The 114,964-nt window shown below is 38.4% G+C and overlaps 4 protein-coding genes across 8 annotated transcripts; 3 read left to right on the top strand and 1 right to left on the bottom strand.

Moving 5' to 3' along the window:
• Positions 1–15,523: 15,523 nt before the first annotated feature.
• Positions 15,524–25,148, top strand: znf367 (zinc finger protein 367). Its single transcript, XM_002934974.5, has 5 exons — positions 15,524–16,207; positions 20,271–20,421; positions 21,212–21,331; positions 21,833–21,968; positions 23,630–25,148. Exons 1-5 carry the CDS (start codon positions 15,806–15,808, stop codon positions 23,862–23,864), a joined length of 1,044 nt encoding a protein of 347 aa, XP_002935020.3. The 5' UTR covers positions 15,524–15,805; the 3' UTR covers positions 23,865–25,148.
• Positions 25,149–28,677: 3,529 nt separating this feature from the next.
• On the bottom strand, positions 28,678–40,428 carry abraxas1 (abraxas 1, BRCA1 A complex subunit). 5 transcript variants are annotated; one of them, XM_012964105.3, is made up of 10 exons: positions 40,006–40,428; positions 37,019–37,262; positions 35,789–35,879; positions 34,883–34,919; positions 33,916–33,982; positions 33,002–33,201; positions 32,263–32,382; positions 32,088–32,172; positions 31,507–31,618; positions 28,678–29,749 (listed from the first exon to the last, which is right to left on the bottom strand). In XM_012964105.3, exons 2-10 carry the CDS (start codon positions 37,103–37,105, stop codon positions 29,322–29,324), a joined length of 1,227 nt encoding a protein of 408 aa, XP_012819559.1. In that variant the 5' UTR covers positions 37,106–37,262; positions 40,006–40,428; the 3' UTR covers positions 28,678–29,321. The 5 variants fall into 5 exon arrangements, with proteins under 5 accessions (XP_012819559.1, XP_012819566.1, XP_012819571.1 ...); XM_012964112.3 differs by lacking the exon at positions 40,006–40,428 and adding an exon at positions 39,872–39,969; XM_012964117.3 differs by lacking the exon at positions 40,006–40,428 and adding an exon at positions 37,322–37,482 and having other exon boundaries at positions 37,019–37,121.
• Positions 39,386–58,201, top strand: slc35d2 (solute carrier family 35 (UDP-GlcNAc/UDP-glucose transporter), member D2). The gene is made up of 12 exons (XM_002934982.5): positions 39,386–39,880; positions 41,701–41,734; positions 43,022–43,108; positions 44,671–44,738; positions 45,298–45,369; positions 46,984–47,052; positions 47,613–47,715; positions 48,936–49,028; positions 53,640–53,707; positions 54,384–54,462; positions 55,115–55,197; positions 57,214–58,201. The coding sequence occupies exons 1-12, from the start codon at positions 39,762–39,764 to the stop codon at positions 57,404–57,406; spliced, it is 1,068 nt and encodes a 355-aa protein (XP_002935028.2). The 5' UTR covers positions 39,386–39,761; the 3' UTR covers positions 57,407–58,201.
• Positions 58,202–69,541: 11,340 nt separating this feature from the next.
• hsd17b3 (hydroxysteroid (17-beta) dehydrogenase 3) lies at positions 69,542–90,982 on the top strand. The gene is made up of 11 exons (XM_012971547.3): positions 69,542–69,762; positions 78,730–78,776; positions 81,056–81,131; positions 82,038–82,145; positions 83,409–83,476; positions 84,579–84,614; positions 85,764–85,798; positions 87,344–87,425; positions 88,421–88,486; positions 89,710–89,859; positions 89,993–90,982. The coding sequence occupies exons 1-11, from the start codon at positions 69,621–69,623 to the stop codon at positions 90,089–90,091; spliced, it is 909 nt and encodes a 302-aa protein (XP_012827001.1). The 5' UTR covers positions 69,542–69,620; the 3' UTR covers positions 90,092–90,982.
• The last annotated feature ends 23,982 nt before the right edge of the window (positions 90,983–114,964 follow it).

The raw sequence follows: 114,964 nt of genomic DNA, 5'->3' as shown, positions 1-114,964 counted from the left end.
GGGTACCTACCTGCTTAGCCCTGCATACAATTGGATGATGAATACATTTTATTTTTAATAATGAAAATTTTCAATCCTGCCCGATCACTTTTCTGATCGATGGATGAAAAATCAATAGATGTGTAGGGACCCATAGGGTTAAATGGCCCCTATGGCTTTAAATCCCTACAGTTTCAATTCCCTTAGTTGCTGGGCAAAAGGGAATGTATCTAAGTGAGTTCATAAACATATGTGTACTATTGGTTAGAAGGTATGGTGACCACATCCTGCCTCACTTTGTTATAGTGCTGGGAGAGAAGTGGCACCTTCCTGTTTGCTTCCACCTGAGGAACAGGGTGGATGTGGGCTGTGAGCCCAGGGTATGGGCCCAGGCCCAGTTGAAGTCGGGGAACAGGGCCCCATGAATGAGGCATTAGTGGCAGGTGTAGCTCCCTTTATAGTACACTCTAGGGGGCACATTTACAAAGGCACAAACGCTAGGAGCGTATTTTTGCCGAATTTTTCGTGTGTCCGCACGACTTTTCATACACTGCACAACTTTTTCGTACGCTTGCAGGAAAAAATCGGAAAGTTTTTGCCGCTGTTTACAATTGTACGGTATGAAAATTTTGTGACATTCGGATCGCCAATACGATATTATCGTGACTAATACGATTTTTTCGTAAGCATTTTCGTGATATTTGCGATCTTCAGAAATTTTTGTTTCCAATCCGAATTTTTCCCTTTCGGGATTCAAACTTGTGATTTGATAAATCTGCCCCTAGGAGTGTAAGGCAGTTAGGGTTGAGCTAGAATGAGCAGCACTGAGCTCCTACATAAGACTTACAGTTTTGGAGATATCTCTCCCAAGCCACATTGCCTGTAGTGTAGGGATCCAAGTGAATAGGGAATCAGGATAGAGAGATCCACTACTGGGTGTGTCGCAGAGGTGAAGTGAGATTCCTGCCAAGTCTGCCGCAGGGGAGTGTCAGTCTGTATATACACTCTGTATGTGTTGCCTGTACCACTGGCCTCTGAAGCTGTATTGTGAGTAATCCTGTGGATGTTCAATAAACACTTATTATTTTGTTATTTGCAAGAACCTCTTGCGCCTTCTGTTTTCATTTTTCTGCATAGCAGCAAGAGAGGTGTAGCTGCACAACACCCTCACCTTCCTCTTCCACTTAGCGAAGGCCCATTCTGGGTAAGAGAGTACAGTGTAACTCATGTTCTACTGGTACTAGTCCGGGAAGGCAGCTATTTACAGAGGTTACAGATGTATTATCGGTCAGTGCCCTCTAACCTTATGATGGATTTGTTGGATTGCACTTAAAATTGGTCATTAGGGAGAGAAAAATCTTAACATGTATGGCCGCATTAGACAGCACCGGATTTCTTATCCGGGCGCCCTGAGTAAGCCCCCCCCCCCACAAACGCGCGCATGCGCATTTGAGAGGACGTTTAAACTCGCATATGGAGCAGTGGGGAGAGGTCCCCATTGCTCCGTATGGGAGCAAACTTGCAGGGCGGCTTGCCACCCCCAAATTTGTGCTGCCCTAGGCCAGGGCCGTTGAAGCCTCGCCACAAATCTGGGCCTGGCCTTAGATTTAAAAAAATGCTATTACCGTATATACCCGAGTATAAGCGAGTTTTTCAGCACCAAAAATGTGCTGTAAAAGTGACCCTCGGCTTATACTCTGGTATATATGGTAGCACTCCCCCCCCATGGACGGGTGGGCAGGTCCCGCCGGTGCGTGCGTGTTGCTGCACTCAGTTATGTGGGTGGCTGGTTGCTTAATTATTGTAGTTACGGTAGCACCCCCTGCCACCCGTGGATGGGCGGGTCCCGCCGGCGTGCATGCGCGAGGTCTCAACAAGTATACAAGGTACCACCACCAACCCCCCCAAAGCGCTTAGGTGAGGAGCGACATGCACGGCTTGCTTTGTGCACAGCTTTCTTGTTGGACGGATGGGTGGTTCCCGCCGGCGTGTGTGTTGCTAGGGTAGCGCTGTCTCAAGTATATACGGTACCACTACCCCCGGCACGGCTTGCTTTGTGCACGGCTTTCTTGTTGGTATTAACTCTCCTTAATCTCTCCTTGTTGGTATTATCTCTCCTGCTTTCCCTCTAATGTATCTGTGTGGTGAGACAAACTGTTGCATGTTCTCTTTTGTTTACAAGAACCTTGTGACCTAAAAACCACTTTAATGTAGAAAAGCTGTAGATCTTACTGTAAGCCACTTTGAGCTGTAAAACGTATTTAAAGGGGACCTATACTTTCCATAAGTGTTGCAGTACCAAATATCGCTGGATTTAATTCTCCAGCATATTATCAAAAGTAAAAGCATTATGGAAGCTGAGGTTTAGCAACTCAGTAAAGATTGCTGCTTTGAGCACTGAGCAAAATGAATTTCCTCTTATGTATGAAAGTAATTAAAATTAAGGATGCACAGAATCCAGGATTCATCCAAATCCACACCTCTGGCCTTAAAATCATGTGACTTTTTTTTCACATAAACACAGACTTTGAAAATTTAGAATATGCAAACCCTGATGCACTATCACAAGTAGAAGCTTTGCTGTCAGTTGTGCTGGGAGACATGCTGCATTGCGATGGGAGCACACACAGCAGGTTGGCAAGTACTTGATACTTAGGGGCTGATTTACTAAGACACGAATTCGAATCCGAATTGGAAAAATTCCGATTGGAAAACGAACATTTTGCGTCTTTTTCGTATTTTTTGCGATTTTTTTCGGCACCTTTACGACTTTTCGGAAATTGTCGCGACTTTTTCGTTACCAATACGATTTTCGCGAAAAAACGCGACTTTTTCGTAGCCATTACGATTCGCTCGTATCTTGTCGCGACTTTTTCGTATTGAGCGCTCGTAAGCGGCGGGCGAAACTTTCAGACTTAGCATGATTTTGGAAGCCTCCCATAGGACTCAATGGCACCCTGCAGCTCCAACCTGGCCCAAGAAAAGCCACCATACTGAAGCTTGAATGAATCCGAACGCTACGAAAAAATTGCAACATTTTGCGCAACTTTCGGAATGGCTACAAAAAAGGCGCGACTTTTCGCGCAAGTTTTATCGCTATGAAAAAATCGCCAGATTTTGCGCAACATTTGAATGACAATGAAAAAGTCGCGATAATTTTCCAAAAAAATCGCCAAATACCGATCATTACGAAAAAAACGCAATCGGACGCATTTGGCCGGTTCGTGAGTAAGTAAATGGGCCCCTTAGTATGGCAGCTTCCTTAGCCTTCCCAAACTTGCCTGACAGTTAAAAAAAAAAACCACCCTAGGCTTATACTCGAGTCAATAAGTTTTTCCAGTTTTCTTAGGTAAAATTAGGTACCTCGGCTAATATTCGGATCGGCTTATACTCGAGTATATACGGTAATTACTGTTACTGAGCATTTTTTTTTTTTTTCAAATGTTCTTACAGAAATTTAATAAGTTGTGCTGCGCATTTATCAAAGTAATGTGGCTCCAAATGATCAGACTTGCTACACTTATGGGTCTATTTATTAAAGTACGACAGGTACAAATTACAAAAAAATTGTATTTGATCGTACTGTGCATATTTTCTGTGACTTTTTCGTATTTTGCGCCACTTTTTCGTACAAAATTTGTGTGACAAAATCGTATTGTCGCGCCGAGTACAATAGTTTAGGATTCATTCAAGCTTCGGTATTGTGACTTTCCGTGGGCCAGGTTGGAGCTGCAGAGTGCCATTGAGCCCTATGGGAGACTTTCCTTGGGCCAGGTTGGAGCTGCAGAGTGCCATTGAGTCCTATGGGAGGCTTCCAAAATCATGCACAGAAGGATCAAAGTAAGAAAGGTTTTCCTGCTATTTACGATCGTTCGGATACGAAAATTCCGTGATTTTCAGATCGCCAATACGATTTTATTGTGACTAATATGATTTTTTCGTAAGCATTTTTGTGATATTTGCGATCATCAGAAATTATCGTAATTAATCCAAATTTTTCCCAATTCTGGATTCGAACTCATACTTTGATAAACAGACCCCATACTCTAATTATATTCTGTATTGCTGGGCAACTGGCAAGAAATCTCTTGGTTTGCCAGTTCTTACCCAAAGGGTTCAACATGTGCCTGGATGTTTGTAAAGACATTGCCATAGCTACTATCTCAGGCCCAGCAGCTCCAAATAATCAAAGTAAATGTACTTGGTCCTAACCAGGGCCCTTCTGCTTCAGCTTAAAGCATTTGGGATATGTTGCCGAACACAGATCAATACTAGTATTCAAAATAGGCCCTGGCATTTGAAATACACAGAAACCCAAACAGCCCCCCACCAGTCCAATAAATAGTGACGGTCTATGGCTTTTAGTTAGCTAAGCCCAAACTGATGTAGCTACCTTTGTTAACAAGCTAGCTACATCAGTTCTCATCTCCTTCAGTGTGGCAGCAGCGGGTGGAAAGCACTTATTGCATTATTGGATACGTTAGCAAGAGGTGAAAAGCAAATTGCTGCTCTTGAGGAATGATGTACAATGCAAGCCATAGGCCATCTTGTAAATGGAAAGCAGATACAGCTAGAGAAGGGTGTTTCTGGACATTACTGGCCTTTTTAATACAGTAAGCAATATGGTATGTATACATTAAACAAGATCCCCACTAGAATGTAGGAAGATGATAGCAGTGCAGTGATGAAACTGGCCCTGTATATGTGTGATTTGATGGCAAGTCAGTGTCAGAACTACAAAACAAAGACAGCACTGGGTTTTTATAGTCTTTGTGACATAGTAGCATACGACATAAGAAACGTATGAACTGGGAATGATAAGGAATACATTCTGTGTGTGCAGATTTATCCACAGACCCCCCTGACTTGGACAGATTCTGTTCTCAAGCTAACCTTGGTCACTACTACCGTGGCCTTGAAGACAGAGCCACCTGTTTGGCAGTAAACAGTTCCTTGTTTTCTGTGTTGTTAACAGGTATCTCTATGCGTGTACACTGGTAAACTAGTAATGCCTATCCTTATACGTTTCTTATGTTGTATGCTACTATGTCATAAAGTCTATAAAAACCCAATGCTGTCTTTGTTCAATAATATCTATGCATGTATTGCCTACCTGACGATATCCATGGGTGGACTACAATGTATTTCTTGGACATAGCTTTCGTACAATTGTTGTCTGGCAATTATTAATGGGCAAAACATAATCAAATTTGTTATTTTTAGGACTCTAATCCTAGAGTTACAATCTGAATGTTAGTTTTAGATCGTTGCATTAAAACTTTCGATCGATATCTGAACATTCATTGTAAATCAAAATCTGAATGTGCATGGCCATCTTAAAATGCAGAAAGAAGATTTACTTGCAGCCTAATCTGCCAAAACAGCAGATTAAATATCACTACTCCAAACAACCCAGTGTTTAAAGCAACAAAGAAGAGGGCCTTTAAAAAATACAGCAAACATAGGGGTAGCCAAGAAAAGAAAATCACTGTCATTGTAAATCTATTTTTTTTTTATTCCTTTGTACATTCATGTCACCAAAATTAATATTTAAAACACAAGAAATAACAGCCTTCCTAAAGCTCCAAGAATCTGCCTGACCAAATTTAAAGGAGAACTAAACCTTACATTAATATGGCTAGAAATGCCCCATTTTATACACTGAACTTACTGCATCAGTCTAAAGGTTCAGCATCTCCACAGCAGCAATAAACAAGGCCTTCAAACTTGTCACAGGAGATCCTCTTCTTGGATTTTGTTAGAAGTTTCAGTGAAACATGGTCAGTGTGCTCTGGGCAGCTGTTGAAAAGCTATGCTTAGGGGTTGTCGCAAATTATCAAGCAGAAAATTAGGCTATCCTGTCATATTAACTGATGCTACAGGTCTGATTATTAAATTATTATGTTAATCACACTGAGCTGCCATTTACAGTTTTGTGACTTTTATATTCTGTTAATGCGTTATATTTTGAGCACTGAGTAACTGAAATCAGCACAGAGCATGTGCAGTGGATCAACAGAAAAGTAGATAGGGAGCTACTGGGGCATCTTTGGAGGGGCAAACAGCATCGGACTGGGCCGCTGGGGCACCAGGAAAAACCCAAACCCTGCAAGGTGATCCACTGGTCTCCCTCCCCCAATGTGCTGTAAGTAAATTTAATTTAGGTGTTCTCGGGGAAGGGGGTTGGATGGCTCCTGCAGGGGGGGGTGAAGGGGTGGGGCCACAATTGGGGGTGCAGGGGCCCCTGAGGCAGAAGCCCTGGTGGGCCCTGCACCCTCCAGTCCGACCCTGGGTGCAGATCTTCCCTGCTAAAGGGCTGGGGTTTCCTTTGGCTGGTACAGAAGCCCAAAACATGATGTGCAGCGTTTTTACCATACTTTAGTTAAGCTTGTGTTCTCCTTTAAATGTGCCCTCACCTGAAAAGAAAGACTCTTCCACAGAAGAGCATATGATGTATTAATAATAAAACTATGAGGCTAAGGTGGTTTTAACAACTGCATATCCTTATTTGCTTCCAGAAGGCAAAAATCACTCTTTTGCATACCCAGTTTTAAATGTTTTCCAAGACTGATGACATTTTTTCTGCAGCCTCATACAGGCAAGCTGCTTTTTTTAATTTCCCAGATTGGCCATTTTGACGCAGTCCTCTGATAAACATAAAATCAGGGTTCTACATTATATTCTTAAAGAATTACCAGGATTCAAATAGTTTATTTCAGGTTCTTTTTGATCCAACTTTTTAAAATATGAATCTACATAAAAAGTTACATACAGATCATGTTAATCATTTGTTGCTGATAGGGCTGCTTTTGTACTCGAAATTCCTAAACCTGACTGTTTTGCCAAACTGACTGTCCCTTCTCAGCCTGCTGCACAAATATGGCAGCCCCCTCATAGAGGAACATGGGGGATCAGATAGGTAATGTAAAAGCACTGGGCAAATTCTTAAATAGCATGCAAAGACAATGTTGTGATGGAAAAAAGGTTTCATTTATGGTGTCAGTATCTCTTTGCGTGAGCACCCAAATAAAAATATATTGTGTGCCAACTGAATACTCTTGTATGAACCCATTAGATCCCACTAATTTCAAGTGACTTTTTGTGTAAAGCACCAGACAATTGAATCACACAATTTTCTGCTCATAGATGATGCAACATTTTATTTTTGTGGAAGTTGATAATTCGGATTCATCATCACTCCCTGGGGCAGTATGTGATTTTTTTTGTTTTCGTAAAGCTAAAATAGAAGAAGAAGCAGAACAATCTCTTAGGATATTTTAGGAGGCAAGCTGTTGAGCTGTTTTGTAGGTCTCAAGAATCTGAAGAAGACCCTTCTGATGCCTCAAAAAAGAGCTTTCCTCCCAAATGTTATGACCTGCTAGAAAGACTGGAGATTGATGGAGTGCTGAGCATGACCACTCCTACGTAAAGGTGGCCATACACGCACCGATATTATCGTACGAAACCTCGTTTCGTACGATAATCGGTGCGTGTATGGCATGTCAGCGAGCCGACCGATATCGCAGGAAGCTGCTGAAATCGGTCGGCTCGCCGATCGGCCAAGTTAGAAAATTTTGATCGGGCGCCATAGAAGGCGCCTGACCAAAATTCTCCCTTCAGAGCTGAATCGGCAGAAGGAGGTAGAAATCCTATTGTTTCTACCTCCTTACCTGCCGATTCAGCCCTGAATGGTGTGTGGCGGATCTGACGATGTTTCGTGCGACCGACGGCCGTACGAAACATCGTGAGATCGCCACATGTATGGCCAGCTTAAGTGAAACAATCCAAATCTGGGAGCAGAGTGGTTGAGTCTATCTGGGTCACAAAGAAGAAATTCTAAAAGCTTACGCTTAACTGGTAAATCAGAACTTACAGGGTCTAGGAAGACAGACATAAAGGTCAGGACAGGTGGCAAAATGGAGTGTGGTCAGTATCAGACAGAGTGGTGAGGACAGGTGGCAGACTGGAGCGAGAAACAGACAGTAATCAGGGCAGCTGGCAGATGTGCATAATTAAGAGCAATACTGCTAAATCCAAGTTCAAACAACAGAGAGAATGTGTCTGATACCAATTTTTGAAAAGCTGAACCTCAAAATTCCTTCATAGCAGGTTGTAAAGGAGGTTTTTTGACTATGAAAAAGCTTTACTGACCTAATCTTAATCTTTTTAAGCAGGTTTCAAAGAGATCACTGTAGCATCCCCTTTTTAAAAAAATGCATTTCCTTTTACAAATCTACCTTCTGAACTTGACTAATCTCCAGCAATCGGCAAAAAAAACCTTTGTTTCAAATAAGCCCAAGGGAAGGTGCATAGAGAAGATTTAGAAGTTGCAATCATCTCTCAAGACTTAAAGCCCTATGCAGATCTACATACAAAGCCAAAGATCTTGAAGTCATGTGTGTAATGTCACCGTAAGCATCCGTCATGAAATTTGAGCTAATTAAACTCAATTATTTCCTGGTTATCCATGTCTGACAACAAAGCTTCTTCCTAAATATCCAAGATTCTATGGCCTTGTGTACTGAGAAAAATACCATTTCAGGCTTGCATAAAGTCCCAGCATTAGGAAATAATTTCATAATGTAGATCCCATTGTTTCAGTTAAAAAAAGGTGTTCCTATTCATACAACAGTAGCTTTTTAGAGGGCTGAGCAAAGTATCCACCAAAAAACTATGCATAATTCCTTAAAGTTTCCCTTAGCAGATTATTGACTTTGAATAAGTATTCAAAGTATTGTCTTTTGAATAAGTATGTAAAGCTGATCCATTTAAAATCTTTCAGCTCTTTTCCCTCACAATGGGCCATCATCATGAAAAGAAATATGAGCCAAATCAAACCCAGATAAAAATGAATGACTTCATACTCTCTGGAAGATAATCACCTCCTATCTTCTGAAAAAGGTGCAAATAGAGAGACCATCCACCCGCTAACCTCTTCAAATAAGCCTCTAACTAAAAGACTAAAAAATCTCCAAGCAGGCTTACACCTTGTGACTGCATACTCTTTATAAGAACTGTATGCTTTAAAAAGATAAAAATAACATGAACATTTGAATACAAAAAAGCCACAGCCAAGCAAGTGATAATTTAATGAACTCTTTGCAAGTCATGTGCCTCAGCATTCTAGGTAGCTGACTCCCCAGCTCTGTTTCAGGCATGCTAGTAGCCATGTGCACCCAGTCTTATTGTCTTTGCAAAAATGTGCCTTGTCATTTAGGCACACACATTACATCATTTCCAACCCACAGTGCTGAGGCTTTAGAACCAAACTGCCTTCAAAAGAAAACTAAACCCCCAAACAGTTTAGGTCTCTATAAAAATATATTTCATAAAAAAAAGTTCATATTTAAGGGTTGTTCACCTTTGATTTAACCTTTAGTATGATGTAGAGAGTGATAATCTGAGGTAATTTGCAATTGGTCTTCATTTTTCATTTTGTATTTTTTTAGTTATTTCATTTTCAGTTCACAAGCTCTCCAGTTTGGTGTTTCAGCAGTTTTTTGGTTGCTATGGTCCAAGTTACCTTAGCAACCCGCAAGTGGTTTGGATGAGAGACTGGTATATGAATAGGAGAGGGCCTCAAAAGAAAAAAGTTACAAAAAATAACAATAAAATTGGCTGCCGGGGTCAGTGACCCCCATTTGAAAACTGCAAAGAGTTTGAAGAAGAATACAAATAATTAAAATACTATTATAAATAAATAATGATTGAAAATTATTGAAAAGTTGCTTAGAATTGGCCATTCTATAACATACTTAAAGTTAACTTGGTGAACCATCCGTTTAAAACCCTTCTTCATCTAAATAAACCATTTTCATAAAAATGTACTTTTGTGCCATTGGGTTATCATAAATAGAAAATTACCATTGTCCCTTTACCATTGTCCCTTTTTTGTAGCTCTAAAAGTCGCTGAAATGTTTTACTATGAGTCAAAACACTAAGAGCCAGATTCATTAAAGTACGAATTAAGAGTACGATTTGCGAAAATTCGCATTAAATATGAAAAGAGTCGCGTCGTGCTTTGACGAAAAAAACATCATGTAAAAAAAAGAAAAAAGATCAATGGCACATATCCTTTTCCTGGAGGATCCTTCTTTTGCTTTCAAACTTTAGAGGTTTCGGATTTTTGACACTGTTTTTTTGTGGGACAATTCAAAAAAGTTACAGTTTTAAATTGACAAGTTCAAAAATTAAAAATGTTCACAACTTTTTCCGCACATGCTTTTTCATTTCAGATTTTTTAGTAAATTCCAGACATTTGTGAAAATGAGTTCACTTAAATTTTAAAATTAAACTAGAAAGAGAAGTTTGAGAACAAACTTCATTTTGGTTTAAAAAACGTGAAGTAACTGAATGAAATCTTATCGGCTGTTGGCTTGGACCATTTTTTCTAACCTTGCACCACAGTCATATAGTAAAAACCACTGTGCAAAGTTTGGTGACCCTGGTTTTAATAGTGTCTGAATGGCAGCAAATTAAATTTCAGTGACATCTGATTGGCGGTTGGTGGCTCCGCCTACTTTTTCTAACCTGGAACTTTAGTTACCCAGTGACTAACTCTGCAAAGTTTAGGGACCCCAGGATTAATAGTTAAGGAACACAGCAGTTTAAATTTAAACCAATAAAAGTCAATAGGTAAATTGTGATTGGTGGTTGGTGGGTGTGCCAACTTTTTCTAACCTTGAGTCGAAGTCACCCAGTGACAAACAGTAGGCACCCTGGCATAAATAGTGTGAGAATGACAGCATTTTAAATTTAAACCAATAAAATTCAATGGATGAAATCTGATTGGCTGTTAGTGGCCCAACCCACTTTTCCTATTTTTGAACTGCAGTCCCTCAGTGACCAACTTTGCAAAGTTTGGGGACTGAGGCATAAAAATTGTGGAACTGACAGCATTTTACACTTCACCATTGAAAGTAAATAGGTGAAATGTGATTGGTTGTTGGTGGCTCCACCCACTTTTTCTAACTTTGAACAGCAAATACCCAGTGACTAACTGGGTGGAAAACAACCTTGGAATTAATACTTAAATAATGGCATCAGTTTAATATAATGAAATTTAATGGGTGGAAATGGATTGGCTGTTTTTTTTTTGTTTTTTTTTTTCTAACAATGAATACGTGGTCAGCCAGTGACTGACTGCGCAAAGTTTGGGAACCCTGACATAAACAGTGTGAAAAAAGCAGCATTTTAAATTTAAACAAAAAAAATTCAATAGGTGAAGTCTGATTGGCTGTTGGTGGCTCCATCCACTTTTTAAAACCTAAAAATGCAGTCCCCTAGTGACTCTTCTGTTAATACTGTGAGAATGGCAGCAGGTTGAATCTCCCCATTGAAAATCAATAGGTAAAATCTAATTGGCTGTTGGTGACTCCACCCACTTTTTCCAACTCTGAACCGCAGTTACCTGGTGACTGGCTCTGCAAAGTTTGGGGACCTTAGTATTAATATTTAAAGAATGGCAGCAGTTTAAATTTAAACATATGAAGTCTATAGGTGAAATCTGATTGGCTGTTGTTCGCCCCGCCCACTTTTCTAAACTTGGAATGTAGTCACCCAGTGACTGACTGTGTAAAGTTTGGGAACCCTGGAATCAAACCAATAAAATTCAATAGGTGAAATCTGATTGGCTATTGTTGGCCCCGCCCACTTTTCTAAACATGGAATGTAGTCACCCAGTGACTGAATGTGCAAAGTTTGGGAACCCTGGAATCAAACCAATAAAATTCAATAGGTGAAATCTGATTGGTTGTTGGTGGCTCCTCCCACTTTTCAAAACTAAAACTGCAGTCCCCTAGTGACCACCTGTGAAAAGTTTGGGACCCTGGTGCTATTACTGTGAGAATGGTTAAATTTCCCTATTGAAAGTCAATAGGTAATATCTGACCTTGAACCGCAGTTACCAGGTGCATAACTCGCAAAGTTTGGGGACCCACAGTTATTACTGTGAGAATAGCAGCAGGTTGAATTTCCGCCAAGTCAATAGGTAAAATCTGATTGGCTGTTCACAGCTCCGTCCACTTTTGGGCATCCAGCAATCATCATACAGTATTTTCATTCAGACTGACCCCATGACTATGTGATTCAAGTTTGGAGAGTGTAGCCTCAAAGCAGTAAGATTGGCAGCAGTTTTAATTTCCCCTTGGCTGTTGTTGGCCCCTCCTACTTTGGGTCATCCAACAAATGTTGCTGTTCATTCGGGGTGACCCCTAAAAACTGTTTATTTTGGCAACATGACAACTGGATCAGGTATTTTCGATCAGGTATATCAGCAGGAGCTGGAATGACAGAAATTATTGGTCATATAGGGTATCTTCACTTTGGGGCCCCTAAATGTCACATACTTAGTAAACCCTGGGCATCAAACCGTTGCAGTGGTCTATTAGCTTTCATATTTAGGATGTTTTATCTGGTTACCTTATGACATGTTGGAGATAAGACGCTATAGTCCGCAAGCTTTGAAGTGATTTTTCACATTTTTTTTTATAAAAACTGATAAATTTAGGAAATCCATAATAACTATGTAGTGTGTGGAGTAGACAGACAGTTTTACATATTCTGCATTTGCTAGAATCTGTTCTTTCCAAAAATGTATAGGTTTCTAGGGTAAACCTATTGTTAGTGGAATTTTTGGCCTTGAAATCTAAAGTATGCAGCTTTCTGCAGCAGTGCTTTGGATATTTGGTAGTGTACTGCTGGGAATTTGTGACCTATTCAAGTGAATTATTTGTCATGTTTTAGGCATCTAGAAGCCTAGATCTTATTACAGAAGTAGCACATAAATTCTAGCTTATTTTGAAAGCTTAGGTTGTCCTGAAAAAATAAACAAATATATATATATACTAATAGTACCCCCAAGGAAAGGACCATAAAGTAAAAGAGTGCAAAATGTTCAGAATAACATTTTGGCAATAAAAATACCACAAATGACCAAATTGGCTGGAAGTAAAAGGTTTAAGGGCAGCCTCTCAGGATCGTACAATTTACGGTGCACTCAAACAATCCAAGAGCACACATACATGTTAAGTCACGTTGACCAATTACAGTTCCATCTATTATTTCCACACTTCTTCCTGGTAAAGTTAGAGCGGCATTATTTCTGGTCAGTAGTGACGAGTGACTCTTTCACGGGGAAAATGTTGCACGTCAAACAAAATTGTTGCGCGACAAATATTTTGACGCAGCGAATTTTGTCGTCCATTTCACAAAAAAATCCGCTAATGTCAAAACACGAAAATTCGCCCATCACTACTGGTCAGGTAATCTCTCAGACTGAGCATCAAAAAATGCAATTCAATTTGAAAAGGGAAAACATATCTGTTATCTGCTATTTAACCTGTGTGAATAAGCTATTGCTTGACTTGCTGCTCTAATGGCTACACAGCATCTAATTTATAATATTATTGTTATTCATATAGTACCATTATTTCTGAGCTTTACAGAGTTTGGTCTTGTAACAAACACAAGACCAAAACAGTTAACATATACAAACATGTTTCCAAAATCAAATCACAGTTACAATTGGATATTGTTAGGATACAATAGGGGGCGGGCCCTGCTTGCGAGCGCTTACGTTCAAAGTGGCGGCAGAAGTGAGATATATGGTGAGGGTAACCAATGAGGCTGTAGAGGTCCTGTTGGGTTAGTATAGTCATACCTCCCAACATTTGAAAAATGAAAAGAGGGACAAAAAGACTTGGTGCGCGCAGCGCTGCAATCTTTTAACCACGCCCACTTTATGGTCACGCCCCAATTACCACACCCCAATTACCACACCCCATTTTTAAAATTCATTTTTAAAATAGTTAAAATAGTGCCCCCGATGGCCCAATAGACAGCACCCCCATAGACAGTAACCCCCATACACAGTGCCCCCATAGAAAGTACCCTCCATACACAATGCTCCCATAGAAAGTGCCCCCAATTGCACCTATACACAGTACCCCCCATACACAGTGCCCCCATACACAGTGCCCCCCATACACAGTGCCCCATACACAGTGCCGCCATACACAGTACCCCCCATACAAAGTGCCCCCATACACAGTGGCCATCCTTACACAGTAGCCCTCCTTACACAGTGCCCCCATACAGTGTCCCCCATACACAGTAGCCCCCCATGCACAGAGCCCCCCATACACAGAGCCCCCCATGCACGGTAGCCCTCCTTACACAGTAGCCCTCCTTACACAGTGCCCCCATACAGTGTCACCCATACAGTGTTCCCCATACAAAGTAGCCCCCCATGCACAGAGCCCCCCATACACAGTTCCCCCATACACAGTTCCCCCCATACACAGTAGCCCCCCAATTGCCCCCATATAGAGTACCTCCAATAGAAAATTCCCCCCATACATAGTGCCCCCCATAGACTTCTTGTGGCTCCTGCTCCTTATTCGGCTCATCGTACAGCGGCGACAGGCCCTTTTATAAGGTTGCGCCCCGTGCATACGTGTGACGTCACAGGAACGCACGGGCGCAACCTTATAAAAAGGCCTGTCGCCGCCGTACGAGGAACCGAGTAAGAAGCAGGAGCCGCAAGAAGAGACGGGGCCGGAGCGCTCGGCCGCAGCCAGCGCATCCCACTGTAATGGATAGTTTAATGAATGTTCTGCATTTCGTTAATGCAGGACATTCATTGAATAATCCGGGACAGCGGGATGAGCTGTAAAAATCGGGACTGTCCCGCGAAAAGCGGGACAGTTGGGGGGTATGGTATAGTGATGGTGAGTACAGAGTGAATTCCACTAGTTAGTGGGCTCATAGGGTAGTCAGGTTGCTGTGGGCCAGGTTACAGGCTTGAATGAAAGGTGGGTTTTAAGCGATTGTTTGAAAGTATAGAGAATAATATCTGGTGGGACCCAGCCAAGGATTGGTGCAGTAAGGGAAAATTCATGGATGCAGATTTCTAAAGCAAACACACAACTTTTACCAGTGTAGCATAGAAGTATATAATATTTTAATTACTGCGACACACTTTCATTTTTTTGGCGTCTCTGTTGCTAATAACTACACATTTAAGCAAGGCCATGAAGAAAATACGAGGAATATAGACTTTCTATGCTCATTTGATTCACATAGGATCGTATCAGGCTGATAACTAACTACAACTGCACTATGCTTCTGACTAAATACCCAGCTAAAAGAGCTTTCCAGCGTTCACGTGTTTATTTAACCGCTTCTAAAGAAAAAAAACATAGTATCAAAAGCTCCATTTAGTAAAGTAGAAACAGCACAGCCGAATTGGCGCGAACAATCCTATGATGCCATAAACCTACTACGACCAATCGTGGCGGCCGTAAAATATTCGTCACTGGATCTGTCAATCTCACTGTACTACGTCATCTATGATTATCCAGTTATTTCATAGGCTTGCGGCATATTCAGGTATGGATGGGCGGAGCTATACTTTTCATTCAAGACTTTACTGTCAAATAAAGGTTAACGTCACAAGCTCCACCAATTAGCGAATGACTTACCCCTACGCCATATGTAAAAAGGAGGGTTCATGACAAAGAAGGCGGTTTGCATATAGCCAATCAATTGGGCAAACCACAGAGCATGCCTATTCTTCCTGTCGTTTCATTGGCTAAGCTGTCAGTCAGTCTGCAAGGCTGCTACTCGCGCCTGGCGCTGGGAAGGTGATTGGTGTCTTCCAGGCGCGAAATCTAACGCGGGAAAAAAAGAAGTGAAGGACTGTTCGGCCGCCAACGCCTCTTCTCTTCATCTATAGTCTGTGGCCTTGAAGGGTCCGGCTGGGGAAGTACAAGTTGGAAGTGCTGGGATCCCCGCTGCCCTGGGCACGCCGGATGGGCTGTAAACAATGATGTCCGAGGTTTGCTCATCTCCGTTGCACCAGTCTCTTCAGGACACGTCGCCTCCCCGCCGGGTACTAGTGTCCGTTATCAAGGCGGTATCCCCGTCCTCAGCCCATACCCCACTCAAGCACCGACGACCTCCGTACCCCCCAGGTGCTGCTCAGCCGAGCCCCGTCCCGACCAGCCCCGGCTTTAGTGACTTCATGGTGTATCCGTGGCGCTGGGGGGAGAATGCTCACAACGTCACACTGAGCCCAGGACCTATCTCCAGGCATCAGACACCGTCAGTCGAATCTGTTCACACGACTAGGGATGGCGGCGCAAGGGCTCGAATTGCCGATGTGATCGGGAGCAGTGTTGCAGGAGTGGGGGCCGGGAGGCGAGAAGATGCAGCTGCAGGACTAAGGGTAAAGCTGTAGTATGGATCGGCGGTGACAATGATTGGCCAGCGGTGAATAGCATGGGACTAACTATATTACCTAACCTAGGTACTCCAGGGGAGAATAGCTGGCTAGCAGTGAATGGCATGGGGCTAACTATATTACCTAACCTAGGTACTCCAGGGGAGAATAGCTGGCTAGCAGTGAATGGCACGGGACTAACTATATTACCTAACCTAGGTACTCCAGGGGAGAATAGCTGGCTAGCAGTGAATGGCACGGGACTAACTATATTACCTAACCTAGGTACTCCAGGGGAGAATAGCTGGCTAGCAGTGAATGGCACGGGACTAACTATATTACCTAACCTAGGTACTCCAGGGGAGAATAGCTGGCTAGCAGTGAATGGCATGGGACTAACTATATTACCTAACCTAGGTACTCCAGGGGAGAATAGCTGGCTAGCAGTGAATGGCATGGGACTAACTATATTACCTAACCTAGGTACTCCAGGGGAGAATAGCTGGCTAGCAGTGAATGGCATGGGGCTAACTATATTACCTAACCTAGGTACTCCAGGGGAGAATAGCTGGCTAGCAGTGAATGGCATGGGACTAACTATATTACCAAACCTAACATAGGTGTTGGGGAGGAGAGCTGCCAGCAATAAATGGGATGGGGCTAACTATATTACATATCTAACATAGGTACACCAAGATGCAACTGCAGAACTAAGGGTAAGGCTGCAGTATTGCTAAGAGGTGAGACTGACTGGCCAGCATTGGATGGCATAGGACTAACTATATTGCCAAACCTAATTTTGCTACTCCAAGGGAGAGGGCTGTCAGCAATGGGACTAACAAACTCACTACAATTACTTAAAATAGGAAGTAGGTATGCAGCAATGAATTGTTTTGTTTTTTTTTGTTTTTTAGTTGGTAATTTGTGGTAATTGTATGCACTTATTTATTGTAGAGCTCTGTAGAATAATTTGTAGGTAGGTCATGGGGGAAGGGTTACCAGCAATTAATGGGATAAACCCATTTACTGTACGTAATGACAAATATTTAATCCTGGGGATTCACCAATGAATAGAAGGCAACTATCAGCAACTTATTGAATGGGGCTATCAAGATTAGTATACCTGATTAAAGGAACAGTAACTCCAAAAAATGAAAGAGCTTTAAAGTAATAAAAATATAATGCACTGTTGCCCTGCACTGGTAAAACTGGTGTGTTTGCTACAGTAACACTACTATAATTTATATAATACGCTGCTGTGTAGCCACGGGTGCAGCCATTCAAGCTGGAAAAAAGGAGAAAAGGCACAGGTTACATTGCAGATAACAGATAAGTTCTGTAGAATACAATAGTGTTTTATCTCTTATCTGCTATGTGCCTGTGCCTTTTCTCCTTTGAATGGCTGCCTCCATGGCTACATAGCAGCTTATTTATATAAATTATAGTAGACTTTCTGAAGTAAACAAACAACTTTTACCAGTGCAGGGCGGCAGCACATTACATTTTAGTTACGTTTATACACTTTCATTTTTTGCTGTTACTGTTCCTTTAACATAGGCAGTCCAGGGGAGAAGACCTACCAGCAATGAACGACATGTGAGTGCAATATTACTGTATCTAATAACATATTATAGGTAGTCTAGAGGATAATGCCAACAAAGGTTGTCACAGGGCGAATGGTTTTACCATACCTAACATTGGAGGTCTAGGTGAGGATCTTGGTCAGCAATAAATGTGATGGAAATAACAAGTTTAATATACAGGTATTATTATTATTCTAGAGGATGGTTGCCAGCAATGAGTTGGAATAAAAAGTTTACTAAATACAATAACCTATAATAAATCGGGGAGAATGGCTGCTAGCAAAGGATGGAATTGAACTAACAAACTTACTTAAAGGGGAACTCCACCCAAAACAGAATTTGATCATTTGAAAAGTAAACATAATTTCAAACAATTGTGTAATATACATCAATTAAATATGCAGCCTGTTCATGATTTTGAATGTAATAATATGGTTTGAAACAGTTATTCAAGCCTACTCCCTGTACTGCTGATCTGGCTGACTACTTTGAGACTCAAAAAAAAAAAAAAAATTAACAGTAGTTGACTGTCCTCAGCCTGCCTTCAGAATGCATTTTCCAAATCCCACAATTCCCTGCACACAAGATGTCAATATGGAAAGGAACATAACAGTGCAATGTATTGTGGGTTACAGTGGCTTGCAAAAGTATTCAGCCCCCTTGAACTTTTCCACATTTTGTCACATTACAGCCACAAACATGAATCAATTTTCTTGGAATTCCGCGTGAAAGACCAATACAAAGTGGTGTACACATGAGAAGTGGAACGAAAATCATACATGATTCCAAACATCTTTTACAAATAAATAACTAACTGCAAAGTGTGGTGTGCGTAATTATTCAGCCCCCTTTGGTCTGAGTGCAGTCAGTTGCCCATAGACATTGCCTGATGAGTGCTAATGACTAAATAGAGTGCACCTGTGTGTAATCTAATGTCAGTACAAATACAGCTGCTCTGTGACGGCCTCAGAGGTTGTCTAAGAGAATATTGGGAGCAACAACACCATGAAGTCCAAAGAACACACCAGACAGGTCAGGGATAAAGTTATTGAGAAATTTAAAGCAGGCTTAGGCTACAAAGATTTCCAAAGCCTTGAACATCCCACGGAGCACTGTTCAAGTGATCATTCAGAAATGGAAGGAGTATGGCACAACTGTAAACCTACCAAGACAAGGCCGTCCACATAAACTCACAGGCCGAACAAGGAGAGCGCTGATCAGAAATGCAGCCAAGAGGCCCATGGTGACTCTGGGGGAGCTGCAGAGATCTACAACTCAGGTGGGGGAATCTGTCCATAGGACAACTATTAGTCGTGCACTGCACAAAGTTGGCCTTTATGGAAGAGTGGCAAGAAGAAAGCCATTGTTAACAGAAAACCATAAGAAGTCCCGTTTGCAGTTTGCCACAAGCCATGTGGGGGACACAGCAAACATGTGGAAGAAGGTGCTCTGGTCAGATGAGACAAAAATGAAACTTTTTGGCCAAAATGCAAAACGCTATGTGTGGCGGAAAACTAACACTGCACATCACTCTGAACACACCATCCCCACTGTCAAATATTGTGGTGGCAGCATCATGCTCTGGGGGTGCTTCTCTTCAGCAGGGACAGGGAAGCTGCTCAGAGTTGATGGGAAGATGGATGGAGCCAAACCCTAAACATAAAGCCAGGGCAACAATGGAATGGTTTAAAACAAGACATATCCATGTGTTAGAATGGCCCAGTCAAAGTCCAGATCTAAAGCCAATGGAGAATCTGTGGCAAGTTCACAAACGCTGTCCATCTAATCTGACTGAGCTGGAGCTGTTTTGCAAAGAAGAATGTGCAAGGATTTCAGTCTCTAGATGTGCAAAGCTGGTAGAGAAATACCCTAAAAGACTGGCAGCTGTAATTGCAGCAAAAGGTGGTTCTACAAAGTATTAACTCAGGGGGCTGAATAATTACGCACACCACACTTTGCAGTTATTTATTTGTAAAAAATGTTTGGAATCATGTATGATTTGCGTTCCACTTCTCACGTGTACACCACTTTGTATTGGTCTTTCACGTGGAATTCCAATAAAATTGATTCATGTTTGTGGCTGTAATGTGACAAAATGTGGAAAAGTTCAAGGGGGCTGAATACTTTTGCAAGCCACTGTATGTAGTTCTGTAAGTTGCGGAGAAGTTGTTTATAACATCAATGCTTTAGTCCCTTCTCCCCTGCCAGATTTTCAAATGATGCAGAAAGAGAACTGTTTTGCAGCTGGATTTCAGCATATAAAAATGGGTATTTATTCATACTTTTGAAGGAACAGATTACTGGGATAGGTGTGTTTCTGTGTTGTGTGGGGCTCTGGTTTGGAATACAGAGTTCCTCTTTAAAAATCCAAGAACATTCCACCTGCCACCTTAAGAAAGTAAGCATAGTACATGATTAAACTCATTTAGCTAATTTTATGCAAATAATCCTAATTTGAAATATTAAACTGTATTTTTTATGTACAGGATGGAATTCGTCGAGGACGTCCAAGAGCAGAAACTGTTCGAGACTTAATAAATGAGGGTGAGCACTCTTCCAGCAGAATCCGCTGCAATATCTGCAATAGGGTTTTTCCTAGAGAGAAGTCACTGCAAGCGCACAAAAGGACTCATACAGGTAAGGTTGTTTTTGAATGCTTTTTTTTTTTTTTTTTTTTTTCTTTTAACCAAAGATAAATCATTCTAGAAGGCAAGTGTTTAAGATGGTTAGAAGGACCAGTTGCCTAGTAAATGTGATTACCTTGACTGGTGTACATATTTACATATTCTGTACATTACTGTATATTATTCTGTGTGTATAATTGTAGGCAGAAAGAAGTAAAATACTTTAACATTATAAACATATAGCAAACATAATACATAAAATATATATGAGAAAGTATACAGATGCAAGTTCTAATATAAGGAAGATGAAAGATTAAGCACAGTGTTTGTCCACCATAAAGAGTTAAATGTGAAAAACAGATTTAGATTATAAGGCTAAAAGTTCGTATAATATTCAAAAACAAGGGATATTAATATGACATTGGTCTTCGCTTTGCTGCGGATACCCCTTTATCCTTCCCAGGATAACTTTCAACTAGATGTTAGGTATAGGTTGAGGTTAGGTATAACTAGATGTTAGTATAGGTTGAGGGACTTCCATTCATATGTAAGAGGTTGGGCCCTGATGCTAGGAATCTGGGCTGAGCCTAACATTCCTCAGGTATTCAGTTGGGTTCAGGTCAGGGCTTTAAGTAAGTCAGTCAAGTTCTTTCACTCCCATGTCTGCAAACCAATTTAGTAAAGACCTTAGTCATATTGTAGTTGCAAATTATGGGTATGGCTTAAGTAGCCTATTGCAGTAATTAAAAAGGGATGTCCACATACCTTTTTTCATATAATGTATTCATTTTCTTTCCTCAAAGGCGAAAGACCTTATCTGTGTGACTATCCAGACTGTGGGAAAGCCTTTGCACAAAGTGGGCAACTGAAAACTCACCAGCGACTTCACACAGGAGAGAAGCCTTTTGTATGCTCAGAAAATGGTAAGTACACTCTCAGATTCAAAAAGTAAAATGTGGATGGGAGTGTGTTCATTTTACTCAGTCCCCTGAGTGCAAATAAAATATCTAATCCCATACTCGAGCAAGAATGCATACTCATTGTTTTTGCTACACTAAGGGCAAAGACAGACAGGACGATTAATCGCCACGACTTGCAAAAAAACCTGCCATCGCGGCAACAAATCGCCGTGACGATACCATTAACGTATTCACAAGTTGAGACATGCAGAATGCACTGCATGGTACAAGTCGCCACAACTGGATTTTTAAAATCATGGTGACAGATTGCCCCATCTGTCTTTAACCTAAAGTGAGATGCAAGCAAAATTCTCAGATGTAAACCTTTGACATAACTTACTGTTTACTAATTACTGCCAGCAAAAGTATTATGTATACAAATTCTATGCAGTATATTATGTATTACTAAAACAGCACAACAGATGTCTTAAAATGTTTTTAAAATCTTTTCTGTGCATTATTAAGGGTGTTTAAGTCGGTTCACACATGCAAACCGTCACTGTTCAAAGCATCCATATGCAAGACTGAAGAGAGAGGAGTCAAGCAATAAACCAAGCAAAATACAAGTGGCTGACAAAGACACAGCAGAGTGGCTTGCAAAGTGAGTTTATTTCAGCACTAGACTTAGTGACTGGGAAGTATTTATAGTTAATTTTACAGTGCATACTTTGTCTGCACAGTGTTCGAGCTGATGTAAGACATTATAGTTCATAGCTTTGTACCTCTGCAGCTGTTACCTGTGTACCTGTTTGGAACACCACTGCTAAAATCACAATGTGAGAATATATTTAAGTCAAATACTAGAAAGTAGGGGTGCAGGTATCTGTACTGGCCTAGCCACTTACCAGTTGTGAACTTTGAGAAAAAATAAGGACAGATATCTGTAATTGCAGAACGGGGTGATCCCGACTTTTATTCAAAGGTGCTCTTAACCCTTCCCAGAATATTTTCTGTTTTACTAACATTGTTAATTGATTATTTTACTGGAGCTAATTATACCTTTGCCTTTCTACTGTAGGTGAGATACAGTCTGAAACAAGCTTAGTTTTATTGGCGATGCTTGTGTGCCTGGCTTATCTGTTACTCCACAGAAATAGTTACATGCAAATGAAATATAAAAACATATAAGTGGAATTAAAAATAATACATTTCATTAATAAATTAATTAATAATAATTTCATGCTCCTCTCTCAACAACCTGCACAGCATTCACTGCATATTTCTATACATTCTATGAGCATATGGTTACTATACACTTCGGGTGTGGTTGTCATTAATTAAGGGGTGTAAGGTTGCCAATCAAGTCTATATTAAATCCTCTCCAGATCTGCCTTTTAATGTGCCAGTCTAGTAAGTGGAATGTGAGACATGGTCCAAGAGAAGCTTTTCACTTTTTGGTTGTATATAGTAACCTGCATGCTCAGGATCAAAAGCAAACTAACTGAGCAGTTATGTCCCATGTCCCCTTCTAGTCACCAATAGGGCAGTGATCCCCAACCAGTCACTTGTGAGCAACATGCTGCTCACTAACCCTTTGGATATTGCTCCCAGTGGCCTCAAAGCAGGTGCTTATTAATGTTAGGAGGCAAGTTTTGATTGCATAAAATCCAGTGTAATGTCAAACAGAGCCTTCTGTAGGCTGCCAGTCCACATAGGGGCCATCAAATAGCCAATTCTACTGTATTTCGTATTTGCACCCCAAGGAACTTTTTTCATGCTTGTGTTGCTCCCCAACACTTTTTCTATTTGAATTTGGCTCATGGGTATAAAGGGTTGGGGATTCCTTGGTTAGAGAGATGCAGTGGAGGAAGTTGTGTGCTGGCTGTTAAATTAGAAATTACATGTTTGGTTAACTATATTAAAAATATTTATTTTTGCCCAGTTTTATTTTTACACTGAACTGTTCCTTTAATCTTTCACTTTCTTGAATTGTTTTTCTGTTGGTTGTACCCAAGGTTTAGCCTAAAGACTACATTTTTTTTCTACATAAATCCCATTGGAAAGTTGATTGTCTTTGTAGGCAAGATACATTTATTTTTCTCATTTTCCAGACCATTATTTAACAGGCTGCCTTGTGAATTTCCCCAGGGTTGCTTACTTGTTTGTGTTCTACAAAGAGGAAAAAAATGAAATTTCCTTTAAAGCAAATAACAACATACTTCAGAGCATACAGTAAAGTGTTTATTGATATTAACAGGAATAAAATCTGTGTAAAACAGTATCCAGTTTGGAAATATAACTTCATATAACTTTTCTTTATAGGCACTGGGAAACACAAGAACAGCTACCACCCACATTAAAAGTAAAATCCATTCAGAAGGCTGATCAAGAACAGCAGGATCCATTAGAGTATTTTCAGTCAGATGAAGAGGAAGACGATAAGAATGGCTCTCACTCAGCTTCCCGGCGATGTCTGCAGGAGCAGCGAGAGCGTATGCATGGCGCTCTGGCTCTGATTGAGCTAGCTAACTTAGCTAGTGCCCAGCTGCGCCAGTAATCTTACATAGAGATGTACGAAGTGTCCTACCCTAGTTGTACCTTGGTCCCTTTTTTTCCCCCCAGAAGGACAAATTTCAAAGGTGTTATCTTGGCCAGAAAAATAGGTGACAAAAATACAGCTTTGGGTAATAAGCTAAGCACCTTATTTGCTTGACATAGGCTGCTATCCTGTAGAACTTTAATGAAGAATGTTGTTGCTTCCTACTTTGGAGCAAGAGAGAATTGCACTTTTATGGTAAGATGTAAAGTGTTTTAAATATATTGTTTGTAAATATGGAACAGTTAAGAGGCAAGGATTTCTATGCCTTTGTTGGATAGTGCATTTTACAAGCTTAACATGCGGTTTTCAAAAAAAAAAAAAACTGTCAAGCAGAGTTATTTGTTACATTTGTGTACTTACCCCATGGAATTTAGTTTTCACTTGCTTTGCGTTCCATCATGAAACTTGTATATCTGCTAATTCCCCAACTTGAATGGAGATGCAAGCCGAACATGTTTCTGTGTGCAAGGGCACTGGATCAAATTGCACAGCAACTGCATAACCAGACAATAATGGGTTTGTACCCAAATGTGAAAATAATTTACTATATTTTGTTCTTTGTTTTGCAAATGCCAGAATAAAAGAACATCTGCACACTGCTGCAGAACACTTGCATATATTTTACAAATTCATATGGGTATGACACATATGATTTTCACTGGCAGAACTGCAAAAGAGCTAGTGTTTTTTTTTTGCAGTACTTTTTAACTTTTGCTTTAGAGATGTATGCTAACCTCTCTTCTGCAAGAAGCACAGGAAAAACATTGGGTTACTGGGCCTTTGGAGGGTATAGGCTTTTTATATAGTTGATGTTGCACTTGTCCCAAAAAGAAAACTTCTGCAGTTAAGCTTGAAAAATGATAACATTATTGGTAAATTGTCCATAAAATGGACTCTGTTGTATGGCACTTGTGTTTTTTTTTTAAAGAGGGTATTTTACATGGAGATTTTGACATGTACTAAACTATTTTAAATCCTTTCTTGCAGACACTAAAATGTAATATTCAGCTTTTTTAGTAATTATATAAGTATCTTCATATTTCTCCGTCTCAGTTACATGTTTTTTGCAAGTTGTCTAAAAGCCACTTTATTGCTTTGAGCATGCCAAGTTGTATTTTAAATTTGTATTGCTGATGTAGACATGGTAAAAGTACTTAACGTTATTTAATACAAACATAAGCTTTAAAGTAGCAATACCTAGCATTTAGCAATAAATGGAGCTGATCTACTTGTGGAAACCAATTGTTTCTAATTTCTCATTTTTGTTTTGATTTTGCAACTAAGCATTCACTATAAAAAAAAAAATGGGTGGTTGCTGACCTTCATTATACTGATGTTTTAATGGCACAGGCAGAATACTTTATCTCACAGTACATGACTTAGGGCTCTGGTACACGGGGAGATTAGTCGCCCGCGGCAAAACTCCCTGCTCGCGGGCGACTAATCTCCCCGTGTACCAGAGCCCTTAGAGTTGTTAAAATAAGGTTATATTGCTCATTTAAGCTTATGCTGCTAATGACTGGTGACCATGGTTCCTATATGTACTGTGTGTTGGTATCTCCGCAATGTGACCATGCTTCCCATAGCCTTCATGTTTTGCTAGCAGTTTAGGGCTGAGCTGGAGGAATTTTACTATTCTACTCTAGTGTTCTTATGGATTCTGTCCCATTCACTCCTCTGGTCTGGTAGCTCCACATGTTTCCACATACAACTGTCTCTAACAAACTGTCACAATCTTATCTCCTGAAGGGATAATTACTTTTCTTTTGAAAAGTTCAGACTTGTATTCTAAAAATACATTTATCTTACTATTTTGTAGCTTGGCAAGCATTAATAACAAGCACATATTCCTTAAATAAAGCATACATTAGTGTTGTGTATTCTTTAAACTACAGTATAAAAACTTGCTTATGGCTGTTATTTTATACTTTTCAGTATTCCGTTCTCATCATGGTAAAGTGGTCTTTGACCTCTTTACTGTAGCACAGCCAGTTGCCCTCCCTGTGGGATGGTTTAAAATCAGCTAGCTATCAGTGCAGGTTGGTTTGTCAGACAAGGACAAAAATCAAATTAGACAGAGGGTCATATTGGAAGAGACAATACAAATGTTATATGAATGCATTCATATAAGGGAATAATCTTTCCAGCTACAAATACATACTAGAATAACTCATGGCAAACACTAACAAAGGTAACTAAGTATACAAAGCAGTCAGTTGCTTGAACTGCTCCATGTAATAGAGAGCCAATCCAAAGCACATGTACCCTGTGGAAAAATCTAGATTGTAACAATTTAAGTTGGGGATTAATATCTATTTCTATGAGTAGCAAGGCCAGTATAGGAGCATTTTAATGGCCAGTCCTGTAGTGCCCCCTGGCACCATTACACTCTCAAAGGATTGTGTTTGTGCTTCTGGTTTGAATTTAAAAAAAAAAAATGGAAATTTGTTTAACGTGATCACTTTGCCATCTTTGGTTCTTCCCTTTCCTTTGCCACTGCTAGCAGAGAGCATATTGGTGCCAGATATGTACAAGTGTATATGTAGTGCCCCCAAGCAATTGACTCGGCATACTTAGAGGAGTTTACAAGGTCCTACCTATCTGACCGGTGCAGTGCAGCATTCCATGGCATTTGAGAATCTCATAGCAGCAATGTTTTACAGAGCAGCGTGCCTTCTAAAACATGATCCTATCTATAAGATGCAACATCACATTTCAAGAGCCATTGCTATTTAATTTTTTCATGAGCCAATTCATCATAAAGGGAAATGATACCCCTCACCATTGCGGGTTTCTATAAAAATATTACATAAACCAGCCCATATATAAAACACAATTTCATATTAAAAAAAGCCCTTTTATAAAAAATATGTTCATACTTGTATGATGCATACTTAGTATATATTATACCACAATAAATACAATTTAAGAACAAAATATACTTATTGAACAACATAAGTTACCCTGCAATTGGTACAAGCTGCAGTCTGCTTTAATATGGTGATAGAACTTCCCAATATAGTATTCATTCACCTATATGCATATTAATGATAGCAGTTTTTATTTGAATTAATCAGAACCTGAATATTGGGATATGCTATTTGTCCAAGAATATGAGGCCAGTACCTCATCAATATGTAACACATCATATCTGGAAGTCTAATCTTTGTTAGTAGTCTTACATTAATACTGGCACTTTAATGGCAAGGCTTCCGCATCCCTTCGATAACAGCTATAAACCTGTCTCTTTAACCTAATCCCCAATGCAATTTACAGAATTCATCAAAATATTAGCAAATGATAATGCATGCTGGGAGCTGAAATTAGGGCTAAGAAACTAGACTTTGAAACCAACAAGATACCTGCCACAAAGTCTGCTCTTTTTTGTTTTCCATGCAAATATTTGTGATCAGTCCCCATCTCCTCTACCAGCAACTCATATGTGGCTGTATGCTTTGATTAAATCTTATTCATGTGTATTTTCTCTTTAGCCAAGCTCTCCCCATATTTACGGACAATTAGTTCATCCCACATAAAAATTCAGCTTCTTCTGAACCAGACAAAAGTAAAACCACAATATTATAGTGGGTCTAACTGGGCACAGGGCTGGACAGGCCTTCCAGCTGAGTGCCACAATATCTCCCCATGGACCATAGTCAATGGCAATTTCCATCAGCCTTCTCTTATTTACACAGGAAACATATTTGGCCATGTTGGCTAATATCCTTTTTTTTGTTGCGTAACTTGCAGGTTGCCCAGTGTATTGCAACCTTAATGGACCAATACTACCATAAAGTGTATTTTATTTTGTTACATTTAAAGTTTGTATCTATCCAACCAGCACCTATAAGTACTATTTCTTGGAGACAAATGCTTTATTTAATTTGGGAAAGGTCCTAAGTTTATAGTTCTGAATAAAGCCATTAATCACATTTGACCCCACTTTTATCTTCCAGGAAAAATACTAAAACCCATTAAAGGAACAGTAACACCAAAAAATGTATATATTTCAAAGAAATTAAACTATAATGTACTGCTGCCCTGCACTGGTAAAAGTTTTGTGTTTGCTTCAGAAACATTACTAGAGTTTATATAAACCCTGGTGGCAGCCATTCAAAAGAAGAAAAGGCACAGGTTATATAGCAGCTAACAGATAAACCCTGTAGAATACAATGGTGTCTTATCTGTTATCTGCTATGTAACCTGTGCCTTTTTTCCAGCTTGAATGGCTGCCCCCATGGCTACACAGCAGCTTATTTATATAAACTATAGTAGTGTTCCTGAAGCAAACACCCCAGTTTTACCAGTGCAGGGCCCACATTACATTGTATTTCAATTACTTTAAAACACTTTCCTTTTTTTGGTGTTACTGTTCCTTTAAGTGATACTGACACGAAAAAACTACTTTTTAAAATACCTATAGGTCATGTTAATCATTTTTCACTGATAGGGCTGCTTTTGTGAGTAATTGTTACTTGAAGTTCCTAAACCTGACTGTTTTTCCAACCCGACTGTCCCTTGACAGCCTGGCAGTTATCGCTTCTAATGTATATGGACTCCTGCTGCACAAATATGGCAGCCCCCTCATAGAGGAACATGGGGAATCAGGTAGGCAATGTAAAAGCCTCAGGAAATATGTTTATGGCAAAATGTTATGACAATGTTATGAAAGATGTTAAAAAGGTTTAATTTCTGGTGTCAGTATCTCTTTATATTTTATGCTACTGGCTATATGTATTATATGCACAATTTCAACTTGAATATCGGTCCCATGACTGCACAGCAACATGGTAACCTAGGTAACTTTCTGGGTTTTTTGGTGTTACTGGTCCTTCAACTTTGCTTAATAGATTTGTATTGGCCAGCTATATGATTAATTCTATCCAAATGAGCAAGTAAGGGACAGGGAAGCAAAGTAATGCTGGAAGATACTGCACTCTTTCTAGCAGCATATAAACTCTATGTAGGTGCAAGAAGGGGTCGACAACAACGACCCTCCTCTAGTGGGATATGGACACTACTCAAGCAAGCAAAATATTAACAGCAAAATATTTTTTAAAAACTAGCATTGCTTCTTTTAAAGGCCATTATGGTTTAAATTAAATAGAGAAAGAGGGAACTCTAAGCATTAGATGTTATTGTAACAATTAGATATGTATTCCATTCAATAAAAAAAAAAATTTAAATGTTACCTTACACTTTATAAAAGCAACTTTTTAAAGGCACAAAATGAAACCCAGGCGTCCCCTTATTCTGGGTCCATAAAACATTTTAAATTTTACAGATACAGCTTGTTAAAGTAAAATAACAGTGCTATTTCCCAATTTCTCTTTCATTTTATCTTCAAAAGCTCCTTTATTGTAAAAGATTTCTTTTCCTGCCTTTATTAGCTAAATGTTCAGGCTGACCTATGTATTAAAAAATTGGAGACTTGGACCGAGAGACATCCATGTGTAAACTTTCTAGAATATCACCATCTGTCTCTGTGCCACTGTTGCACAACGGTCTCTCGCTGTCGCTGCCTTCACTGTCACCGTTCTGAGAGTGCTGTTTTTGAAGCTGAAGAAGCCGAGACTTTTTTGTTAGGGTTCTACCAAGCTGTTTTGAGCAAGCTTTTCTTTTACCAGCCTGCCTGGTGTGTGCCTCTGGGATGTCATACTGTTTGACCATGAGGGTCAGTTCATTTACATCACTAATGTTGTGGCTGGCAGTGCAGCTGTGGGGTATCTGCCTTCCTCCCAGAGAAAGCCGGCAAGATTGCAGCAGAGTAGACTGAGGAAAGAATTTGCGTAAAGCTTCACACAACAGAACATTTTCTTCTGGGGCTTCAGAGACTTTATTTCCTACAAATGAAAAGCATTAATAATTTATATTGAGTTATTCATGTTTTGCACAAGCACAGATCATGGCTGACAGTGAATAACAGCTCTCACAGCATGATAAAACAAAAAAAACAGCAACACCTTTAACTTCCTTAAAGGAATACCGCCATGGAAAAACATTTTTTTTTTTTTTTTTTTTTTTTAAACCCATCAGTTAATAGAGTTTCTCCAGCTGAATCCGGCATTGAAATCTGTTTTTCATAAATGCAAACAGATTTTAATCATGAAATTTCAAATGGAGCTAGCCAAATTCTTCATTTCCCAGGGTGCTACAATCATGTCACCTGTGCTCTGATACACTTTAGTCACACTTTACTGCTGAGTGGCAAATTGGAGTGATATCACCCCCTCCCTTTCCCTCCCAGTAACCAATCAGCAGAACAATGGGAAGGTAACATGATAGCAGCTCCCAGTAGATATCAGTATAGCACTTAGGGCTCTGGCACACGGGGAGATTAGTCGCCCGCGGCAAAACTCCCTGTTCGCGGGCGACTAATCTCCCCGAGTTGCCTTCCCCTGCCATCCCATCGGCGACAATGTAAGTCGCCGGTGGGATGGCAGACGCGGCGGGGCGATTTCGGGAAATCGCCGAAAAAGACTTGCGAGTCTTTTTCGGCGATTTGCGCGAAATCGCGCCACCGTGTGTGGGATGGCAGGGGAAGGCAACTCAGGGAGATTAGTCACCCGCGAACAGGGAGTTTTGACGCGGGCGACTAATCTCCCTGTGTGCCAGAGCCCTTACATGTTCGCCGGTGGGATGGCAGGGGAAGGCAACTCGGGGAGATTAGTCGCCCGCGAACAGGGAGTTTTGCCGCGGGCAACTAATCTCCCCCTGTGCCAGAGCCCTAATAGTATGAAATCCTAGTTTGGCTAGTTTTGGGACTCCTCCAGTTATATGGGAGTAGGAGAAACAATAGGTTATCTGAAAGCAGTTCTAATGTGTAGTGCTGCTGCTTCTGAAAGCTCAGACTCAGGTACAACAATGCACTGAGATGGCTGCCTACACACCAATATTACAACTAAAAATAATACCTTTGTTGGTTCAAGAATAGAATTTTAAATGGTAGAGTGAATAATTTGCTATGTAAACTAATTTAGAAAAAAAAAAGTACATGACAAAATGCTGATTTTAATTCTGTGATTCTGATCAGAAAGGGCGTAAAAGAACCACCGCTTGAGGATAGCGATGAGCAAATCTGTCTTGTTTCGCCAAAAAATTTGTGAAATGGCAGTCACAAATACATTAAAGTCAATGGGCAACATTTTGGGCAAAAATGGGCAAATATTCTAGATACTCAAGCATCTAGAATTTTTTGTTTTTTCATTAAATACACTTTCAGAACAAGACTTATTTATTGGGATTATTCTTTAAGATAGGACAACACATGAAATACACATATGCTTGGAGATCAATACTTTCTGTGGCTTTTAGCAGGTGAGAATTGCATATTTAGGTAAGTCCATTCTCCTATAGTGTAGAGAGAGGTTAATGTGTGGAATACTTTTTACTAGCAATCAAATTACCTCTGAAGAAAGAAACATGAAATGAGGATTGAGGAAGGCAGACGTGGAATGGAGGCAGGAGGAGCAATCACTTTTAAAGTTTTAGTTTAGAGTCGTTTATCTGGCTGAAGAATCTTCACTGCTATAGTGCCCGTGTCCATAGCTTATCTAGCCTAAACTATATATTAACATATATAACAATAGCCACAAATTACCTGTTTCTTCATTGAGCTTTTTCTTCTCAGCTATTTGCTTTTTTAATTCATTAATTGCTTCCAGAAGTTGTTCCACTGAGTGCTCACTTTCTACTAGCTGACTGCAAGTCTTCTGCAAATTGAATTGAAGGGGAAAGCATTATTTGGGTTGGTATACCCTATAAAATGGAAACTATGCAATTTATTTCTAGTTGCCATAAAATCATTTAGAGAAAATGATACGCTGTTTAAAAATATATTTACATATTAAAAGGTAACTGCATTCAGCACAAAAAAGTTGTTTGCATATGTGTGCTTACAATGTCACATTCATCATGTTATCCAAGCATCTTCACTCCAAAATTTGCCCCACATGTACACTGGTAATGTGTCTGTCAGTGCACACACAAGGGTGGTGAACTAAATCAGATTAACCAATAGATGCAGAAGCATATATTATACTGTCGTCATGTAAGAAGGCAACTGTAGTTCCTTCCTTAGGTATCATGCCTTTTACAAGTACTGTCCATACATGGCGACCTTCCATTAACGCCATTTAGTGTAAGTTCACTTTCTATAAATCATTTTACCATTCCATGTACCTTTAGTTCATCTTGAAGAGTAGTGTACATATTACTGATTCTGTTAACTTCTGCTAATGCACCATCTTCATTAAAGAACTCCAACCTCGAACAAAAGAAGATGAAATCAGATGCAACCGCTATTAGGAAGAACGTCAGGAAAGGAATTTTAAATGAAACATAATTTTTTACATACCTATGCTTTTTAATAGTGGTATTTAAGCCAACAGAAACACATGATCCACATAACGTTTTATACCCCTGCTGGTCTGACATTCCAAGGTTGGAAATGACCAAGGGCACCTTGTGGAAAAAGCTAAAAGAGATGCAAGTTTAAAATTAAAGATATGTATATATACACTGTATGCCAACTACAGAACATTGCCGACAAACAGCAGAAGTCAAATATTAAATAAAGCGGTAGACTCAACTGAATCTTGGATTTTTGTACTACTTCCAGATATATGTGGAGGGGGGGCAGAAGACATTTTGTACTGCTTGTATGTTAACTGGCCTTCATCCTGAGCCCCTTAGGGGACCAGCCCACTGTTCTGAAATTGATGCAGTACTTTTTCTGCAATCTCAACACTGGCTGCTTAAAAAGACTACTACAGTAGAATATATCAGGGGTATACATGGCTACCTTTGAACCACCGTCATCAAATTATTGGACCCTCATTCTTTATTGACACAAAATAAATAAGTACAAAGCCTTCTGGCATCTGTTCTGGAAGAGCATGTTTACTGGATACCAAATGCCTTACAAGACCTAAGAACTTATTACTTATATGTTGTAAGGCATTAAGCATCCATTAAATAAGCTCTTCTAAATCAGTTGCAATTTTACCATTTGTGTGTATGCCAGCTGCAATGTAAAGGTTCGGTTGACCAACGCTTCATTTAATTCTGTACCAAACTTTTATAGGGACACTTGCCCATCTTGTGGCTTATGAAGAGCATACTCCAGGCGGTGTGTGGATTTTGTCTCTGTTGCTGGGTTTGAGGTTAGTAACAGGAAGACGAGCCCTGAGTTTGATAAGTGTTCCTGCAGGTTCTTGTGGAGGAGCCTCTCTCTGAAAGTCATTATCTGTTCTGTATTATGTCGAAATTTGTACCAGCCAATAACATTCTGAGACTGTAAAAAAATATATAAAAAAAAAAAAAAAATGCAAAGTTTAAAGTGAGTTTCTTTGAAAACATATATAAATAGAGAATGAGAACAAATATATACATAGCAAATCAAACGCCAATTCAAATTTAAAAAATTACTCTTTCCATCCTACCTCGCTTGAGCAACTTTTGATCACCACAGTCAAGATGGCAATATTAGATTTAGACTATATGGCAGAAATAGAAGCCTTCTTTAGACATACAAAAATGTAAAAGTTAGTATATGAGTAATAATAATATTTAAACACAGGGAATTATGCACAATAAGGTACATCGGCACTTTAGAGTACAGCACAATATAACACAGTAATTGATTAAAAAGCAAACGTATTGTAAAATTTGCAGAGGGCACTAAAAAATGCTGGGTTTACTAAATAGATATCAGTGATTGGAAAGAGCTGGAATTCGTTGGCACATTATTTCTGCTCTGTATAAGTATAAAATGTTTTTGCACTTTAGCACTTGGTTAGTACTATGTATGTATGTTAAAATAAATATGTTTTGATTTTTCTTTTTTGGGTGGGCCTTTAATTTGCAATTTCGTCTCATGTGTATTTTTTTTATATGCAAATGTGATGACAATAAAAAAAAAAAAGATGATCATAATTGTTATCTTTATCCTTTGCTGGCACTAAGACTTTTTTTTCAAAACTCATGAAAAATAAAGGACAACACATACCTTTTTTTGGTCTGCAAGCAACTTTTTCAATTCTGGAATATTCAGGTCTCCAAGTACATTGTAAAATCTAGGAACAATAACAATCCCTTGTTGTAATTGCTACTAAATGTTCAAGATCAAACATGCACACCTGACATCCAGGCCTAATTATTTTGTGACATCGGCTGTTGGGGGCAATAAGGTACATATTCAATGGAAGAAATAAGGTAGTGCGACTAGCTACCATGCACAAGCCAGATTATTTAATATTGAACCATATATATTTATCTTTGGGTTTTCTTCAGATCATTTAACTGACATAGAGCTTGCAGGCGCATGCAAAGTTGTTCAAGCTCCGTGTCAGTGAACTGATCTGAAGAAAATCCATACAGATGTATGCCAGGTTCACAAATTAAGATGCTTTTCTATGTAACAGACTCAGTGAGGAGAGAGCAGGGAGGAGGGTTTTTTTTTTTGTTTTTTTTTTTAAGGAGTGTTTTTGTTCTCCTTTAAGTTTAACAAAATGTTATAATCAGATGATGTAAACAGCAGAGAATGAAGGGATCCAAACCCTTGAATGTTGCTCACAGTGGCCTCAAAGCAGGTGATTATTTTGGAATTTCTGGCTTGCAGGCAAGTTTCAGTTGCATAAAAACCAGGTGTACTGCTAAGCAGAGCCTCCTATAGGCTGTCAGTCCTCAGAGAGGCTATAAAACAGCCAATCACAACCCTTATTTGGAACCCCCAGGACCTTTTCTTTGCTTGTGTTGTTCCCCAAATCGTTTACCGTTGAATGGCTCATGGGTAAAAGAGGTTGGGGACCCCTCCAATAACATAATCATGTACTATAATCAGCCAAAACACAAAGCCAATAAAGAGAATTATGGACGGTTTTGTGACTTATTTTTACATACTGAATAGTTTTCCATTTATTGAACAAACTATTATTAATGAACTTTTAGAAAAAAAGAAGTGTAAAGAAACAAACCTGGAAAGTTTGTAGCATGGTACATGTTTCTGTATATCTGGGGAAAAACACAATTTTTTTTCCCATCAGTGAGTGTTCCAATAGGCTAACAAACTCTGACAGTGCAGTCATTCCATTGTTCTAACACTACTCAGCATGATAACAACAAATACTTGTAACAATGACAAAGAAAATGTATCCTATATTCACATATAGTACTAAATATAGTTGTTAAAGTTAATAAAGGAAGCTCATTATACCTGTATGTTTCCAATAGTACTAGAAACAGAATAATTATGCACAAGCCCACCGTTTTATATCCATGTGTGATGAGACCAGAGCTAAAAAAATACATTTTTGGGCAGTTACCTTTATCTTACTGGGTCTCATTATTTCACTCCTGGTTAATTGCATCTTCTGAGAGACATAACATAATAGAGCACCACACAGTACCTCATATGTAAACATATGATATGCCATGACACAAGAAACCTAGGTGAAGAGTTTGCGGTCTAAAAAATGGTATCCCATTAAACATCTGTATAAAAAAGCATCTATCAAAGACAGGTTTCCTTGTTTTCTACAGAGCAAGATGTCTAATATACTGTTAATCTGATATCTGCTCACCTATGTGAAAACAGGTAACAGAGCTGCCAACCTGGACCAAAAAAGTATCTGGAAACGGCTGGCCCTGCCCACCCTGCTCCTATCTGCACCCAATCAGCCTAGGCCACTCCCCCTGAACACGTTTCCTGTACCGGCTGCTACCAGTTAACCCGTCTGAGGTCACTAGTTAGTTGAACTACTATAAATTATACAGGAAGAACACTGAATGTTTTCATATGATTTCAACCTTAATTGCTAATAACATTCAACACAAATATAATGATAATTCAATAATGTCCAAATATTAGAGATTAAACAAACCTATTGTATAAAGAACTTCCACATCATCCATCTGGGAGTCAGTAATGGAATTCTTTGCTTCACCCACGACATCTCCAAGCAGAAAGCCCTCCTTTATGAAAAGACAAGACATTAACCATAAATGCCAAACGACTATAAAGGTGCAAGAGAAATGAATAAACACTTCTTACAAATATTAAATGTTAGTTCTCTATTTTTCTTTTTTAAATGAAAGGCAAAACAAAGCACTAGACCAATATGTGCACACGGCCCTACCTAATATAGCTTTCTATAGAAATGCGCAAGTGGTGCACAGTGCCATCTTGCCTCATCTCCCAATGATTAACATGCCACCCTTGGCTTGGCATATACCCAGTAGAATGTAATGTGATTAAACATAGGTGCACCACTGAGCAATGGAAAGAGAGCAATATTGTAATAATAATCTGAACACATTTTTTTCCTTAGAGTAGAGAAATGATACAGATCCATATGGTAAGGCTATGGCAAACTAGACATTCAGAACAGATGTAATTAGATAGGAAACAGCAGCCATCAAAATGCTTCATCTAAAGGTCACCCCTCCTTATAGAGGTCTATGATAAATGCATTCTGCTGTGGCAGTGCCTGGTGGACATCGGCTTATAAAGACTGATGTGATATTGGATCTATCAGGTTCCATGGAAATAAAAAGCAATTTCCATGCAACACAATATACCATAGTTATATGTATTATTGCTATTATATAGTCTGTGCAACTAATGCAACTGAACAATAAAGGAGCTTTAATGGACTAAGCTAGAAACTCAATTTAACTTGTATAATTACATATTAAAATATACCTGCATTTGTACGCATTATTGATACTGATAAGCCTGTTGTGACTGCCCTGATTCAACACTGCACATATAGGCTGTCATGGCATGCTAAAGGTTGTAGTTCAGTAACAGATATTGTGTCACAGTTAATATAACAGCTACACCAGTCATACAGAGAGCCTTGGTGTGTGGCATGTTTTGCAGTTTCTGCCTATTATTCATTGGCCTCTAAACACTTTACAGAGTAATAATCTCACCCAGGGCTGTCCAATCCCTCTCTATGCACAGCTAACTCGATATTTCGGGGAGTATTTTGGACTGCATCTCCCAGCAGCCCCTGTCAACACATAATAACCCAGCTGCAACATTAGATCCCCAGACTCTAGAAGCTCAAAAGTTTCTCGATGACTTCCCTTACAGCCGCTCTACTTACTGTGTCTGATCCGGAGTTCAGATGGTGGAAGGTGAGGGCGCCAAACACAAAGCCAGACATGACAGCAGTAGTGCTCTCCCCTTCCATCCTTCCTGCAGCACTTCTATCCAACAAGGGACAAGTTAGTTACACAACAGTTGCACCGACAGGGGCCGGGCACCTATTTCAACTACACACGATCCCCTCCACCTGCAAGTCAACGTCTGAAACCTTCTCGCACAAACTACCGCCCAGGCATGCAGTGCTGCAAATCAGAATGAGGCTTAATAAAGTCCCTATTTGCTGAAATAATGGCATACGAACCAAAGATAATTACAATCCTGGACAGGAAACAGCACCGCCATTCTCTCAAAGAAAAATAACAAAACACACACATACACCAACTTTGCCTACATAAGAGAGAGGGGAAGAAGAAAGACAGGCAGCAAATGTAGGTTTTCTACAGATCAAATTGGAGCCCTCTGCTGGCCAAAGTGCGCACAGCACCATAAAAGAAAACTTAAAACGTCCCGTTACGTCTGATTTAATTGTTTCACAGAGCTAGTGATGTGTCCAGTGACATTGCTTTTCCCCTTTGGTTAAGTTGCACACTGACTATATTCAGCACGTCATCTTTTGTTAAAAATAATATATATTCATACTTGTGTGGCTCACCAACACTTTATACATATCAGTGTCCCTCACCAATAAAAAAATCAAGCCTGGATTTGTGGTGAGGCCATAAAGCAGGGATCCCCAACCTTTTTTACCCCTGAGCGACGTTCAAATGTAAAAAGACTGGAGAAGCAACACAAGCATAATACATGCTCCTGGGATGCCAAATACGGACTGTTATTGGCTATTTGGTAGCCCCTATATGGACTGGAAACAGCGCCGGATTTGTACTGGGGACGCCCTGAGGCCGTCCCCATTTGCCGCCCCCCTATCCCGCCGCGCCAACACGCATGTGTGAACCCCCCCTTCCCCCGCCCGCCGAGCGAACGCGCATGCGCAAGCGCCAGAGTTGAAGCCCCCATACGGAGCAGTTGGGAGAGTTCCCCATTGCTCCATATGGGAGCAAAATGTTCAAAATGTGGCCTCGCCACAAATCCGGGCCTGACTGGAAACCTACCAGATGTTGGGTTTGGCAGTACATCTGGCTTTTATGCAGCCAAAACATGCTTCCAAGCCAATAATTTACAAATAAGCACCTGTTTTAAGGCCACTGGGAGCAACATTCAAGGGTTTGCAGAGCAACATGTTGGTACCTCCAAGTGCCATAGTTTAGGTAATAAATTGTATATATGGCATTTCTTTATATGTCTATTCTGGAACTGACCACATAGTTGTAACCTAAAGCATTCTTATTAATTATACAGCCATTTGCAAATATGCGTTTGTAACACTGTTGGTTTTGGATCTATACAAGCCAGGAATTTTTATAAAACATTGCATATTTGGTATTTGTCGGTTTGGCCCCCCAGGATACCAGGCAAACTCCCGGTGGGCCCAGGTGTCAGTGGGCCCTCTTGCTTCTATTAAAGGGGAAGGAAAGGCTAAGTCACTTGGGGGTGCTAAAATGTTAGGCACCCCCAAGTGATTTGAATCGCTTACCTCGTACCCCGGGCTGGTGCCCAAAGTGACTTAGCTTTTCCTTCTCCTTTAAGCCTATTTCATGGTCATTCCCTATTTCTGTATGGGAACAAGGAAACTTGATAGATGGAAGAATAGAGTATAGTATGTAGAGGAAAGAGACTAGGGTAATAAAGAGTTTGAGGGAGGAGAGGATAAATTAAAGTTTTGAAAGTGGGCCCATGGTCAGGGCTGGAACTAGGGGTAGGCAGAAGATGTATCTGCCTAGGGCACAACAGTCAGGGGGCACCTAGCAGGTACCTCTGTTTCCAACAGGGTCGGACTGGGCCACCAGGAAAAATCCCAGTGGGCCCTGGCAGCCCAGACCCAACTCTTGCGGTGCTCCCCCTGCCCAACTGTTCCTCCCCATACGCATTAAATTTATGCGAGCTCGGGGAGGACACCCAGTCCGACCCTGGTTGCCAACCCCTAGTCCGTGATCTATTAACCGGCGCTTCTACCAGCGCGGCATCTGTGCCACCCTCTATGGAGTGGGTGGGGGGACCAGTAGGGGCCCAGCTGACTTGGCCCACTTCTGCCTATGGTCCAAGGTTTTCTGGTGGGCCCCTGCAATCTCAGTCCGACACAGTTTATGCATATAAAAATAACATATAATATTTCGCAAATCTAAAAGTTTCCCCAGGATGAAGTGACAGACAGCACAATGTGGATTTGCTTGGCAGCTGCTGTGCAAATAAAGAAAAGAAAATCGCCCGGCACTAAACGCTGTAACAGCTACACGTGATTTCCTCATATTCTCTCACAATGCGAGAGTAAAGGCAAAGTGAAACTTCCCGTGCTGTACATTCGCATTCTCCCATAGTTCCTGTTGGTTGGTGACAGAGCCTTCATTCAAATGGCTACTTGTGTTTCTAACATCAGGGGCAAGTAAAGCGTCTGACAGTATGTTGCGGGAGGAGCGCAGGACAAACAACTCTGCGATAGAATTGGGCAAACCATAGGCCAGCCCTGCCCCAGGGCAGTAGTACCGGTTAGGCCTGTCCTGCTGCTCAGACACCGCTCAAGCACACACACCTGTCCCGCTGGGAGGAGCTGGCGGCGCGAATAGACTGCTGGCAAGGCTTGGGCATTGGGACGTGGAAGTGCGGGGATACAGACATAGGGACTGAGCATGGCTTCCAACACCGAGCCGCCCCACACCCGCAATGTGCTCATTTTGTCTGCGCTCTTCTATGCAGCTAGCTCCTTACTTATTATCCTGGTGAACAAGACGGTGCTTACCATTTACAGGTAGGGATAGGGTAAAGGCTGGCATTGTCTTGTGACTGTTTCAAAGCTGCCATATTGATGCTTCCCTGTACCTTTACCCATTAACCAACACTTTATTAACCCCAGTCCCCCTCCCTCTTCCTTACCTTTCACTCACTGTTCAGCTCCTATGCATTTTATGAAGCTGGAAACGGCCATGTTCTATGTCCCACCTACTTTCTTCCTATTTCTCGCTGCCCTTTGCCCCTTTTCTTTATTTAGAACTGGCTCTTTGCAAGATGCTTATGACTGTCCTTTCCAGCAATGCCCTACCCTAGGGGCTGTCCTGCACCAAACCAAAAAAGTTATATGAGCCCTTCCCTTCCATGCTCAACTGTTTAGCCCCTGATAGCTCTACTCTTTTACATCTGCCTTGGGCCAGGGGGGGTAGAGTGGAGGGAAGAGGTTGTAGTTCATTGGAGCATTCAGTGCCCCCGGCCCCTGGCAGTCAGTAACATTTAGTTAGGAAGAATAGGCCTCATGAGCCTCTATTTTCAGAGTTGCAGTCTTCTCTCTGTTTAAAGCAGACATATTGGATAAATGGGAAAAACCCTAATTTTGTAGGCAATTATGAATAATATATGGTGCTGATTTCACTTTGTGCTAAAAATTAATCCTCTGTAAAAATGGCCCCTTTATTGGAGCTCCCTATAGATCCTATCATTTCTCTGTCCGAGTTTGAAATGGAGAGTGGGCGTGTCCTAATGGTCCCTGCCAGAAGCACAGTAGGAGGGGGAGAGCCAATCACAGCCCTGCACTCACACAAGCACAGACAGGCTTCAGTTCCCTATCAGGTCAGCCTAGCTGCTGATTGGTTCCTATCCTACAATGCAGTGTTCTGAGGGCCACCGGCTCCCCTGCACATCCAGAGAATTCAGCCAGCAGGAAGTGGAACAGATGGGCGGGGCTAGTGGGGTTTTGGTGGAATTTCTCAATAAATCAGTCTGTCATACAACTTTTTTAAACACATTCCTTCTATATCTATAGGAGTATAATTCTCTGGTACATTCTTAATTTTTATAGGATGTCTCCTTTAAAGTCTGTCATTTGCCTCTCTCTCTGTTACCTTCCATTTTATGATCCCACCTGCCTCTCTTCTACATCCATCACGAGCCCGTCTCTCCCTTATTCATAAGCCCACCAGCTTCTCCTCTCCCAGATACATCCACAAGTTCACCTGTCTTTCAACTACTTTATACCCCTCCTCTTTACTCTTTTGGCCTTCTCTCAACTACTGTGATCCCTGCTTTCCTTGCAAAGCCTGCATGCAATTACTTTCTTTCAGGGAGAACAGCCTGGACTGGGATTTAAAATAGGACCTGGCATTTCAAGTACAGAAAGGCCCAAACAGCCCCCTAAATAGTGACTATGGCATCTTACAGCAGACCATGAATGCACCGATTGCCAGTCCAGAGTGCTCTGTTAGAGTTAACAGAGGGGTCGCCAGTGGCCCTGCAGGTGCCCCCGCTGGCCGCATCCCCCACACCCCCTAACCTCCCACAGGGTCCCCAACCCTGACGTCCTCCCCTGAGCGTGCATAAGTTTAACGCGTCAGGGGAGGAACGGTCGGTCGGGGGAGCACCGGCAATGGTCGGGTCTGGGCTGCTGGGGCCCACCGGGTTTTTTCCCGGCGTCCTGATGGCCCAGTCCGACCCTGAACGATCTACTCCTAAACATTTACTTCTTTAAGAGTTAAATGACTTTACTGGGAGGGAATTACCCTCCACTTATAATAATATAATGATATATAATAATGTTATATATTGCAACCTATTTATACAATCTAATATTCTTCTTTTAAGATTTCCATCATCAACATTTCTTGGAGTTGGACAGGTATGCCTTTCTTTATTTTAAATTTTACCTTGAAATGTATCATCTACAATGTTTAAGACTGAGCAATTTCTGAATTAGTGTTTTTTCCATAATTTGGATCACCATATCTAAAGTCTGCTAAAAACATTTAAGCATTAATCTCTAATTTATGGAAATGCTTTCTCTTCACCCTTACTTATCTCCATTTTATAACCTACCACTTAAACATTGATCTAGTAACCTGCATTACATATCAGGTGACTAGAGAATGCATTGCCAGAAATTAATTTTTGCCCCAGAAAGGGATAAGGGATGTTCTATAATTTGATAATCTCTAATCTCCATACTTTAAAAAATTAAACCCAAGTAACCTCAATAGGATTGTTTTGCTTTCAGTAAGGATTCATTATATCTTAGTTAGAATCAAGTACAGGTATGGGACCTGTTATCCAGAATGCTTGGGGCCTTGGCTTTTTTCGGATAAGGGATATTTCTGTAATTTGGATCTCCATGACTTAAGCCTGCTAAAAAAAATTAAATATTGAATAAACGCAATAGGCTTGTATTGCCTCCAATAAGGATTAATTACATCTTTGTTGGGATCAAGTACAAGGTTCTGTTTTATTGTTAGAGAAAAAGGAAATCATTTTTTAAAATTAGAATTATTTGCTTATAATGTAGTCTATGGGAGATGGCCTTTCCGTAATTCTGAACTTTCTGGATAACGGGTTTCTGGATAAGGGATCCCATACCTGTACAAGGTACTATCTTAGTAATACAGAAAAAGAGGAAATTAATTTAAAAAATTATAATTATTTGTTTAAAATGGAGTCTATGGGAAATGGCTGTCCTGTGATTTCGGGATTAATGGGTTTCCAGATAAAGGATCCTATGCCTGTACCACAATCATATTGGGCATTTATTTTCCATTTATTATTATTATTAATATTTATTTATAAAGCGCCAACATATTCCACAGCGCTGTACAATAAGTGGGTTTCATACATTGGACATACAGGGTAACATATAAAGCAATCAATAACCGATACAAGAGGTGAAGAGGGCCCTGCCCAAAAGTGCTTACAATCTACAAGGAGAAAGGGTTGAGACACAATGTTATGCATAGTCTGTGGATTTGGCTGTGCTAGGGCTATACAAATTGCCTAGACTAGAGCACTCAATCTAACCATTGGCCTTTAACTGATTAGCACTGCTTTAGAGCAAATATAATCTTCTAAATATATTTTTTTATGTTTGTTGTGTATATAACTGGTAACAGGTAACTACACCATTGTGTGTTCTTTTTAGATGGCAATCACAATACTAATTTTATATGTTGGGAAGTTGTATCAGATCATCAGTTTTCCAGATTTTGACAGACAGGTTCCAAAGAAAGTAAGTTTCTTTTTTTTTTGATGACATACTACAGATCATACTTATGCCTTAGGTGGTAGGTGTTCATACATACCTCCCAACTGTCCTGTTTTTTGCAGAACAATCACGATTTTAACAGCTGAGCCCGTAGTCCTGAATTCTTATTGAAAAGTCCCTCATTTCTCTCTGATCTCTTGCACTGAATGCCAAAAAGATACAAAGTTTCTCAAACTTTATTAGAAAAGTAGGCTTTTGCTAGAGAGCCCAGACTACGTAACACCTGCGCTTAGATACAATTGTAACGAATAAGAAGAACAGGTCTCCTGGGGGAACTGAGGTGAAGGGACATGAAGACACATGGAGCTACTTAGTAGCAGCAACGTGTCATGGCAACTTCGGGCGACTTTGGCAAATTGTAGAGACGTGTATGCTATCCCACCGGCGATTTACATTTCTGCCAGTGGGATGGCATTGCGGGGAGATTAGTAGCCCGCGCCAATGAAGATTTGTGACAGAGCGACTAATCACCCCGTCTGCCACTGCCCTAAATGCCAGAAGATACCCTGCCATAGACAATACTGAGAATTGCCTCTGCTAATACACATGTAGAGACCATTATCAGTCAGCATTGTCTATTTTTCTACTGTGACAACTAGCTGCTACTAGTAGCTCCATGTGTCTTCACCCTTACAGGGCAATTTCACCTTCATTTGCAAAACTGTAATAACACATAAAACAAGACTCCAAAACCCCCAGAAATGTGTTCAAAAGTTACATAACCTGCCCAATGTTTTAATGGATAAAGCATTTCTTTTTGTCCATCGTTTGTATTTTTCAAATGTTGGGAGGTATGGTTTATAGAAGTGATTGTTTTTATGGTATACTTTTTACTAAATTACGCTGTCTACATAGCAAATAATTCTCTCTACCACAATTTTATTCTTGAACCAAGTAATTTATTTTTTTTAGTTGTAATATTGGTGTGTAGGTGCCTTCTCAGTGCATTGTGCCTGAGTCTGAGCTTTCAGAAAGAGCCAACGCTACACATTAGACCTGCTTTCTGGTCTCCTACTCCCATGTAGATGGAGGAGTTTCAAGCCTGACTTGGATTACTTACTATTGAGTGCTATTCTGATATCTACTGATATCTATCTTTCTTCCTTCCCATTTTTCTGCTGGTCAGCTGGTGAGGTGGATGATATCACTCCAACTTGCTTCTCAGCAGTAAAGTGTGACTGAAGTTTGTCAGACCACAGGTCACGTGAAATTTCAAAATAAATATAAAAAAAAAATCTGTGTTTTTGAAAAACTAATTTCAATGCAGGATTCTGCTGGAGAAGCTCCATTAACTGATGCGTTTTTGGAAAAAAAACATGTTTTCCCATGACCGTATTCCCTTAAATTCAAACTTTAATCCATTACATTAACAATAACAGGAAACAGTCAGTTACAGTTCAAAACAATTTGTCAGACCAGGTATGATTTTTGCAAAGGACATCTTCATGATCAGAATGTTTCTAAGCATGTCAGCATGTGCATTTGTACATATCTTCACATAACTTTCTCATGGTTTTACATTGCAGTTATTCCCTTTGCCATTGCTATATATTGGAAATCATTTAACTGGATTATCCAGCACACAGAAACTAAGGTAAGTAGTTGTTACACAGTCATATTTCACTTTCTATAATTCAATAACACTCACATTTTGGATGTGTAGTAGAACTCCTCCTAATACTTTGGTGCCTGAGACACAAAGGAGCAGATTTATCAAAATGTGAGTTTAGAGTTTAATACATAAAAACTCGCCCATGTTCTATTCATTCCTATGGCATTTTTAGAACCATATTTATCAATGGATAAACGGTAGAGTTCACCATTTGATAAATACGCTTGTACAATACACATAGGAGTGAATATAACTTTTTATGTATTGAGCTCTAAACTGACATTTTGATAAATCTGCCCCAAAGATAAGGGAAGACATTTTTTGATACAATAGGGTACATTTTCTATTGTGGCTCCCCACTAAATGATCAGACTGGTTGTGATTGGCAACTGCACTTCTGGCAACTCAGTTTGGAGGGGCCAAATCTGTTACTTATATCACCCATTAGGATTTTCCCAAATCTGCAGTCCTTTGGAAGTTTTTATTACTCTTAAGACCTGTAACACATGTGACATAATTATTTTGTTTATTGTTTTTGCAGCTTACCAATGTTCACAGTTCTTCGGAAGTTTTCAATTCCATTAACACTCATCCTTGAAATGATTATCCTTAGGTAATGTATGCCTTAAAAATGATTTGTACAAGTGTATATGTTGTTGCATCAGATTGGTAAATTACTTGTTTCTATCCTAAGGTAAAAATAAATATTTTTTTAAATTTGAAAATTACTTTAGTACAGGGATTTGCAACCTATGGGTTCTCATGTTTTTATGGTGGTAGGTCTTCATGATATCTGTTAGGGGATATAGCCAACAGCAAACACTCAAAATTGTGGCTCTGAAGTGCACTACTACTCATTTTTTGGTTAATGCTGTTTTTTTTTTTTTTTACAGTGCTCCAAATGATTATTTGTACAATAATTATAATTTTTACATCAATTATTCAGTTGCAAAGCTGATTCCAACATATTTTCTGTGTCTCAGAGAAAAAAGGTTAAGAAACCCTGAGTAGAATATAAAGGAAAAATCCAGTAGTCCTTATCTAAATAGCTGTTATATGCTGCAGGAAAATGCTTAGAATGTCCTCTTGTGCCATTGCCCTAATGTGTAAATCAGACAAAAGGAGTCTGTGGTTAGTAGTAGCATGCTTTGAGTAGCTGTGTTGGTGAACCAACCAACGCCAGAGGGTTACAGACGCTACTTTGTTTCCCTCTCTTGTTTAGATTTCAAATGAAAGCTGCTTTTACAAAAGCATAATATTAGCCATACGTGACTACAAAATGATAAAGAATACAAAATTGCAACATTGCTCCTAATAATTCTTTGAGCAGTTAAATTACTTTTTTAAAAGAAGGGTAGACCTTTAAAAAATGTTATAGTTACCCTTTACTGCTTTGAAGAGCAATTTTACTAGTCTGGATTTAAAAAAATGTTGGGAGATTTAAAAATGCATGCTAAAGGTGCATGCTAATGCTTTGTCCTAAGTTAATTAGCTTATTTTTCATTGGAGTTTTTTATGTAAATTTTCTCCTTAATTCTAGAACAGTGTAGTGTCATCTGGTGGCCACTTAGAAGTATAAACCATTTTTCAGTTGACTTTTCTTTGTAATTACAAATAACATTTTATTAGAAAGAAAGTGTTCTGCAGTGATAAAGCTCCACAGTCATTTCTATTGATATAGCACCCTAAAGGGGTTAAAAAAGGTGAATTTTATTTGTACCAAAAACTAGGCTACGTTTCAGGCAACCGCCCTTTATCAAGCCGGCTTGGTAAAGGGTGGTTGCCCGAAACGTTGCCTAGTCTTTTGTACAAATAAAATTCGCCTTCTTCGCCACTTCAGAGTACTGCACCATATTTTCTTCATGAATCATTGATTGCCCCTGGCAGTAGGGAGGGAGGCTGCATATGACACTACACAAAGCGCAATATAGTGAAATCAAATTTTTTTGTACTTAGTGAATATTGATATAGCACCGTTCTCTCCCACAGTGCAGTTTTCTAAGGTATCTCTGCATCCTGATCACCATTTATTTCTGTTTATTGGGTGATGGAGGGCTAACACAAGTTTTCATGAGCCCTATGCAGTTACATGTATTTCTTCATTCTTAGCCATTGTCATGAACAGTCAGATGATGAGGGTTGAGAAACAGCAAAATCTGTTGCGTTCATAATAAATTGTTATGCTTGACATATATTTATCCTTTCTCTAACTTTCTCTTTCTTCCAGGAAACGATTCCCCTTCTCTGTTGTAAGCAGTGTAACTACTATTATAATGGGGGCCCTTATAGCTGCCAGGTATGATTAACTGCGAAACTTTTCTTTCATTCCCAGTCATCTTTAATTTCCACCTGTCATTTTTACTGTAGAAAAGGGCACTTTTTTTTTTGCTAAATTTGATTTTAATTTAAGAAGCCTGGTTTGTTTAAGATGTATCTTATGTACTCTAACTTTTTTCTTCCTTATCATGGGTTCTTGGTCTTTGGCATGTGGGTTTGCCTTTCTACTTTTAGGGGGCAGTACATGCAACAAGGATTTGTGTATTTGTCTCAAAGGAAAAGAGTTATTTTCAGTATTGTGCGCTTTTTGTTATAGGATAGAAGCTTCAGTATAGTTTACCTCTGTGCTAGTGTTCTTTTTAAAACAGTATATTTCCTTTGATAAGTGTTCTTAATATTTTGAGTCATAAAAATAATATACCACAATTTTAGGAGACCAGTTACTGTTCCTTTTATCTGCCATATTGTTTAATTGTGCGCACCTATCTTTGTCTGAATCTACTGCCTTCAGTTTTTCAGTATGTTTAGCACTTATTAATTTGAAAAAATGGTCAGCACTCTAATGCTTTTTTTTTTTAGTTTTGATCTTTCTTTTAATTTGGAAGGATACATCCTAGTGTTGTTGAATGACTTATTCACAGCTTCATATGGGGTTTATACCAAAGAGAAAATTGATCCAAAGGTAACTATGTCTTTACAAGGCTACGAGATAAAAAAAAAAGCCTAGCCAGACCTTGCACATATTTATTATATTTATTGCAGCCAATTGCAGTCCTGTGAATGAGTGAATTAACTGTTGGAATGACGTACTGGCATCATTCATTTCTTAAAAATACAATTTAACAGGTAAAATTGAAGATCTTTTAAGAGCAAACATTCTAATCAGATTGTACTTAAACATTGGACTAACATTTTAAATGTAAATTTTTGCAGACCGTAATACAGTCTTACTGAATTGCACAGCAATAGTCAACACTGATATTATATGAAAGAATAGTTGAAGTTGCTTCCCTCCTTTATGGAAACATTCTTAAGAGATACCCTTAAACTCAAAAGAAATAGTAAATTTAAAGCTCTTTCATGATGCTGACCTTTTTTGTACGATCATAATGCATAGTAAAGTGGACATGTGCATTAAGGCAAAGCTGTCCCACTTTTTCTGTGTAGTGGCGCTGGATAATATTTAGTGATGTCATGTAAAGAACAATGCAATGGCCCTGGGTAGGTTAGAATGTCTTACATAGCCACACCCAACTGAAGCTGAATGATTGCCTTCATTGTTAAGCCATTAACCAGAGAAAAAGATGATATACAAAGAAATTCTATCTTCAAGGAATATATTAGTCACAGTATTTTTCAACAGGCATCTTAATTTCCACTTATGTATCAGTACTGAACCATGTATCCAAAACATCATCATGTTATTATTTACAAATATTTGCATTTTTCCTGGAGGGCTTTTGGAGCAGTTCATGAATATGGGTTAAAGCTGCTGATGTGATGCATTGTCTGTATTTCAGTCATTTGGTCGTGTTTATTAATGAAGTATAGAGTGTGTAGGCCCCATTGTCTTTACAGGCATGATGTTACTCCCATAACACTTTATCAGATGTATCAAAGTGGAATTAGAGCTCACCACAGGAAAAACGTTCTATTCATCGATACATATTTATCAATGGGTTAAAGTTAGCGTTCACCTTTTGATAAATAGAAAGCGGGTGAGTTTTTCTGTGGTGAGTTCTAATTTCACACTTTGATAAATCTACCCCTAAGGAAACTGACACAGATGGTTTGCCACTCACATTAAATTGTGGGCGACATCCAAAACTTCATATAAAATTGTTTATTTGCAGCTTTATTGATTCTTAATCCAAAATTTTTTTTTAAACATTCTCTTTTCAGGAATTGGGCAAATATGGAGTTCTTTTCTACAATGCAAGTTTTATGATACTTCCTACTTTGATATATACTATTTTGTCAGGAGACTTTGAGCTGGTAAGTTTGTTTGCCTTTTTAGCAAAGTGATCAATCCGATATATTCTGCGGGTATTGATTATTCTTTTGTTACCTGTGCTGCTGACTGAGTGACATGACCTGCTGCAAGGTACAAGGATCTGGCTTATTCACTTCCATTTGGGACCTATAGTAGCTTTATAAAGAAGCTCCTGTGCTTAAAAAGTCTTAACATCTGGTAGACTGATGCAGGATCTGCCTTGCAAAAGGTAGGTAAGTAATCTTTACTGGCAAAATGGAAACTATTATAGGCATCATGTGCCACAGTCCTGTGATGCATTGTAACATTCAGACCCATCATCAAAAGCAAACAGGTCATAAGGTTATAGGGCTATTGATGTTGTGATGTTCAAGTATTTAGCATTATTTTTTAAACAATGTAAAACATTTTATACAGTCTATATGTTTCTCATACAGTCTACAGTTTCTCATAGACTTGCATTGCATCAACATTCTTCTTTTTCCTAAAAACATTTCACAACTTTTCACCTTGGTCAACTGAAAGTCAGAGAAGATTTGAAAGTTTTTAGGCCTTGGGACAAAATAGCACTAAAGAACAATTTGGGGTGAAAAATACAATCCGCAATGTGGGGAAATATATTCACAGTCAAATTGTTAAAAAATATTAACAGATTTGGGAAATAGTTGTGAAATGTTTTCATAGATGTAGAAGGAAATTAACGTACATGCTCCACTGCCCAAAACTCATTAATACATCGCTGCTGACCATGGTGTTCGAAACAAAAAAAAATCCCTGACCATGCAAACAGTTCATACGTGTTTTTTTTTTGTTAACCTGGTTGATCTACCAGGTAGTGTGTCTGTGATGGGGATGATGTTGGAAATCAGATTAAGCGGGTAAGGCATGGATCTGCTCAACTAGACCCACAGAGAACTGTAGCTTAAAGTATTTGCCATATTTTAATTAATATCTATTAAGGTTCTGTGTACAGGCCATCCCTCCAGTATAGGTTTGAACTTATTCCAGAAGTTTGAATGGCTATAGAAGAACCATCTCAGACTTTCTAAGCATGTATTCCCCTGTAGCACTGTAAATGTTAGTCACTGCAAAACAAAACCACATGTCATAACATTCATGGCTGGAAATGTTATAAAAGATGTAAAGTTTGCTCCAGACCTAGTCACCCATAGCAAACCTTTACATGTCTTTTTTTCCAAACCATAGAGCAGTAAATGCTGATTTCTAGAGCCATATCCTGCATAATCTTGGGTACAAAAAAAACCCCATAAATATAAATACCAGACATGCATGTTATTATTATGACACTATGTGGCATAAACGTAATAAAAGGTGCCTTACATTGTTCATGGTTGACCCTTTGGCCCCTGTAAACAAATCACATTAAGCCTGATTTTTGGACACAGCAGTCCTTGTTGTCAATGGTGTTGATACCTCAAATGGCACATTGGTGTCATTACAGTTTATATTTCAAATTCTAGTTTCCAAAATGCATGACATCCAAATATCCACAAATACATTATTTGGGCATAAAAACATCTGTGTTAGTGGCAAATAGAAATAGGCTATTTGCAGTTATACTGGCTATACACTACTTCAACTAGTCACAGTATATCATCCCTTGGGCTTTCCCACCCACATTGTGCACAGTAATAGGACAAGTTTTATTTGTGAATGTTCAAGATTTTTCATTGCTAATTTTGGTAGCAGTGGCAGTTGTGTGCACTTTATATGCACCTTGATAGTGTGCCCAGTAAAGGGCCAATATTTACTGAGGACAGATGTGTTGTAGATGCAGTAAAAAATGGATCTTTAACATGCTTTTTCTATTAAAATGAATTTGCTGACTTGTTGTAGCATTGTGCACTGTGTAGTGTATTAAGTTTTCTTCATCTGTGTGCATGTGTAGTCATTTTTCATCCATACCAATTAACTTAAATTATGCCATTTTCAATTTATTTTAAACCTTTAAAGGAGACATATTGGATAAATGGAAAAAAACCTAATTTTGTAGGCAATTATGAATAATATATGGTGCTTGTTTCACTTTGGGCTAAACATTTATCCTATCTGTAAAAATGTCCCCTTTATTGGCACTCCCTATAAATCAACCACTTAAACTGGGTGCAAATGGGCAGATATGCCTGTTGTCCCAACAGCCAAATGGACTGATCATATAAAAAAATCTACACACACAGGTAGTAAAACTGACCGGCATAGGCAATGAACAAAGTTTTCAGCTATCGCCTATTTATCAAAATTCAGTTTGATTACATGTGTGCATACTTAATATTAGTTTTATGAAAGTAGTGCTAGTGTATAATGACCTGTATGAGTAAACTTGGTGCAGGCTGGGAACAGTACTGAAATATGGTACATAAACATATCTAACTGTAAGAAACTGCAGAAACTTTATCAATCCAAACACCGTTTTCTTCATAATGCCCCCTTTGCTAGTGCTATATAATCTATTCTGCATGGTCCTGTTTATTTCAGTATGAGAGAGACTAGCACTTTAAGTACTAAAAGTGAGTCATGTCACAGCGAACATCTGCAAAATCCTTTATTCACCACAGGAACACTAGAACTTTACCCACATCTTGTTTTTCTGATTATGGTGTAGTCAACCATGTTCCTTGTTTAATTTTGTTTACTCGAACATCTAACAAAAGGCCAAATGACATGCAGATGAATTACATAAATTACTTAATCTTTTCTATTCATAGTGATTTAGACAGATGGCTTTGACTCCTACCAGTTCTGACAGACCTATTATAAACTTAGAACAGAATGGGTGCCTAGGCCAGCTGAAGAGCAAGGTTCAGCAAACCACTAATATGACTGAAACCTCAGCCTTTAAGTGCAGGAAATTTGGTGCTGGGTTTGATTTAACATTGTAAAATATGTATTTGTTTTATAGGAAACATTTATGTTGGGCTGTCATTTCTTCTAGAAATTGTTAGGATTTATAATACTCTGGGGTTTTGTCCTCGTACAAGTTTTGTGCCCATTTTCATGTGTGCGTGGCATGAGCTATGTGTTAGGATAATCATGCAGTCCAACATAAGCAATTAAAGCAACTTACATTTACTCATGTACTAGGGCAGTGCTGACCCCCCTCTGTGTGGCCCCCCACCTGTCTGGCTGCTTTGATGGCTTACCTTTGTGTAAGCTTTAAATGGTATCAGTACTGTCCCCCTGCATGGTTAACACCTCAGATTTAGGCTGTAAACCCCCTGTATTGTTTAAAAATGTAATCCCCTGTACTGTTCACACCTTTTAATCTCTGCATTGTTCACCCCCTGCAGTGTTCACACCTCAGGCTGTAATCACCCACATTGTTCACCTGTTCACACCTCAGAGACAGGCAGGGTAGGGAAGGCAGAGTATGGCACACACAGGCAGGGTAGGGCACACACAGGCAGGGTAGGGCACACACAGGCAGGGTAGGGCAGGCAGAGTATGGCACACACAGGCAGAGTATGGCACACACAGGCAGAGTATGGCACACACAGGCAGGGTAGGGCAGGCAGAGTATGGCACACACAGGCAGGCTAGGGCAGGCAGAGTATGACACACACAGGCAGCGTAGGGCAGGCAGAGTATGGCACACACAGGCAGGGTAGGGAAGGCAAAGTATGGCAGGTTTTTGCTGTACTACCACCATTAATATGGCTATGGTCATGCGATAACATGGATGTGGTTTCAAGTGGGTGTGGTTTTAAAAAGAGGAGTGGTCAAAACTAGTTTCCATTATTGGCCCTCCACCACGGAGGCCGGAAAAATTCCGGCCCTCGGTACCACAGAAGTTGGACAGCACTGTACTAGGGGATGCATTAGATTACATGTGCAGGGGAACCAGGTGCTAAGGCCACCATTATGCCATGCCAGCTCATTTTAAAATATAATATTATAGCTAGCAATTTTGGTTTTTATTTTGTGATAAGGTACTTTGTAGAGAAAAAGCTATGCTTAAGAGTAGGATTAACTAATTTTGAGATTTTATTACTGCTATTATTCAGCTTTGCATAATCAGTGGTCTGTTTGAATACCAGTTGAAGTTAACTTTCAGTATGTTATAGAATGACCTATTCTTTGCAATTTTTCAATAGGTCTTCTATTCTTTTATTTGCTTAATTCTTCTAATTTGCCTTTATTTTTGCCACAGCAGTCAACAAACTTTTTCTTTGTGAGACTTAATTTTATTATTTTTTTTTTTTCACTTGTTATTTAGGCCCTCTCTTACTCATGTTGCAGTGTTTCATTCCAGCCACTGTCTGGTTACTAAGGTAACTTGGACCCTAGCAACCAGATGGCTGCTTAAATTCTTAACTGGAGAGCTACTGAACAAGAAGCTAAATAATTAAAAAAAAATTAAGACCGTTTGCATATTGTCTCAGAATATCACTTTCTACATTATACTAAAAGTCAATTTAAAGGTGAACTACCCCCTTCAATTAATGTAATGTAACATAACTGATATCAGTTGACAGTGTAGATGTGTGCATTAACAGAAAAAAAGGACTTTTTATTTTGTATGCAATGCAGTGCATGCAGTAAATGCTATCAATTAGGGCATGTTTCCTTTAACAGTTCTATTTTTTTTTCCATAGGCAATCCATTTTAGTGAATGGACAAATATTGCTTTTATTGTACAGTTCATTTTTGCTTGTATGATGGGGTAAGTATACCTTGAGTGGACTTGAATAGTGTTAATTAGTGTTATTGAATAACTGAAGTAGAATCTGTTATGGTTTGCTAAAAACAACCGAATGGTGGTTTTGATTTATGTGCTCTATTCAGCCCTTATGGTTCAGAGCCATTGAATCACCATTCTTATATTTCCTGAAATAAAACAATATTTGATTACCATAAAGTGAGACAATGATGCTGCACATTCACTTGAGTTGCATTTTTAAACTCTGCTTTTGAAACCTTTGCTCTGGACTCTCTATCAGTTCATGTTGTCTTGGTATTCTATTTGGTAGCAAATATGTCTGGTGTTTCCATCTCATTGCAGATCAATCTTTTGAGGTATGAGGATAGCTTAAAAACATGCACTGTTATCAAGGCTGTGAGTTAGGAACCACAGTTCTAAAGCACACAAGAAAAACAATCCCATAATAGTCAGTCTAAAAGTATAAATATACTGAAATTAATCTAAGAAGGCTTATCCTGCTATCTCACGTCTGGAAGAAATTAGCTGCCCATCTTGGCTAGACTTTGCAAATAGTAGAATGTTTAGCAAGTGCACACAAGGTTCCTGGCAGGAATATCATAACATGCTTGAACTGTTTCTAGGTTTAACCCAGTCAAATGTTAACATTTTGTGCTCTTCCTTTTTCGGTTTATCACAGATTTATCCTGCTATACTCAATAGTACTATGCAGTTACTATCACTCCGCTCTTACAACCACAGTCATTGGCTCCCTCAAGGTAAATGTACAAGTTGATATTTTCATAAGACCCAGATGTACTGCCAAATAACTGTGCTGTCGTTATAAAGCTTATCAATTGCATTCTTATTAAGAAATGTAAATAAAATATTTAAGCACAGAGAACCTTAGATAGTGATGCAATGGGCAATATAAAATGCATGCTTGGGAAAAAAAAAGGGAATTCTGTTATTTGTAGGTTGCAGAAGACAGCGATTTGGGCCTTTTTTTGCTTGAACTGTATTTCTATTTATCTTAGGTAGAGCCCCACTGTTGGGTACTTTTACCACTTGTGACCATAGTGCCCAACGATGTGGGCATGTGTTGCACCCTGGAGAAGGATTCAACAAAACATCTTTGTTGAAAAAGAAAATCTTTTCAGGTCACAAAAATATGTTTGCATTTGTGTCAATTGGAATCTCCACCACCAAAACATTAAATTGTGTAAAAAGGCAATTTCTAGCCATTGCATTATTTATATGTTTAACCAGTGTAGATTGCCACCAATGTAAATTTATTTTCAGGAAATTTGTTGCCCACAGGTAGTGCAGATTATTTGCATGTAAAAAAAACCTCCGCGTGTGCCATTGCCCTAGTAGAATAAGTAATTGCTTTGCTTACATTCATTTTCTTTCTTGTTTTTGCATCTTTAGAACGTATCAATTGCCTATGTTGGTATATTTGTTGGCGGAGACTATAGTTTTTCCTGGTTTAATTTTGTAGGTTTGAATATTTGGTAAGTAGTGTGTTTTAATTTATTCTTGGGTTTGCTGCCTAGCCATACATTATTTGTTATAATTTTTATTAGCTTAAGACTACATTAAGGATATATTATATATTTATTAGAATATATTCTATAGTAATAAAATGATATCTTAAGAATGTTGGCTTACAATATTTACTGAACTGATATGGTACAATGCCTTGCAACCGCCTAGATATTTTCCGCATTTTGGTATGTTACAGTCTAAACTTGAAATGGGTTTCATCAGAAAAATATACCTAAAACTTTGACTGTCCTCACCTGATTGGTTTTTTAACCTGCCAAATAGATATTTGGCCGATATTTAGGGCAGCCTGCCAGGAACCGCTATAAATGGGCCAGTAAGCCGTCAACTGTCTGAAACCACTAAGCATGAACCAATAAGCTGCTGACAGTATGGAGAAGGTGAAATTGGCAGCTTTTAACAGCCTGGGTATGGCCAGCTTGAGTCAGATGATGCTTGTAAACCTGAGTTTTAGATAGTGTCACAGATTTAAAAGGCTTTGACTAGACCATGGTTGAGCATTCAAATATTTGTTCTTGAACCACTCCAGAGTTAATTTGACTTTGTGTTGGGATCATTGTCCTGCTAAAAGCTAGTCATGTTAAAAATGTCATATCACTTCTCACCCACCATATCTTTTATGTTTTTTCCCCACTTTATTTGACTGTGGCAGTAGAAACTGGCATCAGTTTTAATGTAGTTAAGAGAGAGTTCTGTTGCTATTCTTTAGTATACCTTGCAAAGCAGTAATAATACTGGCCTCCAAGAAATTCCAGAATTGGTCGCAGTTTACTAAACCAGCTCCAGCATTTTATTAGCATTATTTCTGCCGGAAGTCATTATTGCACTTTAGTAAAAGGGAGCCTTTGTACTTTTTTGTCATCGTTTTTTTTTTTCTTTCTTGCATTTATTTTTATTTCCTTCACAAACAGTTTTATGGTGTTATATTTTATAAGACAGAGGAAACATTTTGGATTTTTTGTTCCCACTGCTGTATTTGTTATTTGTTTGTTCCAGAATGTGAATGAGTGAATCTATTGAACATCTTCAAAGTGAAAACATAAATTTCTTACTTTCACCAGATTTCCAAGAATTGCAAAACAATACACATACAAAGTACTGTAGTGCCTGCCAGCATTCTCTCAGCATCAAATCAAAAGACTTGAACCATGTTTATTAATCTCTGTTTCACAAATTTTAGTCCACACAGTTTTTCATATGTTGTTTTGATTAACAATGGCTAATAAGCGATGTCATATTTAATGATATAATAAATATTAATTGTATAAATGCTTTCAGAAACATTTCTTTATTACATTTAAAGGGGTAGTTCACCTTTAAATTAACTTTTAGTATGATGTAGACAGTGATATTTGGAGACAATTTGCAATTGGTCTTTTGTTTTTTCAGTTCTGAGTCTTTCAGCTCTTTAGTAGCAATTTAGTATTTTAGCAGCTTGGTTACTAAGGTCTTATTTACCATAGCAACCAGGCAGTGGTTTGAATAAGAGACTGAACTGGATTTCATCAGTGGTGAGAGGCAGATTTTGACTTTAAAACACACAAATACATCTTTCAAAACTGAGAACCACTTGCTGGTGAATGTGATTAGTTGGTTTTGGTGACAGCCTGAGCGATGGGAAGCATTTCTCTGCCAGTGGAGAAAATGCCTGGCGTATCATAGGTTTATATTATTGAACTGCTGGTAATCCCTCTGGATTAAACAGTTTGATGTTTTATAAATCTTCCCTTTTGTGTCAGATGTTTAGATAGGCTTACAATCTTAAAATGCTGGTAAATTATTAATAGGGAGGGTGATAATCTTTCTTTTTCCCTCAGTAGTAGTCACATCACTACATGTTTTTTCTCTTCATGCTAATTAAAGAATTGTTACAGTGGTCAGGAAATTAGCAACTGCATTCTTTTGATAAATACAGATGAATTCCTCAGGCTTTATGTATTTACTGTTATATTGTTCATTACCAGTATGGCAGGAGGAGTGGCCTATTCTCTCTCTACTATATTTGGAGATACGAAGACAATGGACAATGGAAAGCCTAAACTTCAGGCAGAAAAACATACAATTCACCCATGGAATGAACAGCAGAATAATATTGCTCATGCTACAGATTCAAGATTAAGTAGCATCACAAATGGAAAAGAAAAGATCTTAGCTTAAGTAATATTTATTTATAAGAAAGTAGCATTGTTTTTAAAATTATTTTTTATATATGATCTTTCATAGTTTAGTAAGCGTTAAGTTTGGAAGATGTTTTTGTTTCACAGATATGAAACCAAATAAAAGGTGCTAATCACTGTATTACTTTGTACCTGTACCTTAAATATGGAGAACGCATATTCCTTAACAGAGGGGGGTTTATTATTTATTTATGTTTATGTTAGCAACAGTTTCATTAACAAAGTGAATTTTGCAGCGTTGATGTAAATATGTAATTCAGACCGTTAAAATAATAAATAATCCTTTGTGGTGATATTAAATGCAAAGTTAGGTTTTTGTTCAGTTTCTGATTAATGTATATTAAGATGAATCATATTGATTCCTGTAATTTTCATTGTTATTTTGAATGTTTTTGACTTGAAAATGCAAAAAGAAGACTGCAGATTTTTTCACAATGAGAGAACCACCAACATGTGAGCATGTACTTCCGTTGTGTAGTTTTGTAACCCCTACCTCATCAGAGATGTGTACATGAGTGTTAACCACAGAAAGAACCACATCAGGCCACCTTGTATGGATGTTTCACTGATTTTCTTTCATGTTAATTGTATATATATACTGCTATTTTATTGAATGCTCTATTAATATATTGTAATCATTTAAATTTTATATATATTTATCATTTTAGTCGCTCGTGTAGCTAATCTGGAATCTATAAAGTATTTATTATGTATACCTTTTGTCTAAGAATTTTAAGATCTTAATTCAGATTAAAAAAAACTTGCAGACATACAACTACTTTTTCAGTGCATTTATTTGTAAATGTGAGTAAGCATGTATGATGGGAATTATGTTCCATCAAGAAGTTTTTCTTAATCTGGAAAGGTGAGGAGTCCTATTATTGATTCTTAAACTTTCCATATTTGCTTTGTAAGTGTGGTACCAGCTTGGGTTTGGTCAATTTTTGTAACTTACAACTTCTAATGTAAAAAAGAGAAGAAAAGTAGAATGCATTGTAGGGCTTATATAAACTTTTAAATTGTAATTTTAGAAAAATGTAGTGTAAAGGAGAACTAAAACCCTCATAGACAAAAAAAAAACCCTATACCAGGCTTCCCTTTATTGGCCCCTCTCCCTGCTCCCTCCGCACAGAGTCTAGAGTTAGATGCAAAAATATCCCTGTCTGTAAAGCTGCCCTATAGATGCAGAGCAGCACAGCATACTTCTCAAGCACCATCTTCTAGGTCTTTGGAGTTTGTTTGGCAAGTTACCCCACACTGAGCTTTGTTTTGGTTGGTCCGGGATTGGCACCATAAATCTCACTTAGACAGCAAAGAAAAAAGAGGATCCAAAGATCCAGAATATTTTGTCTGTAAACTTCATGTGCTACACTGCATTTATAGGTCAGCTTTCCAGACAGGGACACTTTTCCTGCTAAAAGACTCTGCAGGGAGGGGGGCCAATTGAGGGCAGTCTATGATGGGTTTTGTCTGTGGGGGAGCTTAGTTCTCTTTAAGAACATGTATGACCACATGCTTGCTTAACATTAATTTCTTGACTGGAAAGTGGAAACCATTCCCTATAGTTATTATAGTTTACAAATTTATTTGCCTGTTTGTGGGTTTTGCAACTAAATGTATTAAAGGAGAACTAAATTGTAAAAAGGTATATAGCTTGAAATTCAGTATTTTATATACTGAACTTAATGCACTAGCTTAAAGATTCTACAGTAATGATCCATGTATTTAAATTGCACAGGAGCTCCCCATCATGGATTTTGTTAGGAGTGTCAATGACACTGCACATGCTCAGTGTACTCTGAGCAGCTGTTGAGAAGCTAAGCTTGGAGGTCGTTATCAAAATTATCAAGCAGAGTTACACTGGTTTCTGAATTGTCATGAAATAAGACTGTAGATTAATTACTAATCAGCCTAATCAGGGACTTTTATATTCTATATTTACAGCATATTGTGAGTCAGTGCCTAAGCTCAGGTAACTGCCAGCAGCATGGAGCAAGTTCTGAGAATCAGCCATGTGGTGGTACAGAAGCCCCACACATATAGTGCAGCAATTCTACCCTACTTCTTTGTTAAGCTTTAGTTCTCCTTTAAACCACACCTTCCACAGTCACATAATAAACATTAATTAACCATTTAATTGGCAGCTGTACTTTTTAATTTTCCCGCCATTTACAGACGCCACCCAAAATGAGGAGGAAAGTTCCTTAGTTCTTTTCCACTATATGTTAGAAAATGGCAATATAAACAGGGAAAATGGTGTCTGTAGTAAATTATATTGCTATTTATTGTTAAATTAATCATATGTCATTTTTACTGATGACCTAGACATCATAGTTCTTCTTTCTCTCCTTGCATAACTATTTTTATAGATATTCAGTAATTGCAAAAGGGCAGTACCAATTCTTTCAGCCATGTCTGACCAAGATGGTTTTGTGTCTACTTTCAGTGCAGCATTTTTTATTCATTGGAGCCAGACTCACTGCATGATTGCTGTTGAGAATATGGCTTTGGTCAATGAAAACAAAATAGTGTCTGGATGTTGAAATTCAGTGTAAAAATGAAAATAATATGGTTTCAAAGATGGCTTCCTGATATTTCTTTGGGACAGCAAGTAATTTCTCAAGTAACAAACACATTTCTAGGTGTAAATATACTTCATACTTTGGCAGGGCTATTGTGTTTTCACAGCATGGTATTTATAAAGTTGCAGATGTTTTCCTATGGTGAAATGACATACTGTTCTTGCCACTTTCCTTAAATATAGTTTATGGTTTTAGCGCCTTTCAGTTAGCTAAACAAAATTTGGTTAAATTTAGACAAAGGAACAAATGCCTTAGTTAAAAAGTAAATTACCCTCCAAATATATTCCTTTGAATGGATTCTATTAACTTTTATGTGCTCAAGTTTTAGAAGATAGTGTCCCTTTCCATAGGGATTCAGAGAGCCCTATACAATGTTACTCTGTAAGGTGGTCTATAAACATATACAGGAATGTGGTCTATTAACTTGTTTGCAACCTTCGGAACTTTCCAGATGAGGGGTTTTACTTAATTTGGACTGCCATACCTTTTAAGTCTACTAAAATCATGTAACCATTAAATAAGCCCAATAGGGTTGTTTAGCCTTCAGTATAGATTTATGCAGCTTAGGTAGGATCAAGTACAAGGTACAGGTATGGGGCCTGTTATCCAGAATGCTCGGGACCTGGGGCTTTCCGGATAAGGAATCTTTCCGTAATTTGGATCTCCATAACTTAAGTCTGCTAAAAATCATATAAATATTGAATAAACCCAATAGACTTGTTTTGGCCTAGTCCTGCGCTTAAGGTCAAATGGCCATACCTAGTGCACTCTTACCTTCTAATTTGTGCCTGTATGTTACCCAACCACTTAGATTGTAAGCTCTACGGGTTAGGGACCTCCTTCCTACTGTGTCTCATACCATATGACACTTATTCCCTGTGCATTTATATATATTTATTGTATTTACTTGTTCAGCGCTGCGTATCCTTGTGGCGCTTTATAAATAAAGTTATACGTACATACATACATAAGGATTATGTATATCTTAGTTGGGATCAAGTACATGGTACTGTTTTATTATTAGAGAAAAAAATTAAATCATTTTTAAAAATTAGAATTATTTGCTTTTAATGGGGTCTATGGGAGATGGCCTTTCCGTAATTCGGAACTTTCTGGATAACAGGTTTCCGGATAAGGGATCCCATACCTGTACTGTTTTATTACAAAAAAGTACAACTATGCTGTAGGGGGATCTGCTTTTGCATTTACACAATTTTCCCATTTACACAGAAATTGTACAACTACTGTACATAAGTATAAATAAAGCCTTCAAAAAAGCCTCAAATTACTGACATTTAAATTCATTCGATTTGTTTGCCCTATTTAACCTTTGAGCTCAACGAGGACAATAAGAAACTATTAATTTCTAGATGTTCCCAGTCTGTCTCACTGTTCCTTTTGCCTAAGCTTCTTGTTTGTCATACACAGACAGCTGACTTAATTTATTTGTTTAAATCCTTTTCTTGATTCTCTACAATCTAGTTTGAGTGCAATAGATGTTTAATACTGTACCCTTAAATAAAACAAAATTACACAAACCAAATTCAAAAAGCCTCTTCTGTTTACAAACACTCTAAAAAGAAATTCCCATCCATAGTTTTGCCCTGTGTGACCACGCCTAATTTCAATTAAACGTCAAAGCAGCCTTTTATTGTCCTTTATAATAGTATATTCTTAATGCATATATACAGTATGTGGTACCTTAGTTTTAGTCTTTGGCAACCTATACAAAACTTGATATTTTTGCACTGATACACAATGCAATCATCATGCCATTATTTGTATGGTGTCCTTCCCAATCTATATGTAACTAACTGATCACACTGGAAATATTTCAACAACCTTGTGTTGATTATTATGCTGAGAATTTTCTTCTTAAATAGAATAATATGGTTTACTGATAAACTTTGAGGAATCTTTGTGTTATAGTTTTATACAATATACTACTTATAAAAGGGAATAAAAGGTGCAAGAGCGCACCCCTAAGTTCTTAACAACCATTTGTGCCCTGGGAATGCTGCTGTCTGTTCCTAGCACCTGATTGAAAATTCGTAGGGAAGGCAGAGTTCTAATAAAAACACTGGATAATAAACATGGCAGAAGTTAAGGTGTTGTAAAGAATAATATTTAAAAGTAGTGTTTAGGCATTTAATATAATACGGGTCACAAAATATTTCATGCTAAAAGGACACTGCTATCCAGTCCTGACTAATTTGCAAATATTCTGAGAATGGAACCTTTAATTACATTTATGGAACATTCAGTTAACTTATTTAACGAGGTCTGGCAATGCAACAATTTGCTGGACTCAGATTGCTAACTGGGTAATACAGGATATATAGAGACACAACAAAATAATGGCACTACCTAACAAAGGAAGAACTCTAATTGGGAAGAAAATAAATCACAGTTAAAAAGGATTGTTGCATATGTTTCATATTCATTTTAGTTCTAATTACCAATATGTTTCTGCTATAAAACATCTGAAAAGCATCCTGCTGTAGAAGTTAAATAGCTGGGGCCTAACAGTTGTGTTAGTTGCAAAAACAGCAAAATATTCAGAATATCAAGAGTTAAAACTGTAAAAAGTGATCATAGAAGATATGGAAATGCAGAACAGTTAATACAAGTTGTTTTTTGACAGACATACGAAGGGGCATGAAATGTTAAACTGTGCCATTCAGATTATACTTCCCATTGTCTGGCCACTGACTAGCTTTTATTGGGGGATTCCCAAGCTTGTTGGGATAGATATGTATCTGCCCATGGGTCTCCATTCTGGAAAATAATTTAGTGGAAGCCTCCTTAGGGATCCTTAAAGTGATACTTACCAAAAATTTTACTATTTTTGACATCTCTCATAACATAACAACATGTACTGATGGGAGGGGTTACTGGGGGCGGGGCCATTGGGGGCCGGGCACATAAGAAGGGGGACCCAGAAAAATGTTGTTGTGAGGGGCCCCATGATTCCTTATGGTGGCCCTCTCTGGAATTGCCATTATTGTGGCTAGTAGATTTAGTGCGGGGTTAGAATTCAGTCAGATATAACTGCCACATGTAAGACCACAGTGAAAAGGCACTCAGGCTGCTTATACCTGAGAGGCTTTAGGCTAATGCCACACGAGGCGTAGGGCTGAAATTTTTGGCAAGCGGAAAAGCACTTGCCGAAAATTCAGCCCTACGCCTGCTACTTACATAGTAACATAGTAACATAGTAAGTTGGGTTGAAAAAAGACATACGTCCATCAAGTTCAACCATAATGCCTATACCTAACCTGCCTAACTACAAGTTGATCCAGAGGAAGGCAAAAAACCCCATCTGAAGCCTCTCTAATTTGCCTCAGAGGGGAAAAAATTCCTTCCTGACTCCAAGATGGCAATCGGACCAGTCCCTGTATCAACTTGTACTAAGAGCTATCTCCCATAACCGTGTATTCCCTCACTTGCTAAGAATCCATCCAGCCCCTTCTTAAAGCTATATAATGTATCAGCCAGTACGACTGATTCGGGGAGGGAATTCCACAACTTCACAGCTCTCACTGTAAAAAATCCTTTCCGAATATTTAAATGGAACCTCCCTTCTTCTAAACGGAGTGGGTGCCCTCGTGTCCGTTGGAAGGACCTACTGGTAAATAAAACATTAGAGAGGTTATTATATGATCCCCTTATATATTTATACATAGTTATCATGTCACCTCTTAAGCGCCTCTTCTCCAGTGTAAACAGACCCAACTTGGCCAGTCTTTCTTCATAACTGAGACTTTCCATACCCTTTACCAGCTTAGTTGCCCTTCTCTGGACCCTCTCTAGCTCAATAATGTCCCGTTTGAGCACTGGAGACCAAAACTGAACAGCATATTCTAGATGGGGCCTTACCAGTGCTCTGTAAAGGGGAAGAATAACCCCCTCCTCCCGTGAATCTATACCCCTTTTAATACAGCTCAGAACCTTGTTTGCCCTTGCAGCTGCTGCCTGGCATTGCTTGCTACAGCCAAGTTTATTATCTAAATTATCTACTTGTGCCTGCACCCGAATGAATGAGATACGCTCGGGTGCAGGCACATGTAGCCAATATACACATGAAAACGCGAGACTTTGCATTCTCTCGCGTTTTCATGCAGATATCGGCTACATGTGCCTGCACCCGAGCGTATCTCATTCATTCGGGTGCAGGCACAAGTAGCAGGCGTAGGGCTGAATTTTCGGCAAGCGCTTTTCCGCTTGCCGAAAATTTCAGCCCTACGCCTCGTGTGGCATCAGCCTTACCTGCAGGAAATCCCATTGGAGTGTCCATCATGTTGGTGAGATTCCATTTATTTCCTATTCTGTCACATTGTCTTGTATCGCTTGTCTTATTAGCAAGTGTAACAAGGAAGTATATTTTCTGTTCAATAAATCCCCAGTTCATGGATGGGAACCACCAGTGCTACAACAACTTTTACCCAGACACTTCCAGAAAGGGTTGCAACATAACAATGCTCTACTGCTCAAGCAGATGAGAAGGGATATCATCTGACAACCCTCCTCTCCAATTACAATTGATAATATGAAGCTTGTATTAAAGGAGAAGGAAAGGCTAAGTCACTTGGGGGTGCCAAAATGTTAGGCACCCCTAAGTGACTTAAATAGCTTACCTTGTACCCCGGGCTGGTGCCCCTGTTAGGGGAAAACAGCACCAGCCCGGGGTACCTTGAGCGAGCACTTCCTTCTTCTTCACTTCTTTCTTCTGCCGGCGAAATCCCTGGGCCGGCGCATGCGCAGTAGAGTGAAAAGCCAACTTTTTTGTTAAAGTTCGGCTTTTCACTCTACTGCGCATGCGCAAGCGTGCGAGACAGGAAGAAGAAAGCGCTCGCTACAGGTACCCCAGGCTGGTGCTGTTTTCTCCTAACAGGGGCACCAGCCCAGGGTACAAGGTAAGCGATTTAAGTCACTTGGGGGTGCCTAACATTTTGGCACCCCCAAGTGTCTTAGCCTTTCCTTCTCCTTTAAAGGAGAAGTTGACCTTAAATTCACTTCAAGCAATGACACTAATGGTGATGTTTTTGTGTTTCTTTTTACTTTTTTGTTCAGCAGCCCTCCAGTTTGTCCAGTTTGTCAACCAGAGAATGATTTAAATAATAGAGACTGTAAGGTTAAACAATAAAATGCGACGATAAAATTTAGCCTCACAGAAGCAGTGACCCCCATTTAAAAGCTGAAAAAGCAGAGGAAGGCAGATAATTAAAAACTATAAAATTAAGGACCAGTGGAAAAGTTGTAAGAATGGCATATTCCAACATACTAAAAGCAATAAGGACATGTAAAGCCTACATCTGCCTACAATGTATATCAGTTGGGCACGTCTCCCCCACCCAAATGGCATTATTTGTACTGCATATATACCCTCCATTTGCCAGCACCATCACATTTTCCTAAAGCAAATAGCAGCTTTCACCAGGTGGCCATTTTTTCTCTGATACATAATCAGTTACATTTAAATCTGCAAGCAGCATACACACACACAGACCCTTATTCAGCATACATTCCATCAAGAATACAGGCTCACACAGACACAACTGTCTCTGATAAAAGTTCTGCTTTGTTTGAGCACTGTAATGGTATGGCTGAGCTCAGGAGAAAAAATTGAAGCAGACAGCTAGAGCTGAGTTTCTATGGGAACCAGCAGTGCCATCTCTTTACTGGCTGCTAGACTGGGGGGCGTGTTTAGTAATCTGAGCTTAGAACAACTGAGCATGCCCACAAGCCAACAGCCAAAGCAAATTCCTGAGGGAGGGGCCGAGTGGGTTACAGGAGGAGAAGGAAATCTAAGTGATTAAGGAGATGCTGCAGCCTTACTATTAACCTCTGGACAACCAGTGTGGCAGGTATTGAAAGATTTCAAAGAGGCTGTTCACTGATTAAATTTTTGTGTGTGGGGTTTACATGTCCTTTAAAGGTGAAATACTTCTTTAAATTTTCATAATTGTGATAGTTTCCGTTTAAATATAAGCTTGGAAGTAATTCTTGTATTGCTTTTATGAATCATCTACTATTCAAAATGTATACTGTTTAATTAACCCATACTATATTCCAAGCGCCTTCATAAGCAAATGGTCAATTATATCATTTAATACTACTCAGAATGAGATTTCTTTTATTTTTGGGGTCTCTTAGCCTGCACTTGTCCTATTTATTCATATAACAGACCACATGTAAACCTGCTTTATTTATTTAGCTATTACTGTTGCTTCATCCTCATTTTCCTTTTTTTTTCTTAACTTGGAAATCTGGCACATGATTTCATGACCTACACTGTAAGTGCTTTCTAGAGTCGAAGTTAGAGTGTTCTGACCTCTGTATTTAAAAATACATTAGTGCAGTGTTAGAGGTCAAACTATAATATTAGATTACAAATAAATCAATGTAACAAGGCAAAAATTACTTGTGCTTCCCCTGTTGGGATCTGAATACTATGAACAGCAATGGTGGGAAGTCATGTAGCAAATGGCAGCAAAAGAACTGCAGGAGAGCAGGATACTGGTATAATAAGAGGCCAGTAGTCATACTCAGAACCTCAGATACAATTTTGCATTTACTACTAAATCATAACTGGAAAACCATCAGTACATAAGTGACACAAGTTTAAATACTAAGGGTAAACATGGAAAATGTAGCTGAGGTGGAGCACACAAATGCACAAGGAAAACCAGTACTTTACACTCACCATTTACCAAGTGTAAAGGTATGGTATCTCTTATGCTACCACCAGGCCCGGATTTGTGAAAAGGCCACAAAGACCTGGCCCAAGGCCCAGGTCTAGGGCTCCAACATGCTGCTCAGGGGTTGCCTAAGCACTGGTAACTAGGTGGGAGATTCAGAGATCTGTCAAAAGCTCTCCTAGTACCTAATGTTGCTCTATTCAGGGTAGAAGCAGGAGGGAAGGTACAAGCACTGGGGGGTAATGAGTATATATCTTGCCCTGGCTGCTACTAGGTATATACCACTCTAGCTGTTTTTAGATGGCACAGCACCAATAAATGCCATTATATTTGTTAAGTTGTGTACTGATTTTAGGCAATTGTGTTTTCTGGTGCAAAAAGAAAAATCAGTTAGTGCTTTTCACTATGTTTTTAAAAAATGGTTCTTCTACTGTCAGTTATTTTGCTTTCTGAATCTTCACTGGTAAAACATTTTGCACAGATTTTGCACAGCCAGACTTGGATTTCTTACTATGGAGTGCTATGCTGATATCTACTGGGAGCTGCTATCTTGATACCTTCCCATTGTTCTGCTGATCGGCTGCTGGGGGGTAAATGGAGGGGGGGGGGTGATATCACTCCAACTTGCATTTTAGCAGTAAAGTGTGACTGAAGTTCATCAGAGCACAGGTCACTTGGCTATGGCACACTGGGAAATGGAAAACATGGCTAGTCCCATGTGAAATTTCAAAGTTAAATATAAAAAAAATTGTTTCTGCTTTAAAAAAAACAGATTTTAATGCAGGATTCTGCTGAAGAAGCTCTATTAACTGATGCAATTTAAAAAAAAAAAAAAATTCCCATGACAGTATTCCTTTAATGTACTTTTTGCTGCATAAGACAAATTAAAATTGTCTGATTCCCACCTCTTGATCTAAGTAGGTATTCATTTTTATTTCTTGAATATCAAAAGATAAATCACTTTCGAATGCAGAATGTGTGAGAGCAAAGAGTACTTGAAAAATGGCAGTAGCACTGTGGAAACATATGTTAGGTTATTTTGGCAGAGCCTGCAGGAAATAACAAGTTCATCTCTTTGTTTACCAGACAATCATGCACTGCTTACTGTACATTCTGGAATCCGCTGTACTGCAGAAAACTCCCTCCTGCTGCTGAGGTTCACATGAAATCTCAGTGGTTGTGTATCTATCTGCCTGTCTGTCTGTCTGTAACAGAGATCTTCAAGACAACAGAACTTGGGGAAATATGATCGAATTGTTAACAAATAAACATACTAAGCACTAAAGTAACTTGAGCTGCTGTGTTTAAAAGGTATCCTGTTTCAGTCATGTGTGGCTTATCTGCAGCGCATATCAGTTTCTGGTTTTATTGCATTCCAATAAAAATACTGTTGTTGGCCAGCACTCTCCAAAAATTACAGAACTTGGTAAGCCACCTTTTCTAAAAGGAAAAAAATACCTTCCTATATTTTTCTTTTTCTTTCCTCTTTTTAACACTGGCATTAAATGCAATTTTTTATTGATCAGGCCAGTAAAATGGCAGGAGGGCAGACCACTATTAATCAGGGGAAAGTTCTATGGCACATCCAAAAATCATGTATCATATACTATAAATTGCCCATTTATGTCTGTTAGTTACCCCTCCCATATAGATTGTAAGCTCTACGGGGCAGGGACCTCCTTCATCTTGTTTCTGACTCTTATTGCAACTGTATCTTGTATTTATTTGTATTTATTGTTGTACTTTGTATTTATCCATTATCTTTAACCCCCTGTTTGTATTAATGTATTCTACTGTACAGCGCTGCGTACATAAGTAGCGCTTTATAAATAAAGATATACATACATACATACATACATACAATAAAATTCTTACAAAGAGCTTTACTTGCTTGCGCTCCTCTTTTAAGCTTGTAAGAGAATCAGATCCTGTGTTCCACACTGAAGACTGAAGATTCCAGGCTCCATTTAACTACCACAAATTTATAATTACGTAACACAATGCAGTACCATGACCACCTACTCCATTCCACACGTCTGACTAGTGCACTGTCAAGACATCTGCTCTGCTCTAAGACATTAACTTAAGTTTGGTCAAATTACCCATAACCTATAATTATCCATTATCACAGGAAATCTTTTCAACCAAAATTAACACAGGTCCTGCTTTTAATGTCATGAAATGTCATGAAAAACAGTGCTCAAAGCACAAAGAGAATTCCTGCTCAAAGACAAGCGATGTGGGAGAATTAAAGCCTTTTTAAAATGCAAGGACCACTCTCATTAACCACTCATTTTTAGTGTCCTATTTGCAGTATCTGTTTTTAAAAGTAGAGTAGTGCAGTGATCACCACCCAGGAGCTTGTGCAGTTCAAGTCGGCTGTACACAGTATGGTTGACAAAAGCTCCTGCCTAAAGTTATAGATCATGGTTATAAGGCCCTTTTTAAGATCTGTCTTAAAGATGCATGAACTATTTTTAGGCAGGGGACAGGGTGCTTCTCTGAAGGATTGTTTGATTAATGTAGTGTTGTATTTCGGGGTATCTTAAAAACTGAATGTTTGTTATATGCTAGTTTCCGGGAGGACAGCACCTACCATAATTACCTGAAGGTGAAAATGCTTGCTGGGTCAGCAATGTTACATTATTCCATTGTGCACTGCATATTCTGATCTGGCAATGCAGAAGTTAAATTCTGCTCCCAAAACTTGTGTGTAACATTTGGGAAAAAGGAGGAGAGAATAAAAGGAGTATCTGCTGATTTTTTTAAACCCATGACATGCTCTCTAGGGATAAATGTGATCCCACATCTCTGTCTGGCTTAACTAGAGAATATACTCACCAATAAGTAACTCAGCAGTGAGCGAGAGCATAAACAAACAGGACCTTGCTTATCCCTGGATTTATTTGGCATGGAGCAGTTTCTCTTTGTAGTGGGACTTATTACATGTCTCTACCTCACAGTGAAGTTTTTTGGATTCCTAATGTATCTGTTTCAACATCTTCGGGGAGTATTGCCTCAGTCTTTCTTTCAATCCCTGGGAGAATGGGCAGGTAAAAATATGATGATTGCATACAAAAATGTTCTGTGTCAAATAATATTTGTAAATGTTTGTTATCTCTTAAGCAAATAAGTCAGTTTTTAAAAGAAGAAATTACGTCATCTGTGAGTATTATTGCATAGAACTGCATAAAGCAGAAATTACCTCATCTGTGAGTATTATTATATAGAACTGCACAAATATTTTACTTTCTAGGGTAAATGATCAGAAGCATTTTTGCCTGTACTTATATTACTAATATGAATTTATTGAAAAAAAATTCCCTTCAGAAATGTAAAAATTATTCAAACTTGGGGTAAAACATTTTTACTTACAACTTTGCAATCTGTTTAATTACAATTTTTCAATGGTTTCAAAGATTGTAATTATAACTTACATTAAAAGCAGTATCACTCTGTTTCATTCCATTGTCTGTCTTGGTGGTTTCAATATTAAAAGAATATAGCAGAAGGCAGTTGGTTAACAGACTGTTGACTGTCTATTAAAAGGTTAACTTTTGCTACAGTGTTTCAAGAGACAGAACCAGCAGTGCAGAATAAGGAACAAATACAGTTTTCAATTGCAATTACATATACAAATAATGCTTAAGCCATTGAAATTGTATATTGGAAAACTGATAATAGTTAAAGGGAACTCTGGCTTCCAACCCAAACATTGTTAAAGAGCCCCACAGAACACAAAAACCCTTAATATACTTTTTCAAAAAGTATGAATAAATACCATTTTTATATGCTAAACTCCAGCTGCAAAATAGTTCTTTCTCCTTCTCCATTATTTGAAATCCTGGCAGGGGAGGAGGGACTAAAACATTGATGTTACAAATTGTAACAACTTCTCCACAGCTTACAGAAAGCATGCAGGAACTACATAACCCACAATGCATTGCACTGTGATGTTCCTTAATAACATCATGTGTGCAGGGGATTGTGGGATTTGGAGGATGCAGGCTGAAGGCAGGCTGACCACAGTCAACTAGTGGTTTTGTTTTTGAGTCTCAAAGTAGTCATCCAGATCAGCAGGAGAGCAGGGGCTAGGCATAGGTAACTGTTCCAAACCACGATATTACATTAAAATCATGAAAAGGCTGCATATTTTCAATTGATGTATATTACAAAGTAGATTGAATCATATTTACTTTTCAAAAGCTCAAGTTGTGTTTGGGTGGAGTTCCACTTTAATTATCTGTCATTAGGCAACATTTTATTATTGGGTTTATATCCCCTTTAATAATAGAACATCGTTTATAGATAAAACATCATCTAACTAACTATTTGTTGCTCCTCTGGGCAGAGGCACATGCAGAGACAAGTGCCTAACAGTTGCACCTGAGGCACAGACTGGGTGGTAAGTTACATAGTGGGGAAAAAGCATGATGCTCTGCAATTAAAGTTGTAAGTACTGATTATCCAGCAGACATAACATAAAACCTTTGATTAAAATCCCTCCTCAGAAGAGCTTTTAAATAGAAAGGCCAATGACATGCTGGCAGTAGCCACCTGTAGTCGAAAGAGACCGCGGACAAGATGATAACTAAATCAAGGAATTTTCTAGGAATATATTCATATATAACTTGCGTCAAATGTAAAATTTGCCTTGTAACCCATTTTTGAAATTCATAATTTAAAAAACAATATTGCCAAGCAATAGGAAAAAACTAGATAGGTATTCTTATTTTAAAGTTATTAATATAAAGCTTAAGATGTTATTCAGAGCATTGATGGTGATGGCAGAAGGTACCCTACTGGTTAAACTGAAACGCGTTCTTCGGTTTTTAGCAAGTGCAAGCAGTTTGTTAAGAATTAAGATGAAATTCACCAGTTTGTGCACCAATTGATGTATAACAATATAGTTCATTTATATTGGGCAGCATTGCATGCTGGTAGAAGGGGCCAGAATTTGTTTATTGCAATAATGCTGCTCTTAAGATAAAGCAATTTGTATTAACACAATTTTTAAGATAATGTAAGTTTTCGATTTTTTTCCTGCAACACCTTGTATTGGCTATAAAAAGAGGCTACAACATTTGAACATTTGAGGGGTCATTTATTGTGTAATCAGGCAAAAGTGTAAGAGCACCTAGTTCTCATGCATTAAGCATTTTTGCCAATGGTAATGGCTGCGTTGTGTATCTTGTGCTGGGTAAAATGGGGTGGGGTGCACAGTACGGAACAAAGGTTGCATGACCTGTTGTGCATCCTCTGACATTCCCTACATACGCGTCTGAAAGAGGCATGTCTTTCTCCCACCCATCATGAATACAGTGCTGCAAGACATAGGCAGCAATGTATACATTAGGACAGCTGCTGGTCTTTGAATACTTTTTGGTACTTTAGTACTAGGATGTACCGTAGTACATGCAAAGCTTTTCAAAGGGATTTTATAGTTAACAAAAGAGCTTTGAAGATATAAGGGGTCTTTAGGTGCATTTTTTTTACCCACAATGCAGCATTTCCCCCATAATTACAGCATAATTGCAGTTGCAAGTGGGAGATGCAATCGCATATATAAAAAACCTTTGTTGTCTTGGTTATGTAATTTCCAGTGCTCTACCTGTTACAAAAGTAACGGCACATTTTTATTCTATAGCAGTATATTTCCAAGGCTTCAACAGCCTGAAATCGTAACCCAATGCAGCGCTGCACACTTAAGTAAAGAAGAGCAACCCAGTTTTAGTGCTTCATAGTTGGGTGCATTGAGTCCTGAGAACAGCACCACAAGTATTTGGTGTCCATTTGCCTTGAATATTTCTATTAGGAAAATAAAAAAAAATAGGTTGATCCCTATTCTGTGTGTAATGTTGTCTTTTACTTTGTTTTTTTTCAGTGACTAATGCATTTTCCATGCTTTGTTTGCAGTGAGGTTTTAATTGCTTTGAGTTATAAGTTTCTTGTTTCTGCTTTTGGTTTCGAAGCTTGGATATTTTTTTTTCAAGTGTGTACCAACAGGAATGTGGTTAGTTAAAGGAATACTGTCATGGGAAAACATGTTTTTTTCAAAATACCTCAGTTAATAGAGCTTCTCCAGCATAATCCTGCATTGAAATCTGTTTTTTAAAAGCACAAGCAGACTTTTTTTATATTTAATTTTGAAATTTCTCATGGGGCTAGCCATATTCTTCATTTCCCAGGGTGCCTCAGCCATGTGACCTGTGCTCTGATAAACTTCAATCATTCTTTACTGCTGAGCTGCAAATTGGAGTGATATCACCCCCCTCCCTTCCCCCCCTCCCCCCAGCAGGCGATCAGCAGAACAATGGGAAGGTAGCAAGATAACAGCTCCCAGTAGATATCAGAATAGCACTCCATAGTAAGAAATCCAAGTCTTGCTTGGGACTCCTCCAGTTACATGAGATTAGGAGAAACAATAGTTTATCTTAAAGCAGTTCTAATGTGCAACGCTGGCTCCTTCTGAAAGTTCAGAATCAGGCACAATGCACTGAGATGGCTGCCTACACACCAATCTTACAGCTAAAAAAAAATACATCTGTTGGTTCAAGAATAAAATCTTAAATGGTAGAGTGAATTATTTGCTATGTAAACAGTGTAATTTAGAAATAAAAGGTACACCATAAAAATCATGGCAGTATCCCTTTTACCCTTCTTCACCACTTCCCTTTTACCCATTTGGCTACTGCCTTCAGCAAATATGTTTATATTTCTTTGTATACATTCCTTCTTCTTAACTTTAGAGAGAGCTTGCCAAAGTAAGAAAAAGGTTATATAAATGATGAGAGGGAAGAGAAATAACTATGACTATATAAAAAAGCAGATAAGATTTTAAACTTAGGTTTAATAAAAGAAAGGTTTTGGGCATAGTATTGCAGGATAACAGCTGTTGTGGAACTAAAGCACACTGGTTTCCTCAACTTAACACCATTTTAATTTCTTCTTGTAGATTTGAGATGTATTGGTCTGTCGGGCTTGATATTGCTCTTCTATTAAAACTATATTTACCTGTGAGTGTGGCCATCAGCCAATTATGTTTTGTTAGATCTCTTTGATTTGATGCAATGTGTGCCAGTTTCACTCAGACCAAGTCATTCCCTTGTAAAAGATATGGGAATCAATGATGTCTGCAAACATTCTTCTTATGTGTGGTGGGTCTAAAGACCAGCTTCAGTTTGATTGCAGATGCCTTTTTTAAGAACTCCTGCCATAATACATAATAGGGTTGCACCAAATCCACTATTTTGGGATTTGGCCGAACCCCAAATCCTTTGTAAAATATTTGAATCTGGATCCTAACTTGCATATGCAAATAAGGCCATGGAAGGGTTAAAGGGGACAATTGAATTTAAAAAAGTTTAATTTCTGCATTTATGTGATAAAAAGTCATGTAATTTTAAGATTCCTGCAAACACTTCTTTGTTCTACTGGAGCCTTCTAGCAACAGATAATGGGAGTATAGCCCACACCTAGTAGTTGCTTGTATGAATGCTTCTTGGTGTTTAGAAAGGCTCTGGAAGAAAACCATGAGGCTACATTCATTATAACAGGAAGGCAAAGACATTTTGGAGCAGCCTTTGTTGTTGTGGATGTCCTTAAGGAATGTCCCTTAAATTGGATAGTATTAATATTAAAATGTTATAGTGGACAGAAATCAACTCATAGGGCCCGATTCACTAAAGTCCGAAATAAGGAGTGCTATTTATAGCATGCGTTAAAAATCTTATCACTTCTTATTTTTCGCTCGATTCACTAAAAGGACACTTGTCATAATTAAGAAGCGATGTTCTTGGCGTTATTTCTCTTGCGACGACATATTTTCAAGCAATATATTACGCAGCGCACAACATATTACGCAGCACGTTGCTTGAAAATATGTCGTCGCAAGATAAATAACGCCAAGAACATCGCTTCTTAATTATGACAAGTGTCCTTTTAGTGAATCGAGCGAAAAATAAGAAGTGATAAGATTTTTAACGCATGCTATAATTAGCACTCCTTATGAATCGGGCCCATAATCTTGTGAGATTATCTAGAACAGGGATAAGTTCTGTGTAAATAAATTGAGAATCCTTTAACTAAACACACCAAGGAATAAACTGTCTTATTTTATGTATAATTCAACCACACTGCAGAAATAAGTTTTTGTGACCCTTCCCAAGGATAAGTCATACAAAACATTCTTTTCCTATTACTGAGAAAGCTTTGGCTAGAAGACATGCTCATTTAATGGATACTGAGCTCAAGTCAGGAGAGTTATCAGACACCCGTCATAGGAAGGACAACATGAGTTTGATGTCCTACATGTATTTATAACAAAGATGGAATAGCCTCTGTAGAGGAGACGCTCCTTATGGTTTGTTGTAACTGATATAATATAGCCATTGCAGAATGATCAATTAGCAAAGTGGAGATGCAAGACCTAAATTAAATATTATGGTAAGATCAATTGGATATATTGGGGCACAATTAGAAAAGGGAAAAGCTGAAATATCTCACCATTTCTGGAGTTTTGTTTTTATTCATTTCATTAGTAATTATGTGAGGTGGACGAGGAGATCACAGTGTTGTTATAGTCCTCTCTATATAATAAACAGGGTCATTAGGGCTGTGGGCCTTTACCAATAAAAAAAAAGGATTCACAGGGAATTGTAATAAGAAATCACAAACAGAAAAACATTTGCACTGCAATTTTTTAAAATTAGTTACAACATTACGAATATTAATAGTGCAATTTTAGGTCCTGCGTAAAGGTGGCATGTTTTTGGCAAGAAAAAAAGCTGCATACTGAAAACTATAAACTTTGCTATTTAATTTCTACTAGAGGATGGATTGCTAAACAGTTTAGCAAATGTGCAAACACTATATTAAATACGCATAAAGAAAAATTGTTCGCATTGGGCATATTTCTTCCATTAAGGACTTTTAATACAATTCTCAGCAGTCATGTGTGTAGTATTCCATTGTCTATACTAAAGCTGTGATCTCAATTCTTTTAATTTACCTTGTGGCTTCTTAATTTACTATTATTAGTTTCATAGATTTGGTTGAAAGCTTACTTGCATATGCATGGTACTGTGCCTTGGTACATGGTAAAATGAAAAGAGTGGGAAAATAAGTTGAAGATACGTAATTGTTGCACCAAAGAGCTCAATATATTAGAAATATGTTATAAATGTTGACCTAGATAACTACATTACTGAAACACAGGCCAGAATACAAATGTTTTATAAGGCTTCCTTGCATAGATTTTATATTTAACAGGTTTAAATACTTCGTAGTGCACTATTATTTAACTGGGTGTTGTTGTTATGAAAGTGATATACGGTGTTTGTTTATTATTAGTATAGCTTTGTTAGGATTAGATGTCATCTGGAAATACTTTAGAATCACAGTCAATATGTCTTTCACCTGTCCTACTTACAGACCTGATTGCAGTTTCTGTTGAATCTTATGGCAATATTTATTTCTGTTGCTGATTCTAGTCGAGCTGTCACACTATTTATTACTGCTTGATAGGTTCATTCTTTTGTTTCCTGACAGCCTGTAAAAGATCTGTCATTTATTTAGCTTGAAAAATGTCACACGTTTTATTGATTTCTTAAATATTCATATGTAAAGGACAGAGGATTTTTTTTCTTGAAACTGAGTAGGTTTATACTGTATTTTATGGAACAGAATAACTGATTCAAAGGCAGAAAAATGTAACAACTAATTTAAATTGAGCTAATTCAAGATTAGAATAAAACAGGTCTTTTGTGTTAGAAAAAAAGTCTAGGGGGCTGATTTACTAATCCATGAACGGATCGAAAGCGTCCGAATGCGTTTTTTTTGTAGTGATCGGTATTTTGCGATTTTTTCGTCGCCGTCGTGACTTTTTCGTAGCCGTTACGACTTGCGCAAATTGTCTCAACTTTTTTATAGCCGTCACGAAAAAATTGGAAAGGTTTGCCCACCGTTTACGAGCACTCAATATGAAAAAGTTGCAACAATTCGCGCAAGTCATAACGGCTACGGAAAAGTCGCGACAATTCACAAAAAAGTCGCGACAGCAACGAAAAAATCGCAAAATGTTCGTTTCCAATCTGATTTTTTCCAGGATTCGGATTCGTGGATTAGTAAATCAGCCCCTAGGCCTTCATATGTAGGCTGGCCATACAGATACTGATATAGGGGCAGATTCAGCTTGATGAGAAAAGCTTTCTTCTTAGTCAATTTCAGATATTCCCATAGAGCTATTTTCCACATGAAAATGCTATTCTATGGGAAAAACTGGAATTGAGTTGGGGAAAAAAAAAAAAATTCTCACCTTTTAGTTTTCACATGATAAATCATAAAATAATGTTTTCTCATTTATTTGAATATGGCCCATAATGTCTTAATCTGCTTAGTATGTGTGTGGCTGGCTCCTTCTGGTGCAGCTGGAATATTGCTCACTAGTGGCATTTCCGTTCAAAAACGTGTGTGCTGAGTGTGGGCTGTATGGCGATAGGTTGCCTATAAAGACTTGCTACCTATATGCCTTTTTGTTCTCTCAAAGCGTGATAAAAGAGAATCACAGAATGGCAATTTTATTTTATGTGTAACAATCTCAGCATCATTTGCAAGTTGTAAAAATAGTTTTCACTGATATATTTTGTTATTGCTGTTTGTGGAATTGAACTATGTTTTAATTAGCAAAATATGCCAAAAACAAGTAGACCTTGAAGCCAAAATATGGTTTATTACCATTTAATTGTTTTTTTTAATAACAAGATTAATTATAAGGAAATAATAAAAAACAATAACAATAGTAATATGACCATTTGATATTATTAAGGGGAAATTTTTAGAAAGCCTTATGTGGCTTTCAAGTATCAAACGAAGTCATTTTAACCAGTATAAATTACAGTTTTAAAGAACAATTTAAAAAAGAGTACACAGAAGCAGCGTCTGGCTCACTGTTCATTGCTTTACTCATGCTTCATTCAGCTGGCTTTTTGATGGGAACAAAATAATATTTTAATTCTTTCCCCTTTTATAATAGTTTTTAAAACTGTTTTTGTTTACTAATGCTCATTTTTTCTGATATGTATTACAGGGCAGTAATGTTCTGCTGAGGGTGTAGGTATCTTTTCCTTAAAGAAGGAAAGTCTTGATCTCTAGGGAATGCATTGACTACAATCACTTACCTAATAACTCAGGCCAGTGCTCCTGTTACCAGAAAACCAACCCAGCCCAGGGTACCTACGATCAAGCAATCCTCTTCCTTCTTCTGCCTTCACGCAGTTTGCACATGTGCAGTAGAGTGAAAACCCAAACTAGATAGACAAGTGACGGAAGAGGATCGCTCGGTCACATGGACCCCGGGCCAGTGCAGTTTTCAGCTAAGTGAAGCACCGGCCTGGGGTATTAGGTAAGTGATTACAATCAATGTGATTGTAACTGTCTTTCTCCTGTAATTTATATATAAGTTATATAGCACTGCACAATGCTGTACATTTTACAGCAGGAACATACATTGCAACAAAAAATTATTTGCCATTAAAGATTACATGCATCATTCTAAAAGACACAGGAAGTCGGTAGGTCACTTTTGCCACAGAGCTTTCACTCTAAAAGGCATATTTTTTAATATTCAAATTTGTGTTTTTCCTTGGTTGAAGGAAAAATTTAGCAAAAAATGCAATTGTAAAAGGATATTTACTTTCTGTTCTACTTTCTGACAAGCCCTAAGAGAAATAGGCTTTCCTTGTCCTTTAAGGCAGTTTCCAGATTGAGTTCAAGCTTAAATTAGCAGTACATCATTCGGTAGGGTGCTTTTTAATTCAGGTTAACAATGCATAAATACAAATTACTCTTGCTGTAAGAGTATCCAAGACAACAAATAGGTATTTGCCCTAAAAGTTACTTAATTTGACATTTAATTGAAACTCTCCATTCCACTACTTGGGCAGTGCCAGCATTTGGATTCATGTTTTAAAGGGTCACACAGATTTATATCTATAATCAATGGATATATGTATTTTTTTCAGTTGTCACTGGTGCTGGAGATGGCATTGGCAAAGCATATTCGACTGAGGTAAGAGAAATTGTATCTGAACTATCAAGTAAAATAATTGCATTTTGTTGAAATGTCAACTGATGCCTGTATATTCTAAAAGATCATAGAGCTCATTAATGAACCATTTCCATATGCATGCCATATTTTTTACCCCTGCCAAATTTTTGTAACTGATTCCAGAAACACAAACCTTTGCACCTGGAAGTGTGTGGCATGCATGCAGGCCATGATGGCATTATTGTGGCATTTCTCCCTGGAGTTAGTAGCTATATTCATACCTCCCAACATTCGAAAAATAAAAAGAGGGACAAAAAGATTTAGCGTGCATAGCGCGGCAATTTTGTGGCCACGCCCACTTTTGTGGCCACACGCTAATTGCCACACCTCATTTTTTTCACAAAATACTCCTTTTATATAGTTCAAATGGTGGAATCAGATGCAAAATGTGCTATACCCTCATACTGTACTACCTAAGGAATATATATATAACAATATAGCAACTCCTACATATGAAATACAAATATAGAGAGAAGGCAGTCAGTTATATGTGAGTTATAACTATGTACCAGTTTTACCCCCCCACAGTGCCCCCAATGGCCCAATAGACAGTACCCCCCATACACAGTGCCCCCAATTTCCCCCATACACAGTACCCCCCATAGAAAGTGCCCCCAATTGCCCCCATAGACAGTACCCCCCCATAGAAAGTGCCCCCAATTGCACCCATAGACAGTACCCCCCATAGAAAGTGCCCCCAATTGCACCCATAGACAGTACCCCCCATAGAAAGTGCCCCCAATTGCCCCTACAGACAGTAGCCCCCATACACAGTGCCCCTATAGATAGAGCCCCCAATTGCCCCCGTTGACAGTACCCCCCATACACAGTGCCCCGATAGACAGAGCCCCCAATTGCCCCCGTTGACAGTACCCCCATAGACAGAGCCCCCATACACAGAGCCCCCAATTGCCCCCGTTGACAGTAGCCCTCATAGACAGAGCCCCCAATTGCCCCCATTGACAGTACCACCATAGACAGAGCCCCTAATTGCCCCTGTTGACAGTAGCCCCCATACACAGTGCCCCCATAGACAGAGCCCCCAATTGCCCCCGTTGACAGTAGCCCCCATACACAGTGCCCCTATAGACAGAGCCCCCAATTGCCCCCGTTGACAGTGCCCCCATACACAGAGCCCCCAATTGACAGTAGCCCCCCGTTGACAGCAGCCCCCGTTGACAGCAGCCCCCGTTGACAGCAGCACCCTACACACGCCGCTTCTTCTTCGGCTCTAACTTCTCCTGTGGCGGTGACAGGCCCTTTTATAAGGTTGCGCCCCGTGCGTACGTGTGACGTCAGTGTGCACGGGGCGCAACCTTATAAAAAGGCCTGTCGCTGCCGCAGTAGATATCAGAACAGCACTCAATAGTAAGAAATCCAAGTCTGGCTTGGGACTCCGCTACTTACACGGGAGTAGGAGAAACAATAGGTTATCTGAAAGCAGTTCTAATGTGTAGCGCTGGCTCCTTATTACAATTAATAATAAATACATTTGTTGGATGACTGAATTATTTGCTATATAAACAGTGTATTTCAGAAATAAAAGGTACACCATAAAAGTTAATGACTGTCTACTCAAAGCAGATAAATGTTGCAGTCGCTTAACACATTGTCCTGACTGGTACTTGTGGTTTTCCCAGATTGATATTTGATCTGCCACTATGTTACTTGCCCTATACAACACATCACTATACCTAGATGCCACTGACTTTGCTTGTTTAGCTTAACCAGACCGTGGCCACCTCCCAAGGACCAACACAAATCAGTGAATAACTAGATACTTAAGGAGGCATTTATAGTTCAGGTAACTATGGGACTTAAGTAAGTAATGCTTTTGGACACAATACTGATTTACTGTACTGACAATAAACTAGAGAATATTTATTTTACTTTGAATTTTTTTAAACAAATATTAAATTAAAGGCTATATGATAAACAATGACACTTACAAATCAGGATTCTCGTGTACTGAAGGATGTAAAGAGGAACAAAATGATTTTGCAGTTTTTGATATTACTGTAGGTGATTTATTGCATAATAAGTGTGGCAGTACAATGCAGTATATAAATGTAATGTAAAGATTTACTTTGGAAAATACATTTCTCATTTGATCTGTACCAATAATTAATGGTGAATTGATTATTTGTACATCACACTTAACAGAAGCTTATGTTAACTGAGAATTAAGTTAATCTATGTCTCATGCTCCTACAACCATCAAAATGCTGTTTCTTTTGTAGCTTGCAAATCGTGGGATGAATATTGTTATGATCAGCCGAACACTAGAGAAAATGCAGGCAGTTGCTATGGATATTGGTACATTTTCAATTTTGGCGTCACGTATGTATAACTACAGAGGCAAATGGTCAACAAGATTTTCTTTATTGTTGGCAACACTGTTGATATTTTGCCAGCTGAATAGTTAGGTAAATAGAAAATCTTAATGCAAAGTCTGTTTGTATGCATGGATTTTTATTTATATAGCACTTCTTGTGCATGCAGCCATCTACAGTAGAATAATACATTCAATGAACAGGCAGGTTCAATACAATAATAATTCCCAATTAAGGGCTAACAGTTAAAACAAGAGGGCTCCCTGCCCTTTAGATCTTACAATCTAAGTGGAAGGGTAACTAGACAAACACAAATAGGAGGATCACAAAGGAATCAGAAACTTTTCATGCTTCTACTAGAGCCCATAATTATTTTATTACTATAGGGAATAGAGGCCAACCCACTCTCTAGTTAGATGCACAAGAAGAGTGTTGTTGAAGGGTGGGTAGAATATCTTTTTCACATGTTTACAAAGCTAATGAGATAAACAAAATTGCTAATAATAATGGACTGTTTCCATCTGATACACAGAGTTTGTTTACTGTATATAACTAAAGCATTGTTTAAAATGAATTGTATTTTTCTACTAGCCCATCTGCACTTGTACATATTAGGTACTTATAACCTGGGAAATACTTGAGTGGGCCACTATCTTGTACTTTTCTCTAATTTCATAATAGTGGTATAAATATCTAAGTTTAAAACAAAAAAAAGCATGTTTCAAATCAGTGATTTGAGAATTATTGAGAAATGAGAAGTCTGAAGAACAATCTCACCCATGAACCTAGCAACTGTTCTGAAAATATCACTTTTCCTTTGTTAAAAGAGCTAGGGCCTATGGTACATTTCCAATAAAATGATACAAACTATTTTTGTATTTATCAACAGAACAGTCTACTGGAAAAAATGTTAAGATTATTCAGGCTGACTTCACAAAAGACAATATTTATGAACACATTGAAGAAGGTCTAAAAGGTTTGAAGATAGGAATTCTTAGTAAGTGGTTATTTACTTACTATGTATAATATGAGTGGGTATGGGTATTTATCTAGTGTTTTTGTACCCCTTTTCTTATAAATATAGGAAAATATAGCTATTTTCTGAAATATCTGACTTCAAGAGGTAGTTCCCTAATAAAATTAGCCTTCTTTACATAAATGTGTTATATGCAACATATATTTGTTGTACATCCAACAGCAGAAAAGCTGTGTGGCAAGGATTTTCTCAACTGATTTTCACCACTGATGTGTCCTGAACACTAACACTTGCCTGCTATAAGGACCTACTCACAGAGGGGAATCACTACATAGAACATACATGTATAGAGGTTAGGAAACCTAAGAGCAGATTTAAGTATTTTGGGTAAAACCTAAGTTACCCAAACTCAGCCCTGATAGCATGGGACCCCAAGAAGTATAAAAATACCTACCTTATATACTCGAGTATAAGCCAAATTTTTGTTATGTTTTTTTACCCACAAGTTTTTAGCCAGTACACAGATAGAACCAGTGGTTAGACTAACAAGAGGCACAGTTTGTGAGCAGGGAGGAGTGCTTTGGAGGTGGCCTGAAGTTGTAGGCAATTTCATTCTCATTAAATGAATGCTGTAAACAACTGTATCCATTTTGCATCATTTGTCGTTAATGAGCCCTGTTGTGGTTGTTACTTCTGCCAGACCTATTCAGGGTCAAATGACGGTTACAAAAAATCCCAAAGATGTTCTTTTTTCATCATTAATCACACATTCTCTTGGTTCTTGACAAATTCCGTAAGGAATCTTTAAGGTAAACTTAAATCTTTCTCTTTATTCTTTTCTTATTATTTTCCACATGTGAGAATTACGGGGTTCCAAAGTGCCCAAAAAGTTCTTTGTATTTCCAGAATAGAGAGATATTATTTGCAGCTGTATGTTTATGCATTGCTGGTAACCCCTGGGCAAATGGAGGGGGGTGTAGGGAATTCCACTTACTTGTTCATATTTGAATTTAGTCCATGGCACAGAGCACAAATCAAATGGAGGCTAAGGACCTAATAAAAAGAGAGATACTAGATTACAATAGGATGAACTGATGATGGAAATTAAGTGAATACTCTATAAATAATTAATATAAGAAAACACACTTTATGCCCTATTACTGCAGTTACTTGTTTAGTTTTTTCAGTTACCATGTTAAAGGATTTGGCTGGATGTAACTAACTGGTTAAAATTCTTTACTTGACTTCCTTTTCAGAACTTTGTGTCCTTGTTTTTCTTTTTAGTTAACAATGTTGGAATGTTACATAACCCTGATCCGTGCCGATTTCTCTCTGGACCAGATAATGACAAGGTAGCTCAAAACAAGCTGTGATGTCATTGATGAGAATGGACAAATCTTACTCTGACTGGGCAAACAGAAGGGATGAACACTTGCCAACCTATAATTCCCTTGTGATGCTTCTCAGTCTAAATATAGTGACTTCTGTCATCACTGTTATCACTATGAGACTGATTAAGGTGTTAGCAATAAGGATGTGGGGTGTAGGTTGGCATACACAAATTTAAAGGAAAACTTTATCTTCAGAATGAATACCTAACCAACAGTTGATATCATATTAAGTGGCCTATTAGAGAAACTTACCAAACTGTAATATATATATCAGTGAATATTGCCCTATAACATGCTTTACCTTGAGCAATTATTTTGTGATTGTCTGTGCAGGAACCACCAGGGTTTGGGGGGATAAGACTGCACCCAGGCGCACACGCCCTCAGGGTCCTCTGGAGGAGGGTAGAGGGCCAAGCTGCTTGGCCTGCACTGGGGCCCTGGCGCTATTAGTTACGTTATTGGTTCTGTGTGCTCCCACAGAGATCACTTGACAGGAGATAATGCAGCTCTAACTGTAACAGAAAGAAATGTGGGAGTAAAAGATAGAACCTTGTTCATTAATTGGCTGATGTGACCCAACATGTTTGTGAGACCTTGGTTTGTTTGTGTGCACTGTGAATTGTATGATCCCAACACAGCCCTTAGTACTTAAAATGACAATTCTCTATTTAGGATTATGAAAATGGTTTATTTAGATGAAGCAGGGTTTTATGCAATACATATTTATAGAGACTTACATTGTTCGGGGTTATAGTTTTCCTTTTACCAGGAAGCACTCAAGCTTTCGGTTTACTGCCTTGTAGATCATTGATATGAAAATTATTGGTGAAAGTCTAGCTCTGCTAGAGGCAGAGGTGATTTTCCTGATTTATATGAATGAAGTAATTGTTTCTATTAAATTATGACAGGTGTCCACAACTACCCACTGCCCTTCCCACAGATGTGAGTGGGAAGCAACCCTGGGTGCGTAGAGGCAATTAAGAAATTGCCCTACTGAGTTTAGTACATAATGTAAATATGTTCATTTACCTTTTTCAATTAATGTTACTTTTTTTCTTAACAGAATGTAATTAACTGCAATATCACTTCTACTATAAAGGTATGTGTGTAACAACTGAAATAACTAATAGCACAAGCTATAACCCACCATAAATTTATAAATTATGTACAGTTGTGGTAAGAGAAAAAAAACACTAATACATTTAACAAATAGAGAAAAAACTAGCAATAACAGTCACTTTTCTGTCTAGTAGAAATGTATAAATACTGAAGCAGGACAGCAGTGAATAAAACATCCTTGTCTGTTGGCCACTTCTTTCATTTCATTATTGTGATAAAATACACACCAATACAAGATAATCTGGAATACAAGTGATCTGGAATGTTACTGATAGGCCATTTGTGTCAGGAAGACCTCTTTTATTCCTTTGGTATGTAATCCCCCTTTTTTTCAGTTTTGGTTTACATGCATAATATGTACCATGGCAGTAAAAATATGAAAAATTTGTCAAAAATCAGATCTGTTTAGGGGGTGTCTAAACAGGGATCCCAGTAACGGTGATTTTCTTGGCCATAAAACTAGTCAGAGCCTGTAGAGCCACGGTTGGTGGGAAGAGTGATAGAAACCCCCAAAAACATCCAACTCCCCTGTTCAGGTAAAACAACAATGTTTAATAGCAGTTAGGAAAATAGCATCTGGGAAGAGTTGCTGGCTGTAATGAGGGCAGGACTGTAATGTCTTGAAAACCCTAGTCATAAACTGGCACATAAGGTGGAAAACATTTCATTTAATTGCTGTAAATTTTGGACTGTGGCAGAAAGAGACCTTTGGAAGCTGCCTCAATGAGTGTGAAGCCTTGTTTTGGTTACGCTTTATACAACCCACTAGGAGAAGGGGCTGGAATAGGTGTTCCATGTGGCCCAAAAAACATATACATGATCTTTTCTAATATCCTACTTACCTAGAATAAGCGTAAAGATACAGGGGAGCTACTGTCATGAGACTAGCAGAGAAACTCAGCTCAGGCGGCAGCGCCTTCATAGTTACCAGGGTAACCTACCGGTGCAGGCAAGGTAAGGGGTTCTCAGCTACTTTTAAGGCCTACAAAATTATATTTTATAGATATTAGTCTTTTTCTTTTTATCATTACTTAGTCAGTGGTAATACACCCACATTGGCAGGGAAAATAGTGGTTTCTTTACTTTTCTTTATTATTTTATTAACAAATACTTTCTTAAAATTCTTTAGATGACAAGAATCATATTAAAGCAAATGGAAAAGAGGTACATCATTTCAATAACATCTGCTTTAGTTGGAAGGAAAATGTGTTTTACTAAAGAGAACATTGCGTTTTCTCTGTTCTTACAGGGCATTGGATATTGATTCTGTGACCACACTAATATGATTCATTAAAAAAACAGCAAAACTCAATTCGCATTAAAAATTAGAAACCACCATAATCAATTAAAAGCTTTTGCATGGTGGCTTGATCATTTATGTGTTCTTACATAGGTGAATATTACTCAGCATACGACTTACTTGTATTTATCGGGTGCATTCATGTCCCAAGCAGCTTCCGGGCCAAAAACTTCAGCTACACTCTGTATAGGGAAGAAGCACACCAGTAAACATCAGCAGCATGCAAGTCTCAGTTCAAGTGAATGAAGGGATATTTTGCAACGTTTTGGTCCCTGTCATCAGAGCTGGATCACTTCATGTGCTGGTGCCCAGAAAGGCCCACAATGCCCACTTGCTATATTAAATATATTGAATAGCAGCTTATGAGGCCTGTTAATGCTATTTTAGGTAATGCATTGATAGTGGGAATTAGAAAGTGTTCTTTAGTTGTCCTTTACATACAATATGGAGCAAATGTGTGTTTATTATGCAATATGTGTTATATATGCACAAATCTACCTATTTTCCTGCTTTGCCATTAAAGTTTGTAACAACAGCTGCATTTTTTTTAATCCACATTCACTGTGTAACAACACATTGCTGTAAAATTTTGTGCAAATTTGAAGTGATTTTTTATGTCATGGAGCATCTAATGACATCTGTAACTTTAAGATAAAGGTACTTTGTTTATAAGGCGAACTTTCAGTTTCAGAGTATCTAACCTATAAGGCCACATGAATTATCCACACACACGTGTATGTCCAAATTGCATTTATCCACGTATTTGACATAAGGGATTGCAGGTAAAATTAAGGAGCAGGGGAATTTCCTTCTAATCCTGACTTGGCTAATGATCTACTCCATGTGCGAGTTGTAGACACTGAGAAATCCTATAGGGCCCCTCTATTTAAATATACTGTATAAATGGCTAGCCACAAAAGAGGTTGATTTGTCTTACTATATAACTCCATATATTGGTAGCCCAAGTGGTTATGTTGCATTTAAAATGTGTAGTTGTGAGTCTTCGCTATGCTCTACCATTCACCTAGAAAAGCACACTTTTTAAATTGGAACTCAAATGTTTGTGGATTAAAGTGACAGACCTGGAAGACACTAAGCGCTAAAACGCACACGCATTTTTACAGACATTTGCAGGCAACAAAGTCTACAGATCCCATTGCCTTGCAAAGAGCATTTGCCTATGCAGGGCAGTACAGATGGCTACAGCTTAGTTTGCATAGAGCTGCTGTATATGGTGAATTGTATGTATAAAGTAGTGTAGTTTAACCTTTCAAATATTTATTTGGGCTTCAGGTTTTTTTGTTTTTTACCTTTCTCTTGCAGCAGTCCTTCCCTGAAATTATCTTCTCACTTACTTGACATTTCTTCAAGTGAGCTTTAGGATGATATCTATATTTGTTTTCTTTTAGAAAAAGTGGGCTTATTCTGAACATATCATCTGCAGTTGGGCGCTTCCCTTGTCCACTGTATGCTGTTTATTCCGCTTCCAAAGTAAGCCTTTATTTGCCACTATCGGAAAACAAACCACCAGACATTACTGATATTTAAGTCTATTCTATTCAAATACTTTTTAATACAAAAATCTAAAAAGAAAAAACACAAATTGATGGAAAAACAAATTTACATAGTACAAGAATTTATTTAGCAAAAAGATATTGCTAGGTTATGTATATTATCCATGAAAAGCTAGCCTAAACAAAGAGTTTGTCACAATTGGCTCAAACTGTTCAAATCAGGATCCTAATTCTTACCTAGATATAATTCCTGAACTTTCTAAACTCTAAAGATCCAAAATTCAGCTTCCCAGAGCATGATTATCTCCAAAGATAATAAAGTAAAATGGGGAAAAAAGAAGCCATTGTTAAAATCCATTTGCATTAAATCTTACAAATAATTGTTATCCAGAGGAATCCCAAACTAAATTTGTATCCAGTGCATTCTTACACAGTATAATGCAGGGTCGGATTGGGCCGCTGGGACACCGGGAAATTACACCTCGGGCCCCAGTCCTGGTGGGCCCATGGGACCCTATTGCTGCTTCCTCTGGCCTCCGTTGTCCTCCCCTGATGCTTTTCACATAATATTATATGTTATGGAACAAAGGGTAAGGTGTATGGTAAGGAGGAACAAAGAAAAAGATCCAAGTGCAACTGATTATAGAGAATAGGTGGTATTAAAATGAGAGTAAATGAGAGGCAGATATCAGAAATATAATGATGCCTCATACAAGGATAGTATGAAATGTAGATATGGCAAGTATACAACACATTTATCAATTTAAACCCTCCAGTTTTTGTCTAATTAGAAAAATTACTGTAATGCAAAGATTCTTTTATTCAATATAAATATGTCTAATATAATCCCTAGAAATTCTGTTTTTTACTAAAGTAGTGTTTCTATGCACTTTTTTTCTCCTATAGGAAAAAACATAATGTTAAGCACCACTGCTTTGCATTTAACTGCATATTTTTCCCTTTTGCTGATAGGCTTTTGTCACTACTTTCTCTAAAGCACTTCAAGCAGAGTATAAATCTAAAGGAATCATCATACAGGTACAATAATATTTTGGAAATGTATGATCAGCAATGAGTGTTTAGAGGCTTATTTGTTTACAGCAGTATAATAGAGTGATATTTTTAGTAATTTTCATATCTGTGACAATAAAACAAAATCATGTACACTAGGGATATCCAACTGGCTGCTGGAGGAACGTATGTTAGAGCCTCTAGTTATAACCAAGAAGTAAGCAGAAAAGTCAAATATGGGGTTTCCAAGGACTTAAAGGATCTCTCCTTGAAGTTCAAGAAATGTTAGGGCAAGCAGCGATCAGGGTATTCAGAATCGAGTAGCAGAGTCAACAACCAGAAAATCAGTCAAAAATAGCAAATCAGAACACATGCAGATAAATCTTACAAGTAGCTTCCTTTTATTTCAATTTGGTGCCAAGCTGCATCATAATGATGTCACCATTCTGGAGCTGACATTCCACTGCTCTGTAATCAATTGGTGGCCATGGGTGCTGCCATTTTGGAAGCAGCACTACACAGAAGAGGAGCACAGGCTGACATAATTGTAGAATATCTGGGATGAAAGGACTCCAGTATGCAGACTAATTTTTATTGCTTTCCACCCCTGCTGGAAATAAGGATCTGTAATAGTATAGGTATTTACTAGTACCCATGTTGTGGGCTCTGGGTTTCTTGCTGCAGAAATAATGCAATGATTGAACTTCTTTAGGGTTCAGAGGGAAGAAAAACTAGAGTGTGAAATGGTCAGGACAAAATTTAATACAATGGTAAGGTCAGCTTGTGGAGAAGAAGAAAGTAGCAGTAGGACATATGTCAGAGCTAGTGTCATACAAAACAAAATTCAGGTGTATGACATAGCTTAGAACAGCATGTAGACAAGGTGGCAGTCAAGGTCCAGGAAGAAGTTAACAGCAGAAACATGTGTGCAGTTGTTTTTTGTCTTGATAGGCCTCTCAAAGGGTCTTACATTGCTAAGACCAATAACATTACTAATATTCTAATTTAAATAACCCTTCAGAGCAAACACATAACTGGAACCATAGGAAGTCCATCTTGGATAAGGGCAGAATCAAAACAAATATTGTCTACATAAGGAGAATAATCAACCAAAAAAAATGAAAAAGACATCAAGTGGAGGGAGACAGGAGACAGAGTGCAGAATGAGAAATGAAAGATACATTATAATTCCTTGATGTTGGTACTAATAGTTCTAGTGGAATTTTAACATGTTTGTAATCCTCCAACAGGCAGTCACACCTTACGGTGTTTCCACTCCAATGACAAGGAATGCAAGGACAAATGCCATAACTAAACGTCCAGTTGACTTTGTTAGGCAATCGTTAAATTGTGTAACGATCGGGGATGAGACCTTTGGCTGCTTTGCACATGCAGTTCTGGTAAATCTATGTTATCTATGTCTGAATGGGTAAATTGTGAGAAGGGAACTTTGTAAACAGTGACAATGCTATAACATATACATTCAGATGAATGTACCCAATAATTTTAATTGCTTTCCCTTTCTCTCCATAGGGATGCATCATGGACTGTATTCCTTTGTGGGTGATCCACAGTACTGCAGTACAGGAGAAGTTCCTGCACAGGTTTAATAGAAAAAAGAAAAAAATATAAGAAATGTGTCTAAATAATTTGGGCCAGATTTAACTTTGTATATAAATGCAGCCCTGTAGACTCCCGTCAAAACAAGTATTTAGGAAACCCACAAACTGTAATCAAATCATGGATTTAATCCAAATGTTAAAAAAGCCTCATGTTTCTGCAGCGTAAGATGTGCATATTGGCTAGGAATTGTTTCAAAGTGTACTTTAAAAAAAAGCTATGATGGGAGCTAGTTTGTAGTTTGTAGCTAATTTAAACAAATCTGTAACTTACTCCCTAACATATATTTTTTCAGTGATTTTGCATATGCTACAGTATAAACACAATATTGATCTGAAAATGGTTAGCACTGGTAGCAGTTCAACAAAGAAAGAAAGTCATCTATAATAAAGGCATTATTAACTGTTATTTATATAGCATTTCATACACATTTACAAGTGCTTAACAGAGAATATATATCATTCACATCAGTCCCTGGCCCAGTCCCTAATGCATTCACACACTCTATGGGCAGTTTTATCAGTAATCAATTTTCCTGCCTGAATGTTTTTGGAATGTAGGAGGAAACGGTTACAGACAGGGACAAACTCCTTGCAGATGGTGCTTAGGCTGGCATTGACCTCAGGCAGAAGTGCTACCCACTAAGCCTAGCACAGGTAGATGACAAAATGCAGCACAGCTACTGGAAGATAAACATTAACAGATTTAGGAAGGTTTTCTTTTATTCACCAGGCATTAGGTCAGCAAAGAGTTAAGTTTTAATTAAACTGAATTTGGCCCATTGTGCTCTTTGTTCCTAGACTGAATCCTTCAACTCTTGCTGCTGTAACCCAACTGACCAGTGATGGGCGAAATAATTCGGCAGGCATGAATTTGCAGAAAATTTCCAAACAAAAGGAATTCTGGGAGTGAATTCCAAACTCTTAAAAAAAATCCCATTTACATGGATTTATCCTATAGGCTAAAGCTCACCCACTGGGTTTGAAGCTGAAGCCAGGACAATAGCTGATCAGATTCCCAACTACAGACCGGTTTCGCCCTTTTTGGGGGCTCATCAGTGTAGTGTAGGGTTTTCTGATCAGCTTAGGTAGAGTCACCATGTGGTTCTACAAACAAATAAATTAGGTTGAGGAGACTGCCTCATACAGACAAAAGCAAACAAAAGGAATTCTGGGAGTGAATTCCAAACTCTTAAAAAAAATCCCATTTACATGGGTTTATCCTATAGGCTACAGCTCACCCACTGGGTTTGAAGTTTGCTTTTGTCTGTGTGAGGCAGTCTCCTCAACCTAATTTATTTGTTTGTCAGAAAATTTCCAAATTTCTGATTATTTTTCAAAATGGGCAACAAAATGTAAAAAAAAAAAAATGCTGCTCGCGTCCAAAAAATGATGCATACTGAATTTTTCAAAGATTTGAGAATTTTTCTGCGAAGCAAAATGGGACAGATTCGCTCATCACTACAACTGACCCATTATTGGTATTCAGACATTCTTGCATCAGTCAGTCCCATGAACTAGTTCTGCAGGCTTTTTCTGCTTGGCAGTTTTGCAAATCTTGCTATCCCAACAGACAAAAGGCAGCTAGCTTGTATAACCTAGCAAATACAATGTTGTGGGTTAAATAGCTCTAATAAGACCATATACCTAGCTTTAATGCCTGGCCACAGTGATGGTAATGGAAATAATACACAACACCCCCACCTCCTTGATAGAAGATTATTCCACGGGCACACCAGAATGTTTGTATACATTGTGCACATTTTTATTTTGTATATTGGTGCTATATTTTGGCTTCTTAAACTGTATTGTGATATCTTATTCTAGTCTAATGCTTTGATGTTTCTATTTATAATTTGAATAAAAGCCCAGGTTGCTTCAGATATCAGACTGATTTATGTGTGCTAGATGGTTTAGCTGCTTAACTACCGAAAATCAATAGTTTATATGTTTGACTGCACTGTACATTACATATTAATTTGGTGTTTTATTGTCTTGCTGCCACTTTCATTGCTGAAGGTATAAAAGCTCTTCCAGTTACAAAAAAACAACTTGACCTTTGCTTGCAGAAATGATTTTATGTTTATTTCAGTAGTGCCTACTTCTGTAGAGCGCTTATGCATTTAAGATTCTAAAGGTCTTTTTTTATCTTGATTATTAGCTATATATTGCTGCAGTGCTTGACTATTGCCCTTGCCCCCTGCAGGAATTGTATATAAACCACCACTTATCCTGTTCTGCCTTCCAAAGTGGAAACAATGCTGCAATCACAGGTCCACTATAAAACAGCAAAAAATGGTTTGTTCCATGTCCCAACACTTTGATCATATAATGTGACTTTCTTGGGCACAGGTCTTTTTTGCACACAGAGCGGGTGCATAGCAACTGCACAGAGCACAATTGTGCTTTCTCCACCAAAAGATCTGAGAGTTACAGCTCACCTGTAGCAATAGGAGGCAATATGCAGTGGTAAAGTGCCGCTTAAGACATGGTTCTAACCATGCCTCATAGCAAAACTACCCTCAGAAACTAAAGAAATAAGTATGCAGAACGTCTTCCTACTTTTTGTAACACTGCAGGCAAAGCAATAATAATCTAAGTACAACAAGCTCAGAGATATGCACTTGACTGGTAATAAAGCTTGTGAAAGAGATACTGGCAATGCTAAGCAGAGCACATTACATCCTTGTAAGGTTGCAGGATATAAAGTATTTAAAATAACAATCATTCTTATGGCTGAATAAACTATTATGCCCTAATAATGCAACATTTGCATTAGTAATTATTTAAAACCAAAGTTGTAATCTTCATTTTATTCATAATGTTATGTCTAGCCTATGTGCTTATGTTAAAAATGCAATAAAATATATTTAGCAAGGTCATGCTGTAAGCTTGAAATATCTTCTTCCTGTGTGAAACCTTTATGTGCCCCAGAGACAGGAAGAGTCAATGTCGGACTGGACCCCAGGGGCCCACCAGAAAACCTGAGACCATAGACCCACTCTCCAAACTATTTTCCTCCTTTCCCCCTCAACCTCTTTATTTTCCTTTTCTCTTTTATTTATATGATAGCATCTATTCTTTCATTTATTTCTCTTCTTTATTCCTATTCAGAAATAGGAAATGACCATTAAGCAGGCCAAATGGTCAGGATCAGGAGGGCCCACCGGGAGTTTTCCTGGTATCCTGATGGGCCAGTCCGACACTGGGGAAAGCACAACTTGTGCCAGTGGCCTCCTCCAACCATCTATCCTGGCCACTCCTTCATGTGTCACCTTTTTTTCCCATTCTCTAGTTTAGCGAGCGTTAAATAGCGCGCAACCGCATGCGTTAATTTTCGCACAGAAATAATACTCAATAAAAACGCATGATTCACAAACACTTAGACGCGCTAAATATCGCATTAGTCTATGCGAAAAATAACACCTACTTGGGGCAGGCGGTAATTATAGAAAAGTACAGTTCATGAGCTTTTCAACCCTATTGTGCTTTATATGAATATATGAAAATAAATACATTTTTTTTAATACAGGCCCCCAACAATTACACTGTTAAAGCCCAACCCTTGTATCTTCAAATATAAAGGAACCCCCTAACCACTACACCATGAAAGATCTATGTTTGGGTAGACAAATTTGGTGGCAGATGGCTCTTAATGAAGAACTACAGCAATTCTAACAGTCCCAAAAAGATTTGGGAAGAAGCTTGGACTGAACTCTTACATTTCTTCCCATAAAGTAGCCACCCTAACCTGTTGAAATCCTATGTGTGCAAGGGCAAATCTGGTGGCAGGTGGTCCTTCATAAACAACCAGGGCACTGGTTACCAAACCCGTAACTCTCTTTTTACTTAGCAGTTCCCCTACCCACTACACCATTGCAGCCCTATGCTTGGGCAAGCAAATTTGGTGGAAGTTTATGCTTCATGAAGAACCAATGCCACTGTATGCAAACCATCTAAAAATAAAACATTGGAAGAAGTTGGATTTTAACTATTAATCTTCATCTTATAAAGCAGCTCCATTAACCACTACACCATTAAAGCACCACTCCTGGATGGGACAAATTTAGTGACACTGTAACCAAACCATCCCAAAGAGACACTAACCACTGCACCACTGAATCCTTGCACTTAAAAAGACACAATAAGTTCCAAGAAAACAAAGTAGGGTTGAGGCAACCACCTACAACATGTTCAATTCTCAGCTGCTTGGGGTTAGACTGTATGTTGCAGAAACCAGATGATTTGCAGATGTTGTGGGAAACTAACTAACTAACAACTTCATTGTTACTGATAGAAGTGAGTCAGAACCACAGAAAGGCATAAACAAATACTGCTTTCAGCTAAGTTAAAACAAACAGCTTTAAAACCACTAAAAATGTGTCATTTTAATTAGTTACAATTATTATACAAAGGCAGGGTTTTTTTTACATTTATTGACATTTTCTTGTTTACCATGAAAATGTTAAATGAATTGACACATTTATTAAAGCAGATAAATGTGTTATTAGGGTATTAATAGGTTGTTAGTGCTCAGTGGCACTACTGGTAACTACTGGAAATTGTTCATTCCCAATGTAAATTAATGATTAGGGGAAGGTCAACTTTAATTTACTTTTGGTATGATTGTAGACAGTGATATTCTGAGCCAGTTTTCAATATGTCTTTTTTGTTTAGCTCCCCAGTTTCAGCAATTATGTGGTTGCTTTAATTTATCCTGGCAATGGTTGGAATATAAAAATGGAAGTTGAACAGAGGAGGACCTGAATAGAAAGATACATGATGAAACATGACAGAGCAATATTTTCTTTTTAGAAAAAAAGCTGCAAAGAGACAGAATAGGAAGACAACTCAATAACCGTAAAAAAAAAAAAGAAATTGCTAAAAATAGCCATAATCCGTCAAATTACATGTATGGTTGGTGGGCACCGAGCAGTCATACATCTAACGATTTTTCTAATCCGTCATCAGTCAAAATTGATTGGTCAGGTTTAAAATGTATCCATTGTTCAGCAGTTTGCAGGGCCAAGCAGGTAGCTACCCACAGTTTTCCTAGCTTCAACAAGACGATATCTATGTAAATACAGCCATAAGCACTCACAGAAATGCTGTACTGGGTCCTCTATCTAAAGAAACACAGGATTTCTTGTCTCCTTTTTTGTGAACATGTTCTTCGGTATCAAACTTCCTCTCTTTTAGGGCTCCTTCAGGTTTGGGGCACGAGTCTGCTCAGTTCTCTCCTCTCTCCCCCTCCCTTCTCCTGCTCCCCCTCCCATAAGAATGCATAAGAACTCACTGCCCCCACCCTTGGAATGTATAATCTGAGCTTCCAATGGCTATAACTGCAACAAGAAGCTACCAAGACCAAGCTAAAATGGCAGCTGCTATCGGAGGGGGCTTCTAGGGCTCTTTACTCATAGTAAAGCTTTCTGCAGAATAAATATAGCATTCTAGGCGGCACTAATGTGGCAAACCTATTGGCAGTAAAATGCCAAAATTACTTTCCTTCTCCTTTAATGTACTAAAATACAACTTTGACATTTTTTGACATCACTAAAATTTGGTGAATGTTAGTAGATTGAACCATATATATATATATATATATATAATTTTTTGCCTTTTAATGCCCAGATTTGTTAAATTTGACCAAATTATGCCTTTTTTTAAATCATAATAAATATGTTTCTAAATAAAATGGTATGGAGTTAAAGTCACTTTAGGAACCAAAACCCTTCAAGCAAAGTATAAAAAAAAGCAAAAAGAGAACTACTGATGTTAAATAAAAAGAATATTATGCATGAAAATGTAGTCAAATTTTAAAAGCAAAGGAGAATTAATCCATACAAATCCTTTCTTTCATATGATTGATCTTAGCAATAAACAGGCATATAACTCTGAGCACAATGTTCTTGGACTAAAATAGCTTTCATAGAGATTGATATGTTAATACGGCACGTAGAAGATGAACTTTGAAACACAGTGTTCTAAAATTTGGAATTTTAATTAGTGTTATGAAGTGGTTGCCAACCACAAATTTATTTCCATTTGAATTTGGTTGACTTAGGAGACTGGGTATAGACATCTTTGAAAAGACTGGTTTTTGAGACAGTTTGAGGGAGCATAGTTGGCAGTTCTGAGGACAGATTTCAGTTTATATACTACCTAATGGAATTTAGGGAAACAATGAATGAAGCGATCTGAAAGCCCACATTGGAAGATGTGTATAATAGATTAGGAATATGAGTAGCCCCAGATCCAGATTTTACAAGACATAAAACAGGAAAATGGTTATAGCATATGTACCCAAACTGTGGCACTTTCTAAACTTTAATGGGATGTGGCCTCCGCATTGACATATTGATGCACCCGCTGCCATCATGTACATACATTCCAAAAATTACATAGCTTATGATCCCATGGTTAGTTATTTGTAGACCCACTAGCAGTATATACATGTTTTGGCATGTCTGGCTGGATCAACCAGCAGTTAGGCAATTTATATATAGGCATAAAAGGTTGAACTTAATAGAAATGATGCACTAACTAGCAATAACAGTTTAAAATATAGTTAGAGGCATATTTATTATAGTCTGTAAGCCAACATCACCAGTGATGTTACCCATAGCAACCAATTAGCAATTAAGTTTGAACATTCACCAAGTTACCGTTGATGTTGGCTTAGAAATTATGATAAATATGCCCCTTAGTGTAATGAAATGTGGGATGTTTTGTCACCCACACAGTCCCTGGCAATGCACAACCATTTTCCCTTGAAAATGCAGTATTGAGAATTTTCATGCAATAAACCATGTGTGCTGGGAGGGAGAATGTTATTCCAAAAATGTGGTCAGTTTGGCTCACACAATAATAATAGTTTGTGTACAGTCAATCTATTATTATTTTATTATTTACTGTTATTAATATAGCACTTTACAGAGATTTTTCATCATTGACATCAGTCCTTGTACCAGGGAAGTTACAATCTAAGGTCCCCATCGCATTCTATAAAGGTCAAATTGTAGTGGCAACAGATAATATTCTAGATCGATTTGCAAATGGCATCTTTACATTCATGGGCTTTCTGCCAAATGACATATCCTACAAATGACCATATTTCCTAGATAGCAGTTTTTATAATAATCTGTGTTCTATGTATAGAATGATTAATTTGACAATCTTTTAACAGTTATACAATATGATAATATATTGGCCTTTATAACTGTCTTTAATATCTTTTTGTTCTTTAAGAATATATTCAGAACCTTTGCTGTTTAACAAAACTTCACACTTTTTTATTACCACTGTAGAAAAGATCAGCAATTCCAAACTGTCAATCAGGTTGAGAATTAGAGTGAATGATTATTAGCAGTCCAAGTTATTCCTAGAAGCTACTTTAGAGTAAGATTTAGGTTGTTATCTTAAATCAGGCTGTATAGCTGCTGGCTTGTGGGCTAGATGGGTCCTACAAGGGTTTTTTTTTGCCTCTAGTGTAGTCAAGGGCTTTGTGCGATCGTTTTAGCATTCCAACGTGTATAACAAATAAATGTTCCACTACGTGCCAAAAATGCTCAACAATGGCAAAGTGTTACTAAATATATGTTACTACATAAGAGCCTTAAGGAATTTGTTCCCAGAATCCCTTTGACTCATTTGCATACGTATGAGGTGGTCTCCTCAACCCTGTTAACTTGTACATACGTGTTGCAATGGGGTAAGGATGGGATCAGACCAGTTGTTATCAGAAACTACAATTTTTGCTTCACAGTAGAGATAATTGTTTGGAAAAAAATTCTACACATTTTATGGTTTACTAATATATTTTATGATATTTTTGTCTTTCAGTTTATAAACAGAATCAGACAATTCTTTACACCTGTGAGAATTTGGGCTTTTGCCTTTTCTCTCATAAATTGCATAAGGAATAACCTCAGAAATGATGGCTTTAGACAGATTTGTGAAGCATGTACTTTTGATGGGTTTAGTCACAGATGTTTATTGTTAATATGAAACTAACTGGAAAACCTGAATCAAAAAAGTTGAAACTGTGTCAGACTCATCTGCCAATTTCCAACTGGCACAATGTTCAACACATTGCCAAAAATAGTGTGTGGAAGGAAAGCCATATTATTTTTCACAGTCTAGTTGATTTTGTTACAGTAAAAGATGTGTTGTTTTGTTTTCTACAAGGTGTCTAAATTACTATGAAAATGAATTTTATTAATAATAATAATACTATGATATATGGGAAATGCAAAGTGAACACAGCTTCAGAAACAAAAAACATAAAAGACATAAAATACATTAAAAAGGGTTGCTGTATAATGCCAATTTCAATTGTCTTTTTTTTTGCAGCCCGTGCTTTTTTTACGCGACCGAGCCCAATTTGACACGCAATGGAATTTTTGATCACGTGCTGAATTTTTCCTGAAGTTCCGCGAAACAATTCGCGAATGGCAAAATGCAGAAATTTGCTGCGAATCCATGCCTGGCGAAAAAAATTCGCTCATCACTAATCATTTGCTGATAATTGTCTCCTACGTGTGTTTAAGCATAAGCAATTCTCAGTATTGTCTATGGCAGGGTATTTTCTGGATAATTAAGATCTACCATCACAGCTACCATGCCAAAATGCTATTTTTACAGCGATACTGAAAATTAGACTTGAACACAACCTTCATCCTCAAGTCATATGTTTTATTTGTTTTAACTTTATGTCCAGTTCAAGATGTACTACTAGATTAACAACTGCCTTTTGACAACTATGCTTAAACTAATCTTACTTAAGTAAATGGGGATACGCATAAGAGCAGTGGCGTAGCAATATAGGAAGCAGAGGCTGAGAACCACAGATCTGCTTCCTCTATTGTTGCATATAAATACCTGCTTCCTGTTGACTCTCAGGTAGGAGACCAGGCAGGGAGTGGGGTTTTATATGCAAGCCAGTGGGGGACATGTGTGGGCAGGTTGAATGGGGCTAGGGTAGGGTGAGCTAATTTGCACCAGGCCACTCACATAATTTTTGGGGGCCTGACACAGTATGGTTTCCTATGTTGGTAAAGTTGACAGGCTATAGGCAAATGCTTTTAAGGTCTACATAATGCCTAAGAAGAGTCTTCATCTTAACTTGTTTGTTGAATAGGCACATAGTTTAACTTTGGGGGACCTCTATGAAGAGAAAGGTCTTCATAAATTCCACTTCATAAATTCCACAATAACAATCCTTATTCCTGGTTGTAATTGGTCTGGCGTATAGAGGGTTGTTACTGTGCGTACTCACATTAAGTGGAACTTATGTTAATCTACACCAAGATGGACATTGGAACAGAACTGGTTACTTGCTACGTGTAATTGTTCAAGGTCTTCACAACAGCAAACAAAGTCCTGTCGCTGGAGGTATAGCTGTGAAGAAATCAGCAGTACTGGTGGGCTTTGTTATGTGCAGTCATAGCCTGTGTGTTTGTGAGTGGCTTCAGTCTAATTTTAGTGGAGAAATTATTTATTATACAGTTTTACACTATGAGTGTGCTCTTCTTTTCATTTTATATTTTAACAGTATCACATGGACTTCACCCTTCTAAATTTTATCTGCTTCTTATGAAAAAAAAATTGTCCCATAGATTTTTGTAAAAATAGGCATGCCACTACAGCATGTGGCAATAATGTCACAGAGTCAGCGTGGCTTATTTACATCAGCAGCGACACACAGAGGAGCAGCCCAGGCTCACTAGCCACCAGCATTTCTGGATGAAGTTGCACAAATTTCACCCTCTGTCATCAATTGTACCTTTTCCAGTTTGTTGGTCAACCCTCTTGTGGTGACTGTGCCCACAGTAGGTACTCTTGATGCCTTGTTCCTGATTCTGTTATTGACCCTTCCTTTCTGACCCTGCCTGTATGCTGACTGTCCTGGCCTATTACTTGGACTTAGATTTTGCCCTGCCTTCTCTGCCTGATATGTGCCAGTTCCTTAACCCTGCCTTACGCTATTACTTTGCCAGTCCTGCAATACAATGTGTCTTGCAAAATTCAGCAAGAAAAATTCAGAAAAAAAAACAACATTTTTTTTTCTAAATATTTGTGCAATTTCACTTCTGTATAAGTGGTATAAAACATTTAAATACCAAAAAAATCAAGAAATTGCTATTTTGCATAATATACAGATATATAGTACATAAATGTGACAATACTAAATATGTATTGTTTTATGGAGATTTGTGATGTCCTTTCCTCCACTTTCTGGAGGGTTTGGTTACAGTTGCCTTGGTTATTCATGAAGGACAACCTGCCACCAAGTTTGCCAATGCAGGTGTGGGGCATTGGGGAGGCTGGTGAACTCTCCCCATCTTGATGTCGACTCAGTTGGGAGCTGAGCCTAGGACCATGTGTGCAGGGGGTGGTTGCCTTGGCCCCTGCCCCATTTGGGGGCCCCCTTTTACTTGCCCTTGCCACCTAATTTGTGACTAGTGCCTTCAGTGGTGTAGTAGAAAGAATAGCTGCATTATCAGAAGGTTGCAAGTTCAAGTCAAGCTTCATCTTCAATTTTGGGATGGCTTTGAGCCAGGGATCTCTTCCCCTCTTGCAACTGACTCGGATGGGAATTGAGCCCTTGTGCTCCAGGAGCGGTTGCCTTAACCACTGCCCTATTTGAGAGGTCCCCTTTTACTTGGAAAGTGTGGTGCCCTTTCCACCTAATTTGCGACTCAGCACCTTCAGCGGTGTAGTGGAAAGAATTGCTGCATTATCAGAAGGTTGCAAATTCAAGTCAAGCTTCATCTCCAATTTTGGGATGCTTTTGTTAGAGTGACTTTATCATGAAGAACCCCCTGTCAATAAATTCCCCCAAGCCAGTATGTGTCTTCTGTGGCCTAGGGGTTAGGGCTGTTGCCAGTTTGGAGGTTGTGAGTTTGACTCCAGCCTTGTTCATTTTGAGATGATTGGGCTCCTCAGGAAGTTCTAGCCTCCCCAGAACCTGTGCTATGGCTTTGGTTGCAAGTTTCATTTAGGCTTTGCAACGCTTTTGTTGCAGCGACTTTGCTTCAACACAAAGAGCCACCTGCCAAGAAACCTAGAAGACCAAGCATCTGTCTTCAGCACTCTAGGGATTAAGGAGGCTGCTTAGCAAACTGAATTTTGCAAGATCTTTTCCTGCTTTTTTCCACCATGGTCATTTTCAGATGTTCTGGCTGATAATTTGAAGGGCCATCTGCCACCTAATTTGCAGAGCCTACTGTACGACTCCATTGGTGTAGCGGAAGTGGCCGCTGCATGTTCTGTTCCTGGTTGGCCCCTCTTTTGGGGATGCTTACTTAAGTGTTACTTTGTGTCATGATGAAGGGCCGCCTACCAACAAATTCACCAAAGCAAGCGCGCGTCTTAAGTGGTCTAGGAGTTAGGGTGGCTCCCTTGCGAACGGGAGGCTGCAACTTGAGTCCCTGCTCCATTCTTGTTAAAATGCTTTGGCTCACATCATGAAAGGGCCATCTGCCACCTCATTTGAAAACCTGCCCTGCAGCTTCAGCGGTGTAGTACTTTCTGGAGGGTTTTGTTACAGTCGCTTTGGTTTTTCAAGAAGGTCCACCTGCCACCAAATTCGCCAACCCAAGTGTATCTTGGGATCTCTCCCCCTCTTGCAGCTGACTCGGGTGGGGGTTGAGCCCAGGGCCTTGTGCTCCAGGGGCAGTTACCTTAACCCCTGCCCCATTTGAGAGGCCCCCTTTTACTTGGAAAGTATGGTGTCCTTTCCACCTAATTTGCGACTTCAGCGGTGTAGTAGAAAGAATAGCTGCATTATCAGAAGGTTGCAAATTCAAGTCAAGCCTCATCACCAATTTTGGGATGCTTTTGTTAGAGTAACTTTGCTTTATCATGAATAACTCCCTGTCATTAAATTTCCCCCAAACCAGTATGTGTCTTCTGTGGCCTAGGGGTTAGGGCCTCCCCTTTAAGTTGCGAAACCTGTGCTATGGCTTTGGTTTCGAGTTTCATTCAGGCTTTGTGACACTTTTGTTGCAGTGACTTTGCTTCAACACAAAGAGCCACTAGCCAAGAAACCTAGAAGACCAAGCATCTGTCTAAAGCGCTTTAGGGATTAAGGAGGCTGCTTAGCAAACCAAATTTTGCAAGTTCTTTTCCTGCTTCTTTCCACCATGTTCATTTTTAGATGCTTTGGCTGATACCCTTCCCTAGTCCCTCTGCTGGACTCTAATACAAAAGAAATCTCTTTAGGGATGCACTTGTCTACAGAGATTATTCTGTTCCCCTTGTATTTCTATTGCTGATTTTTTTTCTCCCCTGTTTATAACATTTTTAATATTCCAGCAGCTTTTTAGTATTACTGTGCCTTGGTGATTAGTTTGCCTGCCAGTTTGTTTACATTTCTGATATCACTAGGCATTTAGTGTTAATACAACCTGCTCTCTCTGGCCAACAAGATGGTGCCATCTCTGGTCAATGGTAACCTTCTACGGTTCTTCTGAATTTAGTTTTTTTTCATGGCCCTGACAGATACCCTCCTCAATCCCAGAATGGATATTGTATCAACCCCTGTGAATGTCTCCAATGCCCATATTTGTTTTTTTCAGTTTGTTTGTCTGTTTCTATCATCTTTTCCTTCTTAATCATTTCACATGCAGTTACTGATTTTATTCTCTTTTTATTCTGAAACATAATGTACTTTAATTTCACAGTCCATAAAAGTCAAAATATCAAATATCAGAAGTTTTTTTTAAGCTTTCAAATCTAGGCCTGCTTTTTGCTTTTGTTTCTGCTGTACCTTTGACTCTTTTTCTACTTCTAGGGTTTGCTATGGAGGCAGTCCAGATTTTTTTAAGGGACCAAAAGTGGGGGCACTTTGACAGGTTCTTTGACAGGTGTTTTGGAGAAAAAAGTTGATAACATTACAGACTGAATTGCTCATGCATTAGGTCCAGCCAATGGTATTAGTAACTTAAAGGGGTCTAGTCCCAAGAGTAACTACCCTCAGCCTATTTCTCATTTCTACAGTGTGATTATAATGGTTAGCCTTAACACTTGCTAGTCCTACCTTACAGACCTTTTCCTACTGAAGCCTCATGCTCTTCAGCACCATCCACCCCCTCCAGCAAGCGGGGTCCAAAGAGGCTAAACACTGGGATCCCTCATCATTTAAACTCTGTACCCTGCCCATAGTTGGTTTAAGTATAAGGACAGAATGAGCACTTGGGACCTATTTCTCATTAAAAGATCATTTTATTGGTTCCATTAAAACATCTCAATGAACTATACATACAGCTTAACGTGTTTCATGGCTTCTCGCCACTTCCTCAGAAGCTCGGGACTTTGAAGGGAAGGGATCGGTCCGGTGAGTGCTCCCTGTATACTATTTTTACCATAGTTGGTTTAAGTAAGGGTAAATCATCACACCCTTACACGTACCATTATTGGGGTTATGTAATAAAGTCACTATGTTTACCCTGGGGTAGGAACCTATAGCAACCAATAATTGGGTAGCATTTACTGGTCACCTGTTTAAATGCAAACATCTTTTTTTTAAACTTTTAGCACGATATAAACCTGCAAAGAATTCATAATGACCCAAATTAATGATGATCGTCATATTTGTGTCATCTTGTCCATTTAAAAATACAGATGCAGAAATTACAGATCTACAGAAACACATAAGAAGATGTCATCAGTTTGGCTGATATTAGATTGATATTAGATTATCCAATCACCCCCTATTATGATAGGAAGTATATATAAAGCATAATTTTTTAAAATTGAAAATATAAACTCTATCTAGAAAAAGAATCACGAAGACCCTTGTATAAGGTATTTTCCCATAAAATAAAGAATGTACTTATGATAATCTAGTGTTGTTTTTATGGTGTGGGCATTGGTCCATGATAAATGCAGTGCCTAGATATGTACTAAAAGATTTTACGTCTGCAATGACATATCTGCTGTTTGGGCCACTGACCACATGGTGGCAACAACATCCCATATTTCCAACTTTTCTACAAATTAAGTTCTCTTTGAACCGTTGAAGAAAATTCTCCTTTACAAAATTTTTCTTAACTATAAAAAGATGAAGAAAATGTTCTACAAATATACACAATTGTCCTACAAGAGCTCATTAGGTAGAAAACACAGTGTCTATTATATTATTAATTGTATCATATTACAGCTATGGGATCTGTTATCTGGAACCTCGTTATTCAGAAAGCCCTGACTTATGGAAAAATTATAATTCTTTATAATGAAAACATTTGTGAAAATGATTTCCTTTTTCTCTGTAATAATAAAACAGAACCTTTTACTTGATACCAACTAAGATATAATTAATCCTTATTGGATGCAAAACAATCCTATTGGGTTTATTTAATGTTTAAATGATTTTTTTGTAGACTTAAGGTATGAAGATCCAAATTACAAAGGTTGCATAACTGTAGTTATAGTTATATTATTATTAAACACATTTTTGTGTAATTAATCAATGCCCATGGACTTCCCTCATATTTCTTAAATTCAGACTAGTAATTGAAGCTTATAACTCACTTATATTAAATGCATTAAGTAAAAAAAATAATTCACTAAACTGTAATTGTTTAAGGGTCACTCTCACACCATAGGCCTCCAATTGGACAGGCTATGCACTAAAGCTGTGTAGCCCTAGGTTTCTGGGTCCTTCTTTTTTACTCCAGCCCTGCCTGTGGGTCATTATACAATACTCATAAATAAAATTGTACAGAGGCTCCACCAGTTAATATATCAATAAAAATAATACATGATATGTAATATGCTAACAATTTCTAACCAAGGGGCCCCTATGAGGCTGGAACAAATTACTTCCCCTAAAAATTGGCTCTGCATAACGATTGGCCGAGTAGGATTCTGTTTTAACTAAACTAAACACAAGTGGATGGGAAGATATATTTTCTAAGGCTTACACAGAATGGAACTCCCAGGTTGAAGTATCTCCTAAATAGCTGTGCCATATTTACCTTGGACGGTTTTCTGCATTAATCAGGATAAAAATGTATAAGCTTCCTGAGTCATAAATGTGGGCACCAAAGCACAGCCATTGAACTTAATAGCTGGATTAACGTGTTGAATTGTTTTGCTTCTTATCCAGCCTACCGCATGCAGGCCAACATTCACTTATCTAAGTATCCAATTTAGTTGCACTGACATGGCTTCATTCCAGCAGTTGCTTGGAGACCTGATGGAAAAAGTTAAAAGTAATGTTCCAGATATTGTGCTCTTGTTGATATAGTGTCTAGTTACAAAATTGGCAGCCATTCGTTATTATTGCACATTCATTGTTACAAGTGTCTCTTTTCTCTGTGTGGATCTGGGCAGAGACCTACCTCAGGCAGCCACACAGCAAAACAGCTTTGCAAAATTCCCTCAGTATGAATTGTGTAGGTAGGTATAGTTAAAAATATTTATTTCTGTTAGTCTGCACATTTGTGCTGAGCAGCTAAATAACATATAGCTAAAACAGTGAAGAGAATTTGAATTTTCGAGCACACTGAAGATATAACATTCTAATGTCACTGTCAAATTTACATGCAGTAGGGACAGTTTTATATAGTGCTACTTACATATGTAGTGCTGTGAAGCAGAAAAATAAATTAATTAACAAATGGGGTAATTATTTATTTCCAGTCTCTTGTTTAGCACCAACACATTTCCTCTAAGCTTTAAAGAGATTAGGGCGAGGGCACATGGTGCATATACCTGAGGGCTTCTCTTTGCCCTCAGTTTTTTGGGGCAGGCTGAGAGATGCGGACCCGCTTGCCTATTCTCCTCTGATTGCCTGCTTTAAAAACGATGGCAACTGCCCGAGTGTGGGCACATAGAGCAGAGCTGTGTGCCCACACTTGGGTGGTTGCTGCAGGAGCGTGGGCAAGTGAATCCGCTTCGCACCTGGCCAAAAAACTGGTTGAGAGAAGTGGACATATGCACCATGTGCCTTCATCCTTATTCATATCAGTCCCTGCCCCAGAGGAGCTTACCATCTAACATCCCTATCACATTCACACACATTGTGGTCAATTTTAGTCAGAAACCAATTAACCTGCCTGTATGTTTTTGGAGTGTGGGAGGAAACCGGACTACCAAGAAGAAACCCACACAGACACGGGGAGAATGTACTCCTTGCTGGTATTTTACCGGTTAGTCTGGTAAAATACCAGCCAGGTGGCAACCCTACTAGGGGATGATCTGCTTGTCTGCTAAGATTTGGGGCTGATGTAGGCGTGGCTGTGTGTGAGGTTTTGTGTGCATGTTTATTTTTCTGTTAATAGGGGGTCATTATGTGCTGACATTATAAGCTTATAATAAGTAACCATCTTTCTTGCTTGGTTATATTGTAGTACTCTTGAGAACCTTTGTCTTCTGATTACTCTTTTACTTGCTACCTGCTCAGACATCATCCTATCTGCTGACTGCTTTGCCTATCTGTCCTGACTTCAGCCTACCTACTGACTATTCCATTGGCAGCTTAAGAGCTGAGAATTATGTTGAATTTTGTTTTGCCTGTCAAAACATGTAATTGACAACTACCTGTACGACTTGTTCCCTTCTACTTTCCTTCTCTTTCTCACTCCTCTCTGAATTTAAACCAGGGCTAATCACTTGCACCCCTCACCAGAATAAAGTTAATTCTACTGGGTTTTACATTTCCTTACACAATACTCATCAATAATTCCAAATGCATTATGAAATCATCACTTTACTGATATCAAAGAAGGCATTTGTATGTTCTATATTTTAGAAATATATATTGCTGAGAGCACTAGTATATATCTGTACATTAGTTTCTTTAAATTATTCAGGAGTACTGGTCAGTGCCTAGTTAATTTTTTTAACATAGGTATATAAAATGTTACATGCACAAATAAAACAGATGCAAACAATCTCTTTAGATGAACTTAAAAAACACAGCACACATTACTAATAGGAAGTAAGAAGTGGAAAGACTAAAATAAATGACAAAGACCCACAACAGAGCTTCCTGTGCTCAGCATTTAGAGAATACAACTTATTAAAGCCAAGGTTTCTTGGATCAGATTAGAGGATCCATTGACTGGAGAGCTCTTTTATGTGGAATCTGAAGACCAAACACAAGCTCAGAGTTTTCAAAAAAGGAATTTTAACAAGCAAAGGTTCTTTGTGAATAATTGGTTAACCAGTTTCCTTATAGATTAAGCCTCTCAGCTAAGAGGCTTTTGTCTTATTGTGTCCCTTACCTGAACCCCTGTCTCCCAAAGCTGTCTATATAATGTATTCCATGCAAGCAAGAGAGACAGAAGCTCCCAGGTCATGCAGTGCTACAGTAACCATGTAAGACCATGACAAACGAAAAACCCCTGGCAACATTTTAAATTGTAGGCTTCTCTGTTCATACAATTTTAAAAGCTCACATTTAGTATTTGTCTGTATATTTCATGGTATTTAAATTTTAACATCAAATCTACTCACCTACAGACAACTCACAACCAACTTTGTTGCCCATAATTTACAGAGCAGTTGTCCAGCATGGTGAGCTGTAGTTATAAAAGGACTTGTGATAAATGCAAGTGGTTCATAACTTTTAATGGTGGACACCAGTAAAAATCCAGATACTCCCAGGAACATTTAGCAATTTACTTACTATCATGGTGCCAATATCATAGTATGGATTTACAAAAATTGTTATTATTTAGGTTTGGTTTAAGAGGGAAATGCTTATTTGTGCTATTTCCTTGCTATTCCATGTCTATGACCTGATGAAAATGCCTTGCCATCTATTAGGTTTGTAAGGTGATCTATTCAACTCCTTAACAGCTAAGATTTTTAAAATCTGACTGCATACCAGACTAGTCTCACTCATCACTAGTAGTAAAGCAAATTAAATATATAAATGGAGTTGACCTTATTGATATATTGTGCACACAATACTAAGGTTGCACCCATCTGGTTTTGACCCAGACAGTTTGGTTTTCAAAGGGGTTTTGCAGGCCAAAACTAATTTGGCAGGACTTTTCTAGATAGACACAGCAATCCAAGTATCATCTAACTTTGCTTACAAGGACTAACCAATTCACCCCACTTTTCTTCTTGTCCATATGATGGTAAGCAAGTATGTTATATTGCATTCTAATGTCATTTTCTTAATACAGGAAATGTGGTTGACGGTGAGGATACTGGCCAGCTGGAAGCAGGAACGTATCATAATTGTTCATGTATCCAATCTGTCACATGTAAAGCCTAATTGCACAATAATCTGTGGGCAGGGTGAGTGGATATCTTTAAAAATCAAAGTGACTTTATATTGCATGAATCCCAGTAGCTTATAGGGAACGCGGTGATAAAGATATTACATATATCACATTAACAAATGTGCAAGAAGTCAAAATCATGCCTGAAACAGGGACCTAAGTTGTCCCAACGTTTTATCTACTTAGCCAATTAGAGGTATCACTCCATACTTTCAGATTTTGTTATATGGCTAACACAGTACAACACTCTGCTAATAAGTCAACAATCAGTCATACTCAGTATTACCAAAGCGGCTGGAAACCTGTGTGTTTGATGTCTTATTTGATAACCAGGAGAATCAAAGTGAGGTCAGTCTATCTGGGCAGGCTTTCCACTAGATGCAGGAACAATGTTGGTGGGATTTGCTTCTATCCCACAAGTGTTTATTTGGGTTAAGGTCATGACTTTGTGCCATCAAGTCAAGTTCTTTCTTCCCATCTTAAAAAAATAATTCTGTATGGTTCTCAATTTCTGCAGAGGGACATTATCATACTGAAACAGGGAAATGCCTTCCCAAACTATTTTCTCACAAAATAGAAACAGAATAGTTATGACATGTTCAGTGTCAATATTGCGCCCTATATTGTGTCACCTTTACACTACTATTCCAACTTATGAGGCCATTTTCAACCAGGGTTAAAAAGCCACAGCCCAATTTATTAACAGCAATTCACTTTTTAAAATAGTGTAAAACTTTATCGGCCAATTATTAACATCAGTAATGAACATAACCTTTGTTATGCCCAACATGTTACCATTCCATTTAGCTGCTGAAGGCTTCATTAGTTGGAGACCAATCCTGTCTCACCATGCTTTAAACCCTGAAGCTAACCCTCTCTTTTTAGCATACAACCACACACAAACTTCTCATTGGCTTCTGGCCTCAATCCCCAGCCTCAAGTTTAACCTTTTAGCTGCACATCTCTCACGCTCTATAGTTGCCTGTGGCTGTGACAAACCCAGATTACCTACATTCACTCACATAATCCCCCCTGGCTCACTGTATTGAAGAGAGGGAGGGTAGAAGCTGCTCAAGTAAAACGGTATGATTTAAATATACCACTCTGAGTTTTAACCTTACTTATTGCAGCTCCCAGCCAAAGACTAAACTGCAATTCCCACAATCCCTAGGACAGAAACCCCTACCAAGCACTGTCATTTTACATTGTAATGTTCAAGTTTGTGTTTAATCAGACCAGGGGCCCTAGGCTTAACCATGAAAAGCAGTTCTTGACCTTTATCCCTTCTCCACCAAACTTTGATGCATACCAGGAAAAGCCAGGCTGATAGTTTTCCACTGGTTTAGAGTCCAATGTCAGAGACAAATACACCAATATATGCCAATATTTAAAACTCAAAGTTGCAACAGAACACATGCAGCTTTATGAGTGGTATGCCAAGTTCCAGTCTGCTTTACCTAATGGGTAGCTCCACAGTGCTACTGGCAATACATTTTTTATGCCGCAGACAAATGCACCACTCTCCAGTAAAATTCTGGGTATTTGTTCTCAATTTAAACATATGATAGATCTGTTTCATAACAAAATTACATTTTCAGTGAGGATGATCTGGACTGAGACAGCAAAAAGAGGAAGAGGTTTTCGTGACATATGGACATATTATGTAATTGACCTCTTATAGTAATCAACATAGTCAAGCTTTAAATTAGTCAACACTAATCATCCTGGAGATTTGGTCATTGTGAGACACCTATAGGATGTGACCCTCAGGAATATAAGTATCTCTATATTATTTGAATAAGGGCAATATTGGACTGTTCCTGCATGCAATTATAATTGGTTTATATATAAGATTATGCATTTTCTTTTTTTAAATTGAAACAAAAACTTATCCTTATTAATCCTTATGGGAGGCAAAACATCCTATTGGGTTTATTTAATATTTAAATTAATTTTAGAAAACTTAAGTTATGGAGATCCAAATTACGCAAAGATCCCTTATCTGGAAAACCCCAGGTCCCAAGCATTCTGGATAACAGGTCCCATACCTATATATATTTGTTAATGAATCTATAAATGCCAATACATTTGTATTCTAATTATTTGTATTCTAATTGTGGTACCATGGAAGTTAAGCAGAATGATTTGAAAATTTCTATTTTTCCAACAGAAATTTATAGTCACATTTCCTTCTAAACTGCCACGTCCTTAGCTTATTCTAAAGCTCTATATAAAGAGAGTTTAAAATTGCACATATGTAGAATTTAAATTGCTAGTGTTCAGTATCCTTCTTTAGAATCAAATATCTGCAGCTTTTACGCCCACATATAACCCTACCCAAATGCAAAATAAACATAATTTCTTTGGGAAAGAATTGGCTTTTATGTGTCATGTTCATGCATCTGATATAATATTTGTCAGTTAAAATAAACCTCCAAGACATTGATTTGTTGGAACTGAATAACACTAAGCCTATAACGCCTTCTATGTTGAAGACACACATTGCTGTTAATGTTCCCTTGAGAAATGCATATTTGGCAGTGTAGACAGCAATGTAGAAGAAGTAAACACATTGCCTTCAGTTCATATATAATGGACACCTTTGTCTAAAAAGTCACTGAATCTGAAGCAAGAGAACTAGATGAAGCAACGATTGTGTGGCCTGAATTTTTGTCTTGTAATGTGACAGAAAGCTGTTTTTGTTGGTTTCAGTTGGGCAGGACACGTCAGGAAGTTATTAATTTATGTTTATTTCCTCTTACACAAAAATCTGATAAATACTTCTTGTGTGTTGTGTGATCATCTTGGCCTTTTTCTGGGTGGTATGTTTATTTGTTAGTTCTACATTTTGTTCATTTTCATTTTGTCCAACACAATGAAGGACTGAAGAACACTATGGGTGGCCAAAAACCTGGAAGGAAATCATAGGATTCTGATTTGTTAGTAACAGTTGACGGAAGGAAGAGAAAGCCACAGATGGTGGGAAACTGGGACACTTGTTTCAAGTGAAAGCAGAAAACAGTTCAAGTGTCTGAAGATACAATCAATGATGAAGAGGCAGCAGATTCAAAAAGCAGTAATTTGAGAACTAAACTGAAAAGGTAAAACCTGTACGAAAAGAAAGTGTTGGCAAAGCGTTGGCAAAATGACTAGCCATTATGTTGAGCACTTCTGAAATGTCCATTTTGCAATGAATGTAAAATCTTAAAATGCTTCTTAATGAGCATGCTTCTGGAATTTTAATGTAAGAACCTTTGGTTAAACAATGCAGACACAGAAAATTGAATAACAGACCATTTATAAATTGCCACTGGAGCCTTAGGTTTGATTCAGACCATTTTGAGATAGCTTAACCCATGTCGATACATGCAACCCCCTTCCTGTCCTTGTATGGTGTGCTTTCTTTTCATCTCAGCATCTTATCACACCTATATGCGAGTAAGTTATTAATGTAGAGTGTGGAGTACACAATGGTTTGGCGGCATTATGTTTGCTAGATTTAGAAAGACCCCAATGTGGCTCTCTTTTCCTCCTTGCTTTCTAAAAGTGCTTCAACTATTAAAATAATTGCTGTTTTCACTTTTGTGACACTATCATAGGCCTTTGAAAAAATTTTAAAGGGCTATTTCTAATCTTCTGTCTAGGATATATGCTACCCAGAGTGACATTAGACTTTACTTTGAAATTTTCTAGTGGCAAGTAAAGAAAGAACTTAGAACTGAGTTGGCTAACACTCTTTATACTCAATTAGCCTTGTTGTTAATATAAGTAGTACGTTTATATCAATTTTTAATCTTATATTGGAACTGTGAAGCAAAATTTACTTTGCATCCATGGTCACTTTATCTTTCACGTGTGAGACTATACAGTAATGTGCATATGCAGGACTATAAGAAAATCAAAATCATGATAAGCATCAGCAAGTCAATCCGCCTGCTAGTTGTAAGGGAATTAAAAGATGGGTGTGTTATAATAAAATTGCAAAGCTTACTTATCCCATAGCAAAGTAACCCATAGCAGCCAACCAGCTAGTAGCCTTTACTGATCACATTTGTGATCAAACATCTGATTGGTTACTAAGGGTCACTACACCTGGTGCAAACTTTGTAACTTTTATGACATCACCCATAAGGCCAATTCAAACACCCCCTGCCCCAGATCAGTGACATTCAGCAAAGAGGCAAAGAACTTCCAGACACTCTACTTGTCGACAGGGTTGCACCGGTACTATAAGTACAGTAGCTCGTTTGGTATTTCTTAGTTGAACATCACCTACTATTGCCTTGCCATTATATTTGCAAGAATATTGAGTGAATACGGTAAATCTATAGATTTGTTTTGCCCAATATTATTTCTCGGTAACTGTCAGATTAATATTCTGCACAAAAGAAGAAATTATCCAGGCAATAATTATGTGAAATGCAAAGTGCCAACAGCCTATATTAAATATCATGAAGCATGTGCATTATAATCTGAAATTAAAGGGTAATTTTTCACTCTTGAAGCTAGTCTTGGCATTTAGACCATCACAAAACCTATCAAAATATAACATTCCTGGCACTGCATGTATTTCTTTTTCTTGGCATTTTCATTTACCCTGAAAAACGTATGCTCTGCATATTAAATAATAGTAGGTTTCTGGATTTGCCAATTGTGTGCTTGTTTTCAAAATAGATGAAGCAGTGTATTTTTGAGACATTTGCCAACATAGGACATTTTCCTTCATACTCCAGTTGGTTTCATACTTTTCCCATCCCCATGTGCTCAAGAACAAGTTAAAATTTAACTAAAAAATACCATTGACAAATATTTACACAGATTACTGTTCCCAAGTGTGTGGGCTCCTCAACATGCCTGTAGTACTGCCCTGGCAATATGTGAACACTGTCATTCCCAAGAAAGTATGTCACTATGAGAAAATTCATTCTCTGTGGGTGGGCTGCTGTCAGAACAGAGAATAGTGTCATCCCATTCAATAACAGTACTCTGTTATTCTCAACAGGAAAAGTTAAATGTTTGTTATTTCAGTAAACAAAATGGTCTATGTCTCCAGGCTATCTATGAATGCACCAAGTCTTCCTTTTATTTCAGTTCCGGCAAAAAAACAAAAAAGTAATGTATGTTGCAAACAGTTCCAGAATACAGAAATCTATAGATAATTATCTGCAATAACAGCAAATATACCATAGGGGTTGCAGTATACATAGTAATGTTTAAAAGTTCTATACAATATGCATGCTTTTTAAACACCATATATTAAACACCATAATATTGTTTTAGTAAATCTTAGATTTCTAAGTTATGTAGGTGAAATTAATAGAAACCTCAGATGCACAGTATATATAGCCAATAACTTAGAACACTCAAACACCCATAACTTCCAGCACTCAAAATGTGCTAAAAAAGGAATCCTCAGCTTATACTCAAGTCAAGTAGTAAGAGCACTGCTGGATTACTTGTCCTACCGGCGCATCCGGCGCTGAGCATAAGTGTCACGTCGCGCCGTACGCATCCCCCCCCCCGTGCGCGACGCGACGTGCGTGCATGCTCGCCAATGGATGTGCCGCTGATTTACACTAATTAGTCCACTTGTGTTTCTCCGAGCGCAGTTATGACTGCTGTACATTCCTGAGTAACAGCGCTCTGATCTGCTTGGGATCTGCTAATACCGCCAGAGCGTGGCAGAAATGGTTTCAAAATTATGTATTTTGTCACAGAACTATATAAGAATTAAATAACATAAATCTACACATCACAATTTCAAAATGTATGTAAAATTAAATGAGATATTAAACTGTACAACCTTGCATGTGGTTATCATATGTTGAATGCGCCTCATTTTCCAGCGCACACCTTGTGTTTATTAATATGGCAGTCATGTAAGCATTTGTGAGTGTCCTTTTATTAAATAATTTGATTATTGAAACTTAGCAGTAGCGGCTGCATTTCCCACCCTAGGCTTATACTCGAGTTAATATGTTTTTCCAGTTTTCTTAGGTAAAATTAGGTACCTCGGCTTATACTCGAGTATATACGATATATATGTCTCATAAAATTTGATGAAAAAAGCTTATCTCTTAATGCAACTCCAGATTTTCCCATAGAGCTCTAGATAAACCATAAAATAATATTTTCTCCTGAAATTGAAAATTGAATCTGGTACAATATACAACATGGCAAGTACACCCCTTTATTAGTAAGTTAAACCCATCATTACTGACGACACAGGTGCCATTTTATCATACAATGACATCTGAAGAATTCTGTTCTTCCTACATTTTTGCAACAGTTTGGGGATTGCCCTTTTCTGTTCCGGCATGATAAAAACCCCATGCACAATGTAATGTCTGTATTTGTTTACTAAGATGAAAGTGGAAGAACTTGGCTGAACTCAATACAAAAAATAAAAAGTACAGTTGAATTAAAGACAAAGAGTCAAGAGGATGGAGGTCCCTGCTCTGTAGAGCTTACAATCTAAATGGGAAGGTAACTTACAGATACATATTAGAGGATATTAAGGGGCACATTTACAAAAGCACGAATGCACGAGCGTTTATGCGAATGCTCCGAGCGTATTTTCACCGATTTTTTCAGGGTGTCCGCACGACTTTTTCGTACGGCGCATGACTTTTTCGGACGTT

The sequence above is a fragment of the Xenopus tropicalis genome, chromosome 1 (assembly GCF_000004195.4).
Source record: "Xenopus tropicalis strain Nigerian chromosome 1, UCB_Xtro_10.0, whole genome shotgun sequence".
In the NCBI taxonomy this organism is placed as follows: domain Eukaryota; kingdom Metazoa; phylum Chordata; class Amphibia; order Anura; family Pipidae; genus Xenopus; species Xenopus tropicalis.
This window is presented reverse-complemented; position numbering and strand designations above follow the sequence as displayed.

Excerpts from the sequence above, each read along its gene's own strand:
- znf367 (XM_002934974.5), top strand. The coding sequence starts at position 15,806 with ATGATGTCCGAGGTTTGCTCATCTCCGTTGCACCAGTCTCTTCAGGAC. Across the intron at positions 16,208-20,270 it reads ATGCAGCTGCAGGACTAAGG|GATGGAATTCGTCGAGGACG; the intron begins GTAAAGCTGTAG and ends TTTTATGTACAG. Across the intron at positions 20,422-21,211 it reads GCACAAAAGGACTCATACAG|GCGAAAGACCTTATCTGTGT; the intron begins GTAAGGTTGTTT and ends CTTTCCTCAAAG.
- abraxas1 (XM_012964105.3), bottom strand. The coding sequence starts at position 37,105 with ATGGAAGGGGAGAGCACTACTGCTGTCATGTCTGGCTTTGTGTTTGGC. Across the intron at positions 33,202-33,915 it reads TGCTTGCAGACCAAAAAAAG|TCTCAGAATGTTATTGGCTG; the intron begins GTATGTGTTGTC and ends ATTTTTTTACAG. Across the intron at positions 32,173-32,262 it reads ACCACTATTAAAAAGCATAG|GTTGGAGTTCTTTAATGAAG; the intron begins GTATGTAAAAAA and ends CTTTTGTTCGAG.
- slc35d2 (XM_002934982.5), top strand. The coding sequence starts at position 39,762 with ATGGCTTCCAACACCGAGCCGCCCCACACCCGCAATGTGCTCATTTTG. Across the intron at positions 53,708-54,383 it reads ATTTTTGCTTGTATGATGGG|ATTTATCCTGCTATACTCAA; the intron begins GTAAGTATACCT and ends GGTTTATCACAG. Across the intron at positions 54,463-55,114 it reads CAGTCATTGGCTCCCTCAAG|AACGTATCAATTGCCTATGT; the intron begins GTAAATGTACAA and ends TTGCATCTTTAG.
- hsd17b3 (XM_012971547.3), top strand. The coding sequence starts at position 69,621 with ATGGAGCAGTTTCTCTTTGTAGTGGGACTTATTACATGTCTCTACCTC. Across the intron at positions 69,763-78,729 it reads ATCCCTGGGAGAATGGGCAG|TTGTCACTGGTGCTGGAGAT; the intron begins GTAAAAATATGA and ends TATTTTTTTCAG. Across the intron at positions 88,487-89,709 it reads CTAAAGGAATCATCATACAG|GCAGTCACACCTTACGGTGT; the intron begins GTACAATAATAT and ends ATCCTCCAACAG.